Source organism: Agelaius tricolor, unplaced genomic scaffold (genome assembly GCF_023055355.1).
Source record: "Agelaius tricolor isolate 1412-34295 unplaced genomic scaffold, bAgeTri1.0.p SCAF_16, whole genome shotgun sequence".
Lineage (NCBI taxonomy): Eukaryota > Metazoa > Chordata > Aves > Passeriformes > Icteridae > Agelaius > Agelaius tricolor.
The window spans coordinates 9,600,189-9,743,614 of record NW_027269276.1 but is presented as its reverse complement, the minus strand read 5'-3'; the positions used below and the strand labels follow the sequence as shown (position 1 = coordinate 9,743,614).

Genomic DNA, 143,426 nt, shown 5'->3' with positions numbered 1-143,426 from the left:
GGATGTGAGTACCCAGCAAGGTGCTGAAGGCTACAAAACTGTAGGAGGCTGCTGGAGTATCTGATGCTGACCACTGGCAGAGTCAGAGCATCTGTCAGCATTAATACACAACAGGACAGATCCTCTAAGCTCCTTTGTGCTTTGGTCTGCTAGAAATCCAGCCTGGGACACATCCAGGAGTGCACACTGAATGTTTGTAGAGGTGGTGCCACACTAGGAGCAAACCTTGTTCCCTTATCAGATCTTTTCCTTTGTACTTACCAGGTAAGACAGACAGACAATCCCAATTCTCCTTCTTAATGTTTTCATTGATGTAGGCACTTTGACTGTGTCCACTCCACTGTAAAGGAAATAAGTTTGGTCATCTGACAGCTTTTTTCTGTATGTAGTGGGAGTTGCTGCTATGCTCTGGAATCATGCTGGTTTGAACTGGTTTGGCAGGGGACAGACTGGGACTCTGCAGGTGATGAGTGCTGCATGTGAGTGTCCTCACAGCTTGTATTTAAATCTATTTACTTGTTCATATGCACAAAAATACTGCTTCTTTGAGCACACATGCATGAGTGAAGATCTTCATAAAGCTGCTCAAAGGCATGTACTGGTCTCACAGATGAGATGGATCCTGACTTGCTCCTCAAAACTGCACCAAATATGTTCAATTTTTCCCTTCCAATATGCAGGGCTTTGCATTTCATATGGCACTTTAGAAGTTATCAGCTTTTTCACTCAAAAATTATTTTGGGGGCTTGCTTTTTAAATCCCCAGAGAAGAAAAAAAGGTTTCATTTCATCTGCAAATACAGATTTTGACTCTGGTTTCCTTCCAGGCTTATATCATAAAATTCCTTTTATTTGCATTTTATAAAATGGGAGTGAGAGCAATCAGGCACCAATTATGCAAACGGGGTAGATTAGTTTGCTTTTAAACTAATTCAGATCAAAATTGTTGGTCCTGGCAGGCCAAATTATACCAGAGAAGGGAGAAGGAAAGAACTGTATGTCTTGTCTGTTAGCAACAGGACCCTCATATTGCAACTTGGCTGTCACAGTGATGGTGACAGCCAAGGCTGCAGCAGAGAAGCAGATAATAGGGAAGGGAAAAGATATTCACATTTTTGGTGAAAAAAGCTTAATTTTCAAACATGCAGAATTGTATGACCATACATTCCAGCAAAACATTTTGCTCACATGTAAATTTCCTTGTAGCTTGGGAGTTTTTAATTCTCAGGCCCTTTCTACCATCTGTAACTCAATCTCTATTTTTTTAAAGAAATTGCAGACATCTGTTTAAATACCCATCTCTTCCATCAGATGAAATTTTGGATTCAAAAATATAAGCTCAAAAATAATACTAAAGTTGGATTTCATTTCCAAGCAACCACAGAGTGGCATTTTCAACACTCCCTTCCCAATCTGCCCACTGTGCTGTGCTGGCTGGGTGGCTCTCCAGGACAGCAGAGGTGTCTGCTGTGGGTCCTCAGCTGGGCAAGGGGGTCCTGCTGCACAGGGGAGAAAGAGATGGGGAGGTGGAAAAGATCCCCCCAGGCTCATGGCAGGAGCCAGGGGAGGGAATCAGAAGGGAATGTGGGATGTTCCTGGAGACTGTAGTGAGAAATGTGGTTTTATCTTTTGTCAGCCTGTCCTTCTCCAAGTCATCCTGTTTCCCCCCTGCCCTTCTCCCAGGGTCTGTGAGTGCCAGCAGGCAGGTCTGTATCCCCCATTACCCCCAAGGGTCACTCATCACTGTGTCCCCATTGTCTCTCTCTCTCTATAGAGAAAGAGAGGCAGGGGCCAGACATTTCAGAGTATTTTAGTTTCCCAGAACTGCTGCCTTGGCTGCTTGTGGGAGTTTGTACCTCAGGCTGGTGCAAAATACCTCATTCTTTGTGTTTCTGTTGGACTCACTCATTGGTGGACTTTAACCTGCAATCAGCTCCTTGCTTGCCCGACTGGAAAGGGAAGATATTTCCTGGGCACAGCAGAGGTCTGATTCATTTCCAGCAATGCCCAAAGCTTTTGTATTTCCCTGTGGGCTGAGCTGTGGGGATTCTTTGCCTGGATGAATTCTTCAAGGACTGAGCAGCACTGACAGTGCCAGGTGGGAGCAAAGCCACTCAGGATTTCAAGCCTATTTACAAACCTGATGGTTGAGGTGGAGTGGTGATACCCCAAAAAACTCACCTGAGTTCTGAAAGACACAAGGGGCACCGCAGCACAAGGTTTTTCTCCTCCAGTTGTAAAAAACACCTTGACTTAGAGAAGTCAGACCTGGCTCAGAGACTGAAGTTGGCAGGGCTCAGGACATCAGCTATGGGTATTTTTCACAAACAGGGATCATTTTCATCTGTGAAGAAAACTTTGTCACCACAAAAACTGTATTTTGCACCATTCTCTGAAAAAAGTGTTGAGCTTTTCACCTTGCAGACTGTCCTATGGAAAGCAATTGAGATGCATTTAAGAAGTAGGACAATGTCCAAAATGCATTAAAAAAGAAAAACATTAAAACCAAACCAAACATACCCCCAAACCCACAAACAAATAAACAAACCCTACCAGCCTTAATTTATATCACTTTCAAATAAAGTTTAAGAAAAATTAAAGACCTTGACTTATACCAGTCTTTTTGTCTGAGTCTTGCTAAACTACAATAATTAATCAATAATAAAAGTGAAGCCAGAGGGCCACAAATCACCATGGTTTTACTACACTAAAAACTTGGATCTCAAAAAGTAAAAATAGCTATTTGAATAGAATAGCAAGATTACAGCTTCCACAAAGAAAGATACCAGGAATACCTTGATGAAAAAGTGGATTTTAAAGGCCTCAATTGGGTTGCAAGTTGAGCTGGGTATCTCCTTGGATAGTTCAAGGAGTGTTTCTGCATTCACCCAATATTACTTTGTCCTGCAACAATACCTGGATGACAAAATACATAAATGCTACCAATCAGTTAAAGAAACATAATTGGTTTTTTCCTTCTTCAGTTCAGTATTTTTCTTCTTGGAAAATATCTACTGCCAACACTTAAATTCAACCTTGCAAAATTCTACATCACAGAAGTTATAAAGTTCTTGTATCTAATGGTAAGCACAGATTCCACTTTTCCTGGGAAATGTCATGCTCCTTGGGGGGATGCATAAAATCCATACTCTTTGAAAAATCAGAGCAAAACTTTATTCAATGCAAATATTTTTTAAAAACCCCAAACATTTTAGAGACAGTTTGCAGCTCAAGCACCCAGAGGAGCACTCTCTAGATCCAAGTCCTTTCCTGGGTTTAGAATAAAAAGGCTGGCAGGCAGCAGCAGCCATGGGTAATGTTAAACCAAGGTTTTCATCCTCAGTTCACTTTGGGCTTTGGAGCCATGGGAGGGGTCACTGTGCACCACCATGGGACATGACACCAAGCAATCCAGTTTAACACCACAGGACCCGAGCAAAGGGGAGCAGAACACCTACAACTTCCAGAAAAGTTTTTAACTGTGTTTTGTTTAAATTTAGTCTTTAGCCAACAGAGAAATATTAATATACACAAATCAAAACCTTTTCTACATACTTGAGAAAATGAAGTCAACACTACATAGTATGGATGACACATATCCTCTATTTTTCATTTACTGTTTCTTTGCAGAAGAGCACATGATTTATGCTGTGAATGTACCAACGTTGACCTAAGTTTAATTTGATCATTTTTGTGCAGGAATAGGCTAATCTTCATCCATACTCACCTTCATTTATTACTGTTCTGCCTCTCTGACTGAATATTCTCTCTATGTCCATCTGGTGAGTACCCCTTTCCCAAAATAGTTTATGACCACTCTTCCCTATATTTGCATGAGAGATGTACTATTATTATATTTGCATGGAAGCAGTTAGGTGATCCTCCAAAAAGGTTTTTCAGTGATATCATTTGTCCAGCTTGTAAATGGATTTACAGTTCTAAATGTGACATCATAAGTGGTATGTGACAGAACATCTAAGCAAGAAATATTTTGCAGTCTCCTAGGAATCTAGCCAGAATTGCTCTTTTTTAGATCCTGTTTGTTTGCCCAAAATAAACTTGGTCATAGAGAAAAACCTGCAGCTATTGTTGTTCAGTATTCAATGTTTTTCCAATATTAAAGCTGAACTGTAGCTGGATTTAAGAACATGGCTTTTGAGATACAATTCCACAGCATAAGCTGTTCTGGGAAAGAGCAGGAGCCAGCCCTGGAAGCACAACAAAGCATGTTCTGAATGCACAGGACATGCAAAGCCACAAATGCCAGCCAGCTCCACTTGCTTAAAGCCACATTCAACACACCAGAATTTCCTCGAGCACAATAACACCTGCTGTGACAAGGAACTAAACTCTTGAGGAAACAGCTGTTAAAATGCATTTTTGTCTCCAGCTAAAGGAATTCTCACTACACAGACACCTTCAACAAGGTGATGCTTTGCATTTTCCTTTGTTTTTACATGCAGGGATCCCAAAGCAATAGTATCCAAACAGAAGCCAGCCCTGGCCTCCACGATACCCATGGAAAGAAACCCTTCTTTTTTGGTCATAATTGATTAATCCTCATTCCATTCCTGTGGCACAAGGAGGGATACACAGAGATCCCTTCACACATCAGTGCAGCATGGTGTTTCTGGAAAATATCAGCTGTTCCAAAACAGAGGAGCCCAGCATGCAGTTTGAAACAGGATGCAACAGCCAACACTATCTTCATCTGGAACAATACAGGAAATGCTGAGTGGCATCACTTAAAATAGATTTTGGCCAGCATACAGGGATTAAGAGACTTAATATTCAAAAGGTGCTCTGGGACCTTAAATAACCATAAATAGTCAGGACTTTGTACTGGTGTCTCACTGGAAGAGCAGCAGCACACTCACTGTGGTGGTTCCTCATGCCATGGGAGCACCTTGTTTCCTTGCTGGATCATCTGCAGCTTTCAACAGGGCCAACAGGGCTCCCATGTCCCACAGAGAGCCACCACAAAGTCCTGACCCCATGGAATGCAAAATCACAACAGTACTTGGAACCAGTGGAACAAGGATTTCACTCCCTGGAAATAGTCTGTGAGATCTGGCAGCAACATTTCCCATTTGATAGCAACCGTGAGATCTTTGATATCTTATATAACTGCTATCCTTAAATAAATCCTATATCTAGTTCATCATTTTTTTCCCTGATTTAATTAGAATCGTGCCTAGTTCTTCAGGTTGGTGAAGTCTTATCTTGCAATATGCTGCAGATGCTACTGCTTGGAGATTAATGTTTGCTTTTTAATTAAAGTTTTTACTTGAGAGGTTTGTGATATCCCCATACTACCATTTAAGACCAAGAAAATAACTGTGTATTATTCTTAAAATGGGCAGCCATAGCATAATAAGAAACAATCATATTCAGCACATCACCACGATCTACTATGTGCTTTTCATTTATATGTGAGATTTTCTTAGCTTGTTTTTAATGAGCCTCCATCAGAAGCTCCATCAAAACTATGAATTTTCTGTGATAATATCTCTATATTTTTTAAGTTTAGACTGTTGAGTAGTCAGCAAGATCTGCACTAGTTCCCCACCAGCATCAGAAAGTTCAGCTGAGCACTGCCATGCTAAGCAGCTGATTGCCTCCACAGCAGGTGGAGTGGGGAAAGGGAAGAAACAGCTACAACTCAAGAAAGTGGGAAAAGGAGACCTGATATGGGGAGGGCGAGCAGGGCCACAGGAACAACAGCACTGTGGAAATGTTCCAGGAGAGGAAACTGCTGCAGGAGGCTGGGGCAAAGATGAGAGAAGGAATTACAGCAGAACTAAGGGAGGCAAGGATGCTGTGCCTTGACATCTGAGGCAGAGGGGTGTCCCAGGAGGGGGTGCAGAGAGGTTGCAGCCAATACATAATCTCCTGAAAGATTAGGAACCCTTGTTTGCTGGAAAGAATGATCTCAAGTCCTAATTTAGTAACAGGAGGGAGAGTTGTTACTGCTCTGAGCAGTGTTGGCCCAGACCCCCAGAAAAGCACCAAGCCCCACACAGCACAGACATCAACTGAAGAGACAGTGCCTTGTCAAAAAGTTTCCAGGTTGTGTGGAGGGCAAGGCACAATGCAGGGATGCACAGAGGAGTGCTCCCAACAGGGAACAGACTGCTCAGCCCAGCTTTGCAAAATCCTACAGGCTTCTCTGCAGCTCAGCTAACTCACTTACACCTTATTTCACTGTAGCACAGTGTGGACTCAATGCTGATTGGTATGTCTGGAAAATTCTGATTTGCAACTTTTAAAAGCAGTTACTTAACACTAAAAAGACACTCTCAATTTGAGTTAGTACAAAGCTGGTCTGTAGTTCAGCCCTTGCATTTTCTAATGGCCCTTAAACTTAAGAGCTGCAAAGAACATTCAGGAACTCTCCTTTCAAGAGCAAGAAGGGAGACCAATTCCTGTACTACCAGCTTCTTGGTGAAGCCATCTGGGAAGAGCCATGTTTAGTAAATGATGGAGGGAGCATTACTTAGACCAGTTCCACCGACCTCAGCCTTGAGAGGGAGCAAGACCCTGAAATGCTGTTTTATTTCAGTGCCTTTAGCAGAACCTGAACCCGTGCTCAACCTGCACACAGACAGGACAGGCAGGAGCAGGGGCTTCATGGCTCATCTATGCTTTCAGACCTGGGCCTTGAAGTGAGCACTGGAGCCTCGGGGCAATGCTCCAGTGTCCACAGAATGTCACCCTTCTGAGAAGGGAGACTGGGAGTAAAACAGGAGACTTAGGTATCCTCTTTAGAGCTTGAATATTTGACTGTATCTGAGGCAACTGATTGGAGTGCAACAGGCACACTGCATCAAGTGTCCAGCCCAGGAGAAACACTACACCTTTGCTGAAAGGCACAACCACTCCCCCCTGCTAGATCATGGCTTTGCAAGGATCTGAGTTTCTGATTTAAACACAGCAGCAATTGCTACCAGATGTGCATGTCGGGGCCCTGAACACACTGACAGCCCTTAATTGGTGTGACCAGCCCTGGGCCCCCCCTGCCCCTGGCATGGGGGCCCTCGGTCCCTGCCCAGCCCTGCTGTGCCTGCTCATCTGGGAGTGACCCACGTGCTGACCTGAATTTCTGCCTTGCCTTGGACTTGCCTCCTCCCTGTGAACTTGTCTGCCCTGCTGAGCTCTGTGAGCTGCCAAGCCTGGCCAGCCCTGCTCGAGGGCTGTGGGATGGGCTCCCACTCTGCCAGCCTTGTCCCTCCTGTCCCTCTCTGCTCCCTGACAGCTCAATTCCCCTTCCCAACTCAGATGGGTGCTACTAATTTGTATTTGACTTACAAGTTGGTGTTTCCATACTGCAGAGGATTTGAATGTTTTAGACTGGATATGGACAAATGAAATGAGACAAAACAGAAATTAAATATCCAACTGTAAAAGAAAATTGAGTAGGAATAAAATCTAGTGCTAGAAACTTCTGCAAGTACCTTCTTTATATTTTGCAACTGTCTTAACAATAGGTAATCCATGGTAGCACTGATTCACACATCCCCACTTGCAGAATTACTTGACATCTAAAAAGCTTCGAGTTGGAGTTGAGTTGGAGTTGAGACAGCGTGATGATCATGATGAGTTTGATATCTGAGCGTTTGGCTACTCCACTTTCAAGCAGTTCCACAGAAGCACATTTAAAGTGCCTGAATATTCCTCCCACTTTTTCCTCTTCTTTTTTTCTTTTTTCTTTCCAATTTGTACAGTACCTACATCTAGGAAATGACATAACCTGTGCACCAGATGTGCTGTGTAAAACTTCTGCCTGCCCCCCAGCCCCAGCATGAGTGCCCCACAGGGTATAACCCACCTCCACCCCAAATGAGGAACATATGGAGCACCATGAATGGCAGCAGCAAGACTTCACTTTGAACTACATTCCTCCCATCAAAGAGTCCTCTGTCTTGCCTTCTTCTCCATTCCTCTGGGTAATCACAAGGAAAGAACTGAACATTTGGAAAAGCCTCCTGGGGACAAATTCATTGCTAGTGTAACTCTGCTGAAGTTAATGGTGTTGCACCTTGGATTAAAATGGCACCGTAATATTAAAAACCAGAGACAGCATACTACCCTGTAATTACTGTCTAAGAGAGAAAAAAATAATAAAAATGATTCATTCTTATAGACCCCAAAGGGCATAGCTGGCTTAGTCAGTTTAAAAGGTGAAAATAAAAGAAGGCAGCTAGAATGTAGTGATTTTAAATTTGTATATATGTTTATAAATATGGATAAATGACAGTCAGATTTTAAGAGCAATACACTAGAAATATAATTTAATGCGACTGTGATTTTCAAAAGACAGACAACAGAAGTAGCTCTTAGGGAAAATTAAAGGCCTTCTTTCATACTGGCATAAATTAGGAAGCAAGCACTCTTGTAAACTTAATGCAGAGGAATTGGGCCCCACAGCACCAAAATTGTTATTCTGTAACACAATCAAGCACCAAAAGTTGCATTTCCCCCTTTTTTTTGAAAAAGGACAATGTTATTTTTTTTAGCCAGTTAACATTTAAAGGTCATTGTTATGGGAAGGAAACATTTCTTGTATTAAGTTTAGTGAAGTCGTTAGAAATGTGCAGTCTGTTCCTTTATGGACTTCACTTTTCAACACCATATGGAGGTGTGTGAAAGACACTCAAGCTCAGTGATACTGTACAGTATAACAGCAAAGGCAAAGCAGAGCTCTGACAGAAGAGCTGCATGGGCTTCAGAGGCATTTGTCAGCAGCAGCTGTTGTATTTCCGTCTTTCTTGTTATTTAAGTGAGGTTCATCTAGGCAATAATCCTTTCCAGACAAAGGAATAAAATGCCATGATGAGAACCCATCATCTGAACACAGGTCCTAGAGAAAGAGCACAACCCCCAGTATTTGTGCAGACTGGCTAAGCAGGATCCCTGCTTACCTCTCTCCCAGTGCGGTGAATGATGGAGCCAACACCTGGCGCTCGTTATTGCTCAGCTGTCCCCTGGTGGTGTGACAGCCTCTGTGCCCACAGAAACACAGCTTTCCTTCATGGCAAATCAATAACAAGGCTGCCACACTTGCCCTTTGTACCTGCTGGGGCCAGAACACAAAGTCTTGCTCTCCCTAGCTGTGCCAGACATCACCATTTCCTAGAATAAATTACCTGGGGAAATCAGGTTTCCTTGTACAAACAAACCAGGCTTTCAGTTACACAGTAACTGAGACATTCAAAAATAACGGGGGAGAGGGAAATTGGCTGACAGGAAACCACTGAGGAGTTTCAGCAAGCTAAGAAAAAAATCAGGGTTTTGAAGACAAATTTTCACCAAAATATTTTCTGAAATGTTACTTTGTTATTAAAAATCCCCAGCAGGATCCATAACCATCTATGGAGGTTTCGCTGCTTATTTGTTTATAGACAAATATTCCCTCAATCAGACAGGCCCCAATTACAAGTGCTGTTAGTTTCTTAGTTGATTTCTCAAAGTAGATATTAACACTAGAGAAAAAGAATTCCTACTGTTTAAAGACATAGAAATCCCCCCCCTGCAAAAAAAAAAAAAATTAGTTCTCCTTTTCCCTTGCTACTGAGAGAGACACAGGCTGACTTTTCATTAAAAATGTCACAGCTGTCAAGCTCCACTGAGACAGAGCAATGAACACAGTCTTGAAAAAAGAAAATTGCAAAATATATAAGATTTAAAACAAATAAATTTTGAACAGTGTTTTCTTTTTGCTCCTTGGTACAGCCTGGTTATCCTGTAGAGCAGATCTACCTCTTTACCTAAGAACTGTCTGAAATAAGAAGTGCTAGAAATTAATTTTCAAATGAAAGTTGAGTATAAAGAAAATACACGAGTCCAGAAGCTGGGGATTTAGGAGAAATATCAAGTACAAAGTCCTGTGACAGAACAGCAAGAGTTATCAAGGCTAAATAGTAAAAAAAACCTCTGTCATTTTCCATTGTTTCAAGGCAAACAAGACTTTGCTAGTTGTAGCACATACTCCTTTGTTCAGCCAGGAAGATCCATTCTACAAAAGCTTAATTAATTTCCAATAGGCTACAAGGAAAAAGTCTTAGTTTAAAATTTAGAAGATAAGACTTTGTCTAACAGCACATTATTTAACATTATGAAATCCACAGGAAAAAAAGCAAACCCTTTGAGGCTTTATCACTCTGCAGTAGACTTCAGAAATGCTGATTATGAGATCGTGTTCACACAAAAACAACACATTAATTACCCAGAGAGCCTTGAAGTGAGCAGAAAGATTGCAAGAGTGGATTATCAATTTCTCTGTCTTGACAACACTTGGAGCTTGACCTTTTAAGCACTCAGGCACCTAGTCTGTAGGTATGTGCTATGTGAGGCATTTAGTGGGTGTTGAAAGTTCTACTCGGTGACAATACTCCTTTCTGAGTGCCTTTATTCCTTTAAAAATCATCTGTCACTTCAGGTTTTATATATGCAGTTTCAATTTCAGAATAACATCTATGAGAAATCTTAGGATATTTCTTGGATCATGATCTCCTTCTTGATATAACCCAAAGCAGCCATAGAGACATGCGACAAAAAAGAACTAAAGCAAAAGTATCATGTATAAATATATATTATATATAATTGTGTGCCACTCTGGTTTAGCCATTCCCTACAAGTGTTTTTCTATGCAAAATATGCTGATGAGAGCACCTTTCCAATACTGTAATTTGTGAAATATACTGCTTCTAGGATTACAAGGGGCCATGTCTTCAACAGCACTTATATTTATGCCTAGATTATGTACATGTATGGATGACTTGAGTTTATAATTAAAGGTTTAATATTGTTTGATCTTTTAATGAAAAATGTCACCCATGAAACAGCAGACTAGAGCATCAGAAATAAAGAAGTGTGTACCTTTTATTAAGAATCATCTCCTTAACTTTATGCATGAAATCCTCTGTAGACACACCTGAAACTGCAATATCCAGTGATCAAAATGAAACATGTCTGGAGAAGAAATAAAATCCTACTTACCTCTGCCCATTTCAAAGAGGCAGTCAGTAGGAGAGGGATTATAAGGGGAAAATTTAAGTGAAAATGTGTTATTTTTCAGCCTCAGTGACAATTTGTTTGGCCTAGAAGTAGCTGTCCAGGCTAAGGTGTTTGCATTATGCTATTTGGATTGAGGTCAGCGTCTCCTGTTCTGCAAGTGACAATACAGCCCTGCTGTAGATCTCACAGGAAAGCAGATTGTAATTACTGCTGTTTATATCAAACAAAAGGCACTTATTCGTTCTAATATTTTTGGAGAGTTGGTTACTGCTATTGCCGTTGCTGGGGTATTTTGTTTCAAGTGATCTACCTGATTATTAGTCTCTATGCTTTGCTAGTGCCTGCGAGCAATAGAATCTCTAGCAGAGCTTGTAAAAAACCATTGCTTTCTGAAAGGGTCCATAAAAAAACCCCATTTCTAATACACAGCACAAGAGACCGTTTAAAAATCATTGGCTTAAGTGTTGTGGGAATTAGTCAGCACTGCAAAGACATGGGCGCTGTGGGAACAAGGCAAACTGGGACCAGGGACACGACACCACTTCTGCTGCGGGAAGGTGTTGATGCCCCCAGCCCAAACCGCACCCGTATTAAAGGTGACAAGGCTGAAGTTCTGAGGCTCCCACACAACTTCACCTGGATGAAGGGTGACAAGACTGACCGCTACCTGCAGCACTGGGTGAATGTGTTGCTGGTCCAGGCGCCAGCACAGGATTATTTTGGTTTACACCGAGTTATTTGCCTGCCAAAAAGCTTCACGTCATCTTACCTTCCTCATGTAGCAGTCAACACATCCCGAAGCTTTTTTAAAGCAGAAATACACTTAAATGGCATTATAGACTTAAATGGCATATTATATGTCTTCAATGTGAAGATTTTTGGCAGGCACAGACGCCATGCTGACTTCACCTTTTTCATTTACACCTTTCGGTGAAAACCCAAACATTTCAGGCGTCACCTCCTTAAAACCCGCGTGGCAGCGAAGGACAGCGCCACACAAACCTCAGTCAATCAATCAATCAATCAATACTGCTCCTGCCAACGCGCTTGGTCTGCAACCCTGACCGCAGGGAACCGCTGCTTCCACCCCTGCCCGCCACGCCTGTCCCGGTGTCCCGTGGCCCGCCCCGGTGTGTCTCATGGCCCGCCCCGGTGTCCCGTGGCCCGCCCCGGTGTGCCCCGTGGCCCGCCCCGATGTGCCCCGTGGCCCGCCCCGGTGTGTCCCGTGTCCCGCCCCGGTGTGCCCCGTGGCCCGCCCCGGTGTGTCCCGTGGCCCGCCCCGGTGTGCCCGTTCAGCCCCGGTGTGCCCCGTGGCCCGCCCCGGTGTGCCCCGTGGCCCGCCCCGGTGTGTCCCGTGGCCCGCCCCGGCGCGGGAAGCGGCGGGGCCCGGCCCGGAAGAGGCGGGATCGCGGCGGCGGCTCCGGCGGCTGAGTTGCGGTGAGGGGCGGCGGTGCTGATGCGGGGGAGGGAGGGAGGCTGTGAGGGAGGAGGGAGCGGGAGCGACCCCGTGTCCTCCCTCAGCTCGGTCCGGCCCGCTGTGAGGGGACGGGGCTCCGGCGGAGCCGCCCTGGGGCAGCCGGCCCCCTCCGTCTCTCCCCGCTTGGCCTTGGGTGCAGGAGGGTGCCGGGAGTCCCCGGTACGGGCCCCCGCGGGATGAAGATGATATTAACAGGATAAACTGTTATTTATGGAGGGGAGCACCCCAGCTCCAGGGGAAGCTGTAGCGGCGGGCCCCCCAGGGCAGTGCTACCCCCGCCGCCCTCACCCCCACTGCCGTAGGCTTGAGGAGCGAAGTTCCTTAGAGATAGTCCGTAATAAAAAACTAACGAGGTTAGCTCGTGGCAGAGGGAAGGAGGATGAGTTATTCCTGCGGGAATACCTCCTTCAGCTGCCTCAGGGAGCTGTGCGCTGTCACTGGCGGGGCGAAGCTGCCCGGGACTCTGAGGCAGCAGCAGACACCGATGGCTGAGGTCGCTGCAGGGGCACGGGGGCTGCGGGAGCACCGCAGGATTCCCCGAGAACACCCCAGTGACCCGAGACCCAGGCTGGCCTTGGTCATTGAGGGTGTATATTTTGTATATTTTAGCTCATGGGGTCCTGCCAGCAAATCTTTGGGAGACAGCAGAAGAGCTTATTCTGGGAGTCCAGAGCCAGATAGTGTAAATGCTCTAAATTATGTGGGGCTCGTTAAAATAGCGGGCTTAGAGCCTTTTTGATTTGCTGTTAAGAGCAAATTTTGCTGATGGACAGTACCAGGTAACACCAACATGTGAATGGCAAATGCATATATACAAAACTAAGGGAACTAAGGCCTTAAACACAAATCTCATCAGACAGGCATATTATGAGGAAATTTATTATCCTCTTAGGTGCTGACCTTTCCCTGAATCAAGTTATTAACACATAAATTACTGTGAATAAATCTGATTATTTTGCCTGTCTTGCTGGTTATGTGTATCTGTAGGCTTTGCATGATATTCTACCTTAGCAAACTTTTGAAATTGATTGTAGGAATTGTTTTCCTGTCAAAAGTCAGTGTCAGGAGTAGATGGAGAGCATGTTCTGAAGTACTTTTTTCTGTAAGGTATCTATGCTGTCTTCCCAAAACCCAACAGCTGTGTTAATCTGAGTTTAACTTTTCCTTGTCCTTCATTTTCACAGCATGGATTTTGGTAGTTATTACAATGAGAGTCTTCATATATTACTAAAGCCACTTTTGTTGTGTTCATGTTCCAAGTTTTCAGAATGGCCTCCTTGGCTGACATGCCCCCAAATTATGAGATGATGTTTGCTCATCGATTCACGTCGGATGATAAAGAATACCAAGAATACCTAAAACGCCCTGCAGACCCCCCTCCTATAGTTGAAGAATGGAGAAACAGATCTGGTGGCAACCAGAGAAACAGAGATCGGTACTGGTTTTTCTTTTTAATCGTGGTCATTTCACAAATACTCCTAAATAATTGATTTCAGAAGAAGTATAAGAGTCTGTTCTGTTCATTGAAGTAGTTCCTTGTTACTCTGTAGGTAACTATGTTTAAGGGGAAATATAGTCTTCTCTGAAAGGTAATGAGGTTTTACATTTTCTCTGTATTGACTGGCAAAATTTTTGCATTGTATATAAAAGAACTGAATTATTTGCTTTTTAGTAAAGAATGAGCTGGAACCACTGAACCCATTTCCCTGGGGTCAGCCAGAAGCATTTTTTCAGATGGGAAAGATGAGACTTCTGCAAAACTAAGCAGCCTATCTTATGTTGGATGATAACTGGCAGGAAGATGTGCAAAGGAACAAGCTGCTAGTGTGATTATCTGTTACTAGCTGTCCAGAAAGCATTTCATTTGTGAGCTAAATATTTGCTGTATTTTTCAAGATTAGCCTGTAATTCTTTTATTCAGTAGAAGTGACTGTAAAATCAATCATCGAATCTGTCTGGCAAGTACATTGTTACCTGCCAAAGCAAAATACTTTGAATTATTTCTTCAAGATGTAATTGCAGCTTTTTACTGAATTTTGGACAGATTTTTGAGGGACTGACAAACAACAATTACAGCATATAGTACATTTGGGAATACTAACATCAGCCTTTAATATAAAGTAGTTAAAATCAGTCCAGCCAACAACTGGAAAAACTCCTTAGATAAATATCTAAATAGGATTTGTGTCTTATCTGAAGAAAAGAGGACAACATTGCAACTTTTTCTCACCTTTGAAGTTTGTCATTAAATCAGATTAAAAACAGGTGATAGTTTAAGATGTTCTTAAAAACTTCATGGCTCTTTGAACTGATGAACTCTTACACCTACACTATGGTCACAAAGTGAACTTTTTGCAAATGTTGTTTATCTGCACCACACCATTTGCCAACAAAATGACTATGAGGCAGCTTAAGCCTTGATAGGAATTGAGATAGGGCTGAAAAGGCAAAATTGAGTCTGAACAATGGCTAAGTACAACTGATGAAGAAGCAGTGTTTTAGCAGTAGTATGTATTTGAGGGAATATTCAAATTCCAGGACTCAGTGCTGTTAGGTGGCTGTAACTGTACTGAAGCCTGCTTTGCCAAAGCTTTCAGCCTTGAAGCTGCTGGATGGAACCTGGCTTTGATGCACTATAGATGTGCCCAGGGGTTGATTTTTAGATTTATGGTCTGTTTAAGTTTCTCTTAAAACTTCCAGTAGTTCACCTAATGCCTGGGAATACTTTGTGTTAGGAAACAGACTGTCCGAATGTTGTGTTGGGTAAGAAATTCATGAGTGATCTCAGATGACTGTAGGTATATTTTCATGAGTTTGTCATATAAACATATAAATATTTGAGTATATTAACAGTTACAGGACAGTTTTCATGAAAACTGCCAAATGTAAGGGTTCATTATAATTCATTTTTTTAGCCTTGATATAATTTATGTCAGACTTTGATCTATCTTCTCATTGCAGGTTTCAAGATGGCAGATACTTTAGAGGGGACAGATACAACTGGCAAGGTGACTACAGATCTAATCAGAGGCCAGATAGAGGCTGGGGTAACAACTACCAGCAGCACAGACAAGGACAATCCTACTCATCCCACTATGGACAGTATGGCTACAACTCCTACAACCCAGGGCCTCGTTACCATCCCTACTGAAATCCTTGGGTTGAAAGTCCAGTGATGCTATGTAACAAATTCAGTTAGATTTTAGTTTTCTTATTTTTTCCACTGTTTTATAGATAACTGAAGAATCAGTGTTACAATGAAGTGCTGTTTTTCTGTAGTTTGAAATGAAAAAGGGAACTCCTTTTATGAATAGTAAAAGCATATTAAATGGGGTTTGTTTAGAGTCTGTAGATTTTAGATTAGATTTTTAACTCCTTCTTTTGTCTGAATATACATTGTGCACATTTTTTCTTCCATCACTGAGATTTCTCTGTTCTATTTTAGAAACCAAAACAGGTGAGGGAAGGACAGGTTAGCTGTGGTTTGTATGCAGCCTGGAGCAGTGGCATATTGCCTTAAGATAGCTCTTTTTGAAACTAACATGCTGTGTCTTTCTGTGGAGAGAATTTTTTAGTTTGGCTTTTGAGAGTGAGAAGCTCAGCTTGGTTTGAATTTCAGATGCCTTAAAACTGAGAAGAGAGATCCTATTACTGAAATATTTTATGGGGGCAGCATAGTGTCTGTTGACTCAATGGTTTCTCAATGCATTTGCAGTGTTCCTCTTAAAATGTGGTCTAAAAGTTGGATAAAAAATAAGTAGTTAAATACGTATCTTCTTGTAGCAGGTCAGTGATATATAAGTTTTACCTGAGAAATAATATCAAACTTAGATTAATCTGCGTCATCTTCAAATAAATTCGGTGTGTGTGTAATAAATTTTGCAATTCCCATTTCAGTAAAGCTGTGAAACTTCAATGCTACTGTAGTTTGTATGAAACACTTTGTGCATGTTCTAGAAAAAAAGAACTATGATCAGTACTGGTCTGTACTTTTTTCTGTATGGGAAAATAGCATAAACAGTGCAGAGTGATTCTCAGTTCTTAGAATTTAAGATGTATGGGGTTTTTTAAGTATTCACACAATAAAAGTATAGTTCACATGTAAGGATGTTTCTGAGTATTCCTGCAACTTACTTTTGAGACATCCAGGGCTGCACCTTTGTCTCCTCAGCCAGCAGCTGAACAAGGAGCTGCACTGACAGCTAAGTGCTAACAGTGGACAGCTGTGGGCTTCAGTTAGAAGAATGGCCTACTCAGCTGCCATCAGAAGGATGAGACACATTGTGATTAATTAGAAGTCTGGAGTGTTAATCCACTGTCCACATTTTGCTCTAATAGGGTCAGAGTTCCGTGTTTCCCCATTTCGGTGATCAGCTCATTTGTATCAAGGGAGCAGTGTGTGTCTTTGTACTTGACATTTTCTTCAGCTGCTGTGCAGAAACAGGGCCCCATCCCTGCTGACTGCTGTAAAAGTCATGGCATTATGTGATAAGGAGTGCAAATTAGTGCATCTTGATTTAAAGACAAAGTACAGAAGTCAAAAGCAGAGTCCCCCAGCTCATCAGATGCTTTTAAGAGTGAAAGGGTGTGTTCACACAGAAACAGTCACAGTGTGTAGCTTTTACATAGGCTGTGGTACACAAGTGTCTTCACCTACCTGCTAAGGATTTGTTTTCTGCTTTTCATATAATGCTGTTAGCTCTCCTGCTCCCTGAAGTATTTGCCTTGAATTCAGTTAGAAGTCTTTTCACAAGAGGTTTTTTCCTCTAAGGAGCTCTAGTGGATGAAATGCACTCCTTTGAACCCTCATTAATACCGTGGAGCTTTACAAAGGGAGACACAAGATCATGCAAGGTTCTTACATCTGCTCTGTGGAGAGCCTGCAAGTCAGTACCCTTGGTGAAATTCCCATTTAATTCAGAATCGTGTGCAAAGTGCCAAATACCCCCGGCTCCCCCTCCAAGAAGGGAGTGCATCTCTTCCTGCAAAGAGCCTGATACTGCCAGCTATGCCACGGAAGTCAGGCTGTGCCAGGATGTTCTTCTTCCACACCATCTGGAGTAGCAGCTCAGGTTGAAAGGAAACCCAGCAGAAAGAACAGATCTGCTTCATCTGTTGCCTTTCCTCAAGCTCAATAACTATTTTATTATTTTAATTATCTTTCAGCTAGTGAGTAAAGAGTTCTTGCAGGGTTTGGGTGGGAAGGGTGGGAAGATAATTTAGTTTCAACTCCTGCCATGTCTTCCCCTAGACAGATTGCTCAAAGTCCCATCCAACCTGGCCTTTGGGGCATCCACAGTTTCTCTGGGCAATGTGTGCCAGTTTCTCACCAGCCTTGCAGGAAAGAATTTCTTCCCAGTATCATCTAAAGCTGCCCTCTTTCAGTTTGAAGCCATTCCCCATTGTCCTGTCATGACATGTCTTTGTTAAAGTCTCTCTCCAGCAGCCCCTGGAGGTACTCTAAATTCTCTTAGGAAGAAAAGAGCACCTCTTCTGAGGAGGGTGCTCTAAGGTCTTCCCAAATTCTTTTCCAGCTCTCTCCCTGTCTTCATGACAGCATCATGAATCCCACTTTGCTGGCTGTGCAGCAAAGCATGCCAAAAAAATGCCAGGGGGTGAAGCATTCCAGAAAATGGCAAATCCAATCTTCAGCATTGTGGGTGAACTGTAGCAGCAGGCAGATGAGGATGGTCTAGGTGGAAGTTATGAAACAGAAATCACACATTTCCTGGTCTTGGCTCTCTTATTCTGAGTTCCTTGATTGAGATCAGGAGAGAGACAGGCCAGTGTGACTTCCCAGCTTGTGTTTTTATATTCATGATTCCCATATGCCTTACCAGCAGCTCTCAATTCAACCTTAAGGGTTTTTGTATTATTTACAAAACTTTTCCTTGGAACAATTACGGCAAGAATCTAATTTGGGGAGGTGGAGGGAGGGGAATGCATTGCTAAATACATGTACCAGACAGAAAGACAAATAAAGTTCAAAATATAGTACCTAATTTTCCACTTAGATTAATTGTATTTATGATAAAGTCCAGTTAACTGTCTCTGTCAAGCTAAACAAAACCTGTTGAGTATAGTCTGCAATTACAGTTTGTGCATTACAGAGTGTTACAGGTGATAAAACTGAAGCTGGGTAACTTTAATATTTGCAACTTCAAACACCACAGAGATTGTTTGCTTTAACTATGCTGGAGATTGCAGAGTAAACATTAAAATTGAGTGTCTGGAATCTGACTTTAGGAGATCTCTTCCATCTGACATTTGCTCAGACATCATTATTATCATGAATAAAACAAAGGCAAGTGTTATGTATTAAAAAATGACTGCCATGTTACCAAGAGTGTGAATGCAAAGTTCTGGATAGGGCTTTGCAGCAGTTCTAAATCCATTCCTGAACACATACAGTGATTTTGCCTGGAGAATAATCATTCTAAATTACAGGTACTGTAGCAAATAACTAAGAAAAATCAAAAGCTTTTGTACAATTTCTTGACTAGCATTTTAAAAAATGATAAAGGGTTTAAAAATCACAGCTAAGCCCCTAGAAACTCAAATGCAAAAGAACACGCACAGTAAAAATAAAACAAAAAAAAATCTCACTGTGATTTTTGAGATCCAGTTTTACAAGTTTTCAGTGCTATTCAACCTCTATTTAATTCTGTCTGTGCAGCTGGGAACAGAAATGTGCAGATGTGCTTTGAAAGGTTAGTTAGAAGCTGAACTACTTTCAAGAAGCTCTAGTAGAGATTTCAGACTGGGTAGACAAACACCATTTGCAATATAAATATAATCAACATCCAACTCCTAGAACAAGGAAGATATTTTATCTACTGTTGAAATATATTTTAATATATTGCAGCAGTTATACATTTGAATATATTTAAACTGATACTATTAGTTTGCTAATAAATATTCTGCTTAACTAAGAACATGTCCACATTTGCTTCATACTGAGATGTTGGAAAGTAAAAGCTTTTTGTATCAGATTAAAGAGAAGGTTTTATCTGCCACCACCGCTATTCCTTAGGTAAAACAAAAATCTCTGAATTACACAACACCAGGGAATTTTTCTGGCTGATCCAGCTGTGCTGTCACACCTTCTCTAACGCTCAAACAAGAGGAGTATGAGCATCAAGCAAGAAGGAAGGGAAAGAGGGACTGCTCCCTCCTGCAGGTGCTGACCACCTTGGGAGGAGTTTGGCAAAACTGCATCTCCTTTGCCTTTCATTTGCCAATCAGGAAAAATTGCTATAATCTATCCCCCCTTGTCCCTGAATGTTAGAAGAGAGCTGCATAACCCTGCTGAATTATGCACAGTGCTGATGCTCTAATGCCCAGAAGCTAAGCAAGATTATAGGGCAGATCAGGTTTCCCTGAAAGCACCTAGGGAAAATGCAGCCTGATTCCAGACACACAGAGGTAAACCTAGAGATCAAAACCAAGTCCAGTGGCTCCAGCACTGCCAGGAGAGTCAATGGCAGCTGTGCTGTGGTGGTGCACAATAATCTTGCCTCTCAAGAGGCTTATTTTTCCATTAGGCCCTGCAGGCTGGAATATTTTTGTGTTTACCATGGCCTATATTTTTCTTCAGAAAGCCTGGACTGCACTTAGTGGCTGTCAGTCCTCATTTGCTTGTGTGAAACAGTGACACCAAAGTGTTATTTCTGTACAGCTCGCCCCTAAGTACCCTGCCCTGCTAAAATGCACATTTACTACAAGAGATGGTGGAAGTTGCTAATGCTTACATTTTACTCCAAGTCTAATAAACACAGCAGAAGAAATGCTGTCACCATCCTCAATGCATACCTAGCAAAATCACATAGCCATGCAAAATCACAATAACTTCTGTGTTATTTGTGACTAGCATGACAACTAATTAGTGTTGTCTTTATCCTAACACAGAGATGCCTTTTTAAAAATCAAATCATACTTCAGCTGGCTTTTCACCCCTGAAGTATGGGCTCTCTTTTATTTTGGAGGGTTTTGTTGTATATTGTATAATTCAAACTTTGCTTCGTTAATAAAAGTACTGCTGAGGTAAAAGTTAAAAGCCCAACTATATTGTAAGACATTTCACACAGCTTTTGGCCGGGTTTAGCATGATCAGAAAGTGGATGCTTTTTGTCCAAAGTCGTGCCTGAAGTTTGTTTCTGAAAAATCCCTGAAATCATACATTTTTCTATTGAAAGTGTGCTCAAGAAAAATAAAATTACAGTAATAATTGCCAAAAGCAACCAGCCCCAAATGATTACATATTCTTTTTTAGGTATCAAGAAAATTATTTTTTCCACAGCAAGGCCTGGTTTTCAGTCATCATGGCATCTTGATTTATGAATGCCACTGAGACCTAAACCAAAGTACATTTAAGAATACTGCTTCAGTGGTTTTAATGGTATGAGCATTTAAACACAGCATAGAAAAGCTCTGGAGTTTAGGTCTGTTTAGTGCAAGAGCTCTGTGGGGACACACATTCTCCTCAGATCAAGCTCATATTGCTCATTAACAAGCCACACACTTGAAACACAGGCTCTGAAGTGAAGCTGAGGGAGCATCAAGCCTGGGGTACACATATGCTCCTCTAAACCCCAGCTAAACTCCTGTAAGAATGAAAAGGAGCTTTACCTTAAATTGCCAACATGGGCAAATCCTATTTCTCCAGGCTTGTGGCTCAGAGGATACTTCCATTGGAAGGAGTAATTTATTTTTATGTTCCAAGAGAAAATGGGAGTGGAGAGGCTGTTACAGTGCTGGCAATGAAGGGAAGGAGCATGGCTGAGCTAAAGGATTCTTTCCTGGCTGTTTCCCAGGTGTTCTGCAGAGGAGAGTAAGTGTTGAGATTTGACTGCTGCTCATCAAGTGACTTTATGGCCATATCACAACCTGGAGGATGGGAAACAAAAAATAAAAACCAACAAAAACCCCAAAAACAAAACCAAAAAACCCCCAAAACCAAACCAACAAAAACCCAACCAAAAAAAACCCCAAAAAACCCAACAACAACAACAAACCCCAAAACCAAAAAACAGCAACAAAACAAATTCCTCCCTCCACAGACTCCAGGGACCTCCCCATCATAGAACAAGCTGGCAGAATGCAGAATCTGGAAGCAGTTAAGCAGCTGCCTCATTACATTGGCAGGCTTAAGTCCTTAAGTAAGGTGGACAGATGCAAGGGACAAGAAACAAATCACTGTTTATTACACACCCTGCAGTCTGGGCAAATCCAATTGAAGAAGCTCTTTAGACCCCACCCAGTAGGATTTTAGCTTTTAGAGACAAAATGGATTTAGTGCTAGATAATAAAAGCTAAGCCTAATCTTCCTTCTCTCCACACCTGCATTAAATATATTCTTACTACTAACCTAAAAATGTGTTTTTTAACCTGATACTGTTTTTACTCTTGCCTTCCTATCCCTGCCACTTCCTGGCAGCAGGCCATTTATTTTAGATACAGCTTTTTTACTAGTTTCTCATATTCTGAGCACTTCTGAAGACAAGAACTCTGAAAGCTACTTTAAAATTCTAAAAAGACAATTTTGCCACAGTTCCAGTTATTCTTCCAGAACTACAAAGAAAGTGAAAAGGATGTTTTCAAAAAAAGAACCAGACACGCGTGTTACATGCTCGGCTACAAATCACATTTAATGCTTTTGTGTCTCAGCTTCCATCTGTAAAACTGTGGTTCCTTGCCCTGTTTTCCTCTTCTGTGCTCTGTATTTTGGCTACAAAACCTACCAGGCAGCAGCTACTCCATATAAAGCCTAGGTATGGTGTATAAATCTCAGCTGGGGTCTGTACATTGCAACACAACGTATTAAAAACATTCTGGTGAAGAAATTAATTTGTTTGTTGATTTTAAAATATTTTTAACTAAACCCAAAGATACTGTGAAGGCAGTGACTTGTTTTAAATAGTGTCTTTATGTCACTCCATAGTTATATAGCATATATATATAAATATATATGGGATTCTGCAGCCTAGGAAGCTCTCAAAGCTAGACCTGGAGTAAACACTAAGTGATTCTAATACTATGGGTACAGTAGAAAAAGCCTTAAACATTTAAATGGCATAAGGATATTTAAATTATCACAGCTAAGAGGTGTGGGCAGTCCAACACTGAACTATATAGAAGTGATTAAAAACAAGGGGACAATCTACTCAAACTAGATTTCTCATCAATAAAACTTGTGACAGTTACTGTATTGAATGTGCTATTCATGTATATTTATTGATTTTATAAACATTCTCACACACACCATACAGTAATAGCAAGGGTGAGCAAAATTCCAACCTTAGAAGTATTACAGTATTTGCTCTTTTTAAAAAAACCAAGTAGATGCAAAAATGTTAATGCAAACAACTAAAATTACATCATAAAACATCCGAGTTTCAAAAAAACATAAAAGGTAAAGTTGTTCTTTGCACCTACAGGAAAAGAAAATACAGTGGTAAGAGGAGGAATGGATGAGTCAACTATGATGGAAGAGGGGACGTACTGGTGAACAAAAACAATGATAGATCAGCTATTGCAAAAAAAGTCTCTTATCAGAAATAAAATTTAATTCTAGAAGAGTCTACTGAAAGGTCAGTGTCCTTAGTAGCTGAGAAGAGGAAACCATTTAACTGAAGGTAAAACAAAAATCATTTAAAAGTCATTTGCAATTGATGAGGACTGGAAGACAAAGATGGCATCACAGATCGTTGGCAAGAGAATTCCTCCATATGGCATCTATTTCTCATTAATGCTCTGGGGGAGGATCCTAGACATCCCAGCAGGTCCTGTCGTGACTTTGGATTCAAAGCTGTCCACACACTCAGCTGCTCTCTGGCTGAACTCCACTTTTGCTGCACATAATGCACACAGCAGTGCCAGGAATACGGGCTGATGAACAGCTCCTGCCTCTTTCATCACACCTCCCACACTACCTTTGAAAAGGTGGAAACCTCTCCCTAACCATGCCACCCAAGACATGGCTCAGAAAACCTTCTCAGATTCTTCCCATTTTCTACTACTAGTATAGAAGCTTTCAGTATTCCCTCTGGAAGCTGCTCTTTGAACCCCTGAAGCTCATTGCCAATTCCTTCTCTCAACAATAGCTTAAGCCTGAGAGCTCTTCACCCACTACACTGTTTATCATCAGCTATGGATTGGTTATTTTGGGACAGCTTCATTGTGGAACAGTGCGTGGCAGTGACTTTGTAGCATTTTTGTCTCTGCCACTTGGGATTAAAGCAGTTTATTCTGAGATCCCAGCTGAGTTCAGGATCCTTACAGCACCTACCAACATCTCTATGGAGCACATTGCTTGTAAGAGACAAGATGAGTTTAATATGACAATCTCAGTAAATTACACAAGAGTGCCTCAGTTTCAAAAGCTGAGAGGAGGTTATTAAACAAAGAAAATTACTCTAGGTAATAAAAATCACTGACACCTCAGTGGGAATTGCCTGGGTTAATACAGACAGGGTGGAGAACACTCCAGACTTGAAAACAAGAAAAGGGTCAAAGAGCAAAATTTATTCAAATTCCTGTGGATTAAGCTGCTAAATAAACCACATTTTTTCCTATGAGCATAACAGATATAAATACATAGGAGCAGTCAGTCCACTGCAGCATGCTGAGAGCCCAAACAAATGTTATAAGGCACGAAGGATCTCGTGTGTGCAACATCTGCACCACAACCGGCGCGGGGCAGTGCCACGCTGGGGCCGCCGCTCCAGTGTCCCCGTGTCCCTGTGGCACTGCCAGCCTGCAGGCAGAGCGGGGCCCTGCACACTTTGGTCACTGGGCTGGTGATCTGCCAGCAGCTGACAAACTGCAGATTCACATGCACTAACAGCAGGGCCTTCTGCTTTAACTTAATAGCAAAACACTATAGCAGAATCACTGATCTGTAGCTAGGATTTTATTTAATTCGTTAAATTGTTTACTCTGTGTCCACATCTTACTCCATTTCCAAGTCAAATTAACACATCACTTCAGACTAGGATAAGCAATCCATCCTGAATACTGATACAAGCCAGAACGTGATTACACTAAACTCAGTTTATTAATCTTCTTCATTGACTCTTTGTCAGGAAACTTCATTATACACAGAAGGAAATAAAGGAATAAACCAAAGATCATATACTGAAGAAACAACTAAAATGGGTATTTTAATTCATATTTGTAACTTTCTAAGAGCTTTCACATTTATATGGCTTTAAATAATACTGATTTTGACAAAACCCATTTTTTCTTCTGTGAAAGGTATTAACAAGAAATTGAAAAGCTCAAGGAAAATGACGTTCCATTTTTCCCATTTGTGATGAGCCTACTCTGACTGTGCAGTGGGAGAGGTATTTATCATGCATAGCTTGTCCTCCTCCTTGGATGCTGTCCTCCAGTTTGGACTGGAAGCACTGTGTGTTAGAGGATCATTAACCAGGGTCATGTACATCATCTCTCCCTCACAAATGAACACTGTCAACACTGCAAGAGCCACAGAGACACTGCATAATCAGGGCCCAATGCACACATTGTGGCTCACACACGACAAAGCAGACAGACTAAACTGCACAAAAGAAATCTGGTTTTACATACTCGTAAACATACTCATTCCAAAGCAAGGCAATAGCCTCATAACTGCTGCAAAGCATAGACCCTACACAGACACCTCTGGCCCTGAGGGATCCTGCCACCAAGAGCTATCACAAAATTCTATTACCTGGCTTCCAGATGGACAATGTCCTTATCCCTTGGATTACACAAAGTTTCAAGCACGTGACAGGAGCTTTACACTGTGAACACATTATGAAAGAAGACTGGAGACAAATACCAGATTACACTGCCTTGTTCAAATCATGGTGTAGGGAATGAGTATTGTTTCATGGAGCAAAGACATGGGTCATAGAGCCGTGTCACATACTGATTTCACATCCACACAGTCCAAGAAAACACCAGCTGCATAGATTTACAAAGCAATCAGATGGCATGCTGAGAGGTATAGAGGAATATGAAAGAATTGTTTTCTTCACACTTATATTCCTGTCTGTGAGCTCTAAATGCAGTTCTCTCTGACCACTACTGCACTGCTAAAATTACAGGAAACTAATTATTGAAACTGAATTAATGTCTGTTAGGTTTTTCCCACACAATCCTGTCTCTTACCTGGCACTCTTGACCCCTACCATTCTGGAAATCATTTTAGGTTCCTCTTTTTGCCATAAAAGAGAGGAATGCAATGCAGTACTGAAGAGAACTGAGTAAGATTTTCATCTCCTTCCAGGAGTCTCATGATCCACTCTTAAATCTTTTTCCATTACTATTTAATGGTATTATAATTACTGTTATTCTCCAGTGTTCAGAATAATCACAAAACAAATACAAGCTTGATTATGCTCATATCATTATTTGTATTACAGGACCAACAAGAGATTTTGAGCTTTACCAAAGGAACAGCAGAACATGCATCTCCAAGAACCCCCACTTAATCTAGAGTTAGAATTTGTAGGTTATTATAAACAGAAAAGACTGGAGAGAAGGGGCAAAATACAGAGGTTGGTATACCTTGTTTTTATGCTCTTATTTTCTTACTTTAGAAGTCTGACATTTTTCTTTTGAAAAGATTCTTTCCTTCATGAAAATGGACACCTAGTATAAGACATATAGGATAATCAGCAGTCCTACTCTCTAAAATTGGCTCAAACCTTATTGTTTAGGACAAGCTCTTCTCTAAAACCCTTAAATACAGTTATCTCCTCTGCTGCCAATCCAACATTTGCGACAGCCTCGATAGCTTATTCTCTGCTGCCAAACCTGCCTCCAGTCACACTTTTCTGGTGCAACTAAGGAGTCACAGATTTATTTATCCTCTAAAACTGTGGGCTGTATTTATCCTCTAAATCTGAACAAGCATGTAGCAGTAGAGCAAAGGCTCCTTTGTGGAGAAAGCATATAATCTGGAAGACAGACGGGTGTCTCTCCTGCTTGATGCTGCTCACAGACAGCAGAGCAAAGGAAAATAAGTGTTTGAGTCACTCTCTCATGCACTACACCATCAAGTGAGTTAGTTAATCAGAAAACCTGATTTAACCATTCTCAAGTGATTTCACTTAAACTGTGAAGTGTCATCCTCTTTTGGTATTTGCACTTTTTCCAGCAGTGACAATCCATGCAGCAGTGGGGCAGGTCTGAGCTTCAGAGATGAAAGGTCCCAATGATGGGCATGAATTTATCCAAGTTAAAATTTACCTTTAATTAACGTCTTTATACTTTCTTTTCTGACACAGGAGAGCATGTCTCATATTTAGAAACAGTTTTTAATACAGTCCAGAGTTCTCTTCCCCTGCAGAGCCAGCTCACCATATCCACTAACCTGACTGAGCATTTCTGGCAGCAGCTCCTCCTGGTGCAAAAGGCGGAGGCTCCCAGGGCTGCCAACTCAGCTTCAGCTGAACCTGGGGGAGATCTCACAACACTTTGGACAAAGCTCTGTAGGTAAGACAAGAGCTGGGAGCAGCAGTTGGCCACCCCTGGTGTCAAGGAGATGTGCCAGCCTCTCACAGCAATTACAAAGTGTTAGTCCACTAACACAAAAAAATATTGGCAAGATGTAACTGCCTTTGTAGAATCAGTTTACCTAAGATGAGAAGACAGAATAGATGAATTACTTACGAGCAGCTGATCAACTTTTTCATCTGAATTTGTATTTTAACCCACACAACTCTCAAAACAAACACATCAATAGATACTCTTTTTATAATTCACATCAATGGCCCCCACATGAACCTATCATTTCAGAAGATGAAATCTTTCCTGTTTAAAATTTCAGATTGGCAGGACTCGGGAGTCACACTAAGAGGGCCATAGGTAATATCCTTTTACCACCTAGATTCACAGATTGCCAGCAAGAAATAACTGTGAAATTTATATTGCAAATTATTAGATTTACAGTCTTTGAAAACCTGACAGGTTTTTTTCCCCATTCTGACTTGAGTGCTAAACAGCAGAGGAGGTGCTATAAAACATCAAGAGTCTATCACACCCTCTATTCTGTGTATCTTATTTCTCAGCAGAGTTTAGAAGGAGATGTAGGACAAGCCTGCAAAGTCCATAAGCCAAGTATTGCTCCTAGCCCAATAAATTAACCTTCAACAAAATTATTCCATCCCTCCCCATCATGTTTTATTTTCTTTATTTTTTGATTTGAGACGTTAAGGCATTACATTAACTCAGGAGTAAAACAAATAAGGTCTGTTTCTTCAGATGGTCTGATCAAGGTAACATTGGATAATCACAGGGCAAAGCCTAAAACCCAGCCTGAAAATCTCTAAGTCCTGAAAATAAGCTAACAGGATTTGCTTATTTAAGTTTGGAAGTCCAAGTGTGTAAAACCTGGAACACTTCACTAAATTCCTCCCCAGGTAAAAAGACCAAGTCAGCTCGCTGAAGAGAGCAGGAATTATATGCAGCTGAGAAACCAAAGGTTTTCTCTAGGTTTCCTGGGGAGGCCTACCTTACAGCAAGATCAGTGAAAAAAACCTTTCAAATTCAGATTTGCAAAGGTGGCCCCATAAATCTGGCAGAACAGCTTATGGCAAGCTCTGATATTGCACATTCTTTTTGTCTTTAGGTGCATAAAATGTATATCAACACCTCCTCTGACAGGATCACTTTGCTTGTTTTTGTGTATTTAGGATTTATATAGTAGTGTTTAATCAGATCTTACAACTTCTCTGCTTTTACATACACAGGTACTTGACTACTGAAAGATAGGCTTTGCCTCACATTCTACAATTTAACTACAGCTATTTTCAAATTCATGTTTTCAGATGTTCTATTTTCACATTTATCTTCTGCCAGAAATATTGTCTGGCATGGTATTAAATAAGGGAAAAAAATTATTCCAGATGATATGTCATGGCAATCACAGCAAACAGAAGTCATAGACTTTGAGAACATCATTATAAGCTGATCATCCTTTAAAAATATTTAACAAAAAGCTCCTGGGTCTGCTTTAGCAGCTGAACCTGAACTCAGCGAGGAAGTGACTGAACAGAATCAGACATTCTCATTAAGTAAAATTAGCCAAGTGCAATTTGCCTGGCTGGTTCCCTCTATGTATTAGCATTTATATTCAGTCAGTGATGAGCATAATCAGGTTTTTTGAACAAAAAGGAACAGTCTCCTCAAAACCCATAAACCTATCAGGTTTATTAGTAACAGTTTGCACTTCCATTGTAAAAAGGCAGTTAAGAAACTGAAGAAAATTGCCTGTTCAGAAGTGTATCTGAGTAGCTACCAGCAATCTTTCCTCATAGCAGGAACATGACCTCACATACATGCTGGCTGATTGCTGTCAGATTTACTGGAGACAAAAGGAGATATTTCACTAAAGGGCAAATGCCAGGAGCTACAAAGAGCTGCCACAGGGCCTCACTGGAAGGGACAGGTTTGCCCTCTGATTGCAAAGATTGGATCACAAGGTCTTTTCCCTCCTTCCTCAATGAATGCATCTCTAAGGGCTGTCAGGCCCAAAAAACAGAAAAGGGAATGTGGTGGCATCTAAGGAGATAAGCATCAGCAACACTGCTGATGTGACAAATAGAGAGCAGAAACAGCCCCTGAGAGCCTGGTCCTGCTGGAGGGCACTTCCCTGCAACAGCAGCAGCAGAGCTGAAGGTGAGAGGCTGCAGGAGCACCCAGATGTGGCAGGAAGGTGCTGCTGATACCTCCATCAAATGTAACCCCACACCCCTTCTGAACATCAGAAGGGAAGCAAAAAAATTTCATAGATTTTAAGAGAAGCTATGGAAAGCAGCACTGATGAAAAAAAAAAGGTTCCACACAAATAGCTTGTTTTGTAAAATTCAACTTGGTAATGCTCCTGTCAGCCAGCTGGGCACAAAGTATGTCCTAACACGTTGAGAGCTTTGAAATTTGTTTTAAGTTATGCCTCAGTGCATCCTGGCTTTCAAAGCATTACAGCAACAAAAACTGGCCAAAGGAACAGCATTGCTGCAGCCCTTCCCACATGCACTGCACACCTACGAGGCACAAGGAAAAAAACAACTTAATGACAATCACCCCAGAATTATAGTTTGTAACTCTGGTTGTTCTCTTAAGGCAGACAACTGCTTTATCTGAGCAGCATGAAATGAGGCTTTGACCCTCTATTGTTTGCTCCTCTTTCCTTGGGTTCATGGCTAACTGCTCTCTTTACAGCATGTTTCTATAGTGACCAACTGCTGAACTGATACTCAATATATTTCACTTTTCACCTGCCATACTTCAGATTTGGAAACTCAGAATGTTATTTAAACAATATTCCAAAAACTTACCCTCAGGCTGTAGTAAGAGATGGCACATGATGAAGCGATGGTGGATACTTCATCACTCTGACTTCCCCAGCTCTTGAAAAAAACCAAATAAATGCACCATTTATAGATGAAAGAAAATTTGTCACAACTCAGTAACAATTACTTGAGAAGCCAATACATAAGGGATCAGGAAGAAACAAATTTCCAATATCTCAGAGAAGTACCAGACTCCTCCCTTTCAGGCAAGCATTTAATTTCTCCAGCAGCTTTTTTATTGTGCCTCAGTTGCATTAAGAGCACTTTGCCTCACGTACAGCCCCTTCCTAGAGTAACAACCAGGACAGCTTTTACAGGAGGATAAAGCACTGTGGTCCCCAAAGGAGACAGGAGCCCATTTTTAAACCCATCTGGCAATGAATCATCCTCCCAAGATAAAGACTGAAACATTAAGAGGGGAATACAGTAGGTAGAAGTAATGCAGAAACAATTTCAAAAAGTCAGCTGGTTCAAGTTTTACACATGCAAATAAACATTATGAGAGGGGAAACAAGAGTGAGATGTGAAGCACTGAGCAGGAAGATCAGGTGTATTTATCTTCCTGGAAACTGGAAGATATTAAACTGTGCTTTCTGCTAAATTGCTGCTGCCAGTTATTGACAAAGTTGTCAATTATCCAGGATTATTTAGACTGATGATACCTGAAGAAATGAGGATTTAGAAACACTTGGGACTAAAAGAAGAGATAGGAATACCCTGCAGATGATAAATGGAATGGATTGAAAGAAAAAGAGCAAAGAGACACTTTCAGAGGGTATAATTAAATATCCTTAATTAACATATTACACTACTACAATGAAACCAACTTTCAAAGCTGGATTTTAGAAAATAATTATAACTGAGTGGATGAAAGACTAGGACCCTTCTATACCATAAGACTGGCATAGAATTTATTCAGATAACTTCTATTTTGCTAATGTTTAAATAACATAATTATACTTTAAAATTGCACTGACTGTGCAGGTCTGCAAGCAGCCAGATATTAAATCACCATTAGATGGATTTTACTGAAATTGGTCAGACCATGCATTAAGGAAAGAGGACAGTGCTTGATTGCAATAGCTGAGTAATCACATAGCTTAATGCACATGGATAAAGCAGGTACCAACAGGTATGTAAGTTATGTAGCAACAGGGACAATGTTTTTAAATTGGTCCAGGAATAAGAATTCATTTTGAGCAGGGATTTGTAAAGCATCTTGTAATTCTTGGAAGAAGCTTCTTACAACATCACAAAGCTCTGCTCTATGAAAACATACTCTGCTGGAGTAAGGGATACTTGCTACCACAATTTTTTCAACAGAATGAAAGATATTTTACCATGTTCATGAAGGGACAGTTGACAGGTTAGGATTTCAATGCAAGACTTGCAGTAGTTAGGCCTAAATCATAGTTTTGGCATTATTTGGACACACAAGTATCTTAGCTCTTGCCTACCTCTCTTATATACAATGTGTCACAGTTGAGACAGCCACAATACACAGAGCATCATCGTACAATTTCAGAAAGCTTCAACCCATGCAGAGTAGCACCTCACCATTTCAGAAGGCTTCAAGCATCTGCCCATGCAGAGTAACGTCATTCCAAATGTCTGTTCTTCTTGTTCTTCAGCCCAACCTTTTATCCCCTCATGCTGATGCCCTGCACCTGTGTGCCCTCTGTTCCTTGTGTGGTTGGCAGTGCCCCTGGGCACTCCATGGCTCATTGCTGGCAGTGCTGCTCACCTGCTGCTCACAGCTGCACCCGCTGGGGATGAGGCTGGGCCAGCCCCACTCCCCATCACCACAAACTGGGGACCTACAGCAATGGAGCAGCAGTTCCACCCTCCCAGGCTACCTAAATCCACAGCCAAGGTATCAGGGATACAATTGATACAGGGATGTACAGCACAAAAAACATTGACATAGAGGCTGTCAGGTATGATTCTATATGGCAACACCCCAGTGTTACTTATACAACCATTCCAAAATAATTTTGTTACTCACATTACATAAATTGCATATTACCAGGGTTTATCTGCCACACTATCAGGAATTCAAGTTACTTTCGTTAATCAGGAAGAAGAGATGCAGAATGCCAGCTGAAGGTGTTCAGGAAAGGTGAAGAAGCCAAGCAGAAGCCAGCAAAGCCTAGACAGAACATGCTGACAAGACAGAGAGGGCACTGAAACACTAAATTGGCTATTTCAGGTAATCATCACTGAAGATCAATGTACTTCAGACTCTATCTGTCCACACAGCTCCTCCCTCAGTCTGTGTCTGAAGTCACAGGGAAGTGTGTAATGAAATACATTATTTCAACAGAGCATATAAGCTTTAAAAAAAATTTATAATGGCTGTTGCAGCAGCCAATTCCAAATGTAATTTATAAATACAGAATTCCTCAGTCTTTTTATTGCCATTTTCTACATATCATAAGTAGAAAAGTTTAGGAAATAAAAGGAAAAAACCCCAACAACAAACCACTAACACTTCATTTTGGTTTGCTTGGCCTTAATTTTTCTGCAAGACACGGCACCCCTCTGCTGGGCAAGAGCAGATCTAGCAGCAGGGAGGGGTGAACCAAAACTGATGAACAGTAAAATAAAATCAGCCTGTGCAGACTGAAAAGATATGTAAGGAAAGAGGACTGAGGCAATGTATGGCTGCCCAAATGCCTGAGAAAATAAGGGGCCCAGGTGTGAACCATTAAACAAACAGAATTCAGACTTTAGACTTATTTCTCCAGAAAGTAACATTTTTCATAACATCTTTAAAATTAGTTACCTTGAAGGGAACTGCCATCTTGAAAAACACCAGTTCTCTAACTCCAAAAGCAACTGTTGCAATATTTAGAATAACAGGACATTGAAAGAGTTCCCGAAAATGAAAGACTTTTGCCCATGAAGAAGCTGAATTATGAGCTATGAAGCCTTTACTGCATCAATCTGGCAATGCATCAGCATAAATGCTTATGCATTCATAACATTCTTCTCCAGGAGAATGTATGACAAACCTTAAGCAAACCTTCAGAATAGTTATCTTTTTTCCTTTAGCCATTACTTTATTTTTAACATGACAACCATAGGACAAATACAGGACAATTTCAGACATCAGCAGTGATGCAGAGGAAAAAACTAAGTCCTCCCAGAACCATGTATGGTATCACACACATCTTTGGGACATGTCAGTTAAATCCTCCTCTGCCCTCTGAAGCATGATAAATAGAGAAGTTCAGCCTTTTTCTCATCAGCCCTGAAACTGGAGTATAGTTGCCCATTTTGTTTCAGACTTCTTGTTTTGTTGTGTTCTACAAATGACTCAGCTCTGTTCTCTAGGGGTTGCACTACTATTCATTTTTAGACCAAGGAAAGATTATAAAAAAGGCAGTTTCAAAGAAGCATTCTATGAAGACGTTTCTAGGAAACAACTCTTTTCTTTGTTAAAAATATAAACACAAACCAAAGCTTGTTTTTAATAAAGGGACTTTCTGTGCCTGTATTAAAAACACTCATTACAGGTGACATACAATTGGCAAAGATATATATGACCATATATCTACTTTTAAGGAAACTATTTACAGACTATTACAAAGTGCCCCCACGTGTGCAATGACCAGGTCCTGCGCTGGTTTTTCACACTGAAATCTTCTGGTTTTCTTTCCGTTGCTCAGGACATTCTACTTTCAGTTTGTGTGATCAACAACAGCACACTGGCTTCAAAAGACATTTATTTTAGATACCTGTAAGTGCCCACAGTGAAAAGCTGCACCTGCTGTGAGATATCAGAGAGAAGAGTCTCTTTTATATCTCTGCCATCCAGGTTTGTCCTTCTGTACCACTTCCCATATGGAAGGCTGTCATTCCAAGCCCCTCGCTGTGTTAACCAACATTTCCTCCACTAAAAAACACATTTCCTAAACAATTTGTTTAGGGACCAGGAAAGAGGACAAATCTTACCCATAGGAAACCATCCAGAGCAGAAGGAAGTCTGTAGTGACAGAAGTAGATACAGTCTCAGTTTTCTAACCAAACCTACAGGAAAACTTCAACTGTACAGCACCTATATTAACAAGGGAGGGGACAGAAGTATCTTCCTGTAGTCATTAGCCACACTCTCAACAGCACTGCATCAAGTAAGAAAGAATATCAGTCCATGTACCAGGATGCTTTTTCCTATTTCCTACTCTTGTTTTAGGTCAACTGGAAGCTTCTTTCTTCAGTTTTTCTAAAATCTCATGTGGTGTTGCTGATACCGATATCTTCACCACTTTGTCACGAGATTTACCGCCCTGGTTTAGACAAACACAGAAAAAACCCATCTTTCAGAGAATCACCCTTTAAGGTAAGAAAACAGTGCAATTTATAAGATGCTGATCAACAAATGAAGCAGTTTGCCCGTGATTTAGGAAAAACAAGACTCACATCTTTTTGTCTCTATCTCTTCACAACATTTCCTTGGTCATCTTATCCTTTACTATGAGGCTTTAAAAGACTTCTATAACTACTCCATTAAACCAACAGATAAAAATAAAAAGCACCATTTTTCATTGTGCTCTTGTGCTTATAAACTATAAATGAAAATGGCTGGAAAGACTGACTCCAAGTACAATGAATTAACAAAGCAAATTATTTATTCAGTGCAATGACTAAAACAAAGAGTTTCCACTCACCAAAGTCAAGACATATAAATTCTAATACAGAGAAACTCTTGAGGCCCAGCTACAACCCAAGTGCTTACATATGCTCTTGCTTATGTGTGACAGTTAAATGTCAGAATCAAATACAGAAGTTTATAAAAAAAAGTGAAAAGTTAATAAAATGCACATTCTCTGCAGAACACAAATTCTGTAAACTCATTTGACATGAAAACAAGAGAATCTTGAAGGACACAGAAAACATGAACTACAGAGATTTGCAAAACATTATCATGATAACCCTTCCGGTTAAAAGATCTCAAGATCTGCCATAGTTCTTCCTACACTAAATTTGTTCTCAATGAATCATTCCATTAACTCAACTAAACTTTTTAAAGTGTCTTTCAGACTGAACTTGGAGTAGCTCCCTGTACTCAATGTGTAAGTTTCAAAATTTCAACAGCAGTAGGGCAAAGCTGAAAGGAAAAAAAGGAAGTACCTTCTCTAAAACAACATCACTCTTCTTCACTTCAAGCACCTTAGCGAGGTAGCGACACAGCTCTGCATTTGCCTCCCCTTCCGACGGAGGTGCAGCAATAGCTACACCTACTGCCTCTGCTGTCACATCTATAGAAAATAGTTGGAGGATTTTATGCTCAAAATATTCAAAACATCACATCATAGTTTCCTAAAAATGAACGCTTATGCTTTCGAAAGCATTTTGATTTAAAACCGAGTAAATGTATAGATTAGCAGGTGAAGCATTTTCACATTTCATGAATTCCCTTGATTGTCGGCCACTACAATCAAATATTAATTCCTGACAATACAAGCAGTGATTGTCCTGCTTGGCACCATTGTCCTGCTTGGCACCACGTAACACGACTCAAATGAGGTTAGCCCTCCACCCCAAAAGCCGCTTGTTAAATCAGTCTGCTCAGAATCACGCTGTCAGTAAATTCCCCGTAAATTCCCAAGGGGCCTGGACACTGCCACAGCTCGTGGGTGCCGCACACACGGGGGATGTCTCAGCAGTCCCAATGCGTGCAGGAGCAAGGCCAGGGCTGTAGAGGGAGAGCACGTTTTATTAGATCCAACTTTTATGGCTCTAATAAAACCGCACAGACCGTTGAGACACAAACGGCCTGCACGAAACCACAGAAGCCAAACGGGAAGGATTCAGGATCAGGATTTACCCCGTGCTCACCGCGCCACCCAGCGCTGTACACGGGGGAGCGCCGAAATCCTCGCTTCAGTTTCCGGGTGGGATTTTGCGCTTTCCCTCCCTCCGCCCCTGTTCCTCAGGGCGCAGCGATGCAGTGCCCGGTGCTCCGGCCCGCAGACCCACCTGTGACGGCGCTGCAGCGGGCACCGGGCTTGGCGCGCACGGCCACCCTCACGGAGCCGCCGCCCGCCGCCGCCACCGGTCCCGCGGTGGCGGCCGGCTCCGCGGGGCCCTTGGCGGCTGCTTTTCCCTGAAACAGAGGAACAGGCGCGGTCACTGCGGTTACTGCGGGCACCACCCGCCCCTGCCCCCCTTCCCTCTCCTGGCCCTGGCCGCACCTTCCCGGGCATGGCCCCGCCGCTCCGTACCGGCGCCGCCCGCACCCACAGGAACCCAGAGAGGCTCCGCATGGCCGGGGCGGCCCTTCCGGCAACCGCGCCGGGCCCGCCCCGAGGCGCCTGCGCGCTCCGCACGGCCCGGCCGGGCTGGCCCTGTGCCCACAGCGGGTGCTCCGGGATAGCCGAGCTCTGTGCCCTCAGCGGGTGCTCCGGGACAGCCCGGCCGGGCCGGCCCTGTGCCCACAGCGGGTGCTCTGGGACAGCCGAGCTCTGTGCCCGCAGCGGGTGCTCCGGGACAGCCGAGCTCTGTGCCCGCAGCGGCTGCTCCGGGACAGCCCGGCCGAGCCGGCCCTGTGCCTTTAGCGGCTGCTCCGGGATAGCCGAGCTCTGTGCCCTCAGCGGGTGCTCCGGCACAGCCGAGCTCTGTGCCCACAGTGGCTGCTCCGGGACAGCCGAGCTCTGTGCCCATAGCGGCTGCTCCGGGACAGCCCGGCCGGCCCGGCCCTGTGCCCGCAGCGGCTGCTCCGGGACAGCCGAGCTCTGTCCCCACAGCGGGTGCTCCGGGATAGCCGAGCTCCGTCCCCACAGCGGGTGCTCCGGCACAGCCTCTCCCTGTCTCTCCCGCACGGCCCGGCCGAGCCCCGTCTCTGTCCCGGAACGGCGCCGTGCCCAGGGACAGGAGAGCGCTGGCGGAGTGTGCACAGAGCCGGACGTTTGACAGACACTTGTTCAACACACAGCCTTTGGACACCCCAAACCTGAGTGACTTCCCCCTTTTCCCCCTTAAGAAAGAAAATTTTCTTATTTTGTCTCCTGCATTCTTAAATTTTAGTATAACGTGGGAGAGGGTACAGGTCTTTGTACACCAAGCCATTATGTTACCATGGTACATACTGCAAAGCACTAAATACTATATACATACAGCAATTGCATTAAATTAGTGTATGCAATCTGTAAAACTCCTTGCACACCAATAATCCTTAGGTTTATACTCATATTTTTAGTACTAGAATATCCAATGATAAAATAACATCATTACAAGTCTCGTATTCTCATTTTCACATTATACATCTTTTATAGGCACATATGTATATATACAGTGGCTATTTGCATAACCAGTTCTATATTCCAAAACAGCCCTTCTGAATTAAGAGAGATTAGGGAAAGATCTGTTTCTTTCTGAATTTGACTTAATATTTATTTCTTCAGTGCTGCTGCAGATGTTCTCTGCAGTGCAAAGTCCATTAATTCTCCACGGCTCTTGGAAAAAGTCAAGATGATGGCAATATGAATGCAGCTTTGCTGATGTACTTCAAAAAATACAATAGCAATCCATGTCCATAGGGTCAATCCAAGGTCATTTTGGAAAGAAGTGCAAGATGGGACTACAGCAGCAGCTTTACTGTCTTTTAAGGACAGATTGGAGAAAACATACACAAGTTGTTCATAACAAGTAAGGATTTTCCAGTTCAAAAAATGAATTTTACTACATGAGAAACAAAGGGGTGAAAACACAAATTAATTAACCACAAGGTACTACTTAAAACAAATTTTTCAATATACAGAGTACTTATTCCATTAACATTTTGTTTAGAGGAAAAACTAAATTACAATCTACCAATAATGATGCGGAAAAAAATAGCTTTTCTGGTACCCCTCAAACAAATTAGTTTTTGGGTTTTTTTACATATTAAAGTAATTCAACAGAATTTTTTAACTGCTGCCAATAGTGAGCTGAAGTCCACTGAGACACCAACACATTCCAGATCATCCTGTGAAACTAAGTATAAAATATTATTTCTGGTATCTGTCCATCTTCTATTGATGTACCATTGTTGTTACCTGGTGAACTATAAAAGACAAAGCATGTTTTGCTAGCAGTAGGAGATTCGTGGATCACTTTCTTCAAACCTTTTGTTCCATAGTGGGAATCAGGACCCTGAAAAACATCACAAGAGATTAGCAACAGAATGGAAGTGGGCAAGACCCAAAAATTGCTGATGGTCAAACACAACTGACTTGGGCTATTTTAGTAGTATAAAATTTCTGTACCCACATCATATAAATTATATACAAAATCACAGGCAACAGAAGCAAGGACCTATGTCTAAATAATAAAAATATATTTTTCTGACAGCAGACTTAAACCAGTTGATTTTATCCAACTAGTAATGAATGCTTTCAAGTATTTCTCCTTATCACACAGGTTGTCTGTATTCTTACTTAGTTCCCTGACTCAGCTGCTTTTTATGTGCAGCATTTTTTCCAGCCCACCGAACTCTGATTTCTGCATAGGGAATTATATGTAGAAGTACATTAAAATATTTTTGAGAAATAAATTTTTCCACAACACTAAGAGAAGACTTTCCGAGAACAAGTAATTCTTGTCTATTATTTCAGCTCCAGTATATAAAAAGAAATAAAAAAGCTGTTTTCTTGAATTTAGTTAGTGGTTAGAATATCCTTGATAAAAGAAATCAAACTTAAATTTTGATAGAGAGCTGCCAGATCACATCTTCTAGATAGTGCTTTTTTCCCACACAGAACCAGTGACCTCCATTAGAACTATTCTAACTCCCACATCAAGCAAAAAAGTGGGAAGGCACAAAGGATCCAGTGAATGATGATTCCATGCTGTGGCCCACAAGAGATGTAACAGTCTTACAAATTACAGCAGAGCTCTAACTGCGTCCTTCTTTAGCCCTAACGTTAAAATCAATTCAAGATTTAGAAGATGCTTTCCCATCAGAAAACTGTTAAAAGAATAACTCTTGCATCAAAGTAACACTTTCTTCTGTCCTGTTAGACATTCTTACTTTCAAGGTTGCACAAGCTGTGTAGCAAACCGTGGGCAGGATCTCTATGGGCTCCTTGAACATAACTCTGAAGGTGCTGGCCGTCCCATCACAGCTAAACCCAGTGTCGTTCTGTCCCAGCGTCTGGTTCTTCTCATAGTCAATGATCTGGGCCAAAGCAGGAACATTGTAGCTTTATGTAGCTTTATGGCATGAGAAAGGTTCTGACTGCATGCACGTGAGAAGGTTACAAGCAAACACTTGCCTACCCCACCCAGCCCAATACAAGGACAGTGCAGTCTCAGCTGGAAGGGAGCTGAGATTTCCTGACAGCCCTGGAGCTGACACAGCAGCTGGGAGCGGTGGCTCTGGGCACTGCTCCAGCCAGGTGAAAGTCTGTGCTGGGGAGATGGAGAACAGCTCTCACACCTTCAGCTCCTGACCTGCATATACAACATCTAATCCTGTGCTTAGGTTTGCTGATCTCTGTACACCTTCACAGCCCACATGAGGGAATCTCATTTGCTGCCCGTGGCTAGTTTATAAAACAAGTTTTTACAGATAATGTCAATGACACCTTCATAAAAGAAAACAAAAACTTGTGCTGTTATGTTTTATACAATTTATTTCTAATCTTGATTCAGTATAAAAATTCTACTCAGATCACACAATGTTTACTTTGCCTTCAATTTCAGTGGCGAGTAAGAATCACTAGTTCCAGTGTAGTAATAGCACAGGGTAAAACTGTGCTGGTCATGTAACCCTAAGATCTTGTTAAAAAGCTTAGAATCTAAACAAAACTAATCTCTACAAGAAAAATAATTCAAATAGACTGAAATTCCACACTCAAAATGGAAAAAAAATATAGTGCTGGATCAATACTCCTAGAAGACAATCCTGACCACAACATGCTAGGGGATCTAACAGGCTACAAGAGCAGGAAATATGATTTTAGTGGTGTCTTCAATTGCCTGCTGGGACCAGGCAAGGGTCACATCAGGACATGAAGCAGGGGGACATTTTTAGATGCTATCACTGGCCACTTCATGAGCCTGCTAACCAATTGCTCAGCAGGAAGAAACGCAACCCTTGATTTGGTACTGAGTGATGAGCAGGATCAGATTCAAAATTTCATAATGGAAACACTATGTAACAGTGTCCATAATATACTGAGAGTCAACACTCCCACATGAACAACAAAAGCAAATCCCCCACAGCTGTGCTAAACTTCAAAAAGAGAAAAATGAGGAGGCTTGTTCAAAAGAAACTAAAAGGAAAAATTACAAAAATCAAATCTTTCTAAGAAGCACACAGGCTACTGAAGAACATAACATACCCAAGTACAATATCAGTACATATTTCCTATTAGGAAAGGCTTGAGAAAAGAGGAAAAAAGATGGATGTTGGGAAACACCTACACTGAAAATGATTGAAGGACAAGAGAATACAGGAGAAAGGGAGCAGTGTTCCATAGTGTTCTTTTGCCTAATCACCCACTTATGCTCACTTGTGACAAAACACAGCTTAGACTCCTGGCCAATCAATTGCTCCCTCCCAAATATAGACCAAAGTGCTAGTGCTTCTGCAAGTGCTACAAGTGTAGCTTCCTTCTGTAAGTTCCTACAAGTGTACAAGCCTATTTAAACATAATATACTGTACCTGTATATTAACTTGATAGTCTGTGGGTCCATGAATAGATCCATATAATCCAAATCCCACTATGGAAATTCTTCTGTTAACTGTGAACCTGATAAGACACAAGAAAGGAGTTCAAATAACTCTGGTGAGTGTGTTACCTTACTTCAAGTAGGAAAAAGACTCCCACTGAAGAGTAGGGAAGTAAACTGAGAATGGCATTGCATTGTTTTTAAATAGCATTTTTTGTTTAGATTTCAATACTAAGAAAAATGCTTTGCCAGCTTCATAGGTTAAAGCTTTGCTAATTCCTCAAGATATTCAGTATTAATAAACAAAACATAACCAGATTCTTTTCAGTATCTCCAAAATGAAAACAGATCAAGACTTGGTATTTCAAAAAGAAATATCCAGACAGCACTCAATCATTCTAGAATGCACCCAATCCTCCCGAACCTCATTCTTGTTTTTATCTCATGTGTGTAATAGCTAAAAAAATGGAAAAGATCAAATGTGTGCAACAGAGCCAGCATGTTTGCTACTGTATCTTATACCAAAAAGTCAAAGTTGAATGATTTGTTCCCTTTCTCCTTTCTCCCCACCCATTTCTGCCTCTCCTTCACAGAGTTTCTGAAGCCCCACCTGATCCGGTCACTGGTTCCGCTGTAGCCCCAGCGACTCTCCACCTGCTGGAACCTGTTAATGCTGCATTCTTTTCCTCTAAGGCAACACCTTGGTCGGTCAATATAATCTACTTTAGGTTTGGGATTGACAGTAAAGTGCAGAAAGAGATTTACTACTTCTCGATCCGACAAGATTCCAGACTGAGCAGGGCCTGTGGAAACATAAAACTTATAAGATGGTTTGAAGGATTACTGTTGTATTTAAACCACACATATCACAAACTGAAGACAACAATAATATTTTCCAACGGCCAGAGCATAATCTGCAGAAGGTTTTGCTTTCGTTTGTGCATCCCAACTGCTATTAGTACAATATCAATAACAGAACTGAGTGTTAAGCATCTAAACACAGTTAAACAGCACTGAGAGATGGTCTAACAGTAAGACAAAGAACTCCAAAACTCACCTGCTGCAAACTCTTCAATAGTCATTAATGGAAAACGGATTAAGGAAAGAGCTCTTCCAAGGACTTTCTGTTTGTTCCCGAATGTCACAGGCAGTTGTTGTCTTTGACATTCTGCTTCTGCCCAGCGAACAACAGCTCCAAAGAGCCTACTTTCTCGAATACTGAGAGTGTCCCTTTCTAGAACTGCACATAATGTGTCTAAAGAAAAAAATATTAGCAGCTTTACATCAGTTTTCTTCCAAGCCAGTAACAGTGCTACACTATGTAAGCTTAAAATACTAATTACACACTAAGAACATTCATAACAAGACTATTAGCTTTGTCTTATTATTATGTGTGTATATATATTACACATAATTTATCTTACATAAAAAATAATCTCTCAACGACATATAGATACCAAACTAAAAGTCAATTTTCCTGCTATGAAGACAGGATATGAGCTTTCTTCTTGATTACTAAGGGTGTAACTAATCTCTATAGTGATAACAACTATCCTGAAGGATTTCCATTGCTAGGGCAAGATCAAAACTGAAAGTGACCAAACACTGAATGCACACTACTGAAAAACCAGGTTACTCATGATGACACTGAAAAACCAAGTTACTCACAATGACAGTGTCATAATCTCATCTGGGCAGCCACCTGCCCATCTGGATCAACTATAGACACAAGCAGCAGTGGTTCACAAAAACCAGTTTAAAGATACAAGTAAGTCATCCTAAGCACTGACATATTTGCTATCCACAAAGCCTGAAGGTGAAACACAAGATCTGAGGCAAGGTACATGTTTAAAAAGCAACTTATTACTTCTTATTACTTATTACTTCTTCTGGCCTTCTTTGAATAATAGGTATGCACAAATTATCATCGAATACAAGCCAAAAAATAAATGGCTTCCTATATTCTGAATCTTCTGTCTTTGGGAATTTTTATCTGCCTTGAATTTAAGTAAGGCATGTTTGCAGTTACAGAAAATAGCATATTGGAAAGTCAAAACAGATTGAGACTTACCAAGACTAAAGATTGCTCAGTCTGAGTACAAATCCTACTGAACATGAGTTAACAATGGTTTTAAAATTTCTTTATGCAGTGAAACACCTTTCTTCAGTCTGAATTTTTCCCACAATCTAGCTGAATTGGAGTAAAACCTTAGATACATATAGTAGCAATGAAATTGAGTAAGTAAATCTACAACTGCTAGCTTTTGATAGAAGATTAAACAGAGAAACTAGCAGTTCATGTATTCATTTTTTAAAGCAATTTTCATTAATTGTACCTGATCTGTGCAACTGAATAGATAAATACCATGTGGCAACAGAACAGTATGATTCCTGTTGCACATGAAAAGCAGATATGGATGCCTCAGGCATGAAGCACAACCCTCGGCAAGTGAAAGCTTTGGCTTCAATGAAGTATGGTGTCACCACAGTGGGAGCCCTGGGACACCACCACTACTGAAATGGGGACACTGTGCAGTGGAGCCCAGCTCAGGAGTGAAGCTCAAGAAGGGAAGAAGTGCCTGGGACTCTGCACACTCAGATGGGGGAAGGAACTATCCTGGGGCACTGTCATTTCATGGACACACAAGTGACTTACCTATGTCGATATCTGTAAAGCCTTCTGCACTTATGGCATCCATGGTGCTCTTGTCTATTGTGTCGAGACAAAGACTAGCAAGCTGAGGTTCATCAAACAAACGAGCCTGGAAAGATAAAGAAATACATCTTAAGCATAAAGCTGACAAACTGCTAATCTTAAAAAGCAAGCATTTTACCTCTAGTATAGACATAATTGAGATAAGTTGTCTAAGTACTCTTTGTGTTTATACCTTAAAGAGCACTTAAAATCTCAAAGGAGTACATAGTTAAGGAGAATTAGTAATTTTCCTCCAGTTGGGAATTTATTCTTCTAGTAAATCAAAACTAAGCTTAAATTTACCTACTTGAGTAAGCAGCATAAAGGCATTATCTGCTCGGAGATGCTTTGTTAGGAAATCCACACAATGTGCTTCCAGGGCAGGGACTGCATACTTCTTAGCAGTGTATAAAGTAGTCATGACTGTTTCTGGACCAATTTGAACTTCATCTGAATAAAGAAACCTAGAAATCAATACACAAATACAGATCATAAAAACATATCTTTAGAGGGGCAGCCAAGCGTAACAGTCTCATTGCATTCAGAAAACAGCCCAAAGATTTGCACTGTGAACAGTGCAACAGCTGACCTCATAGCATCTTTATAAATAAAGAAGGTAAGTTAAAAGGTTCAAGAAAGACTATTATGTTAACCTAATGGCATACATTTGTTTTAAATATATATTACTCCCTAGGACTGATCTGGTTGTACTAGTTATACATAGCTCCCCAACTGTAAACAACAGCTGAGCTGCAGAATTACTTAACCTACGAATGCATGCTCTCAGTTCATCAGGAAAATATCAATGCACACTCCTCTGTGGCTGTACTCCTGAAATGCATTTACTGACAGTGCACACTGGCTTCCCCTCCATGAGGGAATAGTGTCAAGGACTTAGATTGTGAGAACATCTTATGTCAAAGTTACCCCTCTGTAGTATTCAGAGAGGAAAGGGAGTACATTCTAGCACATGACCTTGACTCTTCTACTCCTGCCACGCTCTGGCTTGTCTTCAGTGCCTGAGGCAAGAGGATTGGTTGAGATTTTAGCATAAGCTGTGAACCAGAATATAGGAACCTCCACCAGGGAAAAAAAACTGTTTCCTGAGCAGTTGTTGCCTTTTTAAAAATAACTTTTCTTTGAGGTGACATTTAAGATAATTTTAGCGAAATTTCGTCAGCCTTTCAGATAACAGTCAAGAATAGCCTGTGATTTACAAAAATACATTTGTCCCCAACACACATAGGTAATTAAATATAATAAACCAGGGCATACATACAAATGCAAGAATTCCACAATGAAAACTGTTGGGTTTTTTTTTAAGTAGAAGTTTCATGCTGAAGTTTCATCAGTTCAATTAGAACTGATTTATGAAAGGTATGAACTATTATTACCTGTTGATGAAAATGATGGGCTGACTTGTTCCTCACAACTGCTGACAAATTTACTTTTAAGAAACAAATATTTCACAGGTACACTTTTACATACTAAATTGACAAGCTCTTCATTAAAGCACTAGAACAGTGCATTTCCATTTTGGTTCTAAGATTTAAAATAATCAGTTTAAAATACCATAACTTTTGTTGCATGACTTTATAGGAGCTCAGAGTCCAAACCATGTAAAAGTTGATTAACAGGCTGTAAAAAAAGCAATACTGCCATGCAAACTACAGTATGCATTTTACCTAACAAAAAAAAAAAAAAAAAAACCAACAAATCCCAAATTGGTTTTGGAACATGATTTTGGTTTTATTCCTTAAGTGAATTCAATCTGAAGCCAATGAAGTGACACACCAGAGGGGCTCATCTGGCTTGTGTTTCGCTTTCTGCTGTACCTTCCAAAGAAACAGGGTGCAGTCCTAGGTGTGTCTTCCCTGCACAAATCCCCTGCTCCTGTGTGCCAAGAGCTGTGTCTGTGCTACCTCTCCCCTCTGTGGCACGCCTGAACTAGCACAGCTTTCTGTTTACACCTCTGCTCCTCCTCCACTTAACTCAGTGGGACTGACAACCACTTCTCCTTCCCCCTCCCTTTCCCTTTGAGACAGAAACAACCTAATTTTATTGGCATCCAGGATGAGGGAATGGGAAGCTGGGGGGTGTGTGTGCATAGTGGAAGAACATTTTTAGTGACCAGAACAAACAATTTTTCCAAGTGACCAGTCAATCACTCACTCTGTATAAGCCTCTCATACATTTTATGCTATTTTTCTTTACTCTCAGTGTTAGCACTTCCTTCTCCCCTTGTGTGAGCATCCTCTCAGTAGCTGAAATGTTTTCACCATTATAAAAGCATACAGGAATCTTTTTTGCAAGTTAGTCTTGGTTACCCCTTTATTTACTGCTTGCCAAAATTCTCTGAAAAGATTTTTGGAAGACAGACTGCTAACTTGTGCCATATCAACACTTTCCTTTATTCTGTGATCAAAGGACAAGTTAGCTTATTTTAGCTTATTGCAAAATATGAATGAAAATTTTAAAAAATATCTTAGTAAAACCAGCAAAAAGAAACCATAAAGCAGAAACCTAATGAGACAACTTGAATTTTCTTGATCATTGCTACTCATTTGATAGTGAGAAACACACACAACAGTTATTTCATTGGGACATAGATTCAAACTTTGTGACTTTGATATTATTTCAGCTCTTAAGGATTTAGCTGTCAAATTACTTTTTTTTCATTAAAAAATCTTTTCCTTTAATTTACAAGTAGCATTTGCCAGTAGGTCCTTATGAAACACATAAACTACAGACATGACTTAACAAAGCACGAGTAAATAAAGTGGAAATGAGCTGAGGAACATTAAATAATTAGTAAATTATGCCTAGAAAGTTTTGCATTATTTAAACATTTCCTTTACTTGATGTTCATTTGCTATGTGTATTCAAAGATCCTGACTTAATTTCTAGCCAATATACTTCAAACTGGTATTTTCAAATATTAAAGAAATGTCCTGTGAAATGTAATTATCATTATCTGAGAGATTTACTAATGATAGATAAAAGAGGTCAACAGTGCAAGGTATCATTCCTGCCTCTTTCAGTCAAGGAAAAGACCCCATGTTGTTTCCATCATGGAAAAAGTCCATTACTGGCAGGTATTACAGAAGTTTTCCCTAGATATGTTTCTAACAAGGTACTGCAATGTACATTTATTTCAATATAAGCTCAAAGAAATATACATAGCATGGAAGAGGGTCCTGAAGAGCTGGCACAGACAGGCAAGCTGAGCTGTTTCAGCAGGCCACCAGAGTGGTGATTTTCAGAGAAGGCACAGTGAGCTCACTGACGCAGCTCCCCCGGCCATCACGCACTGGCAGCCCTACCAACACAAGTGCTTTTGTCTGCTCCTAACAACATCTCTTCATTCACTCCTCAGTGCTCAAATAGCATCCTTCTTATCTTAGGAATCTCTTAGAAATCTCTGCTTCTGTGTTTCTATTTTCATTTTTATAACCACTTTTCACTGTCCAGCGTTTTCCCCACATATATAGACACGAACATACACATGTGCACTGTCATTTACTTTTAACTTTCAGAACCAATTTGTTTGAAAGACACTTCCCACTACCTCTTGCTCCTCTGCACAAAAAATCCACAAAGAACACTTCATTTGCTAACAGCAACAGAAAGACAATGCTGCTCATGGGGGTTTTGTGCACGTCACTTGCTTTATCTCCTGTGCCCGTGATTACCTAAGGACCAGGTGACGCTTCTAATTGTTTCTGTCTCTTAGGCCTCAGCAAAAGAAGAAAGTCTTGCCAAGAGTTTGGAGTTTTTCCTATTACACAAAACTTTGAGACACTACATATTTATTTCCAGGAAATAGTATTACTTGTTTTCCAAATGTTCATTACAGAGAACTGTTTAATATATTTTATGGTTTATATTTTTTGCCTAGAAAAGTGGTTTCTCCGATAAGAACCTTAAGGTTATACAGTTTAGTCATATTACCACACCACAGCCCAAGGCACAAATAAACTATTAGCAATTATTTCTATGAACACCATCAATTTTATTTGCCACTACGCTGAGTAAAGAGAAATAGTAGATGAACTGCTCAGTTTGTGAACACGGGAACTAGCAGATCCTACTCTGCCCAGATTAGAAATCACTAACACACTTTATATCTTTTCTGCTATCACTGCGCTCCCAGTGTCACACTCAGATGGCCTGGGAGTGAAAATCAGCTGGTTATTGCCTTCTGCTGCACGTTCCCTCTCTGCCCAAGTATGACTACAATGGGTGTTATTATGGCAAAAAGATGTAACAACTTATTATCATTGCTGACGAAGAAAAGCGAACAGGAAGATGACTAAGACTTCCAAGTAAGTATCAAATTTCAAGGTAAGTGTCAAATGAAACGAAAAGCTTGGTACAACAGCCTCTGTCCCTTCTTAGTCACTATTAGAAGATGGCTGGATAGTTGCAACACCAAGGGGACGCACTAATTCCCATCACTTAAATACTTTAACAAACCAAAACACTGAATGGAAGAGCCGAACCAGACACCCACCGAGTGCTTCCCTAAACGTACAGTCAGCTGCCATGGAATTAGGGCACTTCTCTCGAGAAAACAGTGCAGGGTAAAGAGCAAGAGGGGACCAAAACACGGTGGAGGGGCGGTGTGACCTTGCGTGGAGCCCACAAGGTATTTCCGCGCCTTCCCTGCATCTCCCTATAGGGACGGGCAGTAGGGACAGGCCGGGCTCTGAGGGGACAGGAGCCGGGAGGGGCCGCGGAGCGAGGAGAAGGCAGCGGCGGCCAAGCGGGGCCGCGGAGCCCCGTCCGTGCGCAGCCGCCCCCGCCCCGCGCTGACCTGAGGAGCGCCAGGAAGGCGGCGGGCTCCACGTCGGGCAGCTCGATCTCGGCCGAGGTGGTGGCCATGCCACCGTTGAACATCGCGTCGAACACGGCGCTGCCGGCCGCCAGCACGAACCGGTGGGCGGGGATGCGCTGCTGCCCGGGCCCGGGGGGCGCCGCCCCGCCGCCGCCACCGCCGCCGCGTGCGCTGCCCTTGCCCACCACGAAGTGCACGTCGCTGAGGAGCTCGTTGGAGAAGAGGAAGGCGAAGCGCTCCCGCAGCGAGCCCTTGGTGGCCTGCCAGTTGTACAGCGGCTCCCGCTGCAACACCGCGCCGGCCTCGGCGGCGGCGACACCCGCGGCGGTGGCGGGCGGCGTCTCCGCGGGCGCCCCCGGGCCGCCCCCCGCGGCCGCCATCGCCCCCGGGGCCGCGCCGGGCCGGGCCGCGCCGGGCGCTCCGTCAGCACCGCCCGGCGTCAGCGCCGCCCCGCCCCGCGCCGCGCACGCGCCGCTGCCCGCGCAGGCCTGGCCGGAGCCGCCGCCCGGCCCGACCCGGGATGTGCACGGGATGTGCCCGGGATGCGCCCCGGGATGTGCCCGGGATGCGACCCGGGATGTGCCCGGGATGCGCCCCGGGGTGTGCCCGGGATGTGCCCCGGGATGTGCCCTGGGGTATGCCCGGCGTGTGCCCCGGGACTGCGCCGCTCGCCAGGCCCGTCAAGGCGTCCGGGGGCGGCCGTGCCCAGGAAATGCCCTTCCTGAGGCGCGGAGAGGGAGCGAGCGGACGGGCAGGGCCGGAGCGCCGCGGCAGGCACGGAGCTGATAACGCTATAGCCGTGGGAGAGAATAAACGGCAGCGATTGTGCTCGGGCACGTGAAATGCAAATTCATTTCCATAACGCCCGCTCCGCTGTGGTGAAAGGCAGAACAAGGGCGCTTGACCTATTTTAAATATTTCTGAGGTGAAGAGGAAACATCGGCGGGTTTTAAGGCACACACACCTACAGTCCTTCTGCAGCGTGTGTCTCGACATTTGGTGTTTTAGCTTCCGAGGAGTCAAAGCAGCGCTGGCACAACTCAGCGTGCAGGCAGGGGATTAACCCGGGCACTGTCCTGCTCAGATTTTCGGAAAGAGAGGGGAAAGGAACACGAGGTGTTTGCGTTCTCCCAGCCCTGTCAAACCGCTGCAGAAGGGAGGCGATTCCCTTTGCCATCTGCTGGGGTTGTGCTGTAAGCACAGCGGCGAGTTCCGCGGAGCTGTCACCGCTCCCGGCTTGTCAGCATTTATGGAAGCGTGTGGCTAAAAGAGGAATAGAACATGTCACCGCTCTGCATTCAGGTTTATAATTAGGACAAAACTGAGACCAAGCAAATGTGGTCCGTTTCGCAGAGCAAGTTTTTGAGAGCCTTTAGCGAGATGGAAGCAATTTCAGCAGGGTAAACTATAGTGCGAAAGGGCACCAGAAGATATAGTGTACCGACCAGAAAGCAGCAGCTAGCTCTGCACAGAGGCTATATTTAAAAATAAAATCATACTGCTGACCTAGAAGAATGAAGGTATCATCTCTGCACTTTTTTTCTCCCAAGGTGGACAAAGAAGGGAAGGAGGAGAGCCCCACATTCCCTTGATAGCTTAGGGACAGAGATGTGGAACACTGACACCGTGGGCACAAATGGATAATTTTCATTTAAATGGGATTTTTTTTTTTTCAGTGATGGGATGGCCTGAGTATTAATGAGCATTTCTGTCGTTGCTGTCTTTTTGCTTTTATCGTTCTGTGCTCACTCACAGGTTAATCTGTCAGCTGAGAGCCAACAGCCATGACTGCTCTGCTTAGAGAGAACCTTGTTTGCAAAAAAAGTGTCAGGAACACTCTAGAGGAAGTTAACAGGGATGGAAGAGGGCTGAGGAAAAAGGAAAAGGTACACCAGAGAAGTAAAAGGAGGTCAGCTGGGGCAGACAAAGTGTGTAAGACAGCTTCAGGGATGAGAAATCAGTCATAAGAAGGCAAAGCTATGCAACATAGGAAAAGAATGGAAAGACCTATGTGATGGTCTGAGAAAGAAAATGGAGACAGAAGATGAGGGGAAAGAAACAGAAATAAAATAAAATAAAACAAAAATCTGAAAAAAAAAAACCAAGAAAGGAGACAAAGGCAAGGGACAAAGAAAAGAAGAAATGTGACCAGGATGTCCATCTGATCTGTTCAGCTAAATACTAAATGCACTAATTGAAACAGTTTTGAAAGTGAGAAATAAGAAAATATTAAGTAACATATAACATAACATCCTTTTGACACTGGGCTTTTCTTCATGTAGACAATGCACCTCAGACATTTGTTTCACCTTGTAATCTTTGTGCTAGCTTCCTTGAAAAAAAAAATCAGCCAGCTTTTCGTTGGCATTCTCAGTGGGTGGATCACAGCCATTTTTAAATGTGATGTCATGGGATTGTATTTGCCAGTCCAGATCAGAAATAATACACAATGCTTTTCCCAAAAGGGCTACACATGAATGTCACTAAAATCCAATCCCATTATTTGCTTTCTGAGTGTGTTCAGGTTTTGTCTAGGAAATACAGCAGAAATTAGTATGGGATAAAAGAATATTTATATAAGCAGTTCAAGAAGACATTGCTTTGTTTGATCTCACATATCAAAATGGTTACAAATCAAGGGCTGCAAACAAAAGTTCAACAGTATTATATTGTGTAGCTGTGAAGGTTGTCCTGATCTCTAGCCAGGAAAACAGAATGTCAGGGAGTGTCTGCACTTTTGAGCAGCTAATTTTCAAGATCTCCATAACAGCCTGAGCAAGCCCATGCTGACCTGGTGCCTTTTTTCTGCAGAAATTCATGAAGGAAGTGCTGTCCAAGGCTTGAGGTTCCCTCACCTGTCAGCAGGAAGCCAGAGGACCCAGTGTGTTTACATGGACTGAGGAAGAGGCAGAGAATGCTGTGATCAAACTGCAGGGATTTCTGAGATAGCTGTGATGCCAGGGGTGTCCAGAGGCACAGGAATGCCTGCCCAGCGGCCCTGGCCTCCCTGCCCCTGAAACGGGGCCAGTTCTCTGAGAGCCATCAGAAAGGTTTAGGTTACTCAGAGTATTGTTTTCAACCATTTGTTCCTGAAATGATTTAAATTCTCCTCCCTTTCCTTCTTTTCCCCACATGAACTCAGCTTTGTGTGTGCTCCAAGGAGCTGTTTGTTGTTATGATCAGAGTTCTTGAGCTGGCTCATATTTTCACAGTGATTAGCAATTGTTCTCATAAGCAGTGAGCATCCTTTCTCTGCTTCAGGAGGGAAGGGAATAATTCAGAGTAAATCACAGATTTGTTTCTGATTAAGCTTCCTGGCTGGAGCCATTTGATGACATATTTTCCTTTCCATGCTCAATTAAACTCTAAAAATCCCCTACCTCTGATCCATGCCACTGCTGTGAATGACAGACATGCATATTACTGTTCCCATCACTTGAATTATCAGCAGCATTTCAGTTGCTCAAATGTGTATTTTTTTGTAACTACACTTAAAAACAACCACAAAAACAATGTTGTATCTTTGGGCTTTTTCTTGTGGTTATCTTGTCTCTGGCTTGCATCCCTGTACTGTTGGGATGTGGGCTCTGCAGATAACAGATCCAGTTTTTGGAGCACAGGATCCACTCAGGCACAGAAAACTCAGTCTTAGATCTGAGTAATGCTAAGGACAGGAATTAAGTTTTATTCTTATGTCTTGTAAAGTGCCTATTTAATGTTGATTTTAAAAAGCTGTAATAAGAGAAACTGGTATTTTTTCTCTGTATAAATTCACCTGTATCCAAAAACTGACCATAGGAATGCAACATTCTCAGAATTTTTAAAATTCATAATAATTCTTTCACTATAATTTCTAAAAGTAATTCTTGTATCTGAGGATTTTATTTCACATTTTCACCTCTGCTGGCTGTCCTGGAGTATTAAGTTAATTAGTTATCTTGTAGCCTCTATTATAATGATGCTTTTCTCATTTTTAGTGACAGTACTAATGATTTGTACTTTAATTTCTATTACTGTGTAGTAATTATTACTTACAATACACTGTTACCATAAACGTTCCTGCTAATTAAAGCATTTCTGTGAATTTTTTCAGAATTGTGGCTTAGAGATGTGTACATCTGATACCAATGTGTCATGGAAGTTTTTGAGGACTCCAGTTGTGGAAGTTGCTCTTTCATTTCTCAGTCAGCACATTTATGCATTTTAAAAACATACAGCAAGAGGCAACAGCAACATTCATCACATCTTTTCTCTGAAAGTAATTACAAAACAAAACAAATTATTTAAGCTATAGAAGATTCTACTCACCACATACCTATTTTACATATAATTTCAAATACTGACATGGGCTGGTTCTGTAAAAAATGCTATGCTTTGGCATATATTTGAAAGAATTAAAAACATTCTGCTGCTGCATAGCTGAAGAAGCAAAGGAGAGGAAATTATTTTATTTGTTTTGACCATCATGTCTTCATGACTGATCAGTGGCTATTTTGTGAAGCTATTTACCTTTCAATCCCTGCTAAATGCAGGGCATGGCAGTGTTCAAGACAGGATCCTTATTTCCTACACTTCTACCAGGGTATTTAGCTAGCAGCTTAATTTCCACATAATTAACGAGATTCTAACTGAGAAATCACACTTGCCATTTCCAGTTTAAGACAAACAATACAATTGACATGCTTCCTTTTGATATAATGCCTATTAATTTTACTCTGGTATGTCTTTTTTTTTTTCCTCTTGTTTGGTGAACAGAGAGGTTGTAGTACAAAAATCAGCTCTGCTTTTGAGATACTGATACTCAAATTTGTAAGTGGAATGGTCATGGATCACTAATTCCTCCTTGGATTCATCTTTGATGCTGGGATTGCTGTTCCCAACAAATCCTCAGCAGATCACCAGCACATGGCCTCCTGACCCCCATGTGAGCTGCAATAGGTGGCCTCTGATGCACCATGCAGTCTGAGCTTCACAATACAGCATGGCTTATTGCCTCTTGCACCCTCAGATCACAAGAAATTCATAAACACAAGGGGTTGGGCTTCAAAGTTAGAGGATGGCAGTTATGTGTGGTTCAAGATGCTCTCTCAGGAAATTAACACATTAAGAAAAGACCCAAACACAAAGCTTTTAATTCATCTCTTAATTCACCTTTTAATCCACTGTCTTATCTGGACTGTTGGTTACTGACTCCTCTTGCCTTAAAAACTCACTTGCATATACAGGAAAGTAGAGCCTCCAAAATGTATCAGCTCAGTTCCATAAAAATTGAATGACACAAGTTGTTTTGTAGCAGGATGGCATTTTGTAGCTGGCATCATAATGCAAGGAAGGCTTGCTGCTTGGCAGAGCCCTGTGTGAAGACGAGCAGTGCTTCCAAGTGATATAAATAGTGTCTCTTAATCCTTGCATTGATCTTCGTGAGCTTGCTTAAGGTTCAGCTACCTATGTTTGTTTAGATTACTGTGGATTTAAAATTAAGACAACTATGTTTTAATATAATGTTAAATCTGAAAAGTAGTCATGATTTCATGGGCAGTTATTAAAGGTAAGAGCTGCTTCTCAGGCTGAAAGTTGACACAAAGACCTAATGGCCAGGTAATCTCCTACTTTGTAGCTGACCATTAATAAATTACCTATTTTTATATTCTCCACAGTATTTTTTTGCTGGCACACTTACAAACGCCTTCTCAGTCCTGACATCAGAACTGATCTGCCACCATTAGTACAGAGTCTGGAGAGAAACAACTTCCATATGATAAGAAGTGAATTATGTTCTAATTAAGAAGCCAACAAACATCAGCCCAAGCATATTCATTGCTCGTGTGTTGAGCTTTGCCAGCTGAGGAGCCCCACAAGTGGAATTGGCTTCTTGCTGTGGCCAGGATTCCCAGTGAGGAATCTGACATAAGGCTGATACTTGTGATTTGACACAGAGTTGGGTTGCCTATTTTAAAATGACTATTTAGACAGAAATTAAACAACTTCTGACACAAGAGTGCTGCAGTGTGGTCAAGGATCACCAGTTTTGGCACTGTGCTGCTGAAGGGACTATCTTTCCCATGAAACATAAGTTCAGATCTCCAGGAGTCTCTTGTTGTCAATAAATATGATCCTCTGACAATTTCTGCATGGAGTCTCCATGTCCATGTTTTCATTGCTCTATTTTGCTTTCCTAAGCTTCACTGCAGTTTGTGTATGTAATTGTATTTTTCAATCTTATTCTGACATCTAATCTTGCTAAATGGTTAAATAGTTGTTTGATTCTCTACAAGTTAGGGCATTCACATGTCTCATGATGATGTTACCATTTATAAAATCTGGGAAAAAAAAAAAGATTTTGCAATATCAAGAAATGAATATAATTGAGTATGTGACAGGGAGCTGGGAGGTTACATTTATTCTGGTGACAGCAGCTTATCAACACTGCTTTCATATAACACTTTGATTAGTAATTGTGTTGTTAAAGACACCCTATTCCTACCTTCATTTTTATATCACTGTTCTGGTACATGTGAATAGAGGGTGGTGTTACAAGCAGTTGAAGTTGAAGTTCTTCTTTCCCCTTCCTCCCCCACAAGAACACTTAGAGTTGTCAAAAATGCATGTGTTAGTTTTTGAGAACTCCTGGTTTTCAAGTGAGGGTGTTGTTTGATCAGTGAGATTGTTTGCTCTTTGACTTAAGCTCTAATTTAAGCTGAATTTTGAACTATTTGCCTTTGGGGAAGTTGGTCAGTGGTTTTGGACGGTCCCAACCAAGCAAGTTTTCCTTTTTCTGTAGAATTGGTTTAATCTGTAAAAATAAAGTCAACAAGAATGCTAGTGGTTTTATTTTCTTCCTAAAGCCTGAAATAGAAGCCAGGATATTTTGGCACAGAGCAGGAAGGCCAGAGTTAGAAGGAACTGTACCGGGAAAAAAAAGATTTCTGATATGGAAAATGTGGCACACCACAATCCACATGTTCAGCTCTATCATGGGTGGGCTTGGGGGCCTCCTCTGTCAGGACATGGAAAGGAATAATGGAGCTGGAAGGTCACTAATGTTTCTTTCATAGGGTGAAAGATGAAAATGAAAGGGGAAAACATGCCCTTTGGGTAAACATTTCAAACATCCCATTTCAGGGGTCTCTTCTGCTAATAGATGCTCATAATTATTTTTCTGTTCAAAAGTGGATAGATCTCAACACAAAAGACTCAAACAATGCATCTCTACTGTTGAGTTGCTATGTGATAAACCACAGGATGTGCCTTGACATTTTCTACTCATAAGTTTAAATAGGACTTGAGGAACAACCTGGATGCAAATCAGAGCTGGAATATGCTGGCAGGGTGGTGAGGAAGAAGTTTCCCATGTAGTGTTTGACTTCAGAGACGCAGGAACTAAGAAGCCAAGCTTGAGACATGAATCTTGAGACTGCACTGTAGCAGCTGCATACAAATAAGCAGCCTATACATTTGAAAGCTTGAGAAGTGAACGGCTGTGCATTGAAAGGTAGGCATTTGGAGGTGGTAAATTTAGCCCTGACTCATCCAATGGCAATTTTGACACTTGGGTGGACTAAATTACTTTTAGGAGTTGCATCATGTTTTTATCAGATAGTTTGATTGAGCATGGTTTAACCCATTTGTATGCCTATGGCCAGATTCTAGATCTTTCTCACTTGAAATAACTATGCCAGGATTTGTTTGTATAGAGTAGATAGGACATTGATACGTTCTGGGTCACCAAGTTCCTTTCTATGAGAGGTATTATATCAATCTATTGCTTAAACTGACCAAATTTACTGTAAAAGACTTAGAATACCCTTTATTGCTCATAGCTGTTTCTGGAAACTAGTGACAGTTTCTTCACAGCTTCGTCCTTCAAATTAAAGAGCTCTTTCCTCTCGCTGGTGTTAACTCCTCTAGTATTTACAAGAGAGCACTCTAAGCCAAGCTCTTCGTGCTTTCCTCACAGACAGGTGCCCTGTTTGCTCAGCCACCTTAGCAGCCCTCCTTTGTATCATTTCAGCAGGAGGGAGTCTGAATCGTGCCCATTATTGCAAAAAATTGTGTTAATTCTTCCAGGAAGAGCTTGCCTGGCACGCTGGAAGTGCATTTGCTGTTTTCTTCAGGCAACACATTCTCACTTGCCAATGTCCTGGAATTAAATGCTCAGTAACTTCTAGGAACAGCGGTTTTCATTTCTGTTTGCCTTGCACACGAGGCTCGTTCCACCGCTGAAACTTCAGTGTTGATATTGAGGTATAGGCAAAGTTTGAAGCCAGGAAGAAAAGGCTGATAGAAAAGGTCAAACATATACCTCGGTTTTGCTCTTTTTTTTTTTTTTTGGCACTTAAATGGAAAAGATGAACTCATTTTTTCCCCCAACATTTTTAAAACGCTAATGTCCTTGTTCAGAATTACCCAGCTAAATACTGGCGCAAAAGGGATGCATAATTTTTTTAGGGGTTTCTCAGGGAGTTCCGCACTACCCGGACCAAGGGACCCTCTCCATCCACCACCTCCCATGGCACGGGATCGCTTCGTGCCCCGCGCCTCGGCTGCCGCCGCCCCGGTTCTCGCCGTGCCTTCACCCCGCAGCTCACCCGCGCCGTTCAGCTCGGCTGTCACGGCAGCCCTTGGCACGCCGCCTCCGTCGGTCACCGGAGGAGCGTCCGTCCCCGCGGGGCTGGACCCGCACCCTGTCCCGAGAGGGCGGCATGGCCCGGCGGGCAGTCCCGAGCCGCGGGCAGGGGCCAGGGGGAGCGGGGCGAGCCCCGGGCGGGCGGAGGCGCTCCCCGAGCCGCCGGGGGAGCGGCGGGCGGCTCCGGTTTCCGAGGCTGATTTAACCTTTGCGGCGCGGGCGGGGGGGCGCCGGCCATGGGGCGGGCAGGGCCGGGGCGAGGCGGCGCCTGGGGCTCGGCGCCGGGCAGGGCTGGGGCGCAGCGCGGCCGCCGCCTCCCGCCGCGGGGATGAGCGCCTCGGCGGCCACCGGCGTGTTCGTGCTCTCGCTCACCGCCATCCCCGTCACGTATCTCTTCAACTGCCTGGCGGCCACCGGCAGGTGAGGCGGGACGGGCCCCGCGGGGTGTTCGTAGCGGCGGCGCGGGGTGAGCGGGGTGAGCGGGGCGGCCTCGCCGCTGCCGGGTGCTGCCCGCGTCCTGTGACGGGAGCCGAGCCGGGATGCGGCGAGAGCGGCTCCGGGACCCGCTCGCTGCCGGTGGCCATCCCCGGAGCGTGTCCCGCGTCCCGTGTCCCGCGTCCCGTGTCCCGTCCCGTGTCCCGCGTCCCGTGTCCCGTGTCCCGCGTCCCGTGTCCCGTGTCCCGGGCCGGCCCCGTGCCCCGCGGGACTGCGCCCGCTCCCACCGGGACCGCGGCGTCCCCCCGGACATTGGCCACCAAAACCCAATTCTGCTTCAAGGCGAGCGGGAGAAGCCGCCAGCCCCGGAGCGCTCCCGAGCCGGGGCTGCCCGCGGCACCCGCAGCCTGCGCGCCTCGCTGGGAATGACCCCGCGCCCTCGCCCTGCCAAAAACCGGGATCCCGGGACAAACCGCAGGTCTGGAAAAGGAAAACCTCTCCTCATGGCAAAACCCGCTTCGCTTAAAGGTCTGCGTGATATTTTGTGATCCCACAGCCCGGGGTGTTTTGCAACTTTACTGCACAAATATTTGCTTCTTGTTTTTTGCTGCATCTGTTCCTTCCCCATTTTCTTCCTTCTGGCCCATAACTGAAATTTTGTTTCTCATTGCTCGAGTAATGTCAAATAACACATGGTGACTTACTTGATTAACTGCCAATATTTATTTCAAATTGATAGACTGCAGTGAAAAGTCACTGCAATATTAACAGCTGTAATGGTATGAAGAAATTCATCACTGGGAAAACAGACTAGCAGAAGATTCAAAGCATAAAATAAATCAACAAGCTAGTACTGCTCATCCTGACTTAGAAAGTATGTGTGTATATTTTCTGAAATATTTGGTCTTGCAAATTCTTTGCAATAATTTTAAGTCAAGTTTCACTAAGGTTGATATTCTCATAATATAATTTATTCATACACAACTTGTTTTCTCGATACAGGGTGGTACTATGGATAGAATGATGTACCAGATAGTTTTAGCTTATGCTTATGGACTTTACCTAATTTTCCCGTTCTTTTTTTTCTCTTGCACAAGTGAAGACTGAGGAGGAGAATCTTACCTTAAAGAGAGCTAAAGATAATCTACACCCTTAGATCTATGGAACAATTTTAAACTGATTTTCCAAGCTTGCATTTTCTTGGGCAAGGAGACAAATTTGCTTTGTGACAAATATTTTTTGTGCTTTATGCCACTCCCACTGTCCATGCAGTAACATTACAGCTCCATCTCCAGGGAAAAGTTCCTTTTGCCTGAGCCCACCTGCGCTGGTCACTGAACCTGCTCAAGTGGTCCTGCCCTGTAGGGCCAGAGAGCTCTCTGGTGGCACTTCCATGACTCAACATTAGCCCAGGTCCATCAGAGGTGCCAACACTGCTACTCCTATTCCACGGGACTGATGTGATTTATTTTTGAATTTGTAATCTCCTGAGTAGATAATTTATTACTGAGGTTAGATAAAATGTCCCAAATGATCCTTTTTGGCCTTGAAATCTCTGTGGGTTTGATCCTCATCTTTCCCTTTAATTTTCCCATAGTTTCTGTTTATTTTAGTATGAAAACTGATTTTAGTCAGACAAATCTAGATTTATGGATGTGTTGTTTATCTAGTTATTTTCATATTTTCTTTTTTTAGCTGATCACACATGCAAAGAGAGGCACATAAATTCTGCAAAACCATAGGATGAATACTATGGCAGACTATGCAATAAACTTTAAAATCTGTATTTTGAATTATTAAAAGTTACTTTATGAGTATGTGTATTTGAGGACAGCTGGCTGACAAAGCAAAATTCTATCTGTTTTTCTTGTTATTCTTCTCCTTTTTTTTTTTTCTTTTTTATCATACTGTTGCAGTTCCTGGGTGATCGTTGCAGTTGGATTGCTGGTTCTGGTTCTCATTGCTCTGTCAGCTCGTGTTCTTGTCAAGAGGAAGCCACCCAAGGACCCCCTGTTCTATGGTATGTGTGCTAAAGCTGAGTGGCCTGGCTCACCCATGGCTTTGCTCTGGGCTGCTGTGGCTCCTGCACTTTGCCTTGCTCACCTGCAAAAATGACAAGTCATGTTTTCCTCTCTGCTCCTTTTTGCTGTCCTTCCACCTTTCCTTTCACAGCCAAGGCTGTAAACTCCATGTGCCCAAGATTTTTGAAAGGCTTTCTGCAGACACTGAGCTTCCATGGATGCTGTGCCTGCAGCTCCACAGAATTTCACATTCCTCAGAAAAGCTTCCTGAGAGCTGTGTTAACCAACCACTAATTAAAAAATCCTGAGCTAATGGGAAAGTCATATTGTGTGCTGAATATCTGTGACCTCAAAGTTGACACATCCAGTTCAATAGATCTCTGCCTGATAATTTAGTGGACTGTGAAGCAACTGTGTGATTCCAAGTATTTATTAATTTAATTTTTTCCCCTTTTTCCTATTACAGTTTATGCTGTATTTGCCTTTACCAGTGTAGTGAATCTAATAATTGGACTGGAACAGGATGGAATTATTGATGGATTCATGACTCATTACTTGAGAGAGGTAAATAGTAGTTTGGCTTACAAATGTAAATAAAATCTTCAGTATAAATAACTTGATGTAGTATTGTCACAGAAAAATAGCCACTCACACATTCAAAAGAGTCTTCTTGAATTTTGTAGTTGACCTGCCTTGTTATTGTTATGGATAAAACCTTCACTGACTTGCAACCTACTGACTCATTTGGCAGAAATAATGTAGCTTTCAAGCTCCATTGTTGTTACAGTTAACTTCAGGAACCCTGTTCTGAGTTAACTTCTGTGGGAATTGAAGGGCCTGCACATGACTGCAGAAAACCACAGAAAGCACTCAGGAGTGGATGAGTTACCACACCAAAATGTGTTACCAAGAAGAAAACAAAATTGCTCCTTTATTTTTGCCTAATCACTTGACCAGTAGGAATTAAAGTAGAGTTAAAAAATGATGATGCCAGATACCTAGTCAGCAGAATCTGCTGGCTGCTGAATATCAACATCCACCAAAAATAGCTCAGTAAGAGCTTGACAGGAAAGTCACTGAAGTCATTGAAAAGATTCCATGAACTTAAGTGTGAAATGTGTTGGACCCTACAAGGTTAAATGTTGACATCCATATATTCAGTACTGCTGTAGATCGCTAGGCTGCTAAATATATCTGTGTTTGTTGTATGCTAAATCTATCTTTATTTCGTAGCTTTTTATCACTAAAATATGGAAAAGTCATATTTTCATAATGTAGCAGAGTAAAGCTGACAGTCACACACAGGAGTTTCCATCTTGCACCCTTTATTGCAGATGTGGAACTCCTTCAGTTCTGCCTGATCCTGCCTGGGTCAGCTCTGTGCTGGGAAATGTGCATTGTCAGTCAGAGGCTGGGATGTGGAGATTGTCAGTCAGAGGCTGGGATGTGCATTGTCAGTCAGAGGCTGGGATGTGCATTGTCAGTCAGAGGCTGGGGTGTGCATTGTCAGTCAGAGGCTGGGATGTGGAGATTGTCAGTCAGAGGCTGGGATGTGCATTGTCAGTCAGAGGCTGGGATGTGCATTGTCAGTCAGAGGCTGGGGTGTGCATTGTCAGTCAGAGGCTGGGATGTGCATTGTCAGTCAGAGGCTGGGGTGTGCATTGTCAGTCAGAGGCTGGGATGTGCATTGTCAGTCAGAAGCTGAGGTGTGGAGATTGTCAGTCAGAGGCTGGGATGTAGAGATTGTCAGTCAGAGGCTGAGGTGTGCATTGTCAGTCAGAGGCTGGGATGTGGAGATTGTTAGTCAGAAGCTGGGATGTGGAGATTGTCAGTCAGAGGCTGAGGTGTGGAGATTGTCAGTCAGAAGCTGGGATGTGCATTGTCAGTCAGAGGCTGGGATGTGCATTGTCAGTCAGAGGCTGGGATGTGGAGATTGTCAGTCAGAGGCTGGGATGTGCATTGTCAGTCAGAGGCTGGGATGTGCATTGTCAGTCAGAGGCTGGGATGTGCATTGTCAGTCAGAGGCTGGGATGTGCATTGTCAGTCAGAGGCTGGGATGTGCATTGTCAGTCAGACACTGTACCACTGCTTGAAGGAGCATTGGTTCCTGCTCTGAACTCGTTTCCTGCTGTCCTTTCTGAGTTGTTTCTCTTGCTCTGAGCTCTGTGTGTTCTCCCTGCCCCGTTCCAGGGGGAGCCCTACCTGAACACCGCCTACGGCCACGTCATCTGCTACTGGGACGGCTCGGCGCACTACCTGATGTACCTGCTGATGGTGGCAGCCATTGCCTGGGAGTGAGTCTGGCCTGGCCATGCTCCCCTGCCTTGCATTCTCACATCATCTACAAAGGCCTTTCTTTCCCATGCAGTATTTAGATTTTTGTTTTGGGGTGGTTTCATGTTGTAGGCCAAAGCAATGCTGTTGAAATTTCATTACTTTTAAGGGTTCTGCCCTTGCCAAGTTACCCTTCCTCTCAGCTGACTAAGCCCAGAAAATGCATGGAGATGCATCCTGCCTTCACCCTGCAGCAGACTGTAGCACATGGCTTTGTGTTAGCTAAAAGCTGAAAGAGGATGTGCATTAAAAGCATGTGTGAAAAAAAAAATTGTTTTTCAAATAAAAAATTTATTATAGCAATAATGTATTGCTTAGCACCATGATGATCTCTCGTCCCTGTTACAGAGTGACATGAAGTTTAAGGGAAAAAGAGGTTATTTCTAGAGATTCTTATGCTTCTTGCTGTTGAATAAAAAGTTTCAGGGAATAAGCACTTAAATTCCAGAAACAAATGTACCTGCTGGTAACAGTAGCATTAACAGCATGGAATTAATTATTAATTGTCTTATAGTTTTGTACAGCCTGTGATGTGCAAACTCGTGCAGTCAGCCTTCAGAGGAGTGACACAACAGCAAATAACTGAGTATGCCCAGAGCCTGTGCTGTCCCTGTGATAACCTTGTCCCACACCAATGCAGGATTTCTCCATGACCCCTCTCAGAGGCAACAATCCACTCTTGACTTGTGGTACAGGTTTTAAAAACCTCCACTTGGTAAAACACAACCCCAGAAATTACTGTCATATTTAGGGTAGGGAATTTTTAGAAACAGTTCAATAATTATGTCTTGTTTCTTTTTTTTTTAACAGACAAAGCTATAGAACCATTGGTCTCTACTGGCTGGGTTCCATTATCATGAGCATCATTGTCTTTATGCCTGGAAATATTGTGGGTAAGGAAGTAATTTATATGACCAGCTTTTTCCTGTGAAACATTTTCTAAATTCAGCATTGTGCTATCTATATTTTAGTGCAGTGTCGGTTCATTTCTGTATTAATATGAAAGAGGCATTTTAGGAATATCAGTAAAGAGATACAAGATATTCTAAAATTTAAATATGAGGAAGAAAAGATGGAGACTGGGAAAAAAAAACCCTTTAAATTTACTTGGCTTTCAAGGAGAAAAAAGAAAGTATTGTGTTTTGATATATCTCTTAGGTTTTCATCTAAACCAGGTTTAAGTAATGAGACAATAATATCTCTTAGTGTCATAAAAATATAAATCTTACTTTGCATAAAATTTCCAATTAGCTTAGGAGTCTGACTTTCCAACAGCTTGCAAATCACCTTTAAAAGTCAAATCTGGAAGTTATTCTGTTTTCAAACTAAATTTAACATTCCTAGATTTCTAACATAAATTGTGTTGTTAGAGGTCAGGATTGCAGTAAAAATATTGACATCAGTGTTAATGGCAGGTGATCCATCAAGGGTGAAACCTTTCTCAAGAAAAGATTTCCTTTTTAGCTAAGCTTAAACAGTTGCAAAGTTGACAAATGCTCAGCTAAGAAAAATGTTGATGTGTCCAAATCCTGCAGTCAGCTTTAGGGAAGGTCACTTTGGTGCTGCTTTTCATGCCAGAGGAGGAATATTCATGGTGCAGGCTGGGGCCAGCCCAGCTCCCTCCCTCCTCTGAAGATAGATCACCAGAGAGAAAAGCAGGTTTAGTGGCACTGGCCCTTCCTCTCTCCTCTTATAAAGCCTCTCAAGAGCATGCCTGCCACTTTCCTTTCTGGCACACAGAGCAGCCAATGTCAAAGACACATTTCCCTGCTTTACCTGAGGCTTAGGAGAGCTCTCTGAATGTTTTGTCCTCAGTACGGGCCTGTGGGAGAAATCTGCCCTTTGGAAAACAAATGCAGCATCAGATCTTTCAAAATTGATACATTTTATCCCCCATTTTAAAATGAACGAGGTCTCTATTTGAAGCAGGTTCCATTGAGGGGTTTGAAAGCTGTGCCATCCTATACCCAATGCAGTGACAGATGTGGCTTCCTATCTTCTCAAAAAGTCCCTAATTCAGAAATGGCTTCCTGTCTCAAAGGCTCTTTTTTTACCTCTGCTTTTTTTACCTCTCTGCTTCTGTTGAGGATGTGATTTTCAAGAGGATTTGTGTGTTAACATTTCTAATGTTTTATGTTGGTTTACATTACCATAGTTGCTTCAGGTTTGATGTTACATAGCATAATTTTTAATTCTTCTGCAACAGAGCTTTCAAATTCTCATAACTCTTGTAATAATTTTTCAACAGGCAAATATGGAGCAAAAGTGTGTCCTGCTATTTTCCTAAGTATACCATATATCTGCCTGCCCATATGGGCTGGGTTCAGGATTTATAACCAACCTTCAGTGGCTCATGACACTCCAGTCAAGGTAATTCTGTTGTATCTCAGTGCTGGCTCCTCTTAGGGCTGCTGAAACAAGCTGCCTGTTTCTGGTGGGTTTTATAGGTCCCTGGTGAGCATGGAATGTGCTGTGACTGCTCACTCTCATGACAATTCCTGTCTGGCTCTGAAGACTGCAAAAATATCTATACTGCAGGATAGTTCATTATGGTGGAATAAAGAAAAAGCAAAAGAATCTCATGTCTGGAGTAAAGAACCCATTCATAGGTGTAATTGTATTCCTAACCTCTACCTATTAAATTTCTGTCTGTTTCAGTTACTTAGCTGATGAAAAGCCAATTTATTGCTGCAGCACTCCCCATCAGTTGTAAGCAATATAATCAATTCATATTTTTGCATCAAAGGAGCTCCTTAGGCTCAGTCAGGTTCATTCTGTCCCTGCAAACAGGGACAGAGGTGGAGCATTGGTGGCTGCTCAGAGCCAGCAGGCAGCAGGGTGGCACAGACAGAGTGACAGCAGGACAGACCTGCCCAGAGAGGTGGGAAACACAGCAGCCAGCCAGCCAGCCCTTCTTCAGGAGGAGAGAGAAGCACAGAGGGATGCTCGTCTCTCCTCAGGGCTGAAGAACACCTACAGAATCACAAATTTTAGGGCAAATCCCTATGGAAGGCAGATTGGAGGAATCTTCACGTGCTAAACCTCCTGCTCTCCTGCACAGGCTCACAGGAGCCACCTGCCCCATCCCAAAGCCATTTGAGCTGATTCATTTGAAGGTGATTCATTTCTGGCCTCTATTCCTGGCCAGAAGCACCTTCTTTAGACTCATCAAGTGTAGTTAAAGGTAGTGATGGCAATTTTCACTGCACACATCAGTGAGAGCAGCCTTTGTGTGGAGCATGGATGAAGATTTGTTTTCCTGGTATTAAGAATACTACAAAAATAGACATTATAGAAAATATGTGATGGACTGATTACTTGCTGAAATACAGCCATGTCTCCTGGGCTTACAAGGAGATAAACTGCTTACCTAGGTTTGATATTTTAATTTAGTATATATTTCAGAGAAACTTAGAATATTCTATTTCAAAAAGAGAGTTCAGGAAAAGCTGGTGACCTGAAAATGTAACATTGCACTTCTTTGTGAATCCTTTCTTGGAAACATAAACTTCCCTGCCTAGAAGGTCATAGAAAAAGCCTTGATTCCTTTCACTGGGACCTCATAGCCCACCTTAGCTGTTTGTTTTTCAGAAGTTGTATTTAGTCTTCACAGGTAAATTATGCTCCATATCCGAGCACGCCTTTAAATCTTAACGTGACTACTCATGAATTTTTCATGCAACTCTTTCAGTCCCAAATTAAGAATTATTTCCAGGAAATAATTGTGTTTAATGCTACTAATCAGTGAGATAATCATTGTAAGTCCTGAACATATCAGTAGATCATTTGGAATTAACTGTACAATTTAACTTTTTTAAACTATAATTATCCAGAGTTGGCATTAAAAGATTTAGGAAGAAAATGTAGCAATGGTTTTAAACATGCTGTTATTAGTATATAGGAAAATACTTACATGAAAATAACAGAAGCAAAGTGTATCCTGTTGGCCAAGGTATAAATTGCTATAATATTATTACAAACCTGTTAGTTAAAAAATAATCACTGTGGGGGTAGAGGAAAGCTATTCAAGTTTTGGTTGCTTTCTAATAGAGGGGTTCAGAGGAGTGGAATGGAGCTGTGCCCTCATTTGGAATCAAGCCCAGCTCTGCTGCAGTCTTTGCAAAGCCCAACAGATTTATCTGCAAGTATGTCAGCTCAGAAAAGTTTAATGGAATTGAAATATCTTTAACAGAATTAATGCACAAATTCAGATTTATACATGAATTCTGAAGGGACTGACTTTTACAGAAGCACACAAGATTATTCCAATTCCCTAAAAGTGATGACATGAGATGCCTCTCAGAAGTTATGGAAAACAGCTTTTTCCTGGAAGTGAGAGGAATTGCAAAGCATGCCTGGCCACTTCCTTGCTGCACAAACAAACCCCTGGGGCTGCAGGGATCTGTGCAGAGTTCAAAGTTGTTTGCAGAGCATGGGGAACCCGTGGCAGGCCAGCTCTGCTTGGCCATGCTCTTTGCATGTAATTCAGTTTATCAGGGGGCATGGGCTTGGCTAGGTTAAAGAAAGGTAAGGAGAAACTACTCTTCAGTGGTCAGCAATGTGCAACCTGTCTTTCAAATTCTTGCTTCTGCTTTTTCTCCTTTTTTTTAAGCTTTGCATTTTCATTTTGTTTGCATGCATGCATAAACAAAAAAAGTGTGAGTTTTCTGTACCCTGGCAGTTTCACAAACTAGTACTGCACCAAAGGTTGCTTCCACTTACAGTGGCTTTATCTCAAACCCTCTAAGCACAAAGTTCTATTGTGGCTTTGTGATTACAGTGAATACTCACATCCATTTAATATTTAAAGAGGAATATTGAAATATTTGAAAAGAGATTTTATATATATATATATCTATAAGCTTCATACATAGTCCAAAAGGGAATGAAAATATATCAGCTTTCCATTATCCTAGGTAGTCTACAATTGAGAATTATTTGTAACTCAGCCATAAGTGACCTTTTTCTTTCATAGCAAGAAATATTTGAATATAGGCATCCTTTGCAGGTAATATTAAAAATACTCCTACACCAGTACTCTGAATACTGTGAAGTGACACCATACTGCCAAAACCTGTTACTTGTGTTAGAAAATCAAACAAAGGTGTCACTTTTTTTTTTTTTTCTGAAAAAGATCCTTTAAAAGAAAATCAGAGAAAAAATTGTTATGAAAGGGATGGTTTATGTTTGCCACAGCCTTATTTTTGTTAATCTGTAATCCAGATCTTGTAGTATTTACTCAGAAATTGTGCTTGCAAGATTGTTTCTCCTGTTTCAATAACTTTATTGTGAGTATCTTGATCCTGTGTGCTTTTAACTGTGCCCCTGCATCCTAATTTCTGTTTTGCACTTTGGAGACAATTCCACAAGTGTATAACAGGAAGGAAATCAGGTTTTTCTTTTGCTGCCTGCATGCCAACAAGCGGCCAATAAAAAGGAAGAGGAAATGAGTAACACATATACACAGGGAAGTTTTCCCTCTGAACTACACAAAGATACTCTGATGTGTTTATAATTTTGTCTGTGACTCCACAGTGCAGAGAGTGTAGCTCAAATGATTTCCATGGAGGTTTTACTGTGTAGGCAAAGAGATGCCTTTGGTTGCCCCAAGCCGCCTTCGCCATTAGACATGGAAATGCAGGATGTGATCCCTCCCCTCTGTCCCTGCAGCAGGGAGATTCCTGTGCTGAGCAAAGGAGGCACAAGACCAGAGCCAGGCTTGGAGGTGCCTCAGTGGCACCCCAGGAATTCCCAGGGTTCAGTGACAGAAGAGGAAGGGTTTCCTCATACTCCATACACACAGGTTTCATTCTCTGTTTCTGCACTGCACACTGACATACAGTATTTGCTCACTGAACTCAGGAGAGGACTCAACCAGCCACAGAAAAGCTTTTATTTGATGCCAGTGATAGTCCATTAGTTTTAATAATGTCACAAGCTGCTGAAAACCAGCATTCAATAATGAGATGGATCCAGTCCTTTTACAAAGCATACTAGATTGAACTTCAAATGTCTGAGACAAACCTACATTTCCAAGGCTTTTCTACATGGGGACATTCAGGAAAACAAATTATTTCCAATTACAAAAAGACAATTCTGAAGAAGTTATGCTGCTTTAAAGCCTTAGGTGATTGCAGAGTTAGTGTTCATTTGATTTAGGTTGCTTGAAATGACACTAATCTGTATTGACATGGCTTCAGTTGGATCCATCCATTTCTAGAGTTTATTCAGGTGAATTTTCCTCACTACATGCTATAAAGTCTGGAGCTGCCTTTTTGAAATCTTTCTGTCTCTGAAATGAGTGCACAGATGTGGTGTTCCAGCCCTCCTCCCTCTCTGCAGTGGCACACACCCTGGAGTGCCATGCAGCAGGAGGTGCCCACCAGCCCTGTTCTGTGTTGCAGGTGGTTCAGGAGGTGCAGAAGAAGGGACTCCTAAGACGACCAATAGATTTAATGTTAGCTGCATACCTCATTCTGGCCACGGGCTTTTGCATATTCAGGGGCATGGTAAGTTGAATATATTTTAATAATTTAAGCCAATTTTCAGTCGAACTTTTAAATTTGAGTCTGTATGAAAAAGCACTTACATTGTGGTCAGGGGAAAACCTGTAACATTTGGGTTCAAACAGGCCTCAGATATAAAAGGATAAATTATATATGATAACTATTGGTGCTTTGCTTCTCCATTTTGTGCTGTGTGCAGCATGTTTTTTCAAAAGGAAGTGCACAACCACCAGAGTAAATAGCACCCCAAGAGGAAATCAACATGACCTAAAACTGTTCTCATTGGTCTGTTGTTCCATTTATGGCCCAGAACATGGAGACAAAGCAACTAAAGTAATTCTGTATTCATGTTTTTCTAAGCAGTAATGCATATTTAAAATTATATACAAAACCAAGTTAGCTCACACTGCATGAGATAGAGGAGAACATTTCCACCTAAAATGAAAAAAAAAAGATCCACGTTGTGAACAACACACATTGTTTCTACTTACCAAGAGACAATTTTTAAAAATTGTTGCTCTCTAAGCATAGTTGATTGAATCAAAATTTCTGAGGGAAGGAAGCAGAACTGAAAATGCCTTCAGGAGTAAATCCAGTCATAGTTAAATCTATTCCCTTGTCAGCTCTAATGCATTTTCTGTCTTAAGCAAAATGAAACTTGTGTATCATTCAGTGAGCACAGCTCAAATGTTTGGGCATCTCAGATAACTGCCTGCTTGCTTGATTTGTAGATTTGATCCTTTCTAGAATAGTTCAAGTAGGAGGTGATGATAAATACCCAGCAACATTTTATTTACCTAGAGCAGATTGTCCTTTTGTAGTTGTGCTGCTCACATTCCTCTCTCACCTCCTGTTTCTCTTAAAATTTGCCTCTCGGAAACATTTTTTTTCCAGTTTGTCAGACTGCTTTATTTCCTATAGATCATGTTACTTCAGAGCAACACTGATACAGGTTAAATCAGCTGGTTTACCTGTAATTTCATTTGTGGAAAATATTGGTCTCATGGTCTTACTTGGTTCTGCAGTCCCACTTTGTTTCTCAAGGAATTTTTTTTTAATTTTATTTTGAGACTGTGGTAATTTCCTTATAGATTTCCCTCACCAAGCAGGAATTGCTTACTGGCCTTGATTGTACATACAGAGATCAACTGAACATCTCTGTGTAAGGTGCAGGAACCATAATTTTGTGCAGAAGTTCATAAAACACAATCCATTGTAGTCCACTCAGACCTGCTTCTTGGATGCCCATGTTGGAAAAGAACAGGGAGGAATATGGACTGTAAAGTTTTGCACTGCTCCCTCAGAGTCACACAACAAATGCACCTGAAATTGAGCTGTGCAGAACTTCCTGCTCAGCCCTGTAGCTCAGGCATTAATGATGCCACAGACAAGCCCAGGGACAGCTGCTCACATGAATTGCTAGCTCAGTTTAGAGCAGAACGTTTTGTAGTAGCTTTAAGGCCTACCACAAAAAGTGCAATTTTTGCAATTTATCCATGTTTATTTGGAACTTTTTATTCCTATAAGAATCCAATAACCCCTCCTTTACTACTCTCAAAAATTATTACTTTAAGTAACACCTGTCTCATGCATTGCTCTGCACTGCTGCCTTGTCCCAGTGCAGCTCTTTTCTTGGACTACATCCATAGCTTGCTATCCTAAAACTGGGGGTTCATCCTGAAGTTTCCAGGATTCTAATTACTCTTAGAGCAATTTTCCATTGGAAAGTTCATTTGGTGGGATCAAAGGCTATTTATCAGAGCAAATCATTAGCAATTATACTTTTACAACAGCACAGCCAAATGGCTAAATTCTCTCCCAGTCAAAATCTTCAAAGCAGGCTACCAGCACTTCCTCACAAACCCACTGAGCAGGAGCTGAGAGGAGGCTGCATTTCCCCTTTGGGAATAGGGTCACCTATTTGGTGATCACATGGATCACCTTTGCAAGCTCTGTGCTGCAGACCACGAGCACACCCCTAGGGCTGGTAACACCAGGTTGGTTGGTTTCAGAACAAATTGATCACAGGAAGTTGTAAAACCTCTTATCAGATTGCCCTGGACTGCCCTGCAGAGCTGTGCCGCCTGTACATCCAGCTGCACGAGCCCTACATAAAGGATCCTGCTGCCTATCCCAAGCTCCAGGTAAAGCCCTGCCAGGGAGTGGGAAGGAGGGATCTGCAAACAAAGGTGAAGCCATCTCTGAAGGTTTCAGAGATGACAAGATCAATATGGGAATTACCATTCATGGCAAATTAAAGGGTATTTTCTAGTAGCATTTCTAGCTATTGTAGGATACCAGCTCCTCATTGTGATAAGCTTAACTTAGGTTCAAATTGGTTACACGGAGCTACACATCCTAATTACTCAGGGTTCTTTTAACATAGCCCATGAAACAGATCTGTGTGCTTTTAATGTTCATTTCCCTTCCTTAGAAAGGCAAAGTAGACTTTCATTCTGGAATTATGGAGCAAGAAGTGGTACAGTAAGACTAGATTCCTTAGGCTCACATTGCACTTCCATCCCCAGGGACACGCTCTTGAAAAAGGGAACTGCATACAAAAATCATTGTAGATGGGGGAGTGTTGTCCTTTAGTTCTGCAGAATTTGATGTTCACATTCTTTTGCAGGGGGGCAGGGCCCAAAGCAGTCAGAGGACACAGGGGTGAGGAAATGAGCAGAAAGCAAGTGTCAGTGCTGGATGAGTTCTTCCTGGGAAAGGGAGGGCATGGCATGGGAGTGCAGTGGGGCCTGACAAAGGCTCCCTTAAGGAGTTAAGCCAGGCCATGCTTTTTGGCATGGTCTCAAGATAGTAAGGGGCAGGAATAGGTGTCCTGGCTGAAGGGTGTGTGGATGGGGCAAGGAGACAACAGCCACCAATATCAGCAGAGACCCTCGGGTAGCTGGATCCAGTCCATAGCATCCAGGTGTGACAAAAAAGCCTGGGAATCACTGCTGCCAGAAGTGTAGTTTTGAGTAGTCTCAACTTCTCAGTGAGGAGCTTGCTGATTTTTAAATGCATCTCCCTCACACTGCAAAGGAACTGACATTTGTGTTTGGAATGCAGATGCTGGCATACATGTTCTACTCTGTGCCATACTATGTGATTGCTCTGTATGGCCTGCTGGTGCCTGGCTGCTCCTGGATGCCTGATCTGACCCTTATACATGCTGGAGGACTAGCTCAGGTATTTCTTTGCAAAATACTCACTTTTAAATTACATTATAATAAGTAGAGACCTATGGAATGAATAAGGGGCCCAGGGCTTGATCTTCCCATGTAGGTTTTGTGCTGATGTAACCCAGATCACCTTTCAGGTCTGTAAAAACCCCTTAATTTAAGGGAGAGAATAATCAAATCTACTACTCTCTAATGACCACATTCTTGCTTTAGCAGACTCCTCTCCTTCTACTCAATGCTTTTATTGGGCTCATTTAAACCTTATTCAGCACCATGCACTTTTTAGCTGGCATCATGAAGGAAGCCCATCTTAAAGCTGTGACAGTCAATTGTAAAAAAAACCAACAAAACCACAACACAACAGCACAATACCTTGTTTTCATAATATGTGTTGGTCAAGTAGGTAGTTTGAAATATATAAAGAGAAAAAGTATCTCCTTGTCACACAAAATGTACAGTATCAGTGGATGATGTTGGGAGAACTCAGGGAACCTCCTGGGCCACAAACCACAGTAACACTCAGAAGTGTTTGTGCTCCCAACAGCAGACAATGATCATTTTTCTTTTACTCATTCCATTCTGGTTCTCTTAAATAAACAACTGTAGTTAATTACTAAATGGGGCTGATGCTTATGAGAAGACTGACCAAAACAATTCAACAGGAACTAGTAAATGACTTATGACAGACAGATGAGCATTAAACAGATGAGACAGAGGAATAATTGGTTTTTCTGTACATAGAAAATGAAATGTGTGTGCTCAGAACATCCAGACAACACAGAAAATAAGCACAATAATCCTGCCACAATAGTGACAATATAGGGACACAGCAACAACTGTAATTCAAATACCACTATCAGACAAACACAAACCAACACTTGGTTCCTCGGGTCTGAGATAATCATAGATACAAACTGCAATCCACTTTAACTGCCCAATAAGAAGGGTGGAGTGGTATTTTCTATTTGGGAGCAGTTATCACAGAGAATAGGACTTCTTTTTCCTTCTCTACCTATAGAGTCTTGAACTATCATGTGATATCAAAACAGAATCTGGCAAACATTAATGAGGAAATTTAGATGCTCAAAAGGTATCATAAATATTGTACAACTGTGTTTGGCCAAAATCTAATTAAAAAAAAAAGCCCAAGCTAGCTAAGTAGGCCAGGCTGTGTTGGGAACTTCCTCTACTGACAGATTACTCAGGTTCCATAAATTGCCCAGAAAATCAGGGAAAAAAGCACTCCTTCAAAGATTTTTTAACACAAGAAAAGGTAAATCAGAAGTCAGAGTGTACCAGCTATCACAACCTTGCAAACTTACCAGAAAGCTCAGCCTCTCAGTCTGGTTGGTTTGGGGTTTTTTTCCCCCTTTTATAGGTTTCCTGTAACAAACAATCACCTTTTTTTTTTTTTTTTAAACAGTTCTTTGTACCTTTTGTACCTAAACTCGGTTGCTGAAGTCTAAAGCCCCTCTGTAGTTCCTTGTGGTTCTGCCTCAGGATGTCCATTTACACATTAGACTAACACCCAACATTTCCCATTTCACTGTTTAAAGCTCGTCCTGGCACCAGCAAATGCTGTGGGTTGTCAGAAACTGATTAGAACTCTATTGCTGTCCTCTCTTCATATTTTATCTTGCTTCAAAAAACAGTTTTTGACATTTGGGAGGGTTTTTTTTGTCACTTTGACTTTAATGCACTGCAGGATGAACTTCAGTTATCCTACAAATGCACATGATTTAATTGATTTGACTTGGTAAACTGTGACCAACCTGGGATGCAAAATGCATGTGACAAAGAATTGAGAGCTCTTTCTTGATTATTTGGGTGCTTTGTCATTTTGAGGCAAAAACCACATTTACAGATTTGTCTACTGTTACCTTAAGTTCAAACACTTAATTGATAATTAAAACACATGTAGTTACCAAAACACACTTTGCTTCCTCTCACACCCAAGGCCCAATAAAGGTAAGTGTCTGATGGTGGAAGCAGTGGGCACTGCTCCTACAGATGGGGAACATGGAGATTTTAATTATTTTTATTTCTATCATTATGATGTACTTTTTACAAAAACAAGTCACAAAATACCATGGATGCATCTAAACTAAGAACCTCCCAAGTGCCTACTAGCCTTTCACACAGACACACATGTACTGATTTTCAGAATTACAAATAACTCTCAGGATTGACTGGAATGACTCCATTACTAACTCCATTACTCCTCCACAGGAGTCAGGAATGACTCCATTACTAACATTCAGACTCCAAAACCAGTTGTGACCCAATAATTACTAGACTTTCTGAAGCTTCAGGAGGAGCTCTTTGAATTTCATATGAGTGAAGTACCAGGAGCTTTGATTATACAAAAGGGTTGGAACAGCCTCTGAACTTAATGAAATTGGTATTTTCCTATGCAAGTGAGCCATGTGAGAAGGATGAAGAGCCACAGCCTTACTAGCCAAAAACAGTCTCACCAACTCTCTGCAGCCCATTTCTCTGTTTTCTCAAATGTAGAAAGCTTACCTCTACTCCCTCTTAGTGTTTTCCATAACCCTGCCTTTTTTGTGGCTACTTTCTGCATGCTTCTTGCCTACCAGAGACCCTAAACCCAAGAAATGTATTTTTCTAGGTTACTCCCTTTCTATTTGATGGCTTTGTTAGGCTCATGAGACCAGGTCCAAACCCTTCTAAAGTTACAGTCTTAGAGAGAAGGCACAGTGTGAAGAAGGACTCCTCTTTCTGGGTCCTTCTCTGTCCTTAACTACAGGGTAAAAAATACTTGAAATACTGCCTATGATTAGGCAACAAGGCAAAAAATACTGTAAAAATTCCAAGTGCAGACTGCTTCATGGAGACAAGCAGGTCAGTGAGAAGCAGGCAGACACAGGCTGCAGTGTCCAGCAGCTCCCACCTGCTGGGAGTGCCCGAGGAGCAGAGTGGCCAAGGCTTCAGGGGTGACAAAGGCTGCATGTTGGGCATGTAAGGCTACCTTAGAAGGATACCTGCAGCATCTCATCTGGTTGATTTCTCAGCCAAGGCTCAGGAGTTTGCTGGAGCCTCCAAATTCTCCACTTGGAGAGGGGATCAGTAACACAAAGCACCGAGGAATGATTTATTTGCTGAGAGACCCCAATGACAGTGAGGTAACACTGTAGGCTCAAGGTTTGTCTCACTGAGCACCAGCCTTACTGCACACAGGCACAGAGCTCTGCAGGGACTGGCAGCTCAGAATTAGGGGTTTGGTCTGCCTGAAGGCAGAGCAGCACTGGGCCACTGGTGAGTGAGAGATCTGCTTTTAAGACATATCCTCTGCTCCAAGTAAGAAAAAAAAAAAAAGAGGGGAAATAAAAAAAAAATAGTAGCAGCAGAGGACAGTCATGGAAGAGAAACACAGGAGATTAGAGACATAACACAATTTTCAAAGAGGCAAATCAAATAAATTAAAAAAAAAAAAAAGACTTTACAGACCTAAATATCCTTCTTGGTAATGAAAGAAGAAGCCATGTGTTACAGTGAAAAACAAGTCTAATAAACAATAACTTCATTATATGGTGCATCATTAACCACTAAAAAGCTTTGTAGGCTACAGACAGGACATCATGTTACTGCTTTTTGGTTTTACAACAATTAAAGCTCACTAATGTGCCACAACTCCTGTAAGAGACAAGACCACACAGTAAGGCCTAGATATTCAGGCATCTTGGAGGCTCTGGGAGTTCTGGGTCTCAGAAGCATCCCCTTACAGCTCTTTCTGACAGGGTTTACTGTGAATTGTGAGAAATTTACAATCAACTTACTCTGAAGCACAGCTGGCCACACTCGCAGGCAGGCAGGCCTCACAATCCTCTCAGAGAAGGAGCAGCTTTGCAGCTTCTTCACCCCAACATGGCTCTAAAAATGCAGCCCAGAGGCTCTCAGTGCACCAGACAGCCCAAACCTCCTGCCTGCAGCCTGCTGGCAGCCGTCTGTCCATCTGTCTGTCTGTCTGTCTGCTGCCCTGTGCTATGAGGGGGCTTTGCTGCTGGGCTGCTCTGGCTGCCGGGGCTGAGGAGGCTCCCCCAGCAGGGATTGCAGCGGGGGTGGCAGCAGAGGGTGACAGCAGGGATGGCAGCAGGGATTGCAGCGGGGATGGCAGCAGAGGGTGACAGCAGGGGTGATGGCAGGGATGGCAGCAGGAGGGGTGGCAGCAGGGATTGCAGTGGGGATGGCAGCAGAGGGTGACAGCAGGAGGGGTGACAGCAGCAGGGGTGGCTTCCGGCCCACCCAGGTGCCTCAGGCAGGGCCTGCCTGGGCAGGTGAGAGCAAATGGGCTGCAAGAGACAGAGCGAGTTACCAGGCCGATATAAAAAGGCTGCTGACAATGTGCCCCTGAACATCTGTTTGCAGTGCAATAGCTGTTTACAGAAACATGCTAAGTGGCACTCTGCTGAAGTGTGTTTGTATTTGATTTCGTTGATTACTTTGTTTCCTGGCTCAGGTTTGCTCAATGAGCTCTCCCAATTCAGTTGAGGTGGTTGGAATCACCTGAAACCAATTTCTCTTTCTGTTTTGATGGATGGTCTCAGCCTAACCTTTTGCTGGGGTGGTGTATTGAAACACCTGCACTTCATTTCCCCTTCTACTCTGCTGTGACCAGAACCATGTTCTGTGTGAGGCCAAACTGACTCCTGCTGAAGCCAGAACAGAGGATGTGATTTGGCCATAGTGTACTCCTCTGTGTTCCTAAAATCTTGGTGTCCCAGTGCTCTCCTTATGGTCAAATTGATGTTCATCTTCTCAGATCTCCTCACTGCTAGCTAACTAAATAGTAATTAAAAAATTGGACACACAATAGTTAATGTGAATGAGCAGTGGCTTGAAATAGCAGGTAACAGATGGAAACAAAAGACACCGACTATCCTGACACTTCTATCTTTAAATGTTTGTTTATGCTAAAAATATGCTTCAGGCCAGCAAGCCTGTCTGTGCCTATAACCTTCACTGTATGCTCAATTTATGCTTCAAACCAGCCCAAGCTTGAAACCCAAATATTGCAGACATTTTCTGAAATCATCAGGAGTTGCGGGATCAGAATCTGGAACAATCTGGATTTAAGATAAAGAAGGCCAAACCCAAAGCTGAACTAACATAGGTTCCAAGACTCTCCTTTCTAACTTTACTCAGAGGGGGTGTCTGGCTGCCCCCACTGATGCCAAACTCCCAACAGCCCTCCCAGGCAGGTGGGTGAGAGCCCTTGCCCTGACTGGGCTCTGCAGGGATGTGCCCTTCAGTGGCCACTTTTCTGTGGACCCTCTAGCACAAACTATGACCCAGAAAGCCAGGGTGGAATCCTGTACCTGATGAAGCTATCAGTGCCACCATGTGCATTAAACAAACCTCTTACCATGCCACTGATGGTTCCAGTTATGCCTCATACACCAAGATATTAATGATTTTAGTTTAGACTGTATTTTTATACCACAGTGCAAAAGTATGATGGATAATTCTGGAATAAGAATAAGGGCTGGCTTGGAAAATGTCACTGAAGATGCAGACTTGCATGCAGATTATGCCATCTTTCCAAAAATATACATCAACTTTACCTTTTTTTAATATATGTGTTATATACACACCACAGGCTCAATTTTCCCATATTGGTGCTTCTCTTCATGCTCGAACTCCTTACATCTACAGAGTCCCTGAAGAAGCAAAAGAGTTTTTCCTGATATTGAACATAATGTATGGGATTCTTCCTCAGCTGTTCGCTTACAGGTGTGTCAACAAGCCAGAGTTTTTCATGAAACCAAAACAAGAAGAAAAACCAGAATAGCAGAACTGTTTCCAGCTCCTGTCCTTGGCTATGTATATAGTTGGGTTGGGATGTAACTGAAGTGCTCAGATGGAACCCAAATGAAGCGTGTAAGATGTGTAAAATTGCACAACTGTGTAGTCGCACGGGCTGCTCTGTTTATCCTACTGAAAAAGGGAAAATAAAGACAACTGCCTTTAGCACCACTTCTCAACATTGTGACTTTGCAGTGCATTGCCAGTTCCCACAGCTATTTTTAAGTAAGCTGCTTTGACAGTTTTAGAAATACTGCATGAAGTTAAATAATAATAATGATGTCAGTGTTTAGCCTCCGCACGCTGAAGAATAGCAGTGCTAGCAGTCCCTGCACAGAGCTACTGCACAACATGAAGGTCATTGTGAAGCATGAAAAATTAACATACATAACTCTGTCACATGCACATGTTTTATTTGTCAAAAAGTATGTCTTGTGGGTCGACCTTGTTAAAAATCCCAAGAAATCTTTTAAGAAGCAATCAACTCTTATGATAAGACTCCATATATGATAAGCAAATCATATAGTTTTGTTAATTCTCTTCAGGATTCACTTCTGCCAGGACTGCTCACCTGCTTGAAGCTGAGCAGGTGCTCAGCAGCACTTGTGGGCTGGGCACAGAGGGCTCTGAGCCTCTGAGCTCGTGTGTTCCAGAGAGGAGGGGTTTTGGCTGCGTCTCTGCAGCTTCTTTTGCTAATGCTGCTGGCTCAGAAACAAGCAGCAGCCAACACAACGACCTTGGTTTGGGCAGCTTACATTTCTATTTGCAATTACAGCTATTTCTATGCCTTCTATGTGTATTTATATTAAAAGCAGTACACCTAGTGCCTTTCTCACAGATGAAACTAGCTGATACGTTTTAACTGGAAACACTTTATTTGCGTTTGTTGACTTGGTGTTTGGATTGAAAGAATTTTATTTTTAAGTCTAATCAGTAACAAGGAAGCAGCTGACATGCCTGTGTGCTGCACCCTGCACGAAGGGACCTTCAGAGCACTGAGAAATGCAGGCTGTAACATTTCCTGCTGAACACTGCCATGCAGATCCCAGCAGCAGTCAGAGGAGAGCCCCAGGTTTTACACCTCCAGCCAAAGGGGCAGGTCCAAAACAACCACAGCACACCTCAGGGAATGCTTGCTGCCACCCAGCATCCCTGGTGCAGCTCCTTAGGCTTTGGGACAGCTCCATCCCAGTGCCTCTTCCCAGGGAAACAAACCCAGCTGGGCTGTCACAGGACGTGCTGGCTCACAAACAGGTACTTGAGCCTCTGATGTTACTTCTGATGTCTGGAAAGAAACTTTGAATACATTCAAGGTGAATTTAATGACCTCCTGTTATCCAGAAAAGGCAAAGTACAGAAAAAATAAAGATCTCACCTGCACTTGTATCTATTATGGTCAACTCATGTTAACAGAATGTTTTGCTTTAATACTTGACTTACATTAATACCTCACATTATTACACGTATGAAGCCAAATATGACGCTAACTTAGTTGCTTACAACCTCAAACCTTACTCCCAATACACATTCCAATAAATTTATTCTGTAAAAACAATACATTTTTTTTGTTTCCTTTTTGTTTTGTTTTGGTGTTTTTTTGGTTTTTTTTTCCTTGTGGTTTTTTTTTTTAGTTTTTTACAGTAAACTCATCAACTACAAACCTTGAATACGCAAAAGATGTTCCAAGGACAAGCATAACAAGGATTGATAAAACCAGACTAAATATGTTTTCACAATAAAAGCTGGCATAAAAATAAATAAAAATCTCTATTATCACAATAGCAACAATAATGTACACAGAGTAATGGATTTGGAATGCTTACTTACTAGTCTAGTTCTATTTCCAAAAGGAAAAAAAAAAGCCAGAATGACAGCATCCTTTTTTAAGCCTTTCATTATTTAAAATTGATGTTTTGTTTTGGTTTCCCATAGGGCTGTATATCACAGTAAGCTTAAAAATGGAAAGCATCCAAATGAATGATTTCAAATTGTGTTGGCATTGGAAAAATCCTTGTATTAATCTAAAGAAACACAAAAAGACTTTCACTAACTCCACATATAGGAACTAAGTCAGATAGTGTACATTACATCATGGTTTGGAGAAGTATTAAGAGTATAACTAGCTAGGTACTTCTAATAAGGAAAGGTATTTTATTACATTATTGAACTTGGTGGTGATTTCAACTGAAGAAGAATTTTTCTTTCATGTTGTAAACTGATCAAAACCCAAGAGAGAATGGATCTAGGAAAATTTAAAATTATGTCTGTATGTGGAAGATTATTGTAGCATTGTATGGAGGGGACTCATTTCTAAGATTTAGTTGTGTTTAAAAAATGTTGATTTAGAATGATATAATTTGGAGTTATGCCTTTTCTGTCTTGAAAAGGAATCTGAAACATGTTCAAGTATGCGATATCTTCATAAACCTCAGCCACTGGAAAAGGGCAACTTCATGCAACCAAATAATATGAAAATCAAAAAGTAACCCTTAGAAAAAAGGGTAAAAATGTCATTTCTGCAAACACAACAGATAGGAATGTGAATAATGTGCATACAAACTGGGATGCTGTTGATGGTACTAATGAACAGATGTGGTGACTCATATCAAATCCAAGAATATTAGACAACCAAACATGTAACCTTCTTGTGTTTTCCCTTAATATTCAGCAGTCATTATGTTGGTTAAGTCTGAAAGAGAAAGAGAAAGAAATCACATTTAATGTAAGAAATAACATGCTGCATCAAACTTGATACAATTGATGTTATATTTCCACTTCTAAGTCACAGGTACAAGTAACCACCTGGTCTGTTCAAACTAATTTTTTTCTAGAGAAAACGTCTTTGTTACAACAACTGAACATATCACTACAAATATTAATGAGCACAGTTTAAAAGTAAACATTTAGGGCTGTATTCAGTAACATTGAATATATGTGGGTGGGTTTTTCCCTCAGTCACTCCATTACAAACCTTGTAGCACACTTCAGGCACAACCAGTTTTTGCTTTTTTCCACTGCACAAAATCACTGATGGGCTTCATGCAGGAGCTCAGGCACTGCTGCATTCCTGGATGTCCAGCCACAAGAACACCCTCTTGTTCAGATACAGGAAAGCTTAGCAAGCATGAGCAAAGATAAACATTTTCATCACTAAGGGATCCAAGTGCTGCTTCTGAAAAGGAAACAGCTTGGCTCCAGTTCACTGTAAGGTGATGACAGAAGAGGAACTCCCACGGGTGAGTCAAGGTCAGCTCTTGCCTTCCCTGACATTAGTGGGATCAGGATCAGACTGTCCTCACATGATCACAGCAAGAGATACAAGTCTTGGTTTCCTCCAACTGAAAAGAGATGGCAAAATTCACCTGGTGGCCCTGGGACAGGTTACATTAGCCAGCAACATGACAACATGCAGTGCACCATGACCACCCACCTCTGGGCAAGGCATCCCTTCTACAACACTACAACACCACCTTCCCTCTTCGGTCAGTGCAGCTCTCTCCTATGACAAGTGCTTTGTCAAGAGTAAAAATGGAAACCTGTGCTGTGTGGGAGGTCCTGGTACATCCTGGCTAAGGACACACAATCAGGGGTTATTATCAAGTGCTCAGGCTTACAGGAACTACCAGAGCCCTGACTCCCCCAAAAGGGGAAACCATGTGCTGCCCATGCAGCACACCACACTCCAGGCCTCTCTCCTGTTTCAGAGTCAGGGAGATCATACTTAGAGATGCTTTGGGGGGATCACTGCTGTTCCTTTCCCTTCAGACTCAGACACCCAATTAAACAATTACACATGATCAGTCAATCAAACCCTGCTTTCTGCTGAGGTTCCCACTGGCAGCAGCTGCCCAGCACTGACAGGTAGGGTGGGGTAACACAGCTGCTTCCTGTGCTGGAACTCTCAGATCCAGTACAGAAAGATGTCCTTTTGGAGCATGAAACCTTTGCAGTTATTAACCACAATTCCCTTCTGGGTTAGGTCCAGAAGATTGGGTAGGATCATCCTTACGTGGGTGCTGGGAACATTAACAGCTCCCCTGCACACTGTGTCACAGACACAGCTGCTGTGGCACGGGAGGGACAACAAAGAGACAGATAATGCAAGTCATCCTCTAGGCTTTTCACAGTTTCCAGTGGCATGTGCCCCTCCTGGCAGCAGTGCCAGGTGTCCCAGGGCAGCAGGTCGCTGTCCCCAGCAGGGAGAGCCGCAGGGGCTGGGCTCTGGCCAGGCTGAGCCCTCCCTGCCCGCAGCTCGGGGATGCAGCAGCCCGAGCACCTCCCCTGGTCTCCATGGTTTCACGTCTCTCCAGAAACACAACTCAAACATCTTTGTTTGAACGAGTCTCCCAGCCTCACTGTAAGCTGTGGTACAATGTGTGCTGTGCTGCACACAAAGGAGGAGCACAGGATCTGACTGATTCCAGTGCAAAGTTTCTGTTATCAATGGCAGCACACAGAAAACAGAGCAGAGAACAAAACTAAACCCACAAACTGCTGTCTCTTTTTCTGGCACTGAAGATTACTTCCTTAACAGTGTCTGGCAACTAATTCAGCCATCCTGTACTGGGAAGCTGCATGGGCAGAAGGATAATTGTTTACTTGCTCTGTACAATAGTTGTTATTCCGTGTTGCTTTGAGGTCAAAGTGGTTACAGGATTCAATGTACGCAGAGCTGCAAATATTTCATCTGTACTGGCTGCTTTAATCTCAACTTGCGTTCAGACATTTATGTTTCCTCTGAGTTATGTCCCATGTCCTTAGCCAGCAGTGCTGTTATCCTGAAGGCAGCAGACAACACAGCTCCTTACACCATATACTATGCCACATACTATTTGATTTTTACACAGAAATTTTTACTGTGCAATACTTAGACACGTTCTTACAAATATTACTTTTGGTTTGAAGGGTAGATTTTACTGTGCCTCAAACTGCAGGAAAAGAAAATCAGACAGAGAAACATCCTCTATTTTCATTTTTTGCACAAAATGCTTTTACATTGTACCAAGCCCTAAATGCTATGCTTTCAATGCTGATAAGCCCCCAAACCTGTTATGCAGCCTAACCAGTGTTATTCCTGATAAGTAAAGAAGAGCAGAGGAACCAAACATCTCAAAACCCCATCAGAAGGACACAGTGAACCTGTGCTTCTCTGGCCAGTTTGGCCATTACACTTGTACCTTATAGCAGTAACTGGGATTGTTGCTACCCCACAAGAATGCCACAACAAAAAAGCCTGGACACAGGGTGTCTTAAATATGTTCTCCCAAATGCAATGGTGTCAGATGGCAATAATTTTGGACCAGATTTTGATCCCCTTATTCACGCTGGCAGTTGCCTCCACAAATAGATCCACTGACTCAGTTGGTAGCTAATTGTCAGTGTGAGAAAAAGGATCACAGTCCTTTACTCCATTTTAATATTCAGGCTGTACCAGGAGCAAGAAAATGTATCTCATTTCCAGCAAATTTATTCTTCTCTGAAGAGAGTAAAATCATTCACCTCCTGCACCTGAACACCATGCAAATGCCTCCTTTACCAATGCACTGCCCAGACTCTCAGTATACCAAAATGAGACAGTGAATACCAAAATGAAAACTTGCCACATTCCCTGTGTGCTGGCCTGGCCTTCAAACACTCTCTAATAAGGCCAGAACCACAGCCAGCTTTCAAACATGAGTACGTGGCCATCCAGAAAGTAAAGTAAAAGCAGTTTAGGTGTTCACTTACAAAGATTCAGAGCTATGCCAGCTAAGAACTAAAGACACAAGTCACCAGAGATTTAAATGAGGAATGTAAATCTGCTGCCATGTACTCACTGATTTATGAACTAATTTAATACCATGAAAGTAAACAATACAGAGCCATGAATACCTTTCCACCAGAAAGTTCTCTTTATGTGGTATTCTGAGAAAGCCAAAACAATTTAGTATTTAACAGCAGGGAATAGTTCTGGGAAGATTTTGTGACTCAAGATCTGAGCAAACTCTGGGATGGGCTGTCTTAGCTAATACACTATTAGTTAATCAATATGGGATGATTAACCCCTGAGCTTCAGGCTCTGCATCTTTCTGGGGAAGGAATCAGACAAAGAACAGCAGTTAGGGAAAGAGCTTGAAAAACATGTAGTGATGGGACACAATTACCAACTATGGTTGGGACTGAGGAAACATCTCTTTCTTGAGAGTAGCCTGTAGTACTCAAGAATAGCTCAGAAACTAAGGGATGGAGATCAAAAAGAGAAAGCACCTTTGTCTACCCAAGGGATAAAAAGAAAATCACAAGTTGAGCCCTTGAACAGTATTATATTGGCTGAAAAAAATATAATAGCTCTGAAAGTACTTTTATTTGCTCTGGGTTTGAGTCTTCAGGAAGCCATCACTTCACATTTTCAAGCTTACCTCTACCACCTGGAGGTTAGAATTTTCATTAAAAAATATAGGTGAAGGTGCTCCTGCAATCATCTGACTTCAGCTGTTAGCCCTTCAAGAAGATCCCTGTAATGCTGAGGGTAAGAGTGTGATTAAAAGGCAGGATTCCATCTGATCTGAGGAGGAGAGATGGGTCTTCAGCCTGCAGTCCAGGCATTATAAAAGGCAATTACTACCTCATTATTAGTGGTTTTAATAGGAGAAAAGCTTGTCTCCTTGAGGCAACTCTTGCCCAGTCTGAGTGGGAGGCCTGGGAGGTGCAGAGCAGGAGGGCCCAAGGCACTCTCAGCCCAGGGCAGCAGCTTGGCTGGGGTGCCAAGCCACATGTGCCTCCATGGTGGCCCAAGGCACTCTCAGCCCAGGGCAGCACCTTGACCTTGGCTGGGGTGGCCAAGCCACATGTGCCTCCATGGTGGCCCAGCCTCCACGAGCAGGCAGCTCTCGAGCAGCCGGGCACAGTGGCAAACCAGGGCACTGAATCACGCCTGTCCTTGAGATCAGGGCCCTGATCCCGTGTGTTGGGTGTCTGACTCAGGGTATTCTTTTATCTTCCTGCACCTTATTTTGAGCGAGCAGCGGTTCGCACCCACGGCTGCTCCGGAGGCTCCTGGCGCCATCTCATGGCCACACCAATGGCCCTGGAGTGGCCAAATTGGTGTGGCCAAATTGAGCACTGGGCTCTGCACAACGCAGGGAGGGACCCCATCCTCTCATCTATGGTGGTGTCTTTAGCAGGTTTGTTTTTCAGACATTTGTCTGAATTTGTGTGTGCGAACAGAAGGATCACATCCCAACTCTCCAGGTGCATGTTGCTCGTTTTCAACCTTCCTTCCTACAACAGAGAAGAGTGTGGGCTGGAGCTCAGTGCCCTGCAGCAGAGCTTTAGTCTGGGTGTCCAGCAGAAAGCTGGCCCCATGCCCCAGCTCACCAGTCCGGACATTGCAGGGCTGGCTGTTTAACACCAACTCAAAAAGAACCTGCTACTCTCCCCCCAAGTGCCCTGTGTTTTCTAAAGGCAGACCTTCTAAAAGGACACTTGGTCTGGCTCTGAGGAGCAGCAGGAGATGGAGTGTCCCCTCCTGGTCCTCCAAGAGAATTGCACTACTGACAAAACCTCAATGAAACGCTGAAGAGATTCATGCGAGAAATGATGATTTTGCAGCAGAAATGAACAAGGTGAAATATATGGATCAGGATGTGAACTTTTCCAAACTTATCAGTGCTTTTATCTCAAGCTGCCCTTAAAACCCATTGTCTCTTTAATCTGTATTACTAAAATTCCACATTTTCCATAACGTTAAAAGCATCCAAGACCTAGCAACAGACTGGCAGCTCAAGCATGATGAGTTCAAGGCTGCATGGTGGGGCTGCAGAAGTCAGAGCAGAGCCACCTCCCCACATGGGTATGACAATATTCTCTAGATATTGCTTCAAGTTGGTGCTGGCAGGAAGGATAAGACTATTGACAGTATTTCAGCACAGAGGCTAAAATATCTGTAATCCTGAAAATGCTGAGAAGCACCACAATGTTGTAGCATGCTGGACCCCACCTCCCAAGCATGTCACACCCAGAAGAAAGAGCCATATGAATGTCAACAGCCACAAAGCCAACATCCTGTGTGATGTTTTAGCCACTTAGTCTGTGACTGACCTAAATCAGTGAGCATTTTGTCCTTACGTGGAAAATGTGCCTGAAGTCCACAGACATATCCCCTGTGACTGCCACAAACATGGGAAACACAGCAGGGCCTGCTGAACCTCTTGGTACCTCAGATGCATCTTACAAACAGTTTTCTCACCCAAATACCTATCTGAAGACAGGGAAGTGTCTCAAGATTCACTAGGCAGAATGTGGGCCACCCTTATCAGCCTCTGATACTCTGTGGGTGAGAGGCTGGGAGGGCACAGCTGGGCAGTGTCTCCTTGCATCGGTCCCTGGCTGAAGCCAGCAGCTTGTTCAGAGTCAATGGGAGTGTGAATTTTCCTCGTGACCCCATGAGCCACCTATCAAAGTCTTTATAAAGCAGAGTCACAAAACAACTGCACTGCACTGCAGAGGGACAGGGAAAGGGAGATCTGGGAGGAGTCTCGAGTGGGAGCCAGCAGCAGCTGCCCAGAGGTTGTGTTGTGTGAGAAAGGGCTTGGCTGAGCACGCAGCTGGGTGCTAAGGCACCTCAGCAGTGTCAGCTGAGAGCTGTGCTGGCTGGCCTCCTCTCCCACCTGGGGATTTGTGTCACTCAGCTCCTGTGACAGCCCAGCCCGGCTGCTGCCCACGTGGCAGAGCCTTGGCATGGGCACTGCTCAAGGGCTGCTTCTGAGCTGGAGCTCCAAGTGCTGCAGCAGAGAGGCTTGTGCTGCTCCAAAGGCTCAGAAATAGCAGGGGCTGCTAAAGGTGGCTGAGTAACCAGCTGCCGTGCTAATCCCCCTGTTCAGCCTTCCCCTCTTGTTGTTGTGGTCACAACAAAGTAATATTGATATGAACACACAACTGACAAAACACACAAGGGGATTGTATGAAGCTGCTCTGGAGCAGAGTGCATATCCCATCCTTGGAAGGTCCTAGCCCAAGGCATCATCTGCCCTGGAACCTGGAGTATGCAGAGTCTGTCATGAACCCTCAAGAACCCTGAAGAAGACACTGGGACCCACAAATTAAACAAGTGTGACAGGGTAAGCAGGCTCCCTTTGTTAGTGAGCCAACATGCATTATGCAAACAGTCTGATTCTGCTCTCACATCAATTTTGCATCATTCCAGCTCATGGTTTTCAGTAGCTCCTCTCAGCTGACATCTATGCAAGTGTCAGAACAAAAATAATGCTCTTTTTCAGTCATTTCTCTAGAGCAAAATTTGTACACTGCAGGCACCAAGTCCGTGTTTCTGTTCTAGACACATTCTGAGCACTGAAATGTACCCAAGAAGGTGGCACAAGGTGCACACAGGTCACCCCTGGCTCCAAAGCCCCCCAGGAGCAAATTGCATGGGAAGTGAATGACAGGAACAGAAGATTACCCCTTCACTGGTTTTCTGCAAATCTGAAGAAGTGTTTCTTGTGTCATTGCCTGCGTCCCCAGCATCAGAGCTGCTCTTATTTTCTTCCTCTTTGCAGTCCTTATCATCTTCATCTCCAGGAGATTTCCGTGACTGCTTGGAGGATTTCTAAAATGATCAACAGCAAAGTGAAAATTAAAACCTGAGCTTCAGCCATAGAAAGACACTTCTGAAATGTATGTGGAATGCTGTCTGATCATGCATTTCCCTGGTCAAGGTGAATACTGGGGAGGATTCATGGGGTGAAAAGCATTGTTCAGGTGAAGTAGCTGGAGTTACTGCCACCAATGCAGGAAATTTCGCTGAAATTCTGTGTTCAGCACAGGCTGGCAGCTCAATTGACTGAAAGACAGGCACAGTAATAGGAGCTGGGTATTAGTGCTGGGTCACCTGTAGGTTTTGTTAGTTAATGAAACAGATGGTGCCAGCTTGGCAAAAGTTTTGATTAAATACAGAGATGTAAAATGAGAATAACATTAGCAGAGCTGCTTTCCATACTTTTTTTTAGTGCTGTCAGCTTTAATATATTAACATTAGAGTCATGTGGAACCAATACATCTTTTCCTTTACATCCCTTTATGTTATGCAATTCTACAATACAAAAGGATAAATTGTGGCATTAAGCCACCATTTTCATAATCCTCTGTTTGTCCAGAGTCTTCTGGAAAGAAGATGGTAGACCAGACCTGAATTTCTGATGTAAAACACACAGAATGGGTGAAAATACATTTTGTTTGGTGGATCAACCACAAAATTCACACTCTCCCCCAAACTGTGCCTGGATCCGATTGTTTGATTGCTTCTTCTCATTTCCATTAGTTTTCACTTTCAGAGAAGAATAACATGAATGTGAATAAATTGACTCTGACACACTTTACACAATTTTTCAGGGGAAGTGCAGCCCTGGAGGCACACACAGAACCAGAGGAAGTGACTTTAATGTTGCTCCCCTTCACCCCAGGTGACAAGTGAGAAGTCTATCTGAACCCAAAGGTGCCACTTCTCAGGGGATTTTCTCCACCAGCCACTGTGAGACAGACACATCACTCTTAGCTTCCTGATCTACACTGTTACATGAGATATCAACAGGGCTGGGAGGTACTACAGTGCAGGTCTTACATCCTCAAACTGAGCATCCTACTCCCTGCTTAATGAACTTGCTCTTCCACCTTCCCATTCTGTATCCTGGACTGAAGTATTTCACACTCCGCTCCAAGAGGAGCAGTTGAGCACATCTGGCCCTACCAGATCCTTCTGGGAGATGGGAGGGGGAAGCTTCAGTTCTCCTGGACAGGAACCAAACCTGAGCTCATGACCCTCAGGAGGCCCAATCCTAAGGATTTTTTTCTTCTTCTTGGGGAGAGACCTATTTGAGATGATCAAACCTATCAATCCATCTTTGCATGGGTTTTCCTCCCAGTCCTTCTGATCTCTTTCCCATAGTTTCCCCTTCTTCTCAGTGTGTGGGCTTTGGAACAGGGCAGAGTATTTCAAGTGGCGTCTCACCAAGGCTGCCTACAAAGTAAGAGCACTCCCCCAAACTTGCCTGTTTGAACACCACTGTCATCAGAATGTATCAGAATCAAAATGCTAAAGGAGGAAGAACAAATTTCCATGAGGTGAACAGTATTCCAATTATAAATGCCCGTGGATAACAACAGGAAAAGTCAGAAGATAACCTTTGAAGTGTAGGATTTTTTCCGTTTTGAGCCGGCTTTTTCATTCTTTCTTTTTCCTTTTCCATCCTCTTCTACCCGATCACCTTCCTCCTCACTGCTGGCATCTGCTGTATTTCCTCCTTCTCCTTCAGTTTCTGATGAGCTCTGTTGCTGAATTGCCTTTAAAATAACAACAACAATAACAACATCAACAATAAAAATATCATTAATTCCTATTTACTTGATTTTTGCATTGAAGATAGAAACAGTGGAAATGGACAGCTTACACTTTAATTGCTATAGTCAGGAAGAACTCAGGTTATTTTTGCAATTATCAGGAAAAAGGGCTGCAAAGGCAATTTTCTCAGTCACCACTTGAACTCAGTTACCAGATGCAGATTCTGGGATCAGAAGATCCAGTAACAAAAACATGTTTGCTGGAGGAGAACTGAGGGCTGCTCAGTGCAGAGACCTGGCATGTTCTGCTCTGGGAAAAACTACTGAAACTTTCAGACTTTGGCTGCAATAGCAGAGACTTTTTGGTGGGAGAAGATGGCTGTTACACTCCCCTCAAAGGGCAAGATCTCTGTGTTTTGGAAGACCAAGCCCTGACCAGCAGGCTGAGCATTCTTTGACAGCCCATCTCCCACAGACTATTCACTGGATTTTTTTTAAATCCCCAAGTGTATGCAAAACATGTGTAGGGCTGAAAATATGAAACAGGAACTGAGAGAGGCAGCAGCTTTTCTGCAGGTGGTCTGTATCTCTGGCTTGTAGTGTTTTGTGATAATAATGTAATAGGTGTTTGCCTGCTTTTGGAGGTGATTCCTGCCTTCAAAGGACCACATTTTTTTAATGAGAAAAGTCCTTTGTTTTATACAGCCCACCAACTACTCTTCTCCCCCTGCAGCTTCACTGACTTTCTGCTCTGGACACCCAACAGGGAGAGCTGTTGTACAGCAGCAACTGTCTCCTACAGCAGTTTAACCCTCCACCTCCTCACTCCTCTTAGCTTTGGCACTGCCAAATGTGGAAATCAAAAGTGCAGTGACCTTAAGGTCTGTGTAAAATACATGGAGCCTGATATAAAAATAAACAACAGAAAGAAGAGGTCAGAAATTACTCATGTTTGTACAGGAGTAAATAAAACCATCCATTTTTAATTTAACTAAATGTGTTGCAGAATTTTCCACTTCACCACCCCAGAATGTCACAGAAAGCAAAAGGCTCTGCAGTATGATTAAAGTTCCATTTGTCACAGAGTGTGAGACCACAGCTGTCTTTACATTACACAATTACCAGAACTGTGAAACTTCCTTGCTCCATCAAAACCAGAACCTTACATGTCACTCTTAAAATGCTCACTTTGACAAGCAGTAAAAGAAGAAAACAAGAAAGATAGGAGCAATAGGTGTGGAAGTCATTTACCTGATATCCAGTAAACTTTACTCCAGGGTTGTTTTCTATTTCCCACAGGCCTTCATTAAATCCTTTTCGCTTGTTCGATTTCCCAAACTTATCTTTGTATTCTTTATATGGGAAAAGGTCTTTGGGCCCCAGGAACGCACTGCATTTAACAGAGGGAACAGTCAAAAAAGGACTTACCACTCTCCTCTTCAAAAAAATCATGACATTAACAGTGCAAATGCTTTCCCTATTCTTCTGCTCATTCAAGCATTTCTTTTCTAGTTGTTTTTTTTTTTTTTTTTGGTCACGCTGGCTTTGAGTTACTGCTGTGAGTCTGATTTAATGGATTGGCTCACCATCCTGATGTTTGATGTAGTAAAATCATGCTGGGTATCTCTAGAAACAACTGAAACATCTCTATTTTATTAACTACTGCTGGGAACTGGCACTTGAAGAGTTGATGAAAGTTTATAAAACAGTTTATGATGTCATTGCTTGCGATAGCAAGGGACCAAACTTCCAATCCTAGAGTTACAAATCCAGAAAGGCCTCAAAAATGCCACATGAAAAGTTAAGCATGTAGGAGTGCCATGAGCCAAAATTTGTCCCTTTTACTATGGGATAGAAAAAGCAGTGGCATTTATTATCATCTATACTGCCAGTAAGCCTGGGAGCTGCTTTCTTGGAATTAGCCTCCCACATACTAAATTCTGCACAAACACAATAAAAATGCTCTTTCCCAAAAATCTAATAATTTCATATAAGAACACAAAACAATGGATGAATATAGGCAGATGAGTAATACAAGGAAACAATGAGACACACAGGGTGCTTGTGGCCAAATAGTTTTTTAGACAGCACAGCAAAGGAGGGATTTTGTGCTCTGCTGCTGCCTAAGTCAGCCGCACACTGGGCCAACTAATTTCAGGCACAAGTACCACAATGCAGGGAAAAATAATTATAAAAAAAAAGAAGAATGATGATTTGTCCTGCTTTTTCTATACATATTACAGCAAAACTCTAACTTCTTCTTAACTCTTAAAATGAAGAAAGCATAACTTTCTTTTTGTTGCTATATCTATGTATCTATATATCTATATATATATATATCTACTGTATTCTGCATGGTGACATTGAGATTGTAATCACAAGTCAAATTAAAACAATGAAGGTAAAAAGACCCCTTCATTCCCACATGTGAAGATTCTGTGTCATCAATGACCAGAGCTGAGCAAGTCCCAGTGTCCTTCACCATAACCACTGTCCTACTTTCCTGATGATCTTTGCAATTCATGTTAACTCTCTGGTCTCCATTACTATGGGAATGTGGATTAAACACTTTTATTGTTGTAACCTCACCATGACATTGGGAGTTTGCCCTTTTCTGCAGATGGGACTCTGAGGCACAAAGATTTGCCCAAGGTCAAACTCAAAATGACAGCAGAGTACAGAGGAAAACCAGCTCTCTTCAGTCTCAGTCTAATATCTTAATCACAGGATAATATTTCTTCCTTTCTGCAATCATTATTTCAGATTAATGCCTGATTTATGCCCAGCATTTATAAATGTGCAAAGCTCCATTCACTTAAATCATCCCACTGGCCAAGCAGTTTGCCAGTGCAGAGCCAAATGGTTGCTAAAAAGTCATCAGATGACAAATCCCTGAGGAAAGAGCTTCCTTCTAACTCCACCTGAGACAGCATGGGATCCACACTCAGTTGGATATTGAGAAATATCTTAATTATATAATTACAAAGCCAAGAATGCACTTCTACCTGAAAAACAAACAGTGATTTCCAGACTAACAGATGTCATGTTAATATTAAATGCTACACTGAATAAATTATGTTATCTATGCCTTTGCTAATACCAGGAGATATCTCCTTGTTGTCAAAAATATAAACAAACAGTTCTAACACAAATAACAAAGGAAAACTGTATGAAACTTAGTATGAGCTACCTTAACTTAGCTCAAGAGTAATGTATGGAAATGTTTCTACAGCCTTTTATGTAAACACTGAAAAGCTGTCTACATCTTTGCTTGAAATACATTCATTGCCACTGGGAGAGTGTAAGTTTCTATTGCTCTGCTATAAAACTAAGGAGCTGCAATCTACAGTTCATTTTTAATAGGCTTTTACATTTATAAGGCAGGAACTACAAACTGTTTTTCTGTTTCAGATGCTACAGTAAGATAATGAGCTCACAAAATCCAAATCAAAAAAGATTATCAGTTTGAGATTCACTCATTTTGGAATAAAAGTGGTCAGTTTTTTTTCTTAAATGTTTCTCAAAAATGATGTTTCCATTCAAAAAATAATTACATTTTGGTTTCTGATTTGAAAGCATTGTCAGTTTATTTAAACTTTATTATTTTCAGATTATTTTGTGACAGTACTAGTAGACCACAATATATCAAAACATCAGGTTGTTTCATTCTAGCAATGAAACTAGAAAACATTGAAGAACTATTTTAACTAAAGAGAGGCTATTATGAACTTTATAAAGCAGAAACTGCCTTTAAAGATTTTTTTTAATAAAATGTGATGGGTGAACTATGGAGCTTATAATATTCTGGAATAACATTAAAATTCAAAAATAAACAATAAATTTTTAATAAAGCTTCAAGCCTCTAACATTGAATTTAAAGTATCATCAGAATTTAATTTTTCCAGTTTTAAAGGAATTCTAGAGAACATGATACCTGCAAATAGGGAAGGAAAAGTTTTAAAATTAAAATATTTTGCAAAATGGAATGTGACTTGTTTTTTAGCTATCTCAGACATAGTTTAAACTAGAGACATGTACATTATCATATTGAAACTCTGTACCTTGTAGCAATTATGATGAGACCTAACTTACCTCTTGTGCTCTGACTCCTTTCTTTCCCTATCAGCTCAGCCAGCTCAGTTCTTCTATCACTTCTGTGAGCTCCATCCTACAGTATCCCAGCACAGATCTCCCAGGAATGCACATGTTCTGAAGCTCTGCTGAGGCTCTGGGGTCTGCTTCCTTTCATATCACAAACCACCAAGTGAGCTCTCACACAGGACATGAGCTCAACCATGTCCAAACACAAGAGCCTGATCTCTGCTATCATGGACATCCAAGTAAAAATGTTTGCCCCTGCCTCTGAGTTCATGGCTTTTCCAGACCCTTTAATGAATTCATGCCCACACATTTCTTTACAGGATACACAGGATTTTATGTTTAGCTCATGGCAGACCATAAGGCAGCAGCATTCCCAACTACTCTCAGCTTTCACTCCCATTTGTTAATACCAATGAGTTGGGCTGGCAGGACCTTTCTCTAGGCTCCCAATGGCTTCAGTCAGGATTTGTTCCAATGAAATCAGAGGAAATGGTGTTAGCTGTGCTGCAAAAAGGCATTTCCAAAGGAACAGGTCATTCACTTACGTTTCATGAGTCCCAAAAAAGAAGATGGGGTATTTATTTGCTGGAGGCTTGACAGCTCCTTCAGGAAGTTCATCAATCTGTAAGACAGAAAGCAGTGGAGAAAAGATTATTCCCAGAAGTGATGTCCCTCATCCAAGCATCCCACCAAGCCATGGAGGTGCTAGCAGAAGTATCCTGCAGCCCTGGGAGGTCCCACTGTGTGTTGGGAAGGGAAGGGAAGGGAAGACAGCTGCTGGTTTTTCAGGCAAAGTCAGCATATGACTGAAATACTGCAGGCAGACAGCAGAAGACCAAGGAGCACACACAAAGTTTTAATGATTTCATGGGCATTATAATACAAAGGCAATAAAATCAACTCTGCTTAATTTAAGTGTTAACTTCAGATCCTGCCTCATCAAAGGCATCAAAGCCCAGAGGGTAATCCTGCCTGTCTCACACGGCCACCTCAATAACCCCTGCAACAAATGGGGAACAGATGGGACTCTGGGACTCTGCAGCTGGAAAACAGGACAATCTCCCAGTGGTGCTTCCTGTGGTGATGGTGGTACACAGTGTAAAATGTGTAATGCACACCAGGGAGGAGGGCCAGGGACTCTCCTTCCCCTGCAACACCCTGATAACTGGATTTGTTACCACTCCCCTCTCTACCCTCTCTCTTCTTTCACATTTTAATCCTGGCCTTGTATTTCTCAGGACAGAGCTGCAGAGCAGTGAAAGGAGGGATGCTGAGGGTGTTCTCCTGAGACAGAGCTGGTACTGGAACAAACCCTTCAGGCTGAGCAGTGTCCAGACCCCTTCTCCCAATGTCTGAGTGAGAGCACTGGCTGTGAGGCAGGAGATGAGGCCCAGGAATTAATCTTGTCTATGCCTAATTTTGTAGTTGTCTGCAACAAAAATAAGAGAGTCCAGGTGCCTACCCACATAAACCAGAAACACAGCAAAGCTTTAAATAACATCCAAGAGCCTGCCTTCCCAGAAATGGCACTTCTGAACATATGTGGGTGTGTGAAATTAAGTGTCCAGAGAACTCTCTGGCTAAGAGAGAGCCTGATGAATCTAGATATCTACAGGGCAGCACCAGTGAGCAGGTGAATGGCCTGGGCCTGGTCTAAGGCAACTCAGTCTCAACATCAGCATCCTGCCAAATGTCACTGCAACTGAGAGCAAAGTGCTGACATAACAGTGCTATACAAAATCTGCTCCTCAGCAGAGCACAGGGATGCAACCTGCATGTTTTCACTCAGGAGGCCAGACCCACATGTGCTTTCCTTCTCTTTTCTTGCTGAAGGACCCCTAACACTGAATTCTTATTGATTAATAAGCACCAGATTGTTTTCAAAGGATGTCCTCTTTCACGGTAAAGCATCTGCTTGGCTCCGTAGCTTTCAAAGGAGCATGAGCTTTGGGAAGAATTCAAACCCTTTTGGTCTTTCTGCAAGGACACCCCTTGGGGATGGAGAAACGAGAGCCACATGTGGAACTGTAACATCACAAGACCCTTCTCTGTAGAAGAAATGGATGCCTATCTTTTCAGTCCAACTGGAACATTCTCTGAAGCTGCACCAGAATCTGGAGAGCACTTCCAAAGCATTCCCTCAGGGCTGTGCATGGTGGGGCTCTGGCACACTGGGTGCCACCCGCTGGGGCCACGTGTCACCATGCACCCACCTCCCAGCACAGTCTGCAGGAGACAATCCGGGATTGTCACAGGTGTCACATGTCCTGTGGGCATGGCAGTTACTTCCTTCTTGTACTTAACAAAGCTAATGATTTGATAAATAAAAGGAGAATGTATTATTTAAATGCACATAGAAGGAAAATACACACTGGTGGACGATGAACATGTGCATTCCCTTTTAGCTCAGCTGTGTGAAAGGAGGAACTGAAACAACATGAGAGGATTTTTGGTGTCCTCTTTATCATCAGGACTACCGAGAGGAAAGGCTGACAAAGATACTACTTTAGAGCTCATCATTTTCTGACATTAACTATTTGTTTTTTAAAGATAGGTTGCTATTTGCTCACAATTCATCATTTAAATATAGGTATTAGACTTATTATAAGAGTGATAAAAAGACTGCAGGTCAAAACCACTGCAACTCCCTTTCCAAACTGAGAGCAAGTCAGGGAGATGCTGCACGTCTGCAAAACATTTTACGCCTCCTTCAAGATAGAAGCATCCACATGTCAGAGCAAAAAGGCTGTGCTGGCACTTTACCAAGGGTAGGGAGAGGTAACACACCTCGACTGTCTGGGTGCCACAGCCATCCTCCTCTTTATTGCGACAAGGGAGATGTCCAGATACCAGAGCCCAGGAAAATGTGAACTCCTTTGACTGAGACAAACAGTGTCTGCTGGGACTGGAGTGCAAATCTCATTTGGCCACTTGAAACACGGCGCCAGCTCTGGGCTGCATTACAGAGCAGCACAGCCCAGTCACTGCCTCAGCCCCCTCAGAATCAGTCATGAAATAAAGTAAACAGCTGTAAATGATTGGTCAAGGGGGGGAATGAAGACATGCTTAGTAGGGACTGCTGATCAGAAGGGATTGGGGCTCTTAGATCACACAATGTGCTGTGCTCCAAAGCAATGAGGATCTCCTCAGCAGAGTCCCAAGTGGAGTTAAGCCTTCTGTCTCATTCCCAGCACTTAATACTGTTAGCTAAGGAGCAGCACCACCAACAAAGGGCAGAACACACATCTGTCACGCAGCTCACCTGCTCCTCGTTTTGTGGCATATTTCTTTATTCATCCAAGTATCCTTTCTGACTATGTATCATCACAGGAAACCATAAAAAAGCTTTTCATAGCTTTTGGGAGTTGGCATACACATACAAACACATGCTGTATAAATCTGCACCAAACAGCGCAAGGAGAGACTATTAATGCTCCCACTCTAACATTTCACTCTGCAGCTGAGGTCAAGACTTTTCCTGCCTTCACTGATATTGCTGTGAGCTCCCCAGCTCTGGGGCTTATGTTGCTAGTACTGTAACAAGGTTGGATATAAAGTGACAGTGTTATCTTAGGGCCATTGAACTCTGTGGCAGAAACTCCAGGGAATTTACTGAAGGATGAGACCCTCTCTGCCATTAGGAAAGATCTCTTCTCGTTTTACCTCTTTCACACAAATCCCTGCATTAGAGACTGTGAGAGGAGAGCTTTGCCCAGTCTCCCTATTCCCAGTAAAGCCACCTTAGCCCTCTGTGAATGTGGAGTCCCTTCGTGCTTATTTAGCTGCAGAACAACCCCGGCACTCCATGACAATCGCTGTTGTTTTGGTGTAGCAGAAAGCAAGCAGTACAAGCAACCATACTGCAATCTCCTGCTGCTGCACTCAGTCACAATTTATTCCCATTCTACAGGATGTTTTGGTTAAATATGCTGCAGATTTGGATCCGATATTTTCCCCCATATCAGCAAGATCAAAGACAGAGACAGGGAGGGAGGGAGAGGAAGAGAGTGAGCGCATGAGCACAAGAGTGAAAAAAGCATCGCTGCCTTGAACCAGGAACAAAAGAGGAAAGAGCACCCATACTAGAACACAGTGTTGTAGTCACAGAAACCTCACTAATGACTAAAGCATCTGTCTATCAGAGAGCCAGACTGCCACTGTGTTTTGCTCCTGGAAGGAAACAAACAGATTCTCAAGTACCCGCTATACCCTGCAATCAAACACGGGCTCCATCCCCGCCTGAAGCAGAGCGGGCTGGAGCTCGCTGCCACAGAAATCAGTGGGAGCAGCGCATGGCGTGCAAATCTGACATGTGCATCAGCAGCACCATGGGCAGCCGCTTCATTTATGGCTAAAATTAAAGCAGGTGGTTTCAGATTTCGAGTTTTATCCCCTTAGCTCCCGTTGCTGTCATCTGCTTAATGAATAACAATTGCTTTCTTTTTGCACAACCTCAGCAGAGCTGCACTGCCCAGCGTTTGTTTGCCAACCAAGCAGCAGAGCTTTAAAGATGTAACTGCGAGGTTTTTTCCAGTAAACAAACGCCAGGCTTCTGGGGTCAAGAACACCGAAGAGAAAATTCAGCTCGCTCCTCTCCAACCAGAGCGGGGCTTTATCAAGCCGTGTTGCTAGTGACTACCAACGTGGAGGCAAGAAATCTGTCAGATCCTTACGCTGTGCTTTACTGGCTAGGATGGGTGTGCAGCCCGGGGATTTTGCTCTCGGTGGTGCCGAGCAATCTCTGACTTCTCAGGGAGTGTCCCCGCTGGCTGTCAGGGCGGCTTTGGAGCCCTGGCACCGCAGTGCTGCCTCCCTTCCGTGAGCTTGGGGACCCTGGGGAGCGAGGCTGGCTGGGCTGGGCTGGGCTGGCACTGCAGAGCCGAGCCCAGCGACAAGGACAGCAGCAGCACAAGCACAAATCATCCCCGTGCGTGCCCGTGGGAGAAGGGAATATGCCCGTGCCATATTCCTGACAGGCTGGGGAGCTCGCTGGGAGCGCTGGTGCAGAGGCAGAGGAAGCTGCACCCCCTCCCGGGTGCTGGGCTCTGCAGAGCTCCACACTCCTGCAAAATGGGAACCGCGTCTGTGACACGCACGGGGGAGAGCGGCACAAAGCGCTGTCTCTGCCGGGCTGGCCGATGTCCCTGCAGGGCCGGGAAGGGGCAGCGCTGCCCCCCAGGGCAGGACGGGCAGCCCAGGGCATCTCCCTCCCGCTGCAGGGGCAGCAGGCGTCCTGTTCCATGGCATCACAAAACCTCCGTGCTGAGGCTCAGAACGCAGGAATTCCAGGCTGTCAGGGAGGCTTTCCACCAGACCCTGTCCTATTGCTTTCCAGCAGAATTTTACACACACACAAAAAAAGGTATTATGCAAAACACCTATCAGGTCCCCATTTACAGAAATGAAAACTTTCCATCAGCATGCAGGGATGCTTATGTGGGCACCAAAACCCACAAGATTTCCTTTTATTTTGCAAAAAGAGGGAATTAAAACTGCAGAGCAGTAATCACTGATTGTTTTGAGATAGTGTAAATGCCTTTGATTGGCAAAAGCACACAGAGCCATTGCTGAGATCCACATCTCCACTGAAATCCCTGGAGCTGCTGCACAGCAGTGGAGCACAGGCCTATGCTATTTGCTGGAAAGTGGTTCAAATTGCTTATTATTGCCCAACACATGCAAGCAGCTTGATCTTTTGCAGTTAGCTTATTAGCAGAACTCTAGATGGATAAAAGCAATAGTCTTCAAAATCCATTATTAAAATAGGATATTTTGCTTTACTACAACATTTTTATTCCAATGGATTTATTATGCTTTTTAATAGCTAATGCTACTGGGAGTCAGCAGTATAGCAGTATCTTTTCTAAACCATTATTTAAAATACTGTTCTGTAAGATGTAAAATATTAATTTTTTTTTCCCAGAGGATCCTAAAATGTAAAAAAAAAAAAATTAAAAAAAAAATCCAACCTGCTTCAAGCTAAAAACTGTGACTCAAATTCCATAGTGCTTAAATTGAAGAGCAATCCAACTGAAGCTGATTGGAGACTGCTGACTTTTTCTCTCATGTATCAAGACTTATATTTGAAGCAGAGCACTACTCCCCAATGTACATCACATACCTGAACTCCTGGTGTGGAATGCTGGCATATGCACTTTTTCACCCATTAAAAAAGATAACCCTGTGAAGGGTGAGACTGGAAGCAGAATCCAACTTAATAAGATGGAATTGCACAGCTACAAAAGTAAAAATTAAAAAAGTCTCTGGGCATGGAAGAGTGCCACCAGCAAAAACAAAAAGCAAAACAAGATTAAAACCAGCAGAGCATACTTTTGAACACTGCTGAAAATGGCTGAAGGGTATCCTGCAGACAGCCAGAAATGACAATATAAAGACATCAATCCTCCTTTTTTTTTCCCTGTGCATGCTCAGGACCTCAACGAGATAGAAGACAATGAAGGGTTAGTTGGAGTCCAAACAATGCTGGCAGCAATGTCTCACTAGGAAAGATCAGCAGTCTTGCAGCTGAGTTCAGCCCCTTTACATCCCTAATTAGCAGCATATTTTTAAGACAGAAAGTTGAAATACACTTTCTGCAGAGCTGCTTTAATCTCCACTATGAAAATGGGGCCAGAGCTTAGTTCTGCGTGACTGGTATCTATATGCATGACTTTGGAGATAACTGATCTGTTCATGTGATTCAAGTCCTCTCTGCACTGCTGGGGCTGCTGGATGGAAGATTGGCAGGGGAGGAGACTTGGGGATACAAAAACAAGTCCTCTCCCTGTCCCTGGCCCCTGGGATGACCTTGGCCACATGAATCACTTGCATCTCCTCCAGCCTCACTTTTATGAACGGGGACTGTGGGACTGTTCTTGTGGTCCACTGCTAAAATGAGAGGAATTCCTAATAATGCACACTTCCAGCTCTGTCAGAGCTGCATTTCAGGTTACCAAACTGCAATCCTCCCAGTGAGTACACCCCAAAGCCAGGCTGCTGCAGAAATGCTCTCTTTTCTCCAATGAAGTGTTTCCCTGCTACTGTGAATGAAGCAATGGTGCTACCACTAGGATTCTGTTTTTCCCAGACTCTTCCCTAAGGAGAGGAAAGGATGTGATCACACTGTTTTCAGTCTGACTCTTACCTGCAATAACTCAGGGACACGTCAGACAATTTTGCCAAACCAGACAAAAGGAGAAAGGCCAGAGAGATATTAAGTTTCCCCATGTTTTGTGATAAATAGGCTGTCCAACAGAAGATGGGCAGACAAGCAGTCCATATGCTGAGAGACAGCTTGCAATGCAGGCTGAATCAAAACATCAGACACTGGGAAATCCACACAAAAGCAAGCCAGAGAAAAATAAACTTCTTAAGTTTCATGGCTCACAAAATTACTTTTTATTTGTGTATGGGTGGGGAGAGCTTGTTTATTTTTAAACAAATATTGCCAGCTCTGAGGCATTTAACATTTACTTTATTTCCCTTTAAGCAGAGTGAAGGGTTGCTTCTCTTCATCTGAATTATTTCTCAGATATCAAAATATTGTTTGCAATGTACATCCACCAAAGCAAATCAGAGTGGGCCCACTAACACCTAATGAAAGCAGTTTCTGATGACAAAATTTGGTTATCCTTCTTTACCATCTTACCACAAACATCTTAGTCTTGAAATATACAAGTGTGCAAGAAATGTGCATATAAAATGTGTTTAGAAGACACACAGCAAATAAAAATTAAATAACCAGTCAAAACACCAATAAGTGAGAAATTTCAGGGACTGGGAATTCTCAAACATTGTATTTCTGTCCTACTCTCTTCTTAAAAACCATAGAGACATGAAGAGTCATATAACCTTCCTCCCCAAAGTGTTCAGATAAACCCTGCCACCTTCTATATCTCATCTCCTCAGAGTGCATGGTATAAGAACTCTTTAGACTGAGGAATATTTTCTTACCTCCCAATATTTACACTAGAATGTTACTACTTCATTGATTTTGTTTGGTTTTAAGGAAGAATGTTATATTCATGAGGTAGGATTTTTTTGCCAGATAACTTGATCAAACTTTCAATTAGATCCAGCCAGCCTAGAGCGTTGACATTTGGTCAAACACACACAACTGAATTTATACTTGAGGCTCATTTGTTCCACCCAAAGCTCCATATTCCACTGTCCAGGCTTTTAGTAAAAAGAAGTGTTGCTAGTCCTTATACTCCTATCAGCACACTTAAAGCCAAAAGGTAAGCAAATTTCCAGAAGACTGCAGTCTCCTAGACTTGGCTGGCTTAATTTACCATTTCTTTTTCAGTATCATTTTCTGCCCCAAAAAGTCAGTTGAAAAAATCACATATTCACAATATTCCCAGGCTGAAGAATATGGAGCATCTCTGTGCAGTATTTAGTCCAGCTTCCCAAAGAATACACAAAACCTTACTGATATTACAACTTGTGGCTAAGATTGTTTTGGGTAAGGAAATGTGATCTATGGAGAACACAACTCTCCAGTTTGTGACAGGGTGGACACACACCTGAGACAAAGAAAGGAACAGTCTCCTTCACTTATTGCAGCTCCTTGCTCCTGCTAGGGAGGATTCAGGCTTGAGACTCTGGAGATTCCAATATTATCTGGGCTTTTGGGTACAGAAAACCCTCCTGTCTCCTCTGTGATCTGTTTTCTTCCCATCATTTGCAGCTAAGGGGGAGTAACATCAGGGGCCTGAAACACTCCTTGCCACTGAACAAGTGCCTCATACAGAAAATGCTTACTGTTGCCTGGGAAAAGAACACAAAATCTCGGTCCCTTGAAATCCCAGAGCATTTTTAGTATCCTGCAACCCTCTGAGGTTCAGGTGCAGCAGCTGAGATGGGACTATGAGTGTCCCACCAGACCTCTAGAGGCAATGGAGCCACAGCCAAGCCAAGAAGTATTTGTCTGCATTATGCTGCTCTTTGTGAACCCACAGAACATAAAGACTCACAGTCTTAACGTGTCACACCAGAACACCCATTTACAGGACTTCAGAACTCCTTCAAACACCAAGCTGTGTTTGCTGGGACATGAGCTGATGTACCTGTTAGGCAGCCAGCCCTGTCAGGCACCTGAAGCTGGAGCAGCCAAGCTGCGCACGCAGCGCCGCAGCCGCGGAACATCTGCAGGCACTGGGGCTGCCACAGCCACAGCCACAGCCCCCAGTGGCAGCCCTCACCTGCTCGAGGGGCACTCCTGGCCTCACATCATACCTTGGGGCTCTGCTTAAGTCTCGTCACCCATATCACTGGCACAGTTGTTTTGCTGTGATGCAAGTGACACGTAAAAACCAACGTGTACGCAGGCTGGGGAAATGAGAAGCAATGAAATCTAATTGCAAAGGCAATGAAATGGAGTGATTTGCAATAATTCTGCAAAGGCAGGTTTTGCTGTTTACTCTGCTGCCAAACTGCAAACTCGTACCTGCAGGAGGGCTCTGGGTCTCTGAAAGGCCCTGGTTGCTCTAAACCCATCAACTGTCTGTAGTTAATTGTTTCCTTTACTCCCCCAGCCTCAGCCACCCTCTAAGGCACAAAACAAGCCATTAAACACCCAAACTATTTTGCTAAGATGGAGCTTTTGCCCCTGTCAACTGGGTTGCTAAACCATGGAATGAAAAAAGATCCATGGAGTCACAGTGGTCTCTGTGCAGCACTTGGACCCAACTTTGGTATTTGTACTGGGTTTGCTTTCAGTCTGTGCTCCTTTTTTCAGGAGCTGCCATTGGGGTGTCAAATACCTCCTTTGCAAGTCCCCCAGTCTAGGTTAAACTCTTAGGAATTTTAATCCTCCTGCCTAAAGAGACTCAGGAACAACTTTTTCCAAGTCATACCCCTCCCCACCCGCCCATTTTTCTGCTTCCAAAATCTCAGAATGAGAGTTTTCATTTAGTTTTGACTCTAAATATAATGCTGCTGAAATTTACTTACATAGTCCCTAAAAGAATAACAACTTTATTTATTACTTTTCCTCAAACTCAGCCCCCCCAAACTCAAGCAGCAGCTTACAGGAATGAAACTCTATTAAAATATACAAAGCACTACATTATGTATTGTAGACCTATGAACTTAGATCCTAATTACTAAACCATGTTAGAAAAAAATAAATAATGAAAACATGAAAGACAAAAAGATGTATTTTTAGAAATATAAGTGGCATTAACGTCAGAGACAAGATGAATACACCAACACGGTGGTGACCAGATTTGCTGGGGGGCAGTCCATTCTTATAAAGAAAAAAGTTTACATCAAAACCACTAAATAAGAGTTTTAAGCATGTGAGTACTCTCAATTCACATGGATTAATCATGGGCTTGAAGTTGCCTAGATGTTTATATTTGTGTAGGATGAAGAGTTACTTTTAAATATCCATTGTTTCTATCCAGTATGCTAAGCTGCATAGATGTCTGTATGAAGTATGTGTCACATGAAGCAGTATGAAGTATGTGTCAGTATTTTGTGTTACCCTCAAAGAACCTCTCAGAAAATGGTGTTGCCATGAACACAAGTTACCTACAAAACCCAGTAACTCAGTTGCAGTTATGTCCCAAAGCTTACTCCAGAATCTGCTTTCTTCCTCTGATTTTCTCTAACTTTCCATCTCTATACCTTCTGCCCATCACTGTTTCTCATTTCTATCCCAGAATGGGAGAGGTAACCAAAAGATTAATTTTAAGGATCTAGCCTGTCAAGGAACATATTACATGTGTGGAACTGTACTAACTATTTCCCACATACATTAATATTAAATTTCTAAAACCTATGAATCAGGGATGGCATCCATACTAAGCATGTTTTAAATCAGGTTGCTATTTTGTTTTAAAAAGCAGCTATGAAGAAACAGCATATTATTCTAACTCATGTTGTGCAAATAATAAATGGAAAAGGCAAATACAAATAAAAGAGGACTTAGTTAGTGATACATTTATCTGGAACTAGGAAGGGCATTAGGGAACACTGCACATACAGATTTATACTGGGATCCAGACAGGGTGTTTGTACAGACCTCATACAAATCAAGAAAATCCAACCAAAAGCCTTTCTGTCAGTATTGAAAATTTTAATTCTGTCGCTTGCCTTTAGTTTTTATTGCACGGGTGATGACACATGATGTGTCCAAACCACACTCCACAACCACAGTGTTTTAGCTCACACTGTTTTTACCTGTCAAGATCCCCAGTTCAGCCTCACATGCAGCATTCAGGATGGCATCATTTTCCATAAATCTGCCTTGGTTCCAACCCTGACACCCCTGTCATTACAGCAGGTCACTGCCTGGCTGACATTGACAAACAAGCAAACTAACACCATCATCTAGCAGCAAATGTTTCTGAAAAAGTAGAAGCTTCTCATTAAAAAATTGTTCCTCTTAATCCCACATCTGCTAAAGAAGCTGGCATTTCTTCTGAACATATTGCCACTAAAATCTTTATTATTATGGCCTTCTAGAAAGTTAACAGCTACAGGCTTGATCCTGCAAGCACAGCTGGGCATACAGTTTGGCAGCATAAACAAAGCCATTGTCTTTGTATGATCAGATCCATCCAGCACAATAACATGGCAATTATATACACAGGTGAATCCATTCATTTGTAAGGCAGGAGATGGCATAAAGCATCCTCTAAAAGATAAGGAGCAAACATTCACAGCATTTTAATGCTGAAGAGCCCCATCTGACAAATGTGCCTTCTCTAATGTTTTCATCTTTTAACAAGGAGTTCTTGTCATTTTACCAGAAGTACCAATTGAAAAAATCTGTTCACAAAACTGACCCACTACCTTACAAACATTAAAAAGCTCCAAAGGAGAGTCACACAAATAAATGCAAAGAAAACAAAACATTATCAGATAAAACAAACTTACTACTTTGCAGACATTAAAATTCTAACCATGAGGCTTAATAGCTTTATGCTACCTTCTTCTACAAGCTGTGATAGAAATGCTGACGGTGACAAAGGAAAATAAAATTTGTACAAGAGGAAGATTTTGAAAAAGAACTTCTGATAAAAAACAGCAAAAGGGGTACCTGCACATATGCAAGTCACCTGATCCAGACACCATATGAAAAGAATTATCTTTTGAGTTTGCTGCACCAATAATATCTTTCAAATGTCCTGGTATCTGGAGAGGCACTGCAGTAAGGAATGTCAGATTTTATTTTTTCTTTTTTTAAGATGAACGTCTGCCTTCTCCCTTAGGCTGTGGTCCTACTTTGTGTTTCTACAGGCATGTCAGCACACATGTAAGCAGTTTTACTGAAATCAAGGAATCTTTATGCAGTCAGACTCATTCTCTGGCTGTGGGACATGGACTTTAGAGAGCAAACCACTGGGATAAGGTATCATCTTCCTTCTGCTATTCCATAACACCCAGGACAGCCATGCAGTGCATCTGTGCAGGGCAACTAACACATGAAATTCCCCAGCCCTTTCCTACTGGGGGATAATGAAATACAGCAGCAATAGTATGCTGCTAAGAACACAGGAACCTCAATTCTGCAAACACTTCCACATGTGATTAATCCTGAATGAACGCTACTTAATTGGATTCCAGATAATAGAGTCTGAAGAAATCCTTACAGAAATACAAATTTACACTGGCTCAGATGGAAACTATGACATCTGGGCTGAAAACCAACAAGCAACTAATTAGTTTAAGAAAAAGATGACAAAAACATGCCACTACAGTAGGACACAGTGCCTGGCATGAGATGCCTTGTTTAGGTGTATTTCTTGCCAGGATCTGCCTCCCTCAGCTCCTTTTTCCAGGTTCTGGAAGTGGCATTTGGGACAGCAAGGTGGGAACCTTTGCAAATATTCAAAGATTGTCTCAGGCTCGTAGGTGTGCATGCAAGTTCCCTTCACCCAGGGATTGTAAACCCAGTGACAACTGACTCACAGCCCTGGCTCTGTGAGAAATACGAGCTGCACGTAAACTGAAATTCAGTCTGCACAGGGAAAAACACAACACAGCTGGGAGAAGGGATTGGCAGTGTCAGAGAGAGAAAGCTGGAAGCAGCAATACTACAGGAAGCCAATAGTGGGCCACAAGTTACATTTGAATAACCAGTGTGCTGCAAAGGTCAAGGCACTCTGCAGCAATCCCATCCACAAACACACATCCTGCCAGCGTGGGCAGAGCCCCACAGGGTGAAACTGCACCTGGGAGAATGGTCCAGCCCTAGTGCAAGACATGGATGGACAGCCTGGAACATGTTAAAGGAACCTAAGGAAAAATACACAGATGCTTAGGGCAATGCACACACCAAAAGCATTCAGTGGGGCTGGTGGGATTGATTTAGTGTTCAGAGGTAGGAAAGGGAAAAGCAAAACCCAAGAGGAGGAAGGAGACAAATCTCCTTTCGAGGTTCAGTGCTCTGCTTTCTGACACCCCCTTATGCTGCTGTGTCAGGACAGACAACCCAGGCACAAGTGAGTCCAAACCCTGCTCCATGGGCACCCCCTCCCTTGCTCCCACCCCACAGTGCCATAGAAAAAGTGAACTGCAAGTGCCCTACATCCAAGCATCTCCCAGAGGATTAAGCAGAAGAGGAGCAGCAGCAGGAGCTGCCTCCTGGTTACCAGACAACGGGTCAGAGACTGGGGTAACAGTCAGGGATGCAGACCTGGATTCTTGGTTTCTACATGTGGAAGAGATTCCAGATGAGGAAGGTACACTGTCCTCCAAGAATTAAAAGAAAGGGCTGACAGTAACCCTTTATGGAGGTGTGAATGCTGTAAAATATAGCTTTGTGAAGCTGAAGAGAAACTAAGAAGAAAGAGCTGCTTGGTTCCAATGACTTTTTATGCAAAACACATCAGCAGATCAAGGAAATAGCAGCAACTCCAGAATTGTTCTTTGCAACTATAGCTTTTGCTCCTCTCTTTGCACTTTCTGCTTCTCCCACCTGGATTGCATCTCCAGACTGATGCTACATATCTCTGTAAGGTCACTCCCTGTGTTATTATTAAGTTTCAATATGTACATATATTTAGTACATTCAGTAATCCAGTCTGATATGGGATTGATTTCCAGAAATGGTTTGCATTATTGTGCAATTGTATCTTGGGCTCTCCCAGACTTAGAGTTTCTTCTGCTTTTGGTGTAGTTGTACTCTTTGTATTTTTAGTGGCTTCATAGGTAGGTGCCTTCCAAGGCCAAGGAGGACAAAGTTCCTGACTCTAAAGGCTGACACTGTTTCCTGGTTGACATCAGTGACACCACAGTGACATCTGTAAGGTCCTTACAGTCTAGAATTTTTTCCTTCCTCCTTGGCCCTACTTACTCTGCTGCATGTAGGATGTTTTGTTAACTGATGGTCTTAAGGAAATTCTTTGGTAAATGATATTCCTTGCCCTGTTTTTCCTCTTTTGTTATATGATGTCTTCTATTCAAGCAGCCAAACCAGAGCTGGCAAACAGCCTCTCTCTAGGTTTTTTACACATTGCTGCAAGGCAAAATAAACAGTTGTTTCCAGTTTGCATTGTCAGGGCTACAGATGTATGCTAATTAACCTTTCAATCTGCTGATGGAAAGCTGAAAGAGATTTAAATGCACTTTTCTAAGGCAGAGACCAAAGTCTGTGGACACCTGTCCTTTCTAATGCTGGGCTCTGCTTGGCCCAGAGCAGAGTACGTCATGTCCTCCCTTTATGTTGACTCTGAAGGCATTTTCAGATTTCAGCAGAGCTTTACAAAAGGCCAGGAGGCAGAGATAAAATCCTTCTGAAATTCAAGGACATTATGTGTTTTTTTGAAGAAACACTGATGCCAAGGATAATATTTGAGTTGACCTGAGACCACTTGAAGGATGGGGAACTTCAGACAGGAACTACTTCATAACATGGGAAGTTCATTGTTTTGTTAAGATGCTGCAGTATTGACTCGAATTTCTTACCCTCATTTTGTTTTCTACAACCAAAAACCCACAACAAACCAACAAAACCAATCCCCAAAGCCTGGTCTCATATACCCTTCGTGCAAAAGTATTATCCACCCTCTCATGTCAAACAGTCTGAGCAGAAGAAAGGAAAACGAAATGAATCTGCAGTTTATATCCAATTTCAGTATCAGGTTTAGAACTGGCTGCTACACAAATGAATGAAACAATCTCAGATGTGCAAAGCCAGTACTGCAGAGACCTTCTCAAGAGGAGGAAGCAAGGATCTGTTTCCTTCTTTAAGTTTTAAAAGCTTTACCTCATGATACTGCCTTGTTTGCCAAACATTTCTTGGAGTCTTTCAAATACTGGTTGATTCTCAGTGCTCCATTGTGCTTCAGCCAAACCACTGGCTGCTGGTGCTGCCTCTGCTGGAGCCCAGAGTCAGCTGATGCCCTGCCCATGTGCTCCTCCTGTGCTCTCAGATCTGACCTTCTGCAGGGGAGCCTGTGCACAGGGCAGGTGTGTCTGCACACACAGACACATCCCTGGGAGCTGGGGTCTGAGATGGATGGCACTGGGGCAGCCTTGAAAAGCACCAGGGTACCTAAAGAAACAGCACAGCGCTGATGTTCAGCTAACTCCTAACCTAATCTCCTCAATCTCCTCCTAATCTCCACAACCTCTTCCTGCCTGCTCCACACAGACTCCTTCCCAGTGTTTGCTGCTGTATTTACCACTCAAACTGCAGCCTCATTCTCCCTTATGCCTCTCAAGTACACAGTGGAAAGGTTTTTACTGCTCAGGCACCAATCATTTGGAACAGTTAAAATGCCCAGCCTCTCCCCATTGTTATCCCTTCTCCAGCATTATCAGGAAGTCCTTTCATCTATCCTCAAATGACAATTGTATATACTTACTGTCAGCAATCACTTGCTTACAAGATTTTTATTACCCTAAATGCAGGAAGACTTGTTCATGTGTTATTATGACAGGAAAATCAGGAAATGAAGAGTTAAGGCTGAAAACTCTGTCTTCATTTTGCTGCCTACAAAAAGTTCATTCCAGCTGGGAATCCTAAAAGGTTCTTTACCCAATAAAAAAAGAGATCTGTCATTTAATGAGGGGAAACTAATATTTCTCCTATCTTTTTGTAGTAGCAATATACAGATTGACTTGACAGGCTACAGATTTCACTGAAAGGGGCACTATTCCTTCATCCAAATACATATCCAATGATTCCCATGAGATCAGGTGATGAAAATTATTCAGTGGCTCCAAATAAGGAAAAGTATCTAACAAAAAATCTGTAGAGTATGGGTATGATAAACTTTTTTGTTTATTGCTTCAAAACTTCTGAGACAACTGTTAACTTCATTTGGACTTAAAATTGTGACACTGCAGGAGAAAATGTATTCATCTATTGTCATCTACACAAAAAGATCAGACTTGCACATTTGGGGCTAATTATTAAAACTAATTAAAGAGGGGAAAAAAAGCAGCAGAGAGATTTAAAGAACTGCATGTTGAAGATGTTTCCCCTTATACCCCTGCTGTGCTAACAACAAACATGGAACATCTTGGCCCCAAAATGATTTGTTTGCCAAACAAGAGAAAAGGTTTTACTGTACAATATGGTTCAACATAATGTATAAAATTGATGACATTTTATGCTACAATACTCAGATTAAAACTTATTAATTCACACTTCAAACTGATTGCAGGAGGACTGAAAAAGACCATCAGCTACTTAAGTTCCCTACTTTCCAAACAGTAGGAGAATTAATACTTCACTCCTTGTTATTTTTGTTTCAGGAAATGAAGGAATCATTCCTGAATGAACTGATTAGGTCACTGAAAATGCATTCACCTGTGCTCTAGGATATGATCAGGTATCTGCAAGTAAGTTTACATGCTGTCTAAGCAACATGTGACAAGGTGGTGCAGAAGAATTAGAAAGTCCAAACCATTCCATAGAGGACTCACTGCCTTTAATGTGCTCCTCTCCCATGCACCACAGCAGAACTCATGGAAGTGCTGCCTGAAGAAGCCACAACCTCACCATCAGTTCCCAGGATGAGCCAGACCTGTGCAGTGATCAGCAAATCATGTCTCATCTCAGAAAGGAACAAACAGAGGCCTGCCAGGAAAAATTGCTTGCAGATCTCCAAGGACTGATGTATGATGAGGTACATAATTAAAGAGGGAGAGAGACTGAAGTAGCTCTGAGTTGGTAAAGGAGAAGTCACGGGGGACTCGTATTTAGCAACATGGCAAAAGTGAGATCATAAACCAGAGCAACCAAAAGGGGGAAAGGAGAAAAGCACATGGTGCAGGACTGGACAGGTCCCAAGTGGCCAAGGAGAAAAGCTCAAAAGACTGCAGACCAAGTTTTGGCAGAAAAACACAGAGAAAGATCTGTTGTCTATTTTGATGGACCCTTTGAAGTTTTCTGGATCTAATCTGATTTTTGTCTGTCATTCTTTGCCAAAAAGATAAACCCTGCCAGGGAAAAACCCACCTTCCCTTATTCTTATATTAATACAAAAACAAATGGTCTGTTTTAAATATCAAACACTTAAAACACAGAACCTTTCTTCTATGATGTGTTGGAGAGTTCAATATTTGCAAGCTGTCATACTGGCCATTAGAACAGACCAAAGTTGTTTCTGTACCTTATACTTGATAAAATGATGTCAGAATATAAGCCTTGGTCCTATTTCTACAACTGTACCAAAATCAACCCTTTGGCTCCATCCACACTTCACTGAACTGGATGACAGAGGCTTATTTACTAAAATGTCTGCATAGGGGTGTCCAAAATATATTTTTGAAATTTTTTTTTTTGCTGATACTGAAAGTCTTCTGTTACTCTGTAGTAGTCATTTCTTTTAGCAGTGTCTAACATTATATTACATTATGATACCACAGTGTTATGAGCCTTTCCAGGCTGCCATCTAACACAATCTTTAGGCATAAGCTTACCTTTAAACCTTTCCCTTGAATTATTTTAGTTCATACTTTGAGGTGCCTTACTTTCATTCCTTGTTGGAGGGGGGACACAGTCAACAATACTGAAAATACTGAGCTAAAAACTCCCATGTAATCACTACATCATGATGGCTCTGCCTGCCACTGACACTAGTTCCCATTAAAATGACAGCATTTACTATGTATTACTCTAAGCAATATACTGAACATTTCACATCCATTTGCAACTAATACATTGAAGTGCCCCAAATCCCATCCTGCCATTGCTACTGGCAGATGTTTTTTCACAGTGGCATTCATAAGAGTGGCATTCATTCATTGTTAGCTAAGTAGCAAATCTGGAGTTTAAGTACATGTTAATTCAGAGTAGCAATAAAGGAACTGACCAAGACAAACGGGAGTGCAGCAAATGGGAACTTCCCCCTGCCAAGATGGCAAATACACCTTCATAATGGCGTGACACCAACACTCTAAAGGCTGTGTTCTCCTCCCAGCACAACATTCTAAACAGCTTAAAACATCCATTATTTACATTAAAATCCATTTTATTTACATTAAAATATATTGTCTTACCTGCTTGGGTCTCTTGTATTATGCCAAATAAACTTTGCCATCCCTACACAAACTCCTGCTGCTTATCCAAATACAGTTCTTGTCTCCCCAGCTGCACAATCCTAGACTTCTGTTCAATAATGGCACCAGCCATTTATTTGGGCATGTTCTTATTTTATTGAGGTCATTCCAGACTTTTTCTCTGCTCTCTACAGTTGCATTAACAGCTTCCTTCCTATTTTTAAATTAGTAGCTAATTTCAGCAACTAAGTGCCTATTGTTTCTTCAGGGTCACTCATAAAACAAACACCATTATTGATCTTTCTGAATCTACCACTAGTTTTCCTTTTTATCTCATCTGAGTGACTATTCAAGGGGCAATTTCTCAATAAACCAGGACATTTATCCTAGATAAACTAGGGTAACTGAAGGAAGAGATTTTTCTGCATATGTGTGCTAATACTGCTCCTATCACAGCAGTATCAAAGAAACTCATAAACCCTTAGGGATTTTGTCTCCACAACACCTTTTTAAAGGGACAAGAGTTGTTAACTGTCTTTTACAAACAAGGAAGTAAGATACAGGGGATTTAGTGCTTCAAAGGCAATGACCAGTCATCAAATGTACAACAAATTAAGTTCTTATTTTCTACATTTTAACCACAATGGCATCTTCCCTCTATTTTTTCATGCTCTCTGGATACACAATTGCTTACTTGTTGGATTGATGATCTGGCCAGTTTATATTTATTCTGCATTTTTGATGAGCATCTGAAGACAACAGACATCACAGACAAACATAAAAACCATGTTAACCAAACTGTATTTCCTTTACCATTCAATACAATTCTAAACCTATTTGTTGTCCTTCAGTCAAACTAAAGGAAATTCTGGCTTTGCACAAGAAAATGTGATACCAAAAAGCAAAGCAGCCCTTCCAGGTAATAAGACCTAAGTGATCTCTTTCAGCCATCGGGTATGTGGCCATTATTCTTTTGGCCAAGTGTGGCGAATCCAGTCCTTCTCAAATGAATTCTAGACCAATCTACAAAGAAATGTTAAATGCAGTTTGACTGCTAGAGCACTCCATCAGTTATAAGACACCATTTTCCAAAGGTTCCTTGCTATTTCATCACTATTTTGCCACTTTTTGCATCTTTTTTTCCCTCTTTACTCGTAGGGATGGTTTGTCCAGCTTATTCTTACTGATCACTGGATCAACAAAGCTCCAAAGAGAGGGGTGGGAAGCTAAGGCAGGGGTTGAGAGGGCTGCCTGTGCTGGCTTTGTCTGCAGTGCTGTGGCACCATCCCTGGGAGAGACAGGAGTCACTGAGCTGGGGGCAGGTCTGCATTCTGCTGCTGGAGCCTCTGGGATGTGAGGAACCTCCTCTGCATGACACTACCCATGTGCACAGAAATACATGGCTGATTCTGAGCCAGGGCAGTTATGTCTGTGTTTCATTAAAGGGCAGGCAGATCACTTCTGTCCTGCTCCAACACTTCACAGGTTTATTAAACACAGTTTAAGAAGTTTGTCCCTAGACAGGAAATTCATGCCAAAGGTCTCACTGATGCCAAACACCACTTGGTAGGGGCAATAACACTGCCATTTAAATGTATTGTTACTCATATTACTAAAGCTACTATATTAGCGTGAAATATAGAAGTTTTTATGAGAATACAAAGATCAAACATGCTAATTGCATAATAAAGAGAGAAGTAGCTAGCAACCACTCAAGAATCTGGAAGCAAGTGAATCCCCTGGATAAAGGCATTCAGTTAATCAGAAGTTGCATTCTCAACTCAAATATTTCTTTGCTCCTTGTTTATATGCCATAATGTTTTCTGAGAAGCAAAATAAAGACTAATGTTATCATTAGGTTTTGTCTTCATTGAAGAAAGTGCACCAGGCAAAACTTGGCAACCCAGGCGATGAAAAGTCCTAGCAGGGATGGCATGAACTGTAACTTTAACAAGGTTCAGGCAGACATCAGCCTGATCTACCATGAAGTTGCATGTAATGGCATCACAAGTCACAGGAGCACATTCTGTGCACACTCTGCTGAACTAACACCCAGCACTACTGCTCCCCTCTCCTGACAGCTCTCTTCCTACCTCATGGTAGACTCTGGACTCTCTACAGGTTCTGCCTCTACTTGCTAAGTCATGTTAAAACTAGAGACTGCTTTGTCTTCACTTGAACTTTACATCCTGTTAGTCTGCACAAAGTGAGTTATGTGAACAGCACACCTATTTTTTCCTAGTCAAGATGTACTTTGTGGATATTATTGCCATTCAGGTGCCTATTTAGTAAGCCAGTCAAAAGGTATGACCAGCTGCATAGCATATAATGATTTTTTGAAAGGAAAGAAAATGCCATTAAAACAAAAGGCCCTGTTCTGCTTCTGAGTAAACAAATGGGAGTTTTACAAAGGCTCAAAAAGGAAAGGGATTAACATGCTTCAACGTGGTAATGGTCTCAACTGTTCACATTAAAATTTTCACAGTAAATTAAACCATGACAGAGGTAGGAAAGAAGTCAATTTTCAGTGGCTCATGCTGTTCTGCTGACATAAATTGCCATTTTTTAGGTAGTATATCCACCAACCTGTATAATGATAGAATTACAAAACCACAACCCGTTGTTGATTATGTTCGGCCTTTTGCATGCTAATTTTAGCCTGCTCTGCCAAAATAATTGCATGCACCACCTCATTACCAGGCTTCTGGATATTTAGAACCCAGTCGCTATTCTTTTTTCACCGACCTTTGCTTAAGCCTGCTGTGTTGGCCTTCCCTCCTTGTACAGTGTCTGCTGTTCAACAACACTTCTGCTTCCCAGTTCTGCCCAGGACACCTTCCCAGCACTTACACCCATCCTTTTCCAGGGCTGTCTTGCCAAGGCTAATGCTAAATGTCAGTCCATCTCTACCCTGCTCATCCATGTTTCCCTGCAGGTTGCACACAACTCTTCACTATCTTCATGCTCTTTACAGTCCATAAAGAACAGCAACTTTCCTTGACTAGGAAATGGCATGAAGCACTCCCCAGTCATCCCAGCAAGGCCCAGGAAGACAAGTAAATACAGACTCACTGGTTGATGCCTGCCAAGAGTTCCCACAACACGTGTTACTTAGTGAGTTTACACAACAGTGACCAAAGAGGAGGGAAAGGACAGGCCATGTAAGTGTGCCAGTACCAGACCCCCCACGGAAAGCTCTGCCCTTCGTTATTGTAGCAGCACTAGAAATGGATGTTCAAGTACAATCAGCGCTTATCTGACCGTCAAATGACCACGGTGCCTTTGCATCTCAGTTGCACCACAGCAGTGTAAAACAAAAAATGACAAAGGCCTATGAAAGAAAGTCAACCCAGTAAAGGGCAAGGTGCGGCGGGAGCTGCGGGAGACCCCAAAAGCCTGGGTGCAGTGGGGTGGCACCAGGGCTGGGGGCTGCCCCCGAGCCAGACCCGACTCCCCTCACCCAAGCGCCCCGGGCCGGGCTGATCCCGCCGCGCAGGGACACGCACAGCCTGGCCCCGGGCCTCGCCCCCTGCAGAGCTGTCCCTGCCCCGGGCCGTGCCCGTCCCCGCAGCTCCCCGGGCCCGGCCCGCAGCGCTGTCCCGGCCGCTCCCTGGGCCCCGGGGCCGCGGGGCGGCGGCCGCCCTGCCCTGCCCGGGCCGCGGGGGGCGGCGGGGGCCCCTCTGTCTCCCGGGGGAGCCGGGGGCCGGGGCGAGGGAGGGCGCATAATAAACAGCATCGTTTTCATGCAGGCAGGGCTGCCGGCTCCCCAAGCCTCCTCCCCGCGATAACAACCCAGGTACAGCCCGCGCTCGCCCCCCTCCCTCCCCCTTCCTCCTCCTCCTCCTCCTCCACCTCCTCCTCCTCCTCCTCCCGGGGGGCCGGGGAGAAATCTACAGATCAAAGAAAAGATGCACAATAATAGCGGGGTGGGCTCGCACCGCGGCCCCCCGTCCGGCGGGGCCGGAGCCGGGGCCTCCGGCGGCTCCTGGCCGCGGCCCGGCCGCTGCCCGCCCGGCCGCGGGGCGATGGGGGCGGCGGCGCGGGGCCGGGCGCCCCCGCCGCGGTACTCACCCGGGCCGGCCAGTGCGGGTACCCCTTCATTTTGGCGAACACCAGGTCTCCAGCCTTGTATTCTCGGGGCCGCGGACGAGCCATCGGGAGCCGCCGCGGGAGCCGCCGTGTGTCCCCCCGCCCTCCCGCACGCCGCCCCGGGGGCAGCCGGGCGAGCCCCCGCGGGGTGCGATGCGCCCGGGCACGGGGCGCAGCCGGGAGCGGGGCCGGGCCCGCGGGCGATCCCCGATCTCTCCGGCGGCGGCGGCGGCGGCAGGAGGAGATGGGGTGTGTGTGTGTGTGTGTGAGTGTGAGTGTGTGTGCGTGTGTCTGTGTGTGTGAGTGTGTACGCGGGGGAGGGGGAGGCCTTGGACACAACCCCAGCAGCCCCCGGTACCAGGGAGCGGGCTGGCCGGGCGGGGGCGGCCGGGGAGCCCTCGCCCCGCGGCGGCGGCGGGCGCGGCGCTGCCCGCGGCCCCCCCGTGCGCGCTGGGCTACGCCGCCCGCGCCGCCCGCTCCATCCCCGCCGCAGCCGCCGCGGCCCCGGGAATATGGAGCCGTCTCCGACGAATTACTCCTCGGGCAGCGACCGAAAACAGGATCTTCTTATCCCCCCCACCCCGCCCGCGCCTCCCCCCGCGCTTTCCCTTCCTGTTATTTTCTAGGTACACAGATCGGTTTCTATGAAAATAGGAGAGCAGAGAGCGCTCCAGTCCCGCCCGGCCCTCCCTTCCCCGCTGAAGCATGACATGGTTCTTTATGCGCGCCCGACATGGAGGCAGGGCGGCGAGGAGAAGCCGGCCGGGGCTGGCGGCAGCGCTCCCGCTTCCCCCGGCCAAAGGCGCCCGGCCCTTGGGCCTGGGAGTGCCCTGGCCCCGCTGTCACGGAGGCCCAGGCCCAGCACGGACCGGCTCCTCCGGCTACCTGCACACCCATCCTGAGCCCTCCCCATGCCAAGCCGCCTGAGCAGACTCCAGGCAACGGCCTGGCTCCTAAGCACAAGGTTGTCCCAATTTCTGTACCCAGCCTCTCCTCCATCGCCTGACCCTCCACCTGCTTCTTGGCTTGAAACTAAAACCCACATCCACCAAGCCATGGACCTCGGAGCTGCACAATGGTGATGTCCCCTCACAGGGTGTTTGGGATCTCTTGCTTGCCAGGTGATGCCGGTTTTTCCCTGTGGAAGGGAAGTCTTGGTAACTCACAAATCCCAGATATTGCTGCTTTTACCATAATATTATCAGTTCAGCTGTAATGTTCAAACATCAATTATTATTGACATTTATTATACTCAAGTACCTTATCTAGTAACACTAGATAGGCACCTGCCAGGTGGGTCATGAGCAGCAAAGTTTAGGAAAGATTTTTCTGCAGGTCTGGCTGAAACTCTAGCAATAGGCTCCCCAACCACTCCCACATTTAAGATGGCAACTGTCCTCTTTGGGTTTAGGGAGACAGCTCTGGCTGATACTTCCCCACTCCCAAGGAAAGCACCTGGCCACAAGCAGTTCCTGCTGATGAAGAAGGAAATAGATGGCTGAAGACTGTAGGGTCACATTTTGGGGAGGGAGTAGATGGACCACAGAGAGCACTTCCAGTCTGCAATGGCTGGTAATGGCAGAAAAATAAGATAAATAAATGCTTCTTCTAGCACCTGTTCCTGGGCTGGCACAGGACCAAGAAAGCTTGCTTTTTATGGTAGCCCCAGATGTGGCTCTGGAGCCCAAATGCTGCTGCTGCTAGTATGTAAGTCAAGAAAGTTTTCAGTCTGGGTTGTAAAAAAGGATAAGCACTTCCCTGCTGGTGGAAGCACTGCTGTAAAATCATTAGCTCAGGTATCAGTAGCAGACTAATAATGGAAAAAGAATTCCAGAAAGCTGGATAAACATTTAGATAATTATCCTGCACTGTGCTCAGTGCTGTTACCTGTTCTGAAATACTGATTAGTGACAGGGTTGCCAGTGCAGCCACCTGCAGTATATACATCTGGCCAAACAGCTCACTTTCACTTTCACATCAAATAGGATTTTGTACCCTCTTAAATTGATACCTAATTCCTTTCAGAGAAATGTAATATAAAATCTCTCACTATATGAGCTGGGGCTCTGATCTGACTCTCTCCAGAATAATCCTATGTGCTGTCTTACACACACAGGATTACCTCCCCAAACCAGCCTTCAGTCTTCCCTCCAGAATACTTACTAAAGAGGTGGAGCTGCCTTTTTGTTTTGTTTAGTTTAATGCATTGTTTGCTTTTCATCTCAGATATGAATAGCTCTTTCTAGTAACTTATTTAGTGACCTTAAATCAGAAAGGAGCAGGATGTGTGCCAGTTAGTTGCAAAAGGAAACTCTACACTTTATGTACACACCCAAACAACAATGTATTGCTAATGTCAAAATAGCAACATTTGAAGAGTCTAGACAGAGAACTGAAACATCTCATGGCAATGTGCACATTTGTATTTCCTTTTGTCCCAACACTGGTGCCTGCAGAGAATGCAGTGAAGGGTTTCTAGTCTGCAGGGAAGATAATCATATACTAGAGCTCCAAAGAAAACTCATCCCATGGACACGCAAGGATGCAGCTCTCTTTTCCTTGTGAATAGACTGCAAAGGATAAATGAGTTGCTAAGGTAAGAACTCTGTTCAGGTTTGGCCAGCTGAAAACTCTTAAAACACTCTGCAGATAGTTCCTCCATCAAGGTACGGTTAAGATGCTGGGAAAAGATGGAGAAGAAAAAAGCAAATTTCCTTGCTGACAAATGAAAAACCAAATCAAACGTTCCACACATTAAGAGGAAAGTAAAGTACACTGGCACAACACAGCAAAGGAGTTTGGTAGTGTGCATAACCCCCTCAGCCACTCCTCACAGCATACAAAGCCTGAGATCTCCTGCTAGCTCACCTGTTTTCTAATCCTTTCTCTTCCCTTACAAAGGGGGGTTCATCTACTCCTTCAGTACACAAGTGGAAAAGAGGAGTGATGAGAGTTTCTTCCAAACACTTCAAGAGCAGTTTCAAATCATAACAGGGAGTGGAGGGGTGCAGAGGTTTGCTGTCAGATGCACTGCATAGACATGGGCCAGGTCCCAAGTCTACAGAAGCCAAGAGCTGGGTCTGCTTTGGGCACAAAGATCAGCAGGTCCCAGAAGCAGCAGCAGCCGTGTCCTTACAGAGCAAGGGAGAGCTGCAGCAGGGATGGGTGTCTCCTTCTCCCTAAACCGCCCAGCATGATCATACCAAGTCCTCTCTCACTTCTCCCCCTGCCAGCCAGGTGCTCTATTCCCAGAGCAGGGCAGTTAACCCAAGTATGAGCAGGGGAGATGGTAATGACAGAGGCCCAGCAGGACCACAAGGGAGGTGGCAGGGCCAGCAGCGTGGTCAGCAGTGAAACCCTGAGTCACCCAGGACAGGTGGAGTCTGAGATAACTGCTCTGAAGTCATTACCACACTACTGAATTTTGATTTCCCCATAATTCCCAGAAAACAGTGTTCTTAAGCTATTGAGAAGCTTTCAGCTAGTTCTGATAATTTTTCCCCAATTCACATGAGGAAGAGAATAACTACACACTCCTGGCTGAAAACTTTCATAGTAAAAGGATTTCATTGATTTGAAAGTGTAGATCAATCTTTAAGAAGAGAGCATGTGGACAAAAAAGACCTAATTTCAAAAAAGCCTTCCAAAGTCCGGAATAAATTTTTAAACATACCTAAGTTATGCATTAAATACTCCATGACCATGGTTTTGCACACACCTGTTTGCATGCAGACAGTCTGGAATGTGAATCCTGTTCATGCTGATTTCTTACACTTGCCATTTTTTGAGAAGCTGCCTATATTGTGTCTGTTGAAGACACATGGATTATTACATTTGCTTCTAACATTCTGTCCTTGGCCACCTTACAATTTTTGCTTTCCCTGCTGAAATCTCTTCTGAGATCAGACTGAAAGTGCTCTGCAGCATGGCCACCTGTACAATCAACTTTATTGTTAGATGATGAAATAAAACTATTTATTTTTACTTACCTACCTGTGGCTGATAGAATTTTCTTTCCTTCTGCATTTCCTTTTCCTGTATGAAAAAATGTGTCAGTAATGATTACCATGATCAGTATTTCGCCTATGACCACAGTAAAGTAGCACTTCTCCGTTAAATATTTTAATAGGAAATTGTTCTGAGTCACAACTGAGCCATTCCCCTGTGCAAGACATGTCTGAGAGCTCTGTCTGAAATCACAGAGCTACTTCATGTGAGGCAGAAAGAGGCCATGATGGTTTATGTCCATCCCAACATGCATAGAAAGGCACTTACCATGCCCATTAGGATATTCTTAATTACTGGAGATAAGAAGCTCACCAGGGGATCTCAAGCTTTCTCTTTAATAAGCTTAGAAAGGAGAAGGCCATGTATCATAGCTGGAGCAAGTTATCTATACCCAGTTTCATGAATCTTCTTATGTTATACACTCCTAATCATATTAAATTAGACAATCTTTAAGGTGATTGCTTTACATCTTGCAGAGGTGTGAACACATATCCTAGAGGCAGAAGAGATAGAAGTACTTCAGTTAAATTTAACTTTCTCTCTCTCTGGGAGCTTTCCACTTGAAGATGGAAAGGTTTGTATGGGATGGAAATGTTATTAGCAAGTATGCATTGCTGCCATTCCTTGTTCTCTACAGGCATTTCAGCTAAAGCTACAGCAGGCAAAAGATGCCTACAGTCAGTGCTGCTTAACATGTTCCAACTCAAACCTCTGTTTCTAGTTTCTTGCATATCTTTCATAATTTAACTATTAGAACTGAAATTTTCAATGAAAATTTCATTGAAATTCATTCGGAACTTCTGACAATGTCAGTAAAAAAATAATTGTAAAATTATCAAATTTCCAGGTACCATATAAAGATAGCTGAGTTTTAAGTGTCTGAAAAGCATTTGTACACACTCAACAGGGATTACTAAACAAGCCTTATGTTCTGTCTGGACTAAACATGCTCTAGGCTAAAGTGAATGTGATTCAGCTCATGCTGGAGATGACTGTGGAAGCAAAGCTCATGAGAGGAAAAAATGGCTCCCCTTGAGAGAACTGGGGAAAGCTGGAAGGGAAGCAGGAACTAAGCCTGGAAAGGATGTGAGAAAAGCAGAAAGGGATTAAGAAAGAGAGGTAAAAGCAGACGTATAAGAACACAAAGATTTCAGTATATCTTAGTATAAATCAAGAAAACCTGCACACATTATCTAACAAAATTCTGTAGCCCAGTACATCTCATTCTCTGCTGGCAAGTTCTCCATACAAAGACTAATGACCTGTCACTGTGCTGTCAGTTAGCTCATCAGTTTATGTGAAAATCCACACTCAGTTCAAAAGTATTGGACTTTATGACTTACCAGTCTCTTCAGTGGTAACCAGCCACAGATTTTCTGTGGGAAAAGAAAAACAAATCAGAAGGAAGTTTTTAAAGATTGTATCACAAACCTTTCCAGCAACATGAGTATTTCACAACATTAACTACCTGACTTTGCAACTTCACTGCTTGAATTTTCTCTTGTGGCATGTGAAATGTTTTAGCAGCCATTTATTGAGAAACACTCATAAAAATCTAGTACTTCCAAAAGCATTATGCATGCTATGAAGATTATCTTGATGGACAGAAGTTGCACAATTTACTTTGCTGTTCCCATAATTTTATGTGTTTGTTATAGATATTATTCATTGCAATGAAACTAGTGACTCTCATTTCCATTTGATTGCTAATCTATAAAATGCTTCTTCAAATGACCAGGTGAGAAACTTCACCTTTAAAGTTATAAAGCCATAATACCTAAGAAAGAAAACCTGCAACAGATATTTCTCCTCTGGACAAATATTTCAGATGTGCTGTCTAAAGTCTAAGAGATTTATTGGGTGAGAAGTATGTTGAGAGTTGACAAGAACAATAAATTTAGTGCCAGATTCGTGACACTTACCCCATCGTAGTTTCCCCTCATAAATACTGGAGAAAAGGATTTCTATCACATGCCCTCTGGTACATTCATCAAAATGCCTTTTGAAATGTGAATTAATGAATAATTACATCCCAACATGGACAACAGAACATATTTATTTAAGGAGATTTGTAACTTCACTTTTGTATCACCTGAATGACAGTGTCAGAAGCCAGGAAACAAAAAGAAATAATGCAGCTAGCACGCAATATCTGGAGATTGCTGCTGCTTTGCACCATAAAACCCCTCTCAAGAGCAGCAGGGTTTGATGATGGGATGTACCTATTGCTCGAGAATTCACACTTCCAGAACCCAAGCCCTGAATATCATCTGTTTGCTGCAGTCTAATACATGTGTGTTATCACAGGGAAAAAATAAAAAAAATCTGTCAGGAGTTTCTTCCTGGATAGGTTGGCATCAGCAAGAGTTTAATAGAAGGCAAACTAAATGACACAAGACTATCATCCCAACTGTGTTGAAATCAGCAGAAAAACTCTTAGCATGTCCCCTCTGAAACTTTCTTCAGGTCATTCTTCCCTATTCCATGGGCAACATCTGCAAACTCTCATGACTCAAATCACTACATTGGGTCTTATGCCCACCTTCCTTCATGTTTTTTACCTAGGCCACATCCAAATCTCACTGTCTTGAGGATGTGGCCATTCTTTATACGCTTGGCTCAAGAGTCACTTGGAAACATCCTCTCCCTGTCATGCCTGTGTTTTACACCTTGGCTCCACAGGACTGGCTCCTGCTGCTGCTTTGTTGTGGGTTAACTCCAGTAGGCAGCCAATCCCACACATCCCTGTGGGGTCAGCGCCACTGGTCACAAATCCAAAACACAGCACTGTAAAGCTACTGTAAAGAAAATGAACTCTATCCCAGCCAAAACCAGAACTTTTTTTCATCTTACCAGCCCCATCCTGCCCAGACTTACTACATCATCCCCCTGGCACCTGGATGATGAGTCCTGAAGGGGACCTGGGGGTAAGGACTGAGATACTGCTGGGTTTGAAGCATTGAGAAGAGTCCTCAGGCTCTGTGGTTGTGGTGATGCTGAGGGTGATGACCATGTTGGCTGCCAGGATGAAAACAGGCATGAAGAAGTGCCTGGGAAAGTGGATATTGATGGTATTGCACCTGATGGGTTGCAGGGGAAGTCATTGCTGATCAGGCAGAAAACATGGCAAGTTACCTTCTCTCCCTTCATCATCCCCAACAAATAAGGACTCAGTTCCCTGGGCAGCCATTCCTTTCCTCTCCAGGGCATATGGGAAGCTGGGATGCAGGGACCAAAGTGGTTGAATCCACCATCACCACCACACTTGGTCTGACATGCTATTGCTTAAACCTTGTGGTGTACCCTTAAAGATCAGCACACCACACTGCACAATGAAAGAACTGGTTCCAGCTGCCTCCTGTGAGAACTTCTTAAAAGCACATTTCTTCACACATTCCACACAGCCTCTACCTCCAGATCATGTTTCTTGTGATGGCCTGCGAGTCTGCCCCTTCCTACTTACATCTTGTCATGTGGCAGCCACATGTTGATTGTTTCTCCATTAGCCAAACCTAATATCCTGCTCACCTATTTGTCTCTCAGAGATCTGTACTCCTGCTCATGACATCCTTTTTAGAACTGTAACCTCATTTCTTTTGAATTCCTTTCTCAAAACTCCATCCCTCCCACAAAACCTAGGATAGCTGATTAGGTCTACCACACCTCTAATGAGTGAGGGTTAGCATCAGAGCCTGGAATTAAGTGGTACAGAGGCTGAAAATGTCAGGAGTAGGTTGTGGAGGAGGAAAGGAAGTTAGCATGCTTAATAACAATTAAGATTAAAATGTATAATTAGTATTACCTTGCCCAGTGTTTCAGTGAGCCTTTGTTGTATAATGTATCTTTTTCCCCACAGTCTGACTTTCTTTTTTTCAACACTGCCCTCTTCAAAGAAGGCCTCTTCTGAGTTCGGAAAGTTACATGTTTATAAATAATAAATACTACAATAAAAAAATCAGGGCTACTGCACTTGCTAGCAAACAGCCAATATGCACTAGGTCTCTTGGAAGTCAGAGGTCTTTTCTGCTGCTGTTTGTGCCACTTTACCTAATTTGATGTAGTGAAGTTGCTCCTGATTTGTATCACTGAAAAACGGAGTTGCTAAAATGTAAAATTGCAATATAAATATAATATAAATATTAAAATAGAATTATAAATATTACAAAATAATACACATCCTAGCAGATGTGCATTATTTGCAGAGATTTGCAGAGATGACATTATAAGCCAGGAGACAGATATTTCTAGAGAAGTGACAGCATTACTATGTAATTAGAAAAAAGAGGCTTCATAAGGAAATGGCTTGTTTCTGTCCACTTGCTTGTATTCTTCCTTAGCTGTCACATTTAAGTGGATGCTATCTTACTGAACATGAACCCCAGTTCAAACCTTCCCACTGCAGCTCAGAGAAATGCAATGTTTCAGGAGAAAAATTATAATCTATCTTCACTGAATTGAAGCGGCAAAGGACTTAGTATATTGCTGAAAGACAAACAAGAAATATTTAGGCTGGTTAGTATTAAGAAAGTCAAAGTGAATATCAGGAGATGAAGCAGCCAAACAGAATTGGCAAGGATAGTCTTATAAGGGAGAGGTATTAATAGACTGCTACTCCCACTGGACTTGATTCTCCTATCTTAATCAGGCAAACCTCCCACTAAAACTTTCAAAGGGCATAATGCCAGTCCAGAGCTGAGCAAGAACTTTGGGACCAAAATTGAAACCCAAATGTTCTGTCCATTCATGTAAGGCCTTTGTTAATTGCTGGTACTGCATCCTCCCTCTGCAACGTCATGGCCCTGGCAGCTGGAGGGCCTGGCAGCTTCTCTGCTGGGCAGATGCTGGCCCCCTGAAGATGGAAGTCAGAGTTTGTGGCCAAGTGGGCCATGGTGCCTAAAGAGGAGAAATAGTTTGAACATTCACAGCTGCTTTTTGCCATCCAGTGATCAACAGTGAACTTCTGGAGCATGGCTAGCAGAAGATCAGTAGAAAGGCAAGAGTTGATACAAGTGGTTAGGCACCACACACCTCTAGTTAAATTGTGCTGCCCCAAAAGCCTCAGTTCAAGCAGAGCTCTGTACCTACATGTTTTTTTTGACCTGCTACAGGAAAAGATCTACTTTTCCATACTTCTGTGTGAAGGACAAATCTCAGGCAGCAATAGTATGAAATTGAAATGAGCTGCAGTTTGCTCTCCCCTCAGTGTCCTCTTCTCACTCCCAGTCTTCCAGGACAGTTTTTACCTTACAGTGGTAGCTTAGGAAACTCATAGGATGCAGACTTCAGCACCCAATATAGAAGGATTCAAACCAATATAAACTATTTACATGGATGTCAGTATTGTCCACATAACATAAAATTAACATTGTTAACAGAGGATAAGAAGAGTTGAGATTCAGGGCAGTAATATAAACAAGTAACAGCAGGCTGTTCTATAAGCACCAGCTATAAGTTATTTTACATCTAGTACTGGCCATTATATAAACTCTGTGCAATTTGTTTGTCTGTTTCAGCAATGGGACTTTAAATGAACAGCAAAAAGATGGTTCTATTTTGTGTCAATTTCCCCAGGTTAATAAAGTGTCAAATTAAAGCAAGGAATTAATATCTCAGCAAATATGTAGTTTACAATAATTGTAGTTGTAACAAAGGCCAATAGATCAAATGGCCCTGTCTTGGTGCAGCTTTGCTGAGGGCAATACAAGAAATAATTTGGCCACTGTATATCTGGTGTACCCAGTTCTCTGCTGCTCAAGGCAATGAAAGGAAACACTCACACAAGCCTGCTCAGGGCAAAGCTCCCATAAATGCTCACTGCACTCTTGCACAACCAGCAAGATCCTGCTTTTGAGTTCTCTGGACAGAATTTCAGCCTTAAAAATACTATGCAGTTCTGCACATTTATAGACGACTAATGAAAAACTGGTAGATGAAATTTATACTGCATGTTGTTTAAACTGTGTATATATATATATAATGTAAAGTGATATGCAGTGAAGTATATACACCAATGTAAAGCCTCAGATATTCCTTTATTTCACTGCATATGAACTCCCTTTCTCTCTCACACACATTCTCACACTCACACTGTAAGGAACCTACTGGTCCTCACTGATCCCCAGCATTCCTGGGGGGCTGGCAAGGTCCAAAGGTCCTAGTAGCTCACTCTGCCACGTTTGCCTTTCCACACAAACATTTGCTAGGAAATCTATCACCTTCAATGCAGCACCATCATGTGACATGACAATAAAAATGTTTATGTCTCTCTCATGTTTTCCAGACAGGAAAGTATCTGTTGGAATTGTACCCTCTCTTTTAACTCCCCCTTTTTTTAAATTTTTTTTTTTTTTTTGCAATAGCTTTGATCCTTTACAAGTGTCCTTCTGTCGGTAACCACTCTGGTTTGGATTAGGGACAAATGCTCCGATTCCCCCATTTTTTTAGTGAAGCACTCATGCAAGCTCGTTTGTTTGAAGCTTGTGATTCAAACACTTAAAAACTAGGGCTTTGAGCCCCTAAATGTTTGCTTTCAGATTCATGGCATGTTCATTGCTAGGCATGTCAAAGGTTGCTGCCTCACCACACAGCAGGGTCAGCTCTAGTCTTCCATGGAATGGGCAGTGGCATTTGGAGATGCTGCTGCAGAAATGAGCAGAAGCCGGGTCAGAACATGTACAATTACTACTGCAATTGATGGGAATCTAGGCTATGCTGTGATGCTCCTAAGGCCTGGAGCTGTAGTGTCACTGTCTATCCATATACTGTGACTGATTCACTCAGATGTCCTACAGGAAACTCCAGGAATAAAGGACTGAGTAGAATGAATGCTGTAGTAGAGACATCTCCACTTGAAACAGCCCATGGAGACAATGTAGACATTCTTACTTCAAAAGGCTGAAGATGCCATCTCTTGACTTTGTGTCACTGTGCATTGGGATATGGCTGGGCAGCATCAAATAGCTGAATCTTTACTGGATTTAGTGGAGTCTTCCCTTTCCTGGCTAACAAAACTGCTGCGGATGGGTTTGCTTTTGAAATGTTAATTTATTCAATTTTAAAGGCTGATTAGTCCCAGTGCTGGGCTTTTGTTTTTGGGCTGGGCTGAATTCTTCATCTAGGAGAAGGTGTCAATATGGTGACAAAACTGGCTTAATTTCTCATCTGTAAAACCTATACAGATCACACAGCTCTGCCCTATATTATGGCATACACACATGCACTCCTGACCCATGGCTCCTGCTATGGAGAGGGTAAGGTTTTTCTACATTTTGGTGGGTTTTCCACTACAAGTTAGGGAGGCCCAGCTGAGGGCTCCTGCACTATTTAAAAGGATACTGCAGGGCTGTTGTAGTGTAAAAGTAAAAACAGATGACACTATGTGAAAAGGGCTTCTTACTTGCTTGCCAAAACCTCTACAATTTTGGAATTCAGCTATGCATCTTTTAATATTCACTTCTGTGATCATTTGTAACATACACATGCTTTAAAGTGGCCTCCAAGACTTTCTAAACATTCTTGCTTTCCGTTGTACTTCTAATCCTCTCATTTGTAGGGTGAAAGGAAGATAATGTTGGCTTTCTCTAAAGCTGGCTTACTTTCAGGAATATATGTACTATGACTCTTGCTTTCCTTACAATGCTAATGATGTGCATAACAGGTAAAAATACTAATAAAAACGGGTATTTAAAAAGATTTGATGGGCTACATGCTCCTTCCATCTGCAATCTCAATTATTTCATCAGAGTTGAGCACAATAATGTGAGTAAACTTCTGCCTAGTGCTTGATCCTCTGTAAAATAATGGAGTCAATTTGCTGCTTTGTACTGACTACCCTAAACTGGCCACATGTTTCTTTATGAACATTGATTGTAATGCCAAAAAATGCTCGAATTATTTTCAGTTTGAATTACTCAACCTTTCAGAATATTTTTTTAGGATATCATGGAAGCCAAGCACTTGGAACATCTTACATTAATTTTTCTCCTTTGACACTAAAATGGCCACCATGTTACCTAAGTTACCTAAAATGTCAATGCAGATTTGAATGCTCACAGGAATAATCAGTAGAAAACTCAGTAAAGACGTGGTTTTGAAAATGTTATGGTGGAATATATGAAAAATTCAAAAACTTTGTTCTGCACATGTGTAACACACAGCCCAGTGGAGCTTATGTCTGTGACAAATGTTTGTCACAAAATCTAAGTACAGACAGGTTATAAAAACTGATGGTATCTGGAGAAATGAACAACATTCAGGCCTAATATCACAGCAAGCATTATCACCGTGTGAATTCTATTTATGACTAGTAGGAAACAATGTAAAATAGTTTTGAGTGATTTATTCTGGCATGACAGGGAAGCTAATCTGTATGAATGCAACTCTGTATTTTGGGGAATATATTCTTTTTATTTTAAGTATTCCAGGCTGCATATTCTATCTACCACAGAAAATTAGTGTTAGTGTAGATCCAAGAAAAGTCAAACAATGTTTTAGGAAGGAGGTATTAGAGAACATAATTAAACATCAGCACCTGGGTCAATGGCCTCTTTGTGTAAGATAAAAGTTATAACACCGATAGTTTCTTCTGAAAAATCAAAAGTCAAGCAGCCCAGGAATTCCTAAGATATATCTAGGATGGGGGTGAGAAGTGGTTTGTCAAATAATGAGGCAGAACTGAAGTCTGAAAACTGACTGAGAAGGAATTTTGTACAAGCAGTTACATATAGAGGCTGGAGTGTGGGGTTGGCTGCTGGATGAGAGAGCTTTAGGCCAAGATTATCTGATTTTTTTCTTTAAGAAGAAAGTCTGTGACTCTTGATATTCTTTTAAATAAAGACGTGTGTGAACTGAACTAGTTCACAAGTATTTAGTATTGACTGTGTCAGTAGAAGCAAGAATGTGTTTATATGAAAATTAACTGATAGAAACTTTAATCAAGAGAACTATAAAATACTACCAACTTGAGATTGCTAAACTGGGCTTTGGTCTGAGGATAAAACAAGAAAGTTTTTGCAGATTTTTTTTTTTTTTAAGAAAAATGGGAATTCCACTGGGAAGCTTAAGTTTAGAAACTAATATCCCAACCTCTACAAGATGTCTGTCAAACTGTCACTCACACTGAAAAGTACACCACCATTCCTTGTACACATGGCCACCAGCTACACTCTGCTGAGTTTAAAGCAGAGAAAACTGCAGTTGTAAATGTCCAGGGAAACTGCTGAAATGCATCTACAATGTATGTGTACTATGCAGCTGGTGGAGATGCTCGCTTTGAGCACAACCAAGAACTTGAAGGCAGTAGAAATCTTTCCATTAACTTCTAAACTTTTCACAGGGGCCATTTTACAGCATAATTTACTCCAAATTGCATTAATTATACTACTTGTAGCTCTGAACCATAACAGACCAATGTACTGACTGATCAGCTTATTCTTCTAGACATTTTCTAGACAAATTTCTAAAAATTTTTGTTTTAAATTCTTGTAGATCTGGAGAGAAGATAAACACACATGCTTGTGAGTTGGATTTTCAAAAGAGTTCCTGTATTTTTAAGCTTGAATCCTGTTGTAAAGATGAACTTGGGACTCTTCAGCATTGTGTGTGGTGGACAGTTGTTGAACACTGGGGGCTTTGCTGGTTTTTTTGCTCTCTTGCTGTCCCAGAGCAAAACCAGTTTCCTTTTCAGAAAGAGGAAGCCAATACTTATGACAGCTACCAAATTTTACAACCTACTGGAAAAAACTATTGGGTCCAAGCCCTGCTTTAGCTTTATTCAACCTGCTGTGAGCTGAGGCACTGGCACTGTACTACAATCTGTCCATTGTGTCCAAAGAACAACTATTGATAAAGGAAAATATCCACGAGGAAGCTTCTGCAGGACAGACTAGCACAGGAATTATTGCTTCAGCATCTCACTGATCATTTGTTGATGTAGGGAATGGCTCTCTCTGAAGCTCCTCAGCACAGGCTGGTGCTGTACCATGGTGTAGGTGTCAGGACTTGGCCACCTGGACTTTCTCTTCTCCCTGGGGTCCCTGTGTTAGCCAAAGGTGTGCCCCAGCACAGCTGTCACCAACACCAGGGACACACTGCAGTCTGCCAAGGCACTGCTGGGTCAAAGGGACTGCTGCTTCCCAGAGGCAGCTTGGAGGGTTGCCATTGTTGCACTTGTCTACAGATCCAAGTTAGTTTATTTTCTTTAAAGAGTGTCATTCAGCTCTGCTAGAAAGGACAGAGGGAAAAGCCACATAAAAATCTATACTGCTGCTAATGTAGTCCTGCCCAGGCCTCTGACCTTTCTCACCAGGAGGGTTTTCCAAGCTTTGTTCCAAAATACAGATCTGTATTTCCCTGAAGTACTGAACAATTTCCACCAGAGGTCTCTGTGTACTAATAATTCCAGTCTGGTAGGATTGCTTATGCACTGCAAGGTTCCCAAGTCAGTGTTAGGCTTTTTCTCTTCAGAGGAATAAGAAACAAAAGCGAGATTTCCCAAATCTGAGGGCCTGGGAAATCATCATCTACTTTACAGAGCAGTAATACCCATCTGTTACATACACAGAGAATTTCAAGAAAGGTTTTCTTATATAAGTTATTTAAGTAACTCTCTTGAGCACATGTAGCCTATCTATCAAAACCAACATTTCAATGAATTTAAGAATTAAGAGTGCTTCATCAGAGTTCAGAAACTGTAAATATCCTGCTTTTACATGCAAAACAGGTAAGTTCATTTGAAGCAAGGAAAATTACTACTGAAACTTCTGTCTTCTCAGAGTATCTGTGATCCCTAAGTTGAGATATAACTGTGCTCAGGGGGAACTGCTCCAAGAGACATTTAGCTTTCATGCTACAATATCTTTGCGTCTCATCTGGCTTTAATACAAGTGTACCATCTGCTTATGACAAAATTATTTATTTTTATGCCTACATTCCCCTGTCTTTATTTTATTTACTAATCTACTTCACTCTATGGGGTGCACTCAAAAAATGCAAGGTGCTAAAAATAAGGATTAAACATTTCTGCCTTGAGGTCTGGTCTCTAATTGCTCTGTGCAGCACCTCAATTTACCAAGAAACATTAAGAAGTTCTCAAAGAGAGGCTCTTTTGAAGCTCAAACAATATCATCAGGGTGGGGCAAGTTCCCTTCCCTCACCTAAGAAAGAACCTTATCCTTCTCTGTGCCAAGACATTTGCTGGTGTTTTGTTATGGCAGAGGATGGTGTGACATGAGAATCCTGCAGCAGAACCAACACGATTTCCCCAGCTCAGAGTAGAACCACACCACTGCTTGTGTGGCACATTACAGTCAACAAAATGCTGCTGATGGCTGCTCACCCTGAAATCATCACAAACACATCCTGGTGTAGTCTCTCAGCTGAGATGTGAAAGGTGCACATCCCTTCCATCTCCTGCTGTCTGAAAGCCACAGCTCCATATCTGAAATTGAAACAAGGCCAGTGACCAGTCCAGCACATCTGTGTCACCACCCACAGCTTCTCTAAAGAGAAGACCAATGGACAAATACCATGGGAGCATGTGCAAGGTCTGATCCTACCCATCTCAGTGGGGTGACTCACAGCAGTAGTCTTTGTGGGGAATGCCTGAAGAATTACAAACCAATTTCTTAGTAGCTCTTACACGTCATAAAACATACCATTACTATATGCTAATGCCATATACATACATACATGCTCTCAGCCCCTTCATTTCTGCAAAATATTACAAGTTGGGGCATTGAAGCAGTACTGGAAGCTGCAAATATTGCACTGAGAAAAATACTGAAAACAAATTCAGCCTTAGAACACAACAAACAACAGTTGCAAGATGAGAAAATGCATTAATGCTCTTTGCAACACCTGGCACAAGGCCTACAGCTTACCTGAGCTGAGGAGCAAAATTTACTCCAACCTACAACAGAACTCCTACTGGAGTTAAGGTGGCATTATATGGAAGGATTGTAGGCTGAATTCCAAGAGCACGGTAATCCTTTGTTCAGCTTTGACTCACTCCCTTCTGTTAATGCACAGAGAGCAGAAGGGGTATTTATTGGATGAACAGACTGATAATGTGCTCACTTACTCAGTGTCCACTGCTATAACAATCCCTTTGGGATTCAGTGAAAGAGGAGGAACTGCTTGTGATTTAGGATAAGGAATTTTAACCAAACAGCAGAGTTCCACTGTGTCTCAAACTGAATATTTTAGTCAAATCAATGCCTGCACCTGTCTTCTGCTTGTAATTCACCATGAGACAGAAGTCCCTTGGTAATCTGGTAGAAATTCTTGCAGTCCTTTGAAAAAATCACTTGTAATTCAGTAGTTCTTTGATTTGCAAACTCTGTGTAGAATATGATTCATGTTTCATTCACTGTTTTCCAGCAAATACCCACATTCCAGCTAAAGCTGATTCTTGTTTTGTCAGTATTGTCTCTGACTTAAGATGGTGTATTCATTTTTTTGGGGAATGAACCATAATCTAACCTCTCCTTCTTCGTGACAGTCAGCTGCAGAAATGTGTTGTGATTACGATAATGGTGAGATGACAGGCAGACCTGGCTATCAGGGTTCAATTCCAGTTCTGATACTTTGCAGTTTGATTCTTTCCTCCTACACAGCTGTTGCAGGCCTGGATGACATTGAAGGTACAACTCCCTCCTCTTTCTGCTCTGCCAGAGCATGTTATAACGGAAAAGCCCTGGAAGAAGCTACAGACTGACAGAGGATTGTCTGGGAACAGAGAGAGATTTAACTTGAAGCTATGGATGTAGAGAATCTCTAAAAATTATCTAAAAGTCAACAGTATCAGAGATTCCATCTGAGGAGACTGTCCTTCCCTTCTCTAAAGCCAAGGACATCAATATTCTGCTTTAGGCCCAACAAGGTTGAAAGATTATTTCATTACAGCTCAAAAGCTCTGCAGCTTTGACCCATATGATGGACCAGAATGAAGAAATGTATTGACTAAAAGATGCTTTGGTTCTGTTTTGTGTCCAAAAGGGATTCTTATGTTCACTTCATGTGAAAGAAGCAGAAAGATGGAGGAACTTTCTGTCCTTGTTTAGTCTCTAAATAGAGTTAGGTCCCTCCTTTCCTGCTGCTCTAAAATTTATGGCCTTTCAGTAGCCTACAGCTACCTTCAAGAAAATAAAACAGAGCAAGAATGGAGCCAGCAGAAGATGAGGCATAATCTAGCCAGTGAAAAGACTATGTTTTGTTATGGCCTTTGTCTTTTTAGGAATATTCTTTCATACCAGAGAAGTTCAGACCCATCCTACCATGTATCTTTTCCCAACATCTATCCTTTTGCTTTGCATCTGCTATAGCAAAACATTTAAAAGTGTCCTTCTGTTGAGAGAGATTGCTATTGGCCTGGGAAAAAAAGACTTCTCCCCCCTAGATACTTACTTCAGCAGAAATACACACTTACTGTGTGAGAGCAGAATCTGAGAATAACAAAAGACAGAAGTGCACAAATTATCCAATAGCTTCACCTATAAACTTGGAATGTGCTCCAGCTTTTAACAAAGTACAAGAAAACAAAAGAAAAAAACCTCAACAATAGCAAAAACATTGCCAAACAATTTGGAGAAATGTCTCACTGCTCTCATGTGAGCAATGAGATTAAAATTCTTTGCTCTCAGTTTTTGAAGCCACAGACATTAAGATCTCAGCAAATATTTCAACACTTTCAAAAGAAGAGAACTCATATTTATTCCACCTGCAGATATTGGGCACAATGCTGCCATTATTTAATTGTTTTACAAAACTGAGATCCATTAATTCAGTTACCTGCTGGTGTGAAGTCAAGGCTTTTGACTGATGAGATACTGTAATTCTAACAGTCCCTGTCAATTCATGCATGATGATGTTGCACAGACAGTATTCATTTTTAAAAATTAAAAAATAATGTATTTTTGCTGTATGCTGCTACTCAAAGTTAGCTCTCTAAAAGTGAGAGCCACCTTTTCTGGGCAAAAGGCCTGAGGAAATAGGAAGGCCATGATCTGATTATGTGAATAATCTTTCCTTATGTCACAGTGCACATGAGAAAGGTGTTGCAACATGGTCCTTGAGTAAGGATGCAACATTGGGCTTGGTTTTCACACTGTAAACAACAGATAAAAATGGAATACTAATAACACTTGGAATTATAATGCATTATGTTTTGGGCTGGCTGCTTGGTGGAATATGATGATGAATATCTGAACTTTCCCAAATCACATTTTTTGTAAGGAGCTGGTGGCACTAATTTCTCTATGCTTGGGTCTTTTTTTCTCACATTTTTCATCCCCACTTAGCTTTAGATTCTGTAAGAATTCTCAGGACTAAAAGTAAAACCCCTTTTTCTTCATTTAATCAAATTATAGTTCTGAAGTTTTGCATTGGTGCCAAGAAGCCACATAGTTGCTAAGAAAAGTACAGAACTTTGTGCCAAGATCCTAGGTTGGAAAAGGGGGATGAAAAAGTCATTGTACCACACAGAAAAAACCTCAAAGTACACCCAACACAACCATACTGTGGGTGCATTTTAAGCCCTTAAGTTAGCAATGAAAATGCACTTGTATGCATTAAGGCACTAGTCCTTAAGACGCAACAAGGCTCTAAGATGAAACCTGCACCAGGATGGACACAGGGTCACCCACCTGGATCCAAAAACTTGGACTATCCTGCAGGTCAAACACAGCTTCTATAAAGCTTACAGCTGTCTTGAATATCCACTTACCCCTAGCTGCTTCTTCCATATGGTAACCTCCTTCTGCCAACATGGCAGCATATAATTATTCTAATGAGAACAAAACATCATTCAAACTGTCCTTGTGACTCAGTCCTGCAAGGCCACAACTCTGCATTCTCTTTGCAATGTATGTTTCACTTAAAAGCATTTTCTGTATGCAGAATTAAACATTTCTTCTACATTTAAAATGCCCTGAGACTCTTCTCTGTTGTTGAATTAGGGAAAAAGTGCACTCTCTGCCATTGACAGAATTTCTGCAATTTTGTGATTTTCTACTTATATCCATATTAAAGCACAAGAGAAATACATCCAAGAAAGACCTGTGATTTAATATCAAGATAGAAAGTGTAAATACAAAACAAGAAATTGGAAATCAGAAATCTTCCCTTCTAGAAAAACATCACTACTACTAGCATCACAAGGCACTCTAAATTTCAGAAAGAGGGTGCCAAGTAGGGTGATATTGCAGGTCTGCTCTGCTAAACCACGTTCTGCAGGAATTTCTGGGATAGAGTGTGCTCCCTTTAGTTTGCAGGACTCTTTGTGGTATTTATATTAGTGCAAAATTTGTTGATGTAATGTCATGATGGTGGTCTTCTGCCCAAATCCAACATGTAATTAATATGATTAAAACCACAGCTTTTCAAAGAAAATTTGGCATGCTTTTCTAGAAGAATATGCAGACTTCTTGTGTTTGTAGTGCATATCTGAATGCAAATGCATGTGTTTGATTTCCCCTGAGTGCTGTGTGAACAGTTAATATTACTGACCTGGAAATTATTCTACTTTCCCTATTTGACTATTGTTTTTGTCTGGGTTAATGCATCCCTGAAACCAGATGTGCAACACTGGATATATTTCCATTACTTAACATGATCATGGGTATTTATTATCCCAATGTTTGAGGCAGTAACAGTTGGTTTTTGCTGCCCACTCCATGACCTTGGTCTGGTACAATGACCAACAGGCCTCACAGGACAAATGCAGGGCGCTGTAAGGAATCCATGCCAACGAGGCATTGCCTGGGTATGACTGCTATGAACCACTTGAAACAAAAGGAAAGAAAATTTATATTTTAGTTCTCTAAAGCATGACTCTGTTAGATTTTACACAGGCATCTACCATGTGGCAGAGCCAGCATCACCTCCTGCTGTTAGCAATGAAAAGGTTGCTCTGGCCAGTTCTAATTCCAGCCAGAAGAGTGCAGCAGGACATACCTGTGTTGAACATGTCCTCACAGGGCAGACCTAGAAAATGGCCAAACAATTTTTAAATATCACCCACTCCCTACAATAATAGCCTGACATGTAAAACAAAATAAATGCCAGTTAACAACAAATTGATTTCTTTCAGTCTCAGAAAAGGGCAATAGAAAGAAGAGGATAGTTGACCAAACAGTGGCTATTGCTCCTTATCTCTAAACCCAGTAATTTACATTGCTGAAGACAAAAGACTAGTAATAGAGGAAGTGATTGTTTGTGAATACTGAAGATTTTTTAAGAATAAATTAGAATGGAGGAATATAATGTCAAGCAAAAACTACATTTGCAATAATCCTCCATGGGGACACAAAAAGACCAATCTTACATCTGCTCAAAGGCACCAGCAAGAGAGCAGAGTGTGTGTAATGCAGTGCTGGCAGCTCCATGTGAGAACAGGCACTGCTTTTTGGAGTTTTGTTTCCAGCTGAACTGCATGGTCTGAATACAGGGGAAACCCCCATCCCTTTATCATAAAAAGATGAAGATAATGAGATACAGGTTAGATACAGGTTACAAAGATACAAGTGGGAAACTGAGACTGCTTTCCTACTGTAGGTTTAAAGAGGTTTCTTCATACAATCACAGCAGAATACAGGAAAAATAAGGTAGAGGAGCATTCCCAAATGCAACAGGGAAAAGTGTAGGAACAAATAAAACAGGAATTTTCCCATTCATTTCAACATGCAGATATTCCTCCATTTCTGCTTCATCTCCCACGCACTGGCATCATCCACTCACTGGCAGTAGCTGTTCATGCCTGCATAGCTTCCATAATGGGTTCACCTCCATTCAGTTCCTACTGTTTCAAAGAAAGAACTTCTCCCTTTCTGCCACAAATAATATTCAAGAAGGAGCTCTTCATCAAAGATGCTCTGTCTGTGGATGGTGGTAACCAAAAAAGTGCACAAATGCCACCCACAATATTAAGAGTGCCCCATGCACTCCTTCCCCCTTTGGAACCACCCTGTGGCTGCACTCCAAATTACAGTGCCCCAGTTCATGCTCAGCTACTGCTCTTCTTCATTCTTGTTTGTGCAAGGTAAAACGGAGAAAAAGAAACACAGGGACTGGAGATTTTCATCAAACTCCACAGAAGTGAGAAAAACCTAGGTGCACCACTGCCCCTCACCTCCCCTGGAAAGGAAGGAGATGAAACAGCTGATAAGGATGGGCACAGCAGAAGCTCTAGCTACACTGCCCTTTGTAGTTAGAGGGTGAAGGTATTCTGTGCTAAAGCAGAGGGAGGCAGAGTGCTGGGAAAACCAAGTAGATGGTTTCACTCAAAGGAGTTTTTCCTGGATATGCTGAGGAAGGCAAAGGGACTCACAATCTACAGGCCATTGCAAAAGGGGGAAGCTCTGCACACAGCCCTTTCTGAAGAGAGAGAAGCCCCCATTTTTGTAGATATCACTACCAAGCCTTGCATAACTTTGCACAGGATAGCTTTAGGCAAGTTGCTGGCTCGGGGCACACTCCCTAGGAGCTGCTTACAGCCTGAGAAGCCTGTGTGTACCTCTCATTGCACATGGCCTCTCTGTGCTCAGGAATCCAACGTAAGGTTTATATCATCCCACACAGAGGTGCAGATGTTGGCTTCCCAGAGCAGCAATAACATGTCTCCTCTCCAGTAAGTTATGTTGTTTTCCTAGCGTCTCCTCTGTAGTCACTCTGGCTGCTCCTGGTTCCTCCACATCTCTACACTCCATACACTCACACATTTTGTTCTCTTTGAGAATTTTTGGCTGGAGACTGTTGGAATGTTATAAGGCATATCTGTCCATATTTTGAACTTGACTAAACTGGCCAAGCTCACTCAGAGTCAGTGTTTTATATCTGGGCAGGATCTGTTTCATGCTCTCTTACCAGCAAAGATAACACTAGTAACAGTTGTTACGTTGGTCATGTAGAAATATTGCCTGCAAACTAATCATTTATTGTGGAGATGGGGGTATAGAAATGAGTGAAAACTTGTTTTTTTCTTTCATAGTGTAATATTTTGACCTGTTTTAGTAAGTTAGGAGTTACAAAGCACTGTAAGCAGCCAGCATGGGCCTATTTACTCACACATGTAGCTAATGATCCTTGTTGAGACATGATTCCAGTTTTATAAGCCCTGTTCTACTAAATTCATTGAAACTGTTCCCAACTTACATTACCATAAATGAGAACAGAATGAGGTTTAACATGAATATGCAGCCCTATGCATATGCAATTTTACTATGTATTGATATATATGTGTGCATAAATCACTTATGCATGAAGTGCATATACATATTGTCATTTTTATAAATCAACAGATTCAAATAAGATATTTTCCTAGAAAACAGCTTGTATAATGACTATAGTTAAAATAATAATTTTGGAATTAAAATGAGAACTCAGGTTGAAATCTTTTGATCTGCTCAGTTTTACTGCAGTGCAAGTTGGCTCAGTACATACCTTAACAGTAATATATTACTTACAACTATGGGATCCTCTTTTTTAAAAAAAATCAGGAAGCCATTGCAGTTTATTGTTGTCACTGAACAAATGTTAGGACTATCTGTTTCTAAATTTGAAGGGATACAAAGAGGAGGTGAGAACAATCCAGGATAATTCAGTTCATCCTTGACAGTCCCCTAAAGACAGTAACTTTAGGCTTCAGTGAGAAGGGCAGACTGGGCTTCTGCTCTTGAGAGACACTGGTCTGGGGTAGGAGATGTACAGACAGGGAGTGAATAGGAAATGTGTCACACATCTTAGGAACTTACAGTCTGATTCAAAGACTGAAAAAGGGCAAAGAAGCTTCAAAAGTACAGAGTTCTCTCTCTCATATCATCGTATGACAGGGGAGCTTGAGCTTTTGCTAGTACATGGTATGTCCATCTAGGACTTTTTGTTCAAGCATCCATCAACATGCTTTTCCAAAAAGTGGTAACTAATTCCATAGTCCTGACAGTTTCTCAGACTTGAAAATACTGGCAGAGCATACAGTCATCAATGACTGCCTCTACCTAAATTTGCAAGCTTCTAAAGAGTGGCAGATGCAGGACAGTTAACAATAGCAGCAATATTATAAAAATAACACATTTTGGAAATCCCTACACTGAATGAGCAGAAGAATAATGACCAAAGATTTAAAAGACTGAAGGGAAGAATCAGCTCACACTTAAGACATGTTTGAATTGGCCTGAAGTTATTGAAAAGAAAAAAAAATTCAAAAAATTGTAGAATGATGCTGATATATAGTGCTCCTCACAGTCCAAATTAAAAAGAGTTTTGCTAGAGACTTTGGCAAGCACAAGTTTGACAAACACTTTCAGTGCTGCATGCAGCAGTCAAAGCAATTTCTCTGCTTATTAAACATAAGCATCTGCAGGCAATAATGGATAGTAATTCACAGTAAGTTTTACCAGTTTAGGGTAGGAGCGACAGAGACAACGTAAAAGGCTACAAATGCTTCCATGAAGCTTTAAACCAATGCAGAGTTAGATGCAGTGCTCACCAGAGAGGGACTGTCACTTCACGGCGTTACCTTTCCTTTGCCTCTTTACAGACCACACATAAAAGCTGGAGGGTGCTCACAGGGAACTGAGCTGACAGGGCTCCAGTTTAACAGGGTGATGTTTCAACAGTATATTTCCAAGTTAGCAACCTCGCCTCATCCAAGGAGTGCCAAAAGGCAAGGGGAGGCAGGGGGTGAGGGGTGAAGGCAAGGGGAAATTAAAAGCCAGTCTACCTTCAGAAACATGCTTGCTGAGGTTATGTGGAAATTTCTCTAGCCAGCAATCTGTTCGAGAGTTTTCCAAAAGTTTTCCAAGTCATTCAAAGCTGACTCGGTCATGCTATGCATACTTAATTCTACTTCAAACCGTGTCTTGCCCTTCCCTCAAATCAGGGGGACTGCCAGTAAATGCTGCTCTGAACAAAACCTTTGATCCAACCTTCCTCCTCTTATTGCACTGTTGTCTCCTTCCCAGTTCAAACTCTCATTTCAGCTTGGAAAGGAATGCTCACTTGCAGGCTGAATGGAATCCTTATGGGCTGTATCTCAAACTCCAAAGGTGTTTTCAGTTTAGCCACTTTTCTTAAATCTATGCTTGCTGATTAATTAGAAATTGCTCATGAGCCTTTTTCAAGAAGGACCTGGCACACTACTTAAAAATCCCTGGATTAAGTCCAAGTAGTTTAGCTGTTTTTTAGGCTTCCCTATTCAATGTAGGGCATCAGACAGGTATTTTCAGAACTTGTTTCTCCACTTTGCTGGGTTTTGCAGTGTAGAACTTCAGTAAAGATTCACTAGAAATAACAGCCTCTGGTTTTGCCACAGTTCTTTTTAAAGTGCTTAGAAAACTGGGGCTATAAAAACAGATTCCTTACACTCCATTCAAAATAGATTTCTGCAAATACTCCTGTAAGTACCAGGACATTCATTGTTCCAGAGGGACATAGATTTGCTACCACAAACTATTCAGAATACCTGTGTTCTGAAACTGGATGCTCGGAGTGGCTACCCCCCAGTGTGCACCCGTGCCTTCTCCTTTGGAGCCACAGAAAGACGACAGGATCTAGTCTTTGAGGTTCTTGTTTTCTAAGGGAGAAGAAAAAAGATACAAATAAGAAAGGAGCAACATACTCAAGCAGCAAAGGTGGGCATGCCCAGGCCCAGTTCAAATCTCAGGCAAAGATTTGATCCCTCAACTGCACATACTCACAGATTGCAGATGTGAACATCTCTGGAACTGAGCCCCAGCCAGGGGAAGCTGCTTCAGCTCTCCAGACCGACTCTGAAAAGCTCCAAAAATAATGGTACTACTATTCTGAAGTGAGGTTACTTCCTTCAACATCTGTGGTGAATATGTGATACGGGCTGCTATAAGCATCACACGTATTTAAAACTAACAGGAGATGTCAAGGCTTGGTCCAGCCACATTGTGGTCATTAGGAGGAGGGAGCTACACAAATGCTTCATGAGATACATATGCTGCTCTAGGGGTACTAAGGGTTAGCCTATTCTGAGAAATCTCCCATCCTGTCCAGATTTTGGAGAAATAACAAAAAAAACCCCACCAAACCCTTCCAAAGTATATAGAATAAAGAGAGCACAAAATATCTTTTGGTGTAGTTCTCAATGATGAGATATTTACCTTCTGTTTAGCTGACAGCTTTTAAACGAACCTCTACCCTTGCCTACTGCACAAAGAAAAAAAAAATCAATAAAATATCTGACGACATTTATTACATTACTTCTAATGGCTCATTAATATAATGACACTTCCTTATTATGGAATAAGTTAGTACCCTTGTCAAACCAGTGCTCTCTACAGACAGAATGTGTTCTCAGAAATTGTTCTTTGTTTAAAATAAAAATTAAGAATAGCAGTATTTTCAAGCAAAAAAGCCTACATTTCTGAATCAACCAGAGGCATTATTATTGGTTTTTATTAACACATACAAAATTATTAGGGTATACAAATGTGTTTCTTTTTTTTTGACACAGTGAAAACTAAATAAATGGGCATTACATTTGTTTACATCACATTTTGTTTCAAAAAACCAGTTAATGATTAAACAAAGAGGTTTATATATATATGTAGCTATATATGTATAAAAAAAAAAGAGCTTGAAATTGCTGGATAACAAATAATTGATTTATACTATCAAAAGGCTGGGAGCAATTGTGTCTCCTGTGATTGTGCCCTTAGCTTTCAAACTATGACCCCCACTGATATGAGTTTCTACTAAAAATCCAAAGAAAACAACAATGAAAAACCTCAACAAAACAAACACCACTCTACTCGCCCCAAAAAATCCAAAACACCAATTCCCCCCAGAACACAAAACCTCAAAGCAATGGCACAACTTTCCGCAGGCTAATATTTTTTTTCCTGACGGCTTCAAGCACAAATGGATTATTTTAAATATCACATAAACCTACAGTAAATTAAAAAAATAGAAGATTACTTTACACAACGCATGGAAACCATTTCTAGTGAGCACAAACATTTACAACTGTGTCATGTTTTTTTCCTTGCATAACCCATACTCACACACAAACCAGTTTTCAAAAGAATTGGTGAAATAATCAGTCCACATTTGTTTCTTTTATACAATATGAAATGGTTACAATACCATAGTATTTTTTAGAATAAGTTAAACATCAAGACATATGGCAATAGCATTGTACTATTCTTTCTACATACATATGAAATCCTGAATTTCAGTCTATTTTTATTCAGTCACAAAAATGAATAAAGACTAAGATCCAGTTATACTGGAAAACTAGGCTAGTTCTAGAAACCACAAATACTGTAAGCACTTTGGTATAATATGTACAGATTGTGCTGTCAATCTCATGCTTGCATACTAGAATTGATCCACAGATTTCCACTGGTGGAATAAAGTAAAAAAAAGTACTGTAAAAGACTTGCTTTCTTATTTCTTTTCCTCTTTGCAAATGATTGAAAAAGGACACACCATAAGTACACACACAGCATTTGTATGATGTGACTACAAATTAAATATTAAAGTGTTTTTAAATACAATGCAAGGCCAGTCTTCTTAAGTGCATAGAATGTAATGCAGAATACTGTTAATTACAGGGGCAACCTCAAAGATATGAAACATTTTAACAGATATTGAACAAAGTTCTTATTAAAAGAAAAGAGGTGTGAATGAGAATAAGCATTCTTCTATTGTTACAAAGATCAACACATTATCCCCCTCTGGTAAGAGAAAATAACTGCTGCATCATAAAAGATGTATCTATCTACTGCATCCATTTTATCACTTTCTCTCAGAGGCTTAGAATTGCACCCTCAGACTCCTAAGAAGTTTGGATATTTGGTTTGGGATCTTTTTCTTTTTTTTTTTCCTCCTATTTTTAATAAAACTTTTCTCTTTCTGAAAGTAGAACTCAAAAAGTGCATTTTAAATTAAAGGGCTTACTTTCCCCCTTATTTTATGGATGCATTTGCAACAGCTTAGAAATTTTAGCTTAACCTATTCATTCTTTCTACCACTACAATTTATCAGAATGTCTCAGATTTATTCAGGCTATTCTGCCAACAAGTTAAGTAGCCCCTTTTCCTGCAAAGCAAATGGTATTAAATTCTAAGAAATCCAAAATACTGTAATATTTACTGAAGTGAAATGCAAACTTAAAGAGTAAGGACTGCAAGATTTTCAGAAGATTTGGACTTTATGCAGTTTTCCCAAATTTGTACCTTCTCACCTTCTCCTTTGGATTTTGGGATATACTTAGGTACATATATTCTGTTCCACTAACACTGCAAGTTAGCTTCAGACTAAGGTCTCAGGAATGAAATGGTAGCCTCAAAATTCTCAACCCAACCAGAGGAAACTCATCCCAATCATTACTCATTTCTTACACAACACAACAATCCATTTAACATGTAAACACAAGCAATGATGGCTCTCATTTGAAGCTCCTATTGTGGCAAGTAATACTTCACAGGTATCAGAAACACTTTAATTAATTTCTCCCTACTACCCCCATTTCTAAGATGTCTTTTCCTTACAGAAGTTTTAGCTGTTCAACATCAAACAATTGCACAAAAACTACAGCACCAAGCTTTGCTAACTGAAACTGCTGGAGAGCACACACAGGAGAAAAGAATTTGACTGTGATTGTTGAGTGAGCTAGAAGTCAAATGAGCTTAAATAAAACTAATGTTAACACATTCCTTAATTGAAATGATTAATTCTTAGCAGAAATAAATTAAGATCAGTCTGATCTTACTGTAAGCTAGTTGGTGACCCAGCCAGACTTTTGTGCAGATTGGGGTTTTGACTGTGCCTGTTCCGACTGCGAACAGATGAAAACATTGTGTTGCAACCTGGGATTTTGCATTTATGGAGCTGGCGGAGATGCACAGTTTTGTAATGAGCCCTGAAAGTTCCTTTATTACTGTATGTTTTCTGACATATATGACAAGTTATTGGCAAACTGGAAGGCAAGTTTATAAAGTTTTGATTAGCTTTCTCAATTAGAGAACAGTCTTGGTAGAGTTCATCACTGGGCATTAGGCTGGGTCCTTCACAGCTTTCATCACTATCATCCAAGGGCATGGTGCATATCTCACTTCCTCCGTCAGAATCCCAAGAAGAATGAGCACTGCTCTCAGATTTAACGCTGGAAGTAGTGCTTAGATCCAGAACAGCTCCATCATTTAATGGATCGTATCCATAACTCTCAGAACAGGGTTCTGCAATTTTGCTCATTGGAAAAATGTAGCTGCCTGTTCTGTTCACTCCTTTGAAGATTACAGAAGTACGTCCAACGTGTTGTTTTAAAGAGACATCTTGGCAAAACTCCTTAGCCATGTCTTTCAAGAGGTATGTTGCATTGAAATGGTTGTTGAATTCCAGTGTATCTTTAGTCAGAAGTTTATGATGAAGATTTAGGTTTGAACTATGTCTAGAAGAACAAAGACAAGCTTAGCAAGAAAGTGTTTCACCTCACTTAGCAGTTGTTTCATAATGATTATAAACAAAAAATGAAA

The 143,426-nt window shown here is 42.2% G+C and overlaps 6 protein-coding genes across 10 annotated transcripts in view; 2 read left to right on the top strand and 4 right to left on the bottom strand.

The window, feature by feature from the left end:
• The first annotated feature begins 12,304 nt into the window (after window positions 1–12,304).
• On the top strand, window positions 12,305–16,597 carry RAMAC (RNA guanine-7 methyltransferase activating subunit). 2 transcript variants are annotated; one of them, XM_071441412.1, is made up of 3 exons: window positions 12,305–12,452; window positions 13,753–13,927; window positions 15,454–16,597. In XM_071441412.1, the coding sequence occupies exons 2-3, from the start codon at window positions 13,761–13,763 to the stop codon at window positions 15,641–15,643; spliced, it is 357 nt and encodes a 118-aa protein (XP_071297513.1). In that variant the 5' UTR covers window positions 12,305–12,452; window positions 13,753–13,760; the 3' UTR covers window positions 15,644–16,597. The 2 variants fall into 2 exon arrangements, with proteins under 2 accessions (XP_071297513.1, XP_071297512.1); XM_071441411.1 differs by lacking the exon at window positions 12,305–12,452 and having other exon boundaries at window positions 13,743–13,927.
• Window positions 16,598–24,388: 7,791 nt separating this feature from the next.
• On the bottom strand, window positions 24,389–36,724 carry CUNH15orf40 (chromosome unknown C15orf40 homolog). Of its 3 annotated transcripts, none has more exons than XR_011681474.1 (5): window positions 36,032–36,721; window positions 35,817–35,943; window positions 34,968–35,095; window positions 29,820–34,123; window positions 24,389–27,118 (listed from the first exon to the last, which is right to left on the bottom strand). XR_011681474.1 is itself a non-coding variant. In XM_071441409.1 (5 exons), exons 1-4 carry the CDS (start codon window positions 36,101–36,103, stop codon window positions 34,031–34,033), a joined length of 420 nt encoding a protein of 139 aa, XP_071297510.1. In that variant the 5' UTR covers window positions 36,104–36,724; the 3' UTR covers window positions 24,389–33,894; window positions 33,994–34,030. The 3 variants fall into 3 exon arrangements, 2 of the variants coding, with proteins under 2 accessions (XP_071297510.1, XP_071297509.1); XM_071441409.1 differs by having other exon boundaries at window positions 24,389–33,894; window positions 33,994–34,123; window positions 36,032–36,724; XM_071441408.1 differs by having other exon boundaries at window positions 24,389–34,123.
• A 287-nt stretch (window positions 36,725–37,011) lies between these two features.
• BTBD1 (BTB domain containing 1) lies at window positions 37,012–48,456 on the bottom strand. Its single transcript, XM_071441407.1, has 8 exons — window positions 48,006–48,456; window positions 43,497–43,653; window positions 43,151–43,256; window positions 41,552–41,749; window positions 41,105–41,297; window positions 40,487–40,574; window positions 38,848–38,994; window positions 37,012–37,970 (listed from the first exon to the last, which is right to left on the bottom strand). The coding sequence occupies exons 1-8, from the start codon at window positions 48,404–48,406 to the stop codon at window positions 37,812–37,814; spliced, it is 1,449 nt and encodes a 482-aa protein (XP_071297508.1). The 5' UTR covers window positions 48,407–48,456; the 3' UTR covers window positions 37,012–37,811.
• Window positions 48,457–56,874: 8,418 nt separating this feature from the next.
• TM6SF1 (transmembrane 6 superfamily member 1) lies at window positions 56,875–77,124 on the top strand. 2 transcript variants are annotated; one of them, XM_071441404.1, is made up of 10 exons: window positions 56,875–57,072; window positions 59,004–59,107; window positions 59,575–59,672; window positions 61,299–61,402; window positions 62,253–62,335; window positions 63,691–63,812; window positions 67,847–67,951; window positions 70,000–70,092; window positions 71,015–71,134; window positions 76,745–77,124. In XM_071441404.1, the coding sequence occupies exons 1-10, from the start codon at window positions 56,981–56,983 to the stop codon at window positions 76,934–76,936; spliced, it is 1,113 nt and encodes a 370-aa protein (XP_071297505.1). In that variant the 5' UTR covers window positions 56,875–56,980; the 3' UTR covers window positions 76,937–77,124. The 2 variants fall into 2 exon arrangements, with proteins under 2 accessions (XP_071297505.1, XP_071297506.1); XM_071441405.1 differs by lacking the exon at window positions 56,875–57,072 and adding an exon at window positions 57,132–57,615.
• A 1,129-nt stretch (window positions 77,125–78,253) lies between these two features.
• HDGFL3 (HDGF like 3) lies at window positions 78,254–115,446 on the bottom strand. The gene is made up of 6 exons (XM_071441406.1): window positions 114,901–115,446; window positions 92,910–92,986; window positions 89,515–89,653; window positions 88,108–88,266; window positions 86,390–86,536; window positions 78,254–79,639 (listed from the first exon to the last, which is right to left on the bottom strand). Exons 1-6 carry the CDS (start codon window positions 114,982–114,984, stop codon window positions 79,634–79,636), a joined length of 612 nt encoding a protein of 203 aa, XP_071297507.1. The 5' UTR covers window positions 114,985–115,446; the 3' UTR covers window positions 78,254–79,633.
• A 27,213-nt stretch (window positions 115,447–142,659) lies between these two features.
• Window positions 142,660–143,426, bottom strand: part of BNC1 (basonuclin zinc finger protein 1) — a 6,395-nt gene continuing 5,628 nt past the window's right edge. Inside the window, exon 4 of the mRNA XM_071442061.1 lies at window positions 142,660–143,341. Coding sequence (XP_071298162.1) covers window positions 142,660–143,341 — 682 coding nt within the window. The remainder of the gene's footprint in view (window positions 143,342–143,426) is intronic.

What these genes read in the sequence shown, in the direction of transcription:
- RAMAC (XM_071441411.1), top strand. Translation starts at nt 13,743, where the DNA reads ATGTTCCAAGTTTTCAGAATGGCCTCCTTGGCTGACATGCCCCCAAAT. An exon ending in AACCAGAGAAACAGAGATCG is followed by an intron (nt 13,928 to 15,453) that starts GTACTGGTTTTT and finishes TTCTCATTGCAG; the next exon opens with GTTTCAAGATGGCAGATACT.
- CUNH15orf40 (XM_071441409.1), bottom strand. Translation starts at nt 36,103, where the DNA reads ATGCGGAGCCTCTCTGGGTTCCTGTGGGTGCGGGCGGCGCCGGTACGG. An exon ending in GCGGGGCCATGCCCGGGAAG is followed by an intron (nt 35,944 to 36,031) that starts GTGCGGCCAGGG and finishes CCTCTGTTTCAG; the next exon opens with GGAAAAGCAGCCGCCAAGGG. An exon ending in CCGCTGCAGCGCCGTCACAG is followed by an intron (nt 35,096 to 35,816) that starts GTGGGTCTGCGG and finishes TATTTTCTATAG; the next exon opens with ATGTGACAGCAGAGGCAGTA.
- BTBD1 (XM_071441407.1), bottom strand. Translation starts at nt 48,406, where the DNA reads ATGGCGGCCGCGGGGGGCGGCCCGGGGGCGCCCGCGGAGACGCCGCCC. An exon ending in GCCTTCCTGGCGCTCCTCAG is followed by an intron (nt 43,654 to 48,005) that starts GTCAGCGCGGGG and finishes ATTGATTTCTAG; the next exon opens with GTTTCTTTATTCAGATGAAG. An exon ending in CTTTACAGATATCGACATAG is followed by an intron (nt 41,750 to 43,150) that starts GTAAGTCACTTG and finishes TTTTTTCTTTAG; the next exon opens with ACACATTATGTGCAGTTCTA.
- TM6SF1 (XM_071441404.1), top strand. Translation starts at nt 56,981, where the DNA reads ATGAGCGCCTCGGCGGCCACCGGCGTGTTCGTGCTCTCGCTCACCGCC. An exon ending in TGCCTGGCGGCCACCGGCAG is followed by an intron (nt 57,073 to 59,003) that starts GTGAGGCGGGAC and finishes ATACTGTTGCAG; the next exon opens with TTCCTGGGTGATCGTTGCAG. An exon ending in CAAGGACCCCCTGTTCTATG is followed by an intron (nt 59,108 to 59,574) that starts GTATGTGTGCTA and finishes TTCCTATTACAG; the next exon opens with TTTATGCTGTATTTGCCTTT.
- HDGFL3 (XM_071441406.1), bottom strand. Translation starts at nt 114,984, where the DNA reads ATGGCTCGTCCGCGGCCCCGAGAATACAAGGCTGGAGACCTGGTGTTC. An exon ending in ACCCGCACTGGCCGGCCCGG is followed by an intron (nt 92,987 to 114,900) that starts GTGAGTACCGCG and finishes TCTGTCTTACAG; the next exon opens with ATTGATGAACTTCCTGAAGG. An exon ending in TAAAGTTTACTGGATATCAG is followed by an intron (nt 88,267 to 89,514) that starts GTAAATGACTTC and finishes GTTATTTTAAAG; the next exon opens with GCAATTCAGCAACAGAGCTC.